Here is a 144179-nt window from a genome sequence, read left to right as displayed (position 1 = left end):
GAAGAATATGTGTTACTCCTTGCCTGTGAATCCAATCTGGTAGCCCCATTTGAGTTAAAAGCGCTTATCCATTGCCCAATAGCTAATATGCCACAGTGTGTTTCCAATCTATGTATGTTTAAAAACATAATAGTCAAAGTTAAAGGTTTTTCTTTGTATACAGTTATGAAGTTTAGGTTTAGGGAAATGGGATAAGAGGGGAGGGGGTGGAGAGGGAGTTAGGGAAGGGGGGAGAAAAATTGATGAAAATGATATAAACAGGGTGCTGAAAACTTTAATTGTTTTAAGAATACTAGGACATTGTAACCCAGCACACTGTTTTATTATGTTGTATTTGATGTGATCCATGACAATAAAAATTATTTCAACTAAAAACATAATAGTCGTTTGGATAAATTTGTAGGTCAAGGTGAGAATTTTGAATTTAATTCTGCTCTGAATGGGGAGCCAGTGAAAGGACTTGCAGAGAGATGCAGCAAACACAGAGCGTCGGTAGAGGTGGATTAGCCTAGAAGAGGCATTTAGGATGGATTGAAGGGGAAGCGAGGAAGGCCAGTTAGAAGTTATTACAGTTGTCAAGTCAGGAAATTACCAAGGAGTGGATTAGCTGTTTAGTAGTTTCAGCGCTAAGAAACGGCCAAATTTTGAAGATGAAGGGTAGAAACCCTATAGGGGCGCTAGAGTGTTGTAGAATGTCCGATAATATATTGAAAATGGTAAGAGTACAGTCACCAATAAGTCTCACAGTGCTTGGCACTTGAGCACAAAGAGAGATGTAATGTAGGATCCAGAGGAATAATCCACAAGGCACAAAGCAGCACTCGATCTTCACCATAAGAAGGTTGACAACTCTGAAAACAAGACCAGGAAAGAGGCACCGTATGTGTGAATCAATTAACAGCAAAAGGGGAGTACAAACAAATGCAGGGTACTCACATTCTGTAGCGGCACTCCGATGTGCCAATAGATGCAGGCTGGTTTTCACAGCAGACCAGCTAACTGTACAAGGCAAAATCAGGAAACCCTGGATGGAGCAGCGTCCACAGGTAGCGTAGAATAATGCACTGTAATTAAAAATAAGTTTAATAACAATTAAAACAGTATTAAAAAACAACAGCTCATGCTATCTTGTGCACAAACAAATCTTGCAACATGTTTCACGGTTCACACCGTTTCATCAGGCATATGAAACGCCTGGTGAAAACCAGCCTGCATCTATTGGCACATCCTGATCTTGTTTTCAAATTTTGAAGATATTGCATAGGTGGTTGCAGCAGGATGAAGAGAGAAATTGGATGTGGGGTATGGAGGACAGATTTGAGTCAAGTGTAACACTGAGGTAGGGGTGATGGGGAGATTATGGTCCCACCAACAGTGATAGAAAGTTAGAAACCGGAGTAGAATTAGAGGGGGTGCTTAGAAGGAGCTCAGTCTTGGATATGTTGATTTTTAGGTAGTGAGAGGCCATCCAGGAAGAAATACCAGATAAGCAGTCGCTGATGTGAGAAAGGACAGAAGGAGAGAGTGCAGGGGTGGATAGGTAGATGTGAGTATCATCAGCATAGAGGTGATAGTTGAAGCCATAGCTATTGATGAGTTTACCCAGTGAAGAAGTATAAATAGAGAAGAGTAGAGGACCCAGAACAGGGCCTTGAGGTACTTCAACAGACAGAAGCAATGGAGAGGAGGAGTCCCCAGCAACTGAGACAGAAAAGGACCTATTAGAGAGATAAGAGTAGATCCAGGAGAGGGCAGTGTCACAGAGCCCAAGAGAGCTGGGAGTCCGTAGGAGGAGGGGATGCTCAACGGTGTCAAAGGTAGCAGAGAGGTCAAGTAAGATAAGTATAGAGTAGTGGCTGTTGTTTTTAGCAGAAAGAAGATTGTTAGTAACCTTGGTGAGGGCAGTCTCAGTTGAGTGTTGAGGATGGAAGCCAGATTGCAGGGGGTCAAGCAATGAGTTGGAGCACAGGAAGTGGGTTAGGAGATCGAAAACTAGTTTTTCCAGGACTTTTGAAGGTAGCGGAAGCAGTGATATGGGACTGGGTGACCATTGCATGTTTGAAGGAAGAATGGAATGAACAAGTAGAAAGGGATAGGTTGAATATGTTTTTAAGAGCTGGAGTAAGGGTGGAAGGCAGAGAAGGTATTAGATGTGAAGGGATAGGGTCAAGTGGGCCGGTAGTGAGGTGTGAGGAGACAATAAGGAACTTGCTTTATTCTCAGTGGTTGGGGAGGTTGCAGAGAGTGGCAGAGGGGTGAACAGGGGCGGATATGGAAGATTGCAGGCTTGTGCTGGGATGTTGCTTCGGAAGATAAGCATTTTGTTGAAATTAGTGTACAGCTGTCTGGTTTTGCAAACATTAACCAGACAGGTGTACCTGACATGAGTTATATTAAGGTGCAATAATCCAAAGAGAGAAAGAGTGCTAGGAGGGCGTTGTAAAACAAACTAGTCTTTATTGGTTAAAATGGTAGAAACCAGCGTAGGCCGCACAGTATACAAAAAATGATTAAAAATGAAAAGAGAGCTGCACCCATCCCAACACAGGACGCGTTTCGGGTTTCCCCGTACTCACAGATAATTAGGGAAAGTTGCTTCACATACCTTTATAGGACAGAATTTAATTGTACACCTGGTACTGCAAATTACTATGCAAATGACTAAAAAGATATATACAACAGTTGTCATAGGTGCACAATACATATAACGATATCTATTAACAGCATTATGAATATATCAATCTATCAGTAAATATTTAGAATAATCGTTATAAGTGCTTATATCTAATTATAAGAAATCTTTAAGATGGTATACATTTATCTTAATACCAGCAGAATTTTCTAAGTGATAGAACCATATAATATAATAACAATAGTAATAGTAGAAGTAAGTAACCTAATGTCTTGAAGATCCTTAAAGAGATATACATACATCTTAATAACAATCGGCTAGATTACGAATTGGGCGTTATGGTAAAAAAGCAGCGTTAAAAGGTCCTAACGCTGCTTTTTTACGCCTGCTGGTATTACGAGTCTTGCAGGTTTAGGTGCACCGGACACTTCTTTAGCCTTACCGCAAAACGACTTACGTAAACTTCGTAAAGTATTTTTTCTATGGGACTTCCGTAGCGCCGGTATTACGAGTCTGTCCTGGGAGGCCAAAAAGTGAGCGGTACAGCCTACCCTGTCAAGAGTCCTAACGCATTTAAAAGTCAGTAGTTATGAGTTTTACACTACAACGCTGTAACATAAAACTCATAACTAAAGTGCTAAAAAGTACACTAACACCCATAAACTACCTATTAACCCCTAAACCGAGGCCCTCCCGCATCGCAAATACTAAAATAAAAATTGTATCCCCTAATCTGCCACTCCGGACACCGCCGCCACCTACATTATATTTATGAACCCCTAATCATCTGCCCCCAGCATCGCTGACACCTACATTATATTTATTAACCCCTAATATGCTGCCCCCAATGTCGCCGCAACCTACCTACACTTATTAACCCCTAATCTGCCGCTCCCAACGTCGCCGCCACTATATTAAAGTTATTAACCCCTAAACCTTAGTCTAACCCTAACACCCTAAATATAATTGCAATAAATCTAAATAAATATTACTATCATTAACTAAATTATTCCTATTTAAAGGGACAGTCAAGTATAAATTAAACTTTCATTATTCAGATAGGACTTTTAATTTTAATTGACTTTGCAATTTACTTTTATCATCAAATTTGCTTTTTTCTCTTGGTATTCTTAGTTTAAACTAAACATAGGTAGGCTCATATGCTAATTTCTAAGCCTTTGAGGGCTGCCTCTTATCACATGCTTTTTAAATCTCTTTTCAACACAAAGAGACAGAAAGTACACGTGGGCTATATAGATAACACTGTGTTCAGGCACAGAAAGTTATTTAAGATCTAGCACAATACAATGCTAAATTTAAGACAATAGATAATAAACAGTCACAGTCATGTGATCAGGGGGCTGGAAGAAGGTTCCTAGATACAAGGTAATCACAAAGGTAAAAAGTACATTAATATAACTGTGTTGGTCATGCAAAACTGGGGAATGAGTAATAAAGGGATTATCTATCTTTTAAAACAATAACAATTCTATGGTTGACTGTCCCTAAATACTTACCTATAAAATAAACCCTAAGTACTTGTAAAATAAAACCTAACCTAAGTTACAACACCTAAAACTACACTACAATTAAATAAATTAACTAAATTAAATACAATTACCTAAATTAAATTAAATTAGCTAAAGTACAAAAACAAACAAACACTAAATTACATAAAATAATAAACAAATTACAGATATTTAAACTAATTACACCTAATCTAATAGCCCTATTAAAATAAAAAAGCCCCCCCCAAATAAAAAAAAAACCCTAGCCTAAACTAAACTACCAATAGCCCTTAAAAGGGCCTTTTGCAGCATTGCCCCAAAGTAATCGCTCTTTTACCTGTAAAAAATTACAAACAACCCCCCCAACAGTAAAACCCACTACCCACACAACCAACCCCCCAAATAAAATACTATCTAAAAAAACCTAAGCTCCCCATTGCCCTGAAAAGGGCATTTGGATGGGCATTGCCCTTAAAAGGGCAGTTAGCTCTTTTTGACGCCCAAACCCTAACCTAAAAATAACCCCCCCCCAAAACACCCTTAAAAAAAAAACCTAACACTAACCCCCTGAAGATTGACTTACCGGGTGAAGTCTTCATCCAAGCCGGGCCAAAGTCCTCAACGAACCCGGGAGAAGTCTTCATCCAAGCCGGGCGAAGTGGTCCTCCAGACGGGCAGAAGTCTTCATCCAGATGGCATCTACTATCTTCATCCATCCGGCGTGGAGCGGGTCCATCTTCAAGACATCCGACGCGGAGCATCCTCTTCATCCGGAGTCTTCTTACTGAATGACGGTTCCTTTAAATGACGTCATCCACGATGCGTCCCTTAGATTCCGATTGGCTGATAGAATTCTATCAGCCAATCGGAATTAAGGTAGAAAAAATCCTATTGGCTGATGCAATCAAACAATAGGATTGAAGTTCAATCCTATTGGCTGATCCAATCAGCCAATAAAATTGAGCTCACATTCTATTGGCTGTTCCAATCAGTTTATTGATAGTTTAGTTTAGGCTAGGGGATTTTTTTTATTTTGGAGGGGGCTTTTTTATTTTGATAGGGCTCTTAGATTAGGTGTAATTATTTTAAATATCTTGTAATTTGTTTTTTATTTTCTGTAATTTAGTGTTTTTTTTTGTAATTTAGCTAATTGTATTTAATTTATTTAATTGTATTTAATTTATTTAATTGTATTTAATTTAGTTAATTTAATTATAGTGTAGTGTTAGGTGTTAGTGTAACTTAGGTTAGGTTTTATTTTACAGGTACTTTTGTATTTATTTTAGCTAGGTAGTTATTCAATAGTTAATAACTATTTAATAACTATTCTACCTAGTTAAAATAAATACAAATGTGCCTGTAAAATAAAAATAAACCCTAAGCTAGATATAATGTATCTATTAGTTATATTGTAGCTATCTTAGGGTTTATTTTATAAGTAAGTATTTCGTTTTAAATAGGAATAATTTTGTTAATGATAGTAATATTTATTTAGATTTATTGTAATTATATTTAAGTTAGGGGGTGTTAGGGTTAGACTTAGGTTTAGGGGTTAATAACTTTCATATAGTGGCGGCGACGTTGGGGGCGGCAGAACAGGGGTTAATATATGTGGGTAGGTTGCGGCAACATTGGGGCAGCAGATTAGGGTTTAATAAATAGTATGTATGTGTCGGCGATGTTGGCGGCAGCAGATTAGGGGTTAATACATATAATGTAGGTGGCGGCAGTGTTCGGAGCGGCAGATTAGGGGTTAATAAATATAATGCAGGTGTCAGCGATGTTGGGGGTGGCAGATTAGGGGTTAATAAGTATAAGATTAGGCGTGTTTAGACTTGGGGTTCATGTTAGGGTGTTAGGTGTAGACATAAATTGTATTTCCCCATCGGAATCAATGGGGCTGCGTTAAGGAGCTTTATGCTGCTTTTTGGCAGGTGTTAGACTTTTTCTCAGCCGGCTCTCCCCGTTGATTCCTATGGGGAAATCATGCATGAGCACGTATGACCAGCTCACCGCTGACTTAAGCAGCGCTGGTATTGGAGTGTGGTAATGAGCAAAATTTTGCTCAATGCTCACTTCTTGTCTTTTAACGACGGGTTTCTGAAAACTCGTAATACCAGCGCTGCAGGTAAGTGAGTGGTGAGGGAAAACTGCTCGTTAGCACCACACAGCCTCTAACGCAAAACTCGTAATCTGGGACAGTGTTATACAGGAATATTCATAATCAAATCCAAAGAGTCCTTAAAGTGATATACATACACCCTATAAACAGCATAAAAATTAGATATCCACTGATATAATCTAAACAGAGCTCAAACTACAGTAACCAAACAGCTCATTAGCTAAGTGATGCAATCACACAGTGACGTAAGTAACAGAGATAATCTAATTCTAGAAAAAACTCAATCCAGATACAAAAGGTAAGAACAAATACCTCTAAGTTTATGATCTTAGGATACTACTATTGTAAGATAAGTGTAAAGAGATAAACCCAAATTTATAGTATAGACAAAATCTTAATAGGTGACACAACACTAAACTATGTTATCAAGAAATATATATAGAAATACTACAATGCCCAATGATTCATTATGCCATAGGCTGAGTTAAAACCCTTGGCCCAACATATAAATATTATCAAAGGTGGCATATCATTTTTGTATTTTGGACTTTACCTAGCGGCCAGAGGCCAATGCTGCAGGGGAGGGGGGGGGGGGGGTTAGAATGCTAGATCACTATGCACCATGTATAAAATGTCACCATATACTTTAATACAATAGATAGTCCCTGTGAATATGTGGAACATTCAGGACTTTTCAGAAAGATCTCGATACACCTATCTGTCCATTAGATGGCAGCCTTAATACAACAGAGATCACTGCCGCATAATGTCTATAAATGTTGAGCTGATCTCACTCATAACATGATAACCTTATTACCCTGACCATTCTTTCTTCATTTCCTGCTTTTCACTCAGGATATCACCTCTCATCACTCAGGAAGGTTAATCAGTTTTACTCTTAAGGGACATCAAAATAATATTTGAAATGATATTAAATAATTATCTTTTTCTCTGTATGTACATTTAGCACACTGTATTCCCTATATTGCAATAAGATAGACTGAACTTAGTTGACCAGTATAGTTTGTTCTTTACTATGTTCTCTTTTGCATAGAGATCTAATAAACTAGCAAAACTGCAGCTATAATAACTATTAAACCAATAGGCCTTATTTTCTTTTCTCTTTGCTCAAAACCCTTTACATATTTTATTATCTCTTTGCAATCAATCTAACAAAAGTTCCACGGGTGACTTTGGCTCTATACTAGCTCTATATTCAGCATTTTTTATTTTATTAGCGGTCCAAGAGTGGCCTAGTTTGGTGTTCAAGGGGTTAAAAATGTAGACTGCTTCATTTCCTGTCAGATTTTGTTTATGCGGGTTTACTTTGTCATTTTTCTGTATCAACGCTGTACTTTATGCCTGTATACACCATTCTTTATGTAAGACCTTAATAGAAAAAAAAAGTTAAGAAATAAAATGAAAGCAGAATGTCCTAGACATTCAAAGATGAATGTTAGGAATGAATCTGTTTGTTTGTCATGCTGCCCCCCAATGGCCAAAACTCGGTTTTGCGATGCAAAAATTACAACCAAAAGAAAATTGGTTGCTAACAAAGATGCATTTTTCCCTAACAACCATATATCCCAGGTTGTCCAATCAGAAGGGACAAGGTTCCGAAGGGCCGCCCATATTTCTCACCTATGATTAAACAATATAAGCTGGAATGCAGGATGGGACTGGGCTGATTTTTGCTAAACTGACTGATAACTGGTTGTGTGGGAGACAGTCAAGACTCTAAGCAAATTTTGGCTATACCTTCCTTATCTATTGCAAAGACACTTATTTTTATATGAGGTGGGACAACTTTTGAAGCTGAATATCTTTTTGGTAAAGTATATATATATATATATATATATATATATATATATATATATATATATATATAAAGATTGCTAAAGATATAGGTAAACATTTAAGATAAGCATTTCTTGTTGCTGTAGTAAATAAATTTAAAGAGCATATTTATATTTTTGCCTACATTCATAGTCCTGTGTAGTTTTAAAGGGACAGTCTAGGCCAACATAAACTTTCATGATTCAGATAGAGCATGTAATTTTAAACAATTTTCCAATTTACTTTTATCACCAATTTTGCTTTGTTCTCTTGGTATTCTTAGTTGAAAGCTTAACCTAGGAGGTTCATATGCTAATTTCTTAGACCTTGAAGCCCACGTCTTTCAGATTGCATTTTAACAGTTTTTCACCACTAGAGGGTGTTAGTTTACGTATTTCATATAGATAACACTGTGCTTGTGCACGAGAAGTTATCTAGGAGCAGGCACTGATTGGCTAGACTGCAAGTCTGTCAAAAGAACTGAAAAAAGGGGCAGTTTGCAGAGGCTTAGATACAAGATAATCACAGAGGTTAAAAGTATATTATTATAAATGTTATGCAAAACTGGCAAATGGGTAATAAAGGGATTATCTATCTTTTAAAACAATACAAATTCTGGTGTAGACTGTCCCTTTAAGCTTGCCTTTTTATATGCAAAACATTTAAAACAAACATCCATTGTTACTGTATGTAGCAGACAAAGAAATAAATTGTATTTTAACCTTGTATTCATAGTCTGTGTAGTTTAAACTAACTGTTCACATATAGAATATATATATAATCTCTGGTTTTTCAATTAGAGTGTATATTGTCCTTTAGTTTTAACTTAGCACTGTTAAATTGTATTGCTGAATGTTAATAGCTGCTATCTTAAGTCTCATTGTGCTGTTTTAAATGCAACTCTGATTTGGAAGGCTATTGTGAATAAGGCTAGTTTTAAAGGTAAACTTTTATGAACTTTGCATAGCATATTTTAATAGTCTTAAACGTGTATAGTATTGACTCATACTCTGGTTCCTACAATTTTTTTCAATGTGTTTATAGATATCAACTAATAAAAAAGAATTCAGGAATTTATATTAATTTTATGGTTTCTAGTATATGCATATTTTATTGGGGTTAAGTTTAAAGGATAATTATTAAATATATGGTGTTATAACCCTGCCATATACTGACATATTATTTGGAGGCACCGCTGAGATCTTATTAATATTTATCATATTGATATAATATATTTGTAGTAAATAGAAATTATTATAAAAAAGAGAAAAATGTCATTGGACGCTAGCAATCCTTGTTATAAGCTTTATATTGTGTGTACACCCATAGTGCAGTTATTTTAGTTTATGTAATCTATATTTTACTCTTTTGTAATCTGCTTTCATCGAGCTAATCTTAAGAGTTTAAGTAATATTACTTAACTCAATATTGTACTATTTTATCACTATATTTATTATATTGTTATTAAACTCTGATACCTGTAATGATTGGTTGTCTCACACAGCTAATTATTTCTTAGTCTGTAGTATACACATATATTTTTTTATTCTTAAGTGATGACAGACTGAGTAATATCTCACCACTCCCATATTTTTGGTCTTTAACCCTAGCTTTAGCACCAGAAACTAGGGTATCACCTAGCCCCCTCAATTTGGAGTCTAAAAAGAAAACCTACACGGAGGTGGCCAGAGGAAACAGGCCATCTCCACAGAGGTTTAACTCTACCCCTCCCCCAACACGGGCTGAGGCGCAGAGAGACTATAACCAAAGTGGGGGACATACTCAGGTAAATAATTACTCCCAAAGAGAATACCCACAAAATAATTGGTATCCACGCAAGGGTAGATACAATAAGTGGCGAAGATATTCTCAGGGTAACCAAACACCCCAAGTAAATAATGCTCCCCAAAATACTAATGCTGAACAAGCTGAACCCCAGGGGCAACCACACCAGGATAGAAACAGCCGCCCTGATTCTAAGGGGAACCAATGGTCCAGGAATCATTATTATGGGGCATCAAGAGATAGGCCCAGGGGTAGAGGTAACTTGTACGATCAAGTAGATCAGCTTTATACCCAGTTAAATCGGTTGAGCGAACAATTCGCTAATATGAATCAACCTTTTACGGCTCAGCAACCGAACCATACTTTTTTAGGGGTACAGCCAGTGGTCAGCAGTGGGCCACAGGCACAGTCATAAATACTGCAGTATCACCTGAAAGGGAGGGGAGAGATATACAAAAGGTAATGATAAATGTCAATAATGGTACTAATCATATTCTCCCCCCACAGACCGGAAACGGACAATTTAGCTGTGATGACAAGCAACCTCAGCCGGGAAAAATTAACCAATCTCTTCCTTTGCAGCGTTCTCTAAACCTTATTTCCACAGATGCAGTACACAAGAATCTAGTCGACCCTATTATAGAGGGGACCGGTAGGAATGAAGTTTCTTTTGCATCAGGTAACGCAGCAGATTCAGGTAACACGTGGCGAAGCCCACAGATGTATGATAATGCCAATTTTATGTGTGAAATGGTAGATATTATGTATTAGCTGAGCTGCAGGATTCAGTCTCCAACCCTATCATGGGATTAATTGATACTGGATCTCAGGCAACTATTTTATCCCACAGGTACTACACACAGCTAAATGAGCTAACACCCCACAAACCTAAAATAAAAGAATTTGATGGTTCTCTAATAGGAGTTGGGGGTGACTCTCTAAAAGTTTACGGTACTGCATGGTTAAAATTTAAAATGGGGAACAGGGTCATAAGACACCCTGTCATTATAGTGGATCTGCCAATTGATCGTTTTATTATTGGTAGTGATCTCCTGAAGCGATTAAGCACCATAATTGATTGCATAAATAATGTAATTTGGTCACAAGTAAAACGGCCAATAAATTATGAGCAATCCGGTATATCTCGCACCCGACATAACTGTCACGTGGTGGAAGAGAAACCAGATGCTGTGGAGATTCATTTCAGGAATAACTCTGTACCTGAAATCACTATTTTAAAAATAGATGATCAGAATCCTTTAAGTGGCTCTGATGGTAATACTTTTAAAATTTCGCCTGGAAAGATAGCGAATATTTCCTTAGACGGCGATTATTAACCATATCTCTCCACAAGGGGGATCATAAAATCCCTAAAGGGGGGGGCACGCTCAATACCTCGCAGGAATTGAGAGAGTTAAAGAGGATCTATTTATCCCTATACAAGTGCATGACCTTGGTACAACAAAGTATGCCAAATTGAACTTAAAACAGGAAGCTAGCTATGTAAGTGAAGGCTTATTAGCGCAGATAGCTGAACCTAAAGTGATTAAATATCTTTCTCCACAAGACCACAGTGTCCACAGCCTAGATGACAGGTTTGAAAGCTATAACATCACAACTAAGTGCTTATTATCTGTCTCTATAAGTAATAAGTCAGTGAAGCACCTGTGTTTAGTTTTAAATATTCCCCATAATCAAAATATACATTGGCAATGATATCTTACATAGATATGCCATACAAATAGATTTGATTAACTCTTGCCTCTGGAGCAGGTTAAAGGGGGACCCTGAAATATTTCAGGATGAAAATACAGCCCTGAAATCAAACCAGCAATTGCCATATGCTGTGAATATGCAGGTGTCTAACGATGTTATAATTCCTGCTGGGGCTGATAAATTTCTTTTACCCTTACAGGTAAAAAGAGGTCAAAAATTAAAAACTTCTGAAACACTAATTTGCCTCTCCCATAGAATACAAAATCTGGGTATAACAATGGCCTATACTCCTATGGTAAATATTGGAACTATTCCAATACATGTTATTGTACATAACATGACCCCACAGGATATAACTTTATCAAAGGGAACTACCATAGGATATGCACTGGAATCAAGTTATTACACTTTTGGATTCCAGAATAATGTAATTGGGCTAATACCTGAAGGATACCTAACTGAAGAACAATTAATAGAACAATCCTTTGCATCTATGCCAGAGGGTCTATTCACTATTCAGTCTAGTTTATCCATTCAGCTCAGAGGAAGGCATCTGTAAACTTGAAGAAGCCTCTATAGTATTTGATCAGCCGATCAAACAGCAAGATTACCCCAATACCCAGAGTCATAGGGGCAATGTAAATTATAATCAAGGGGATCTCACTTCTAGATTGGAAGAATCCTATGAAATAGGACAGCCTGAAATCTTTCCAGGATTTCAGCAAATAGTCGAAGAGCAAATATCTTTAGCTAATGGCTGTTCCAGCGATGATGAGGAATGCCAACAGCTGCAAGAACTCCTGATGGAGTACAAAGATATTTTTGCTAGGGATTCTTATGACTGTGGGACTACAGACTTGCACATTGCAAGAATACAAACAGATCCCAATGCACCACCTGTCTTTGTTAAACAATACAGACTTCCTTTAGCTTCATATGATTCTCTTGCAGATATCATAAGGAACCTGGAAGAAAGGGGTATCATACGACAGGAGCATAGTTCTTATAACAATCCTATTCTAGGTGTTCTCAAGCCCAATGGACAATGGCGTTTGTGTGCTGACTTAAGACAGCTAAACAAGCGAGTGTACATGTCTGGCTGGCCTGTGCCATATATTGACCAATGCCTAGCACAAATGCAGGGATCCAAAATATTCACTGCCATTGATTGTGCACAGGGATATTGGACCATAAAGGTACATGAGGAGGACCAGTATACGCTGGCATTCTCATTCCAAAAGGTTCAGTATGCATTTCAGAGACTTCCTTTTGGGTACATACATTCTGGACATGAATTTGCTGTATTCATGCATAAGGCTATGCCTGATGCACTGGAAAGGGGGACCTTATCTTATGTTGATGATGTTTTAATCAAAAGCACAGACTTTGAAAAACATATCGCAGAACTTAAACACGTCCTCAGCCAACTTAAAAGGGCAGGTGTCAAATTATCCCTACAAAAAGCTCAATGGTGCCGCACTCGTGTAAACTTCTTGGGACATGAAGTTACTTCTGAAGGGCTAAATCCTCAGAAGAAAAAGGTGGAAGCTATAGTAAATTATAAAAACCCAACTAACTTAAAGGAATTGAGATCATTCCTGGGTATGACGAATTATTCTCACAAATTCATTGATAATTATGCAGAATTAGCTAAACCACTACTACTTCTTCTAAAGAAGGATGTGGAATGGCACTGGAGTGAGTCTCAAGAGACAGCCATCAGAGAGCTGAAGAGAAAACTCACTCAAGCACCTTGCTTAGCATACCCTGAAGGTAGTAAACCTTTCTTCTTAGAAACAGGTTACACAGATGTAAGCATGAGTGCTGTTTTATACCAAAAGCATGATAATTTAAGCAAAGTCATTGCTTATGCGAGCAAAACTTTATCCCCAGTAGAAATAAAATTTAGCGATTGCGAAAAAGCCCTCTTATCTACTGTATGGGCTCTACAAAATTTCCGCAGCTATATACAGGGCGAGAAAATTATTGTAGAAACGGCCCACCAGCCTTTGCTATATTTGCAAAGTGAGAGAAAAAGAGATGGGAATTTGTCTAATAGCCACATAACAGCGTGGACTTTTTCCTTACAAGGCTGGCCTTTAGAAATTCGCTACAAGTAGAATAAAAAGAATCCAGTCGCACAGGGGCTTACTAAGCTCCACGACTGTGCTGCTAAAGATCCTGGGGAAGAATTGTCAGAAGATGATTTTCTGGAGGAACAATTGCTTTCCCCATATAAAATGTACAATGAGGACCATTGTCAAACATTACATTGGGTATATGTTGATGGTTGTTCTTACCATGCCACTATTGATAATGAGCACAGACTAGTCACTGGCATTGGTATAACTTGGGCAAATGGATTCCCAAATATATCAATAGGTTTCAACATTGGACCAAGATCCAGTCAAGTTGCAGAACTCACTGCTGTTCTAAAAACTATTGAAATGGCTATTGAACACGGTATTCATGAATTTGTGATCATGACTGACTCAAATTATGTGCGTGACAGTTTTGCTGAATACCTGCCAACTTGGAAAAGAAATGGCATGCAGAAAAGCAATAACAAACCAGTCAAGCATGGCAAGTTGTTCTGCGAAATTGATAATCTGGTGGTATCCAATGATTTAACCATACACTGGAAAAAGACCAAGGGTCATTCCAGGGTTCTAGGTCCTGATAAGGAAGGCAATGATCTTGCAGATTCATTAGCCAAACAAGGAGCCATAACTGGAGAACTCCTTAATATTGACCATTTAATGGGTGCAATTCAGGTAGAAACCATTACCAGAAACCAGGCTAAACAACAGAGTGAGCCTAACTTGGTACAATGGAGTCAGGATTCTAATAGTGAGGACCTGATCACTAGTCAAAAAGAAGACCCCATTGTAGGCATCTTCTATAAACACATAGAAGATCCTGAAAGTAACCCCATCTCAAAAGATGATTATATTGGCAAAGAAGATCTTAGAATCTTAATGAAGTCCAGATCACAATTCAAGTTACAGGATGGTTTGTTAATTAGAACCTCCAAAACTGGCATCCAGCAATGGGTAGTACCCACCAAGTACAGAGGTCTAATGCTTCAACATGCCCATGATGCTCCCACATCTGGTCATCGTGGTGCCAAACTCACGTATGAAATATTGTGTGACTATGCTTTTTGGCCACACATGTTGAAAGATGTTCAAACCTACTGTCAAGGGTGTTTAATCTGTCCACAGTTCCAACCCACTGCACCAACGCATAGAGCGCCATTGCAGTAAAGGGGGATGGTAATGCCATGGTCAGATATACAAATTGATTTTATTGGTCCAGTAACTAGGTCATCAAGAGGTAACAAATACATGTTAACAGTGACATGCCTGTTCACTAAATGGGTAGAGTGCATCAGTGCGCCTAACAATAGTGCTGAAACAGGCGCAGCTTTGCTCATCAACCACGTGTTTTCCAGATTTGGTTTACCCCAAACAATCAAATCCGATCGGGGAACCCACTTCACTAGCGAAGTGTTGACCAAAATGTGGAAAATACTAGGGGTTAAAAGAAAGCTCCATATTGCTTAAAGAGCTTCCTCAAGTGGTGGTGTAGAGCGTTACAACCAGTCCATTGTGAAAATCCTCAAAAAGTTTGTAAGTGAAACGGGTAAAGACTGGGATGTAAAACTACCTTTAGTCTTAATGGCATTAAGAGCAACTCCAAGTAGTGCTACCAAGATGTCACCTTTTGAACTGATGACTGGTAGAAGAATGTTTCTACCTCAGCATCTACTGTACCGTACATCAGACCAAAACTTGATAAATGCTGCCAATACACATCAATATGTGGAGAACCTAAGAAAGCACCTGCAATATGCCCTTGCATTTGCTCAAAGGAACTTAGAGAAATCCGCAACTACCACTAAAACCTATTATGATCTCAAAACATCCAAAAAGGAATATGAAATAAATGATAACGTTTATCTTTATAACTTTGGAAGAGATCAGGTTAGAGAGAAGAAATTTCTCCCATCATGGAAAGGTCCTTTTGTCATTAATGACAAAATATCGCCAGTGGCCTATAAAATATGGATCCCCAAAAATTAAAGTTTCATAGATAAATGGGTCCATATCAATCAGCTGCGAGCATGCCATCCTAGGTCCCAACTACAAGTCATAGAGGGAGAATAAAGTGTCATATCCCCAAATACACTAAAGACATACTGTAGTTTAAAGATGCCTAGCTGATAAGCATAAAGGCTAAAAAAATGACGGACTCTCTACATAGAAGACTGTCTATGATGTGTACGGTCAACACACTCACCAAATACCGCTGACTTTAAGCCAATTCAGATACATGTGTCCTACATCTATTTGAACTGGAAAGGGGATTTATGTCAGGGTATAAGAATATCATCAAATAATATACATATGTATACCTATAAATAATAATATGTCTGTGTAAACCAAATAATTTATTTTTGTTTATGGGACCAAAAAGGGACACTGTATGTAAACCAGCCCCCTCTCTCACTCATCAAATAAATTACTTGCAGAACAAAGAAATGTTTTCAAAGTAATCTTAGAGGAGACATTTGGTCTATTTAAACAGTCATTTCAAAGAAAATGACAAAAGTTTAAACTGTTGAGATAGGATAGGACCATTGAGTCATTTCAAAGAAGGACAAATTGTCTCAAAAGATAATATTAGCTATATGCTCAGTATATGACATCAGATAGGAGACACTTTTCCCTGATTAACATAGCTTTTGAAGCTCACAGCCCTGCTGTGTATGGAGACAACATTCGGGGCCTAAAATCAGATAAACAAGTGAAATTATGACTACATAGTGATTAGCATAGACTTGTTAATTAGTTCCTGCCTGTGTATTGAGGCAGTATTGTGTATTGAGGCAGTAAATCCAGGCATCTAAGAAGTACATATCTAATTGATATTTTAAATGATATCCTGTGTATTTTATCCTCTCAAAGAGAGATATACAGATATGAAATATTAATCTGTATGGAATAATAACCTCTGTATCTCTTTATCTTGCAGACATATAATAACAAGATGACCTATGAATGTGGACCATAGACAAGATACATGCATTCAGGATTTATTGGAAATATGAAATATGTTATATTCATGTCGGGATACAGTGCAGTACTGAATATGAAATAGGCTGTATTTGTATATAAATGTGGGGAAATTACCTGGTAACATTTTTAATGGATTTTAAACTAATAAGTTAGCAGTATAAATTCCTTTTGATATAATATAATGTTAAAAACATAATGTGTTTGGTATCAGGGAAATCAGAAAAATGCTATGATACTACCCCATCTATAATTAATATTGTAATTGATTAATGCAATGTTATAGTATTGTTTAAATGATCATTATATGGGAGATATTAGATATAGCAAAGATGAATGTTAGGAATGAATCTGTTTGTTTGTCATGCTGCCCCCCGATGGCCAAAACCCAGTGTTGCGATGCAAGAATTACAACCAAAAGAAAATTGGTTGCTAACAAAGATGCATTTTTCCCTAACAACCATAAATCCCAGGTTGTCCAATCAGAAGGGACAAGGTTCCGAAGGGCCATGCATATTTCTCACCTATGATTAAACAATATAAGCTGAAATGCAGGATGGGACTGGGCTGATTATTCCTAAACTGACTGATAACTGGTTGCGTGGGAGACAGTCAATACTCTAAGCAAATTTTGGCTATACCTTCCTTATCTATTTCAGAGACACTTATTTTTATATGAGGTGGGACAAGTTTTGAAGCTGAATATCTTTTTGGTAAAGTATATATATATATAAAGATTGCTAAAGATATAGGTAAACATTTAAGATAAGCATTCCTTGTTGCTGTAGTAAATAAATTTAAAAAGCATATTTATATTTTTGCTTACATTCATAGTCCTGTGTAGTTTTAAGCTTGCCTTTTTATATGCAAATCATTTAAAACAAACATCCATTGTTACTGAATGTAGCAGACTTAAAGAAATAAATTGTATTTAACCTTGTATTCATAGTCTGTGTAGTTTAAACTAACTGTTCACATATAGAATATATATATAATCTCTGGTATTTCAATTAGAGTGTATATTGTCCTATAGTTTTAACTTAGTACTGTTAAAATTGTATTGCTGAATGTTAGTAGCTGATATCTTAAGTCTCATTGTGCTGTTTTAAATGCAACTCTGATTTGGAAGGCTGTTGTGAATAAGGCTAGTTTTAAAGGTAAACTTTATGAACTTTGCAATTGCATAGCATATTTTAATAGTCTTAAACGTGTATAGTATTGATTCATACTCTGGTTCCTACAAATATATTTCAATGTGTTTATAGATATCAACTAATAAAAATAATTCAGGAATTTATATTAATTTTATGGTTTCTAGTATATGCATATTTTATTGGGGTTCAGTTTAAAGGATAATTATTAAATATATGGTGTTGTAACCCTGCCATATACTGACAAGACATTCACAGGAACATTCCTCTTTCTCCACCTTCTTTCCTACATATGCCAAGCCATAGACATTTCCAATGCTCCTGAGTGATGGGGACTGTGAGATGAGCATCAGAAAGGTCTAACCGAACCAGACAATTGTTGGCTAAAAGACATTCTCTGAGGAGATAAATGCCTTCCATTTTAAAGTGGTTGTAGACAACATATGCATTTAGAGATCTTAAGCTGTTAATGGGTCTGAATTGACATTTTTTCTTTTTTACTATGAAAATATTGCGGAAAATGCTTGTTGAGGATTGACACTGGGAAGGATAGCTTGTTTTTGTTGAAAATTTTGAATCTCTTGTCGAACCAGAATCCTGTCTGCTTCCAAGAAGTGGATATTATTTGGTTTTAAAATTTGGATAGGAAGAGAGGTAATATATCTTTATCAGAACACATTTTACTGATTGGATAACCTATTGATCTGTTGTAATCAAGCTTCAATTGTGAGCAAAAAGTGTTAGCCTTCCTCCAACTCTGAGTGGGAAAGAAAGAAGAGGAGGAGGAAAAAGAGGAAGTACCTGAAGGGGTACGAGATCTGGATCTGGAACGTGCTCCTGTTTGTTGCTAACTTTCTCATTGGAGAATCAAGTATTTTATTTCACCGGCCTTCCTTTTGGCCTTTTCTCTGCCACTTGGATTTTCACCAAAATCCTGAAACCAGTGGTGTTTTGGTTAAGACTTTGAGGAATTTGTCTAATTATCTACTTTATTCTCTTAATGAACTAGAATTCTTTCTCTTTTCAACAACACTTGAAAATCACAATAGATTTATTAGAAAATCTAGGTTTCCTTATAAACAAAGTAAAGTCAGTTCTAACTCAAGTAAAACCCTTGACTTTTCTGGGTATTCTGATAAATAGCAAAAAATCCACCCTAAGTCTTCCTCAAGAGAAAATAAAAAAAAAACATCTCAAGAAGGAAATTTCAAGAACTTTGTCCAAACAATCTGTTCCTATAAGACAGATAGAATATTTCTTTCATGTAATTAGCAAGAGTCCATGAGCTAGTGACGTATGGGATATACATTCCTACCAGGAGGGGCAAAGTTTCCCAAACCTTAAAATGCCTATAAATACACCCCTCACCACACCCACAATTCAGTTTTACAAACTTTGCCTCCCATGGAGGTGGTGAAGTAAGTTTGTGCTAGATTCTACGTTGATATGCGCTTCGCAGCAGGCTGAAGCCCGGTTTTCCTCTCAGAGTGCAGTGAATGTCAGAGGGATGTGAAGAGAGTATTGCCTATTTGAATACAATGGTCTTCCTCTAGGGGATCTATTTCATAGGTTCTCTGTTATCGGTCGTAGAGATTTCTTCTCCTACCTCCCTTTTCAGATCGACGATATACTCTTATATACCATTACCTCTACTGATTCTCGTTTCAGTACTGGTTTGGCTATCTACTATATGTAGATGAGTGTCCTGGGGTAAGTAAGTCTTTTTTTTTGTGACACTCTAAGCTATGGTTGGACACTTTATATGTAAAGTTCTAAATATATGTCTTTAAACTTATATTTGCCATGATTCAGGATAATCAGTATTCCTTCATTCAGACTGTCAGTTTCATTATTTGGGATAATGCATATGAATAAATATTTTTTTCTTACCTTGAAAATTTTCAATTGACTATTTTTCCCAGCGGGCTGTTAGGCTCGCGGGGGCAGAAAATGCTTCATTTTATTGCGTCATTCTTGGCGCAAACTTTTTTGGCGCAAAATTTTGTCATTCCCGGCGTCGTAGTTGACGCCGGAAGTTGTTTGTAGTTACGTCATTTTTTTTACGCATGTGTATTCAGACGTTTTTTTGCGCCAAAAAATGTGAGCGTCGGTTTTCGACGTCAGAGGATATGGTGTTATACTTGGCGCCAAAAAATATGGGCGTTGTACTTAGCACCAATAATGTGGGCGTCATACTTGGCGCCAAAAATGTGGGCGTCATACTTGTTCCACTTTTTTCTCATATTATTTAAGTCTCACTTTATTGTTGCTTCTGGTTGCTAGAGGCTTGTTTATTTTGCATTTTTTCCCATTCCTGAAACTGTCATTTAAGGAATTTGATAATTTTGCTTTATATGTTGTTTTTTTCTATTACATATTGCAAGATATTCAAAACACTGTTCCTGTATCAAGAAATGCTGAGGGATTCCTGTTGACTGATATCAGTCCTACCAAAGCTAAGTTCATTTATTTTAATGTTATGAATGTTTATCTTTAGCTATGGTTTGTAATAAGTTATCATGATAAACTTTTACATGCAGAATCCATTAGTATTTATGCTTTATATATTGCTATTCTTTTTATATCTTATGTACAAGATATACTTAGAAATTTATAAGAATATTTTTCTGATTCTATTTTAAAGGCTTTGTCTGACGTCCCGCCTTCTAATAAAATTTTTAGGTCTTTTTCAAACTTCTTTTTTAGTTGATGAAGTTTCAAATGACCAACAACATAATGAATTATCCTTCTCTGATGGTGCTTTTTTTCTCATTCAGAATTTTTCTTCATCAGATATTGACACTAACAAATCTACTTTTTTTCTTTAATAGAGTACATTTGTTCTTTGTTCAAAATGTGTTGATTATTTTGGATATTGAAATATCTAGTTCTTTTGATTTTAAAGACTAGCTAACTTTTAAATTCTGCTTATTTATCTTCTGTGGTTTCTTCAGAGGTTTTTTTCCAGTTCCTGATACTAGGGAATGGAATAGGCTGAGAATCTTCTTTTAGTCCTTCTTTAAGGTTTTTAAATTGTATTCTTTGCCGGCAGTTTATTTTCAGTTTTGAGGAAAGATTCCCCAAGTTAATGGGGCTATTTCTACTCCTGCTAAATATACTATTATTCTTATAGCAAATAGTATTTATTTTTTTCCTTCAGATGGTCGTATCTTATTTAAGGAAATGATTTTCAGGTACTTTTTCTTAGACCTGTAATTTATTTGGCTGATGTTGCAATTGCTGCATCTTTCTGGTTGGATACTTTAAGATCAAGTATCGGATTATGATTTCTTTAGCATTGTTAAAAGGACAAAATCTTCTACTTATTTGAAGTTCAGACTAAGTGCTATGGCATTGTCTTGTTATTTTGCATTTGTTGATTGTGCAAGTCCAGTGTGTTGTCTGATCCTTTAACTTGATTAACATGCTAATATTTTCATTTGTGTTGTCTTTTTATTAAATATTTTCAGAAATGAGGTTTAATCTATGTCTTTAGCTATTTTAGCTAGAAGAACTTTGTGATTTCAATCTAGGAATGCTAATTTGATTTCTAAAATCCATATTTCTTTTTTTCAAAGATATTCAATTATTTGGTTTATAATTGGATTCAATTATTTAACTGTTACTCTGGGTTTCAAGATTGAGTTCTAAGACTAAAACTTTAAGCTTTTTTTAGTTTTCTGTTCTTACTAAGGAACGGAATCCTGAATTCTTCACCAAGTAACATGTTTATAATTGGAAGTTTTTTTCTTCATTCAATTAAGCCTTTTAAAAAGTTCAAAGTCAGCTCCCCAAATTTGCATGTAGGTGCGATTCTTATTCCAGCTTGGCTGGTAAAGGGCAAGTTAAGACTTTTTTGCAATTTGTTTGGTTCTATTCGATCCAAACTTCTTAAACTTTGGGTACAGAATAGGTTTCAGAGTAAAACCGTCTGTGAGAAGTCTTTTTTCTCTATCATATTCCAGCTATTTCAGTAAGACTAACACTTTCCTGAAGTGTGTCTCAGACCTGGAGTTTTCTGGGGTATTTTTTCCAGTTTCATTTTAGAAACTGGGTTTTGGGGTTTTATTCAAGACTATTCATTGTTCCAAAGATAGAAAATCTTTTTGAACTGTCATATAAGTGTACCATCTTTTAGAATGGTGTTTATATGGTCTATTTGGCCTTTTTTGGTCAGTGATGGCATTATTTGTCTACAATAGATACAATAGATGCATATCTTCATTTTCTGTTTTCATGCAGATTATTTTTATTTTCTGAGATTCTTTTTTTTTTGACAAGCATTACCAATTTGTTGTTTTTCCTTCTGGTCTAGCGACAGCTCTAAGAATCTTTTCAAGGTTCTCAGTGTTCCTTATTTGGACGGTATTGTGGTATTGGCTCAGTCTTTTCATTCTGCGGAATCTCATACGATTCAACTTTGTTGTTTCTTCAAGTCATGGTTAGAGGATCTTTTTATCAAAAGTTCCTTGTTTCCTCACACAAGGGTCACGTTTTTTAGGTTTCCAGATAGATTGTGTCAATGTTTTTGTCTCTAACAGACAAGTGACAAGTTTATTGGGTTCCGTTTGTCGGAACCTTCAGTCTCTATTATTTCCTTCAAGTTGCTATATATGCATGGAAGTTTTAGGTTTCATGGCTGCAGCATTGGATTCGATTCCATTTGCTCATTTCATAGGAAACCTTTCCATTTTTTTATGCTGAATAATGGTGCAGTGATTCTAGGATTTCACTTTTTATATCTTTGAATCCTAAAGTTTAACTATCTTTGATTCGGTGGTTAAGATCACCATCATTTAGTTCTACAGGTCTCTTCGGTTCTTTTAACCTGGACCATGATCTCTACAGATGCGAGTCTTTTAGGTTGGGAGACTGTCTGAGGATCTCTGTCAGCACAAGGGGTTTGTAAATCTCAGGAGGCGAGATTACCATTTGATATTTTGGAACTCCGTGCATTCTCAGAGTTCTTCAGCTTGGTTTCTTTTTGAAGAAGAGACGTTTTTTCAGACAGACAATGTCACAACTGTGGCGTATGTCAATCATCAGGGTGGGACTATCAGTCTTTAGGCTGTGACAGAAGTATCTTGGATATTTGCTTGGGCTAAATCCAGCTCCTATCTAATTTCTGTGGTCTTTTTCCCAGGTATAGTCCATTGGGAAGCGGATTATCTCTGTTAATCAAGCTTTACATCCGGGAGAATGGTCTCTTTACCCAGATATGTTTTTCAATTTTTTCAGATGTGAGGGCTTCCAGAAATAGATCTGATAGCATCTCATCTAAACAAGGAACTTCCCAGGGGCCTATTCAGGTCCTGCGATCCTCAGGCGGAAGTAGTGTATGCATTAACACTTCTTTGGAATTATCAATCTGCCTATATTTTTTCATCTCTGGTTCTTCTTTTTAGAGTGATTTTTCTAAATCATCAGAGAGCAATCTTTGGTGTGGCTGGTGGCTCCAGCATGGCCACACAGGTTTTGGTATATGGTTCTTGTTCGGATGTCCAGTTGCCAATCTTGGTTACTTCCATTAAGGCCAGACCTTATATCTTAACATTCGTTTTTTTCATCAGGAATTCAAATTATTAATTTGATGGTAGGAAAATGTAACGCTTAGTACTTAGTCATAGAAGTTTCTCTGACTCAGTGATTAATACTATGTTGCAGGCTCGTAAATCTGTGTCTAGTAGGATTTATTATCGAGTTTGGAAGATTTACATCTCATGATGCTCTTCTTATGATTTCTCTTGGCATTCTTTTAGAATTCCTAGGATTTTATAGTTCTTCATAAGGTTTTGTCTGCATGTTCCTTGAAAGGACAAATCTCTGCTTTTTCTGTGCTGTTTCACAGTAAGAATTGCTAAATCTTTCTGATATTCATTGTTTTGTTCAGGCTTTGGTTCGTATCAACCAAGTGGGGGGGAGGGGAGCGCTCAAAGATGAGCTGTGAGTTGGACTGGAGTTAGTGATGTGAACCAATCTTTGATTGGTATATGTGTGTATTAATAAATGTAAATGTGTATATTAATAAATGTAATAATAATCTCTAATATGGAAATAGTCTCTAAATTGTGAATTATAAATATGTCGCTCTTATTCTGTGAAAATCTTAAAAAGCGTGATTATAAATATATTGTACTGTGTGACAGGATGAAAATAAAATTTAATTAAAATTTAAACAAATAAACAGAATGCGGAGAATTGAAATGTTGTATACATAAAATAATTTACTAGAAAATGATGTTGTACAAACATATAATAAAAACACATTAAGAGTATCTAAAAAAAACACTTGCAATCAATTATTGTGCAGATATGAATGATTCAATGTAAACTTCAAATGATCACCAAAATGAATTACAAACTCCAAGTTGCTACATTTAGTACATATTCTCAAAAAAGGCAACACTGTTACAGATGACAGAACATTTTCAATGAATATCTGTGGGGTTAAATGGAGCGGTGTATCTAAGCAGAGACTTAAAATGTATTATCAATACAGAGACGATGATGAATATCACATAAAGGAGGATTGCCTATTTTTACATAAATAGGTGATGGTATAAAGTTTGTTGTACCAAAAAGTGGCAATAGATGCTTGTGTGATATTGATGTTCCCAATCTCTGATGGGTTATGTATGTACGTTGGTCGTCTGATGATAAGATAAAAGTTAAAAATATGAGTTGTGGCCACAACTATTATATCCAAGGGTGGTATGTCCCTGTTTAAAAATGCTGATATCAGCTGAGCGTTTTTTTTGTTATAAAGTAACTGTTTTTTTAAAAAAGGGGCTCAATGCTGAGCGGTAGATCAAAACGGAGTAAATCGGTGATCCCCCTATCCGTACTACTGATATCCCTTACCTCCTCTCCAATTGCACGGGTGTTTGGAAGGTTGCCTCAAAGGTTCCTGCGACTGGTTGTAAAATTGCTTTGTTTTTCGGCGTCTCGCCGTTAAGGCTTCCCGGCAATCCCTTCTGGGTAATGGATTCACGTCTGGTCCTCGGAGGTCCAATCAGGTAGTCGGGTCGTGGGGGGAGTGGTTCCTGGACGGATCTTTCGTTTTCCTCGCTAGAGCCTGGTCACATTAGATAGTCAAATCTACGCGTTTCAGCGCTATAGATGCGCCTTTATCAAGACTGGATATTTCTGTGTGATATTTGTGGCTCTCTTATAGTATGTTCGTTGCTCCTCCCTGGCTGATTGGATTTCTCCAGCTGTATATACTTAGAAACTATATGTCTCTGTATTGATATATATATGCTAAACGTTCATAATTATATTAGTACAAGATTCTTATGATGACAACATATGGTATATATAAAACATATATAAGTTTAGAAAAGAAAAAAAGAAAAAAAGAGAAATGGAAAAAAGGAAAAAGGAAAAAAAGAGGGTTTTAATACTAGTTATCTTGAAACCTGGTGACGTGATATGTAAATACATGGTAACGTGATATGTAAAAATAAATCCTACACAATGAACCTTATAAGTTCTATTTGTATACAATGTGTGTATATTGCTGATTACACTAATTGATATGTGTTTTTTAGGATCTTGATTGCAACGAACCTATGGTTCACAATATTATATATTATGTGTATATTGGTGATTACGCTGGTGATAAATGTTATCTGGTTCCTCTATTATTCCTATAGATCTAATCTCATTTTTTCTATGTGAGAGTGAATCGGTGATATATATTTAGGTGGGGGAATATAATGCTATTTGCTGTGGAATGGATCGAAAGTTTAACTTACAGTTATAGATAGTATAATGTCAGTATGAAGGTTAACTGGTGGATCAGATATGAGGCTTAAATCAAGGATGCCGAACCAATATAGCTATATATATAACTGATGATCTAAATAAAGGGATTTAAATTGAGTTCAGCATTAAGTCCGTTAGGTGTTAATGTATTAAATTTAAATATTAGTTCTGCTTCTTTTAATAATAAGGTTTTTTCCATATCCCCTCCTCTATTATTAAGTACTTTCTTTATTCCCCAGTATTGGAATCCTATTGGTTTTTTTTGGTGCACTTCTGTAAAATGTTTTGAGAGTAGATGTTTACAATAGCCATGCTTGATGTTTAAAAGATGTTCTCTTATTCTGTCATGTAGAGGTCTGCTAGTTTGTCCTAAATATTGAAGTTTGCATTGGCATTGGATTAAGTAGATTATATTAGCATCTGAGCATCTGATTGTCTCTCGTATGTGATGTTTAAAGTCATTGTTTGATGATGTAACTTCTTTGGCTTTTTTACCATATTTACATGCTTTACAGCTAGTACAGGGAAAAAAACCAAGGAGTTTATTACCTGTTAGGTCTTGTTCTCTTGTTTTTTTATTTTTATTAAATTCGCTTGGTGCCAGTATGCTTTTTAGATTTTTTGTTTTTCTGTATATCATATTAGGATGTTCGTCTATAATGTCTGATAGAAGTGGGTCTTTTCTTATTATGTGCCAATGTCTATCTAGAATCTTTTTTATGGTTCTATGGTCTTCATTATATTCAGTTATAAATGATAGTTTTCTATTTATGTTCTTATTGGCATCTTTCCTATTATATTTTAGTAATTCGGATCTATCTTTTTGTATGGCTTGTTTTTTTGCTTCTTTTATTTTACTCTCCTGATATCCTTTATCTTGAAATTTCTTCTCTAATAATTCAGCTTGTTGTAAGAACACTTTGGATTCTGAACAGTTTTTCTTCATTCTATAGAATTGGCCTTTGGGTATATTGTCAATCCATTTTTTAAGATGACAGCTTTCTGGATTTATGTAACTATTAGTGTCAGTAGGTTTAAAGTAAGTCCTAGTGTTAATGATATTGTTATTAACATTAATCAAGACGTCTAGAAAGTGTATATTCTCCTTGCTAGATTCATGGGTAAAATTAATTCCCCAGTTGTTTGAATTTAGATCTTCAAGGAATAAGTTTAGTAATTCCTGATCACCATTCCATATAAGAAATATATCGTCGATGAAACGCTTGTAGAGCACGAGGTTTGCACCCCATGGGGAGTGTAGAATGTGTTCTTCTTCGAACTTCCCCATGAATAGATTTGCATAGCTGGGTGCAAACCTCGTGCCCATAGCTGTTCCTTTCAATTGTAAATAAAATTTGCCATTAAAATTGAAATAATTGTTTTCTAATATAAGCTGTATGCATTCTAAAATTAATTTAATTTGCGGGGTTTTCATTTCATAGTCAGAATTTAAAAAATGTTCTGAGGCTTCTATACCAAGTTTGTGTTGGATATTTGTATACAATGAATTAACGTCGCAAGTGACTAATATGTAGTCACTTTGCCACTTTATCTGTGTTATTATATTTAAAAAATCAGTCGTGTCTTTTAGGTATGATGGTAAATTGTGTACGTATTTTTGGAGGAATGTATCTACATATTGGGACATATTGGATGTTAAACTATCGATTCCTGAAATTATGGGGCGTCCGGGTGGTTTTTCTAGGGTTTTATGTATTTTTGGAAGGTAGTAAAAAACTGGTGTTTTTGGATGTATTATGTTTAGGAATTGATATTCTTGATTATTTATTATTTCTACTGTTTTTGCTTTATTAATAATATTTTCAAATTGTTTAATTTGTTTTTGAATTGGGTTAAATGCTAATCTTTTATAGGTTTCTGTGTCTCCTAATATTCTGTTTGTTTCTATTACATTATCCTTTGTGTTTAGTATTACCACTCCTCCTCCTTTGTCTGCTTGTTTTATTGTTATACTGGGATCATCTTTGAGTTCTTTTAGGGTAGATTGGATACATCCAAAAACACCAGTTTTTTACTACCTTCCAAAAATACATAAAACCCTAGAAAAACCACCCGGATGCCCCATAATTTCAGGAATCGATAGTTTAACATCCAATATGTCCCAATATGTAGATACATTCCTCCAAAAATACGTACACAATTTACCATCATACCTAAAAGACACGACTGATTTTTTAAATATAATAACACAGATAAAGTGGCAAAGTGACTACATATTAGTCACTTGCGACGTTAATTCATTATATACAAATATCCAACACAAACTAGGTATAGAAGCCTCAGAACATTTTTTAAATCCTGACTATGAAATGAAAACCCCGCAAATTAAATTCATTTTAGAATGCATACAGCTTATATTAGAAAACAATTATTTCAATTTTAATGGCAATTTTTATTTACAATTGAAAGGAACAGCTATGGGCACGAGGTTTGCACCCAGCTATGCAAATCTATTCATGGGGAAGTTCGAAGAAGAACACATTCTACACTCCCCATGGGGTGCAAACCTCGTGCTCTACAAGCGTTTCATCGACGATATATTTCTTATATGGAAAGGTGATCAGGAATTACTAAACTTATTCCTTGAAGATCTAAATTCAAACAACTGGGGAATTAATTTTACCCATGAATCTAGCAAGGAGAATATACACTTTCTAGACGTCTTGATTAATGTTAATAACAATATCATTAACACTAGGACTTACTTTAAACCTACTGACACTAATAGTTACATAAATCCAGAAAGCTGTCATCTTAAAAAATGGATTGACAATATACCCAAAGGCCAATTCTATAGAATGAAGAAAAACTGTTCAGAATCCAAAGTGTTCTTACAACAAGCTGAATTATTAGAGAAGAAATTTCAAGATAAAGGATATCAGGAGAGTAAAATAAAAGAAGCAAAAAAACAAGCCATACAAAAAGATAGATCCGAATTACTAAAATATAATAGGAAAGATGCCAATAAGAACATAAATAGAAAACTATCATTTATAACTGAATATAATGAAGACCATAGAACCATAAAAAAGATTCTAGATAGACATTGGCACATAATAAGAAAAGACCCACTTCTATCAGACATTATAGACGAACATCCTAATATGATATACAGAAAAACAAAAAATCTAAAAAGCATACTGGCACCAAGCGAATTTAATAAAAATAAAAAAACAAGAGAACAAGACCTAACAGGTAATAAACTCCTTGGTTTTTTTCCCTGTACTAGCTGTAAAGCATGTAAATATGGTAAAAAAGCCAAAGAAGTTACATCATCAAACAATGACTTTAAACATCACATACGAGAGACAATCAGATGCTCAGATACTAATATAATCTACTTAATCCAATGCCAATGCAAACTTCAATATTTAGGACAAACTATCAGACCTCTACATGACAGAATAAGAGAACATCTTTTAAACATCAAGCATGGCTATTGTAAACATCTACTCTCAAAACATTTTACAGAAGTGCACCAAAAAAAACCAATAGGATTCCAATACTGGGGAATAAAGAAAGTACTTAATAATAGAGGAGGGGATATGGAAAAAACCTTATTATTAAAAGAAGCAGAACTAATATTTAAATTTAATACATTAACACCTAACGGACTTAATGCTGAACTCAATTTAAATCCCTTTATTTAGATCATCAGTTATATATATAGCTATATTGGTTCGGCATCCTTGATTTAAGCCTCATATCTGATCCACCAGTTAACCTTCATACTGACATTATACTATCTATAACTGTAAGTTAAACTTTCGATCCATTCCACAGCAAATAGCATTATATTCCCCCACCTAAATATATATCACTGATTCACTCTCACATAGAAAAAATGAGGTTAGATCTATAGGAATAATAGAGGAACCAGATAACATTTATCACCAGCGTAATCACCAATATACACATAATATATAATATTGTGAACCATAGGTTCGTTGCAATCAAGATCCTAAAAAACACATATCAATTAGTGTAATCAGCAATATACACACATTGTATACAAATAGAACTTATAAGGTTCATTGTGTAGGATTTATTTTTACATATCACGTTACCATGTATTTACATATCACGTCACCAGGTTTCAAGATAACTAGTATTAAAACCCTCTTTTTTCCTTTTTCCTTTTTTCCATTTCTCTTTTTTTCTTTTTTTCTTTTTTTCTTTTCTAAACTTATATATGTTTTATATATACCATATGTTGTCATCATAAGAATCTTGTACTAATATAATTATGAACGTTTAGCATATATATATCAATACAGAGACATATAGTTTCTAAGTATATACAGCTGGAGAAATCCAATCAGCCAGGGAGGAGCAACGAACATACTATAAGAGAGCCACAAATATCACACAGAAATATCCAGTCTTGATAAAGGCGCATCTATAGCGCTGAAACGCGTAGATTTGACTATCTAATGTGACCAGGCTCTAGCGAGGAAAACGAAAGATCCGTCCAGGAACCACTCCCCCCACGACCCGACTACCTGATTGGACCTCCGAGGACCAGACGTGAATCCATTACCCAGAAGGTATTGCCGGGAAGCCTTAACGGCGAGACGCCGAAAAACAAAGCAATTTTACAACCAGTCGCAGGAACCTTTGAGGCAACCTTCCAAACACCCGTGCAATTGGAGAGGAGGTAAGGGATATCAGTAGTACGGATAGGGGGATCACCGATTTACTCCGTTTTGATCTACCGCTCAGCATTGAGCCCCTTTTTTAAAAAAACAGTTACTTTATAACGAAAAACCGCTCAGCTGATATCAGCATTTTTAAACAGGGACATACCACCCTTGGATATAATAGTTGTGGCCACAACTCATATTTTTAACTTTTATCTTATCATCAGACGACCAACGTACATACATAACCCATCAGAGATTGGGAACATCAATATCACACAAGCATCTATTGCCACTTTTTGGTACAACAAACTTTATACCATCACCTATTTATGTAAAAATAGGCAATCCTCCTTTATGTGATATTCATCATCGTCTCTGTATTGATAATACATTTTAAGTCTCTGCTTAGATACACCGCTCCATTTAACCCCACAGATATTCATTGAAAATGTTCTGTCATCTGTAACAGTTACATGTGTTGCCTTTTTTGAGAATATGTACTAAATGTAGCAACTTGGAGTTTGTAATTCATTTTGGTGATCATTTGAAGTTTACATTGAATCATTCATATCTGCACAATAATTGATTGCAAGTGCTTTTTTAGATACTCTTAATGTGTTTTTACTATATGTTTGTACAACATCATTTTCTAGTAAATTATTTTATGTATACAACATTTCAATTCTCCGCATTCTGTTTATTTGTTTAAATTTTAATTAAATTTTATTTTCATCCTGTCACACAGTACAATATATTTATAATCACGCTTTTTAAGATTTTCACAGAATAAGAGCGACATATTTATAATTCACAATTTAGAGACTATTTCCATATTAGAGATTATTATTACATTTATTAATATACACATTTACATTTATTAATACACACATATACCAATCAAAGATTGGTTCACATCACTAACTCCAGTCCAACTCACAGCTCATCTTTGAGCGCTCCCCTCCCCCCCACTTGGTTCATCCTTTCACACATCTGATTTTGGGAGAGATCAGATTCAGGGGTAGCAAACTGAGTCTGACACAGTATCACCACACACCTTTTGCAGTAGTTTGGTTCGTATCAAGCCTGTCATTAAGCCAATTTCTCCTCCTTGGAGTCTTTATTTTGATTCTGAAGGCTTTACAGGCTCTTCTGTTTTGAGCATATGCTTTCTTTGGACATTAATTACTTTCATGGAAGGTATTGTTCTTTTTAGACATCTCTTCAGCTAGAACAGTTTTTGAATTATCTGTTCTTTCTTGTAAATCTCCTTTTTCTCATTTTTCATCAGGATAAGGTGGTTTTTGCTGTCCTCATTTAAATTTTTACCTGAAGTTGTGAATTCTAACAACATTAGTATAGGGATTATTGTCCCTTCCTTGTGTCCTAATCCTAAGAATTCTTTGGTAAGATTCTTACATTCTTTGGATGTGGTAAGAGTTTTGAAATATTATGTTGAAGCTACTCAGATTTCAGACAGACTTCTAGTCTATTTGTTATCTTTTCTGGTTTTAGGAAGGTCAGAAGGCTTCTGCCTTTTCTTTGGCATCTTGGTTAAAGCTTTTGATTCATCATGCTTATTTGGAGTCGGGTTAATCCCCGCCTCTGAGGATTACGGCTCATTCTACTAGGTCAGTTTCTATTTCCTGGACTTTTAAGAATGAAGCTTCTGTTGTTCAAATTTGCAAAGCAATGACTTGGTCTTCTTTGCATATTTTTACTAAATTCTATCATTTTGATGTTTTCTCTTCTTCAGAAGCAGTTTTTGATAGAATAGTACTTCAGGCAGCTGTTTCAGTTTGATTCTTCTGCTTATATTTCAGTTTTTTTCATTAAAAAAATTTGAAACTTTTGATTGGGTAGTGGATTAATTTTTTCAGCGGAATTGGCTGTCTTTATTTTATCCCTCCCTCTCTAGTGACTCTTGCGTGGAAGTTCCACATCTTGGGTATCTGCTATCCCATACGTCACTAGCTCATGGACTCTTGCTAATTACATGAAAGAAAACATAATTTATGTAAGAACTTACCTGATAAATTCATTTCTTTCATATTAGCAAGAGTCCATGAGGCCCACCCTTTTTGTGGTGGTTATGATTTTTTTTGTATAAAGCACAATTATTCCAATTCCTTATTTTTGATGCTTTCGCTCCTTTCTTATCACCCCACTTCTTGGCTATTCGTTAAACTGAATTGTGGGTGTGGTGAGGGGTGTATTTATAGGCATTTTAAGGTTTGGGAAACTTTGCCCCTCCTGGTAGGAATGTATATCCCATACGTCACTAGCTCATGGACTCTTGCTAATATGAAAGAAATGAATTTATCAGGTAAGTTCTTACATAAATTATGTTTTGGGTTACTCACATCTTCTATTCAGGCTATCTTTCCAGACACCTTACATTATTGTGAATTACATCATCTCAAAATTTCTTTTCTTCAGAAATGTGTCTTGTATTCTCACCGTATTCTGTTATTCTTAGAAACCAAGGAGGAGCTCTCATGGTGACTTAGGAAGAGCTCTTATGGTGGTTTACCCATATGGAAGCCTGGCATGGGAGAGCTATTTTTGGCAAAGCACCAGATTTAATAATAGAGTTAGACGACAGTCGTTCCATTTGGGGAGCTTGTTGCGGTCCTTCCATAACATTTTTTGGAAATTTTGACTGGTTTATTCTCGGTCAAAAGTTTCATGAAATTAACTTCTCCGGTTACGATTCTTCTAAGCATTAACATTTCGTCAGTTCGTTGCTTAAATCGTGGTACAAACTCAAGAAATCTTTCCAATATTACAAAAGATATCATTCATCTTTGCTTATATAGGAATATTTCCATCAAAGCGCAGTATATTCTGAGTCTTTTCAACTTAGTTGCAGACTGGAGCTCGTGTTTTCTGAAAGACTCCATTGATTGGATGCTTAATAGAGATGTTTTTCTTTCTCTCCATCATCTTTGAGTTCCCTTTTCATTGGACATTTTTGCCTCTTGTCTGAACTTTCAATTACGCCCATATTTCAGTTGGCGTCTAGACCAAGAAATGGCAGTGATAGACGTTTTCCTACAATCTTGGCTGCCCCTAGAAGCTTATTCATTTATCCTCTTTACTATGACCATAACTCCATTTTGGCCAGCCCATGCTTAGTATTCCTCTCTCCTGGAAATGTCCTACAACTACCCTCTTCTTCTTCCTCCCCTTCTCAACCTTCTAACATATGCAGACGGCAGCTCCCACAATTTAATTATCAATTAAACTCTCAAATTAATAGCTTGGACAAGTTCAAGAAAATCCAAAGTCTCAATAACCCTTTGGAAGGAGCTAAAATCCTTATGTGAGACTCTTGGGCTCCAGGTACCTGAAAATTATATTTTTTCCCCATTGACCAAATGGGCTAGCTGGAGCATACAAAGGGAATTGGATCCCTTTTCTGCTACTGTAACCCACGTTTTACATTTCCTTTCCCATCTTTATGATTTAGGATCCATCAACCATTCTCGTTCAGCCATTTTTGCTAGACATAATTCTGTCAACAATTTTTACGTTGATAAACATCGCTTGTAGTACTACTGAAAGAGCCCCCCAGTCCCAAAACAGAGCTCCTTTTGGGATGTAGATAGGATGGTTTTCTCTTTTAAAATCTTGGCTTTCTAATGATATGTTATAATTTCCTTTAGTAGAGTTTCTTTTGTTTGGGCCCTAGATTATAATTCTTTTTTTCCCCTGAGGGTGTCGCCTTTTTACTGTCTAGTAGAACTAAAATGTTATCAACTTCTATATAATATCCTTACTTACCTTCTGAACCCTCTTGATCTCTGAGTAGTTCAATAAGGAATATGAATCTAGAACTTTACATTTCAGACTTCCTTCTAATAATCAACTAATAATCAACTCTTACTGTCCTTTGTTCATTCTTATACACTTACAACTATAGTTAAATGGGTAATGTCTGAAACTGAAATAGATTTATCCTTCACAGCTCACTCTGTTAGAAGATCTGCAGCTTCCAAAGGTATTTTTTAAATCTTCTCTACTTCAGTAAATTTTAAAAGCAGCACATTGGTCCTGCTCTGACTATTTTTTTAAACAATTCTATTTTAAACCCATTCAGCATGCCTCTCAATTTATTTTGTTAGTTTCTTTAAGCAAGCAAAATATGAGTCAATTTTAGTAACTTTGTGACTGAAAAGCCTAGATTTTATTAAAGGGATATTAAGCACCTCAATATATTAATATAAATTGTTTAATTACATGTAGTAAAAAAACTTTGCAATACAGGTATACCTCACTTTACAGCGCTTCACTTTACAGCGCTTCGCTAATACAGCGCTCTGTGGAGCTGAAGTTCAGCCTCCAAGGATTTTGAAACAGTGCTGTAATCATTGTGAGATTGAAAGAAAAGTGACTGGCATCATTTTGTTATGCTTAGTTTACTCTGTTTACAGCATTACAGTGCAATCTGTGTCTCAGTGCTATAGTCTGGCAAATTTTACTACAGTAATTGTCACTATTTTACAGGTACAGTATTTATTGAATCCTAATTGAATACTGTGCTGTGCTATTGTTAAACTAAACGTAGCACCCCTGCACCCCTAATATATGTTAGTTCAAACATGTTTTAAAGTCTTTGAACACACTGTCAAGTGAAAAGAAAGCTAAAACTGCCTTGTTTCACTTTAAGGCGGTTTTCACTTTACAGCGGGGCTCCGGTCCCTAACCCGCTGTATGAGCGGGGTATACCTGTATACTTTATTTATTTTGCTCTCCTTTCCTGCTATTTAATTCTGAATATTGCGACTTTCCCATTCATGTTAAACATGGAAGTGCAGACACAACAATATACCATACAGTCATTGGTCCCAATTTATCAAAGTCTGGCGGACCTGATCTGACAGTGCGGATCAGGTTCGCCAGACCTCGCTGAATACGGCGAGCAATACGCTTGCCGTATTCAGCATTGCACCAGCAGCTCACAAGAGCTGCTGGTGCAACGCCGCCCCCTGCGGACTCGCGGCCAATGGGTTGTCAATCAACCCGATTGTACTCGATCGGGTTGATTTCCAGCAATGTCTATCCGCCTGCTCTGAGCAGGCGGACAGGTTATGGAGCAGCGGTCTTTGTGACCGCTGCTTCATAACTGCTGTTTCTGGCAAGCCTGCAGGCTCGCCAGAAACACGGGACATCAAGCTCCATTCGGAGCTTCATAGATAGGCCCCATAGTTTTCACACTCTAGTAAGCCATTTATGATCATTCCTAATTGGCCTCAGCAGAAAATGTAACCTAAATGGCCATGTACATTAACTTTACCCTTATTTTTTTCAATATTTTAACAACGAATATAAGGATAGATAGCTAACTGTTGCCTGTGAGCGAAAAGGAGTTTATTGTGACTCTTTGTGCACGTCGGATGTAGCACTCGTATTACAGGTTGAAAGTAAGCGCAATTGAATTTAACACGCGTCAGGATAGCGCAACTTAAGCGTTCTGGTTAACTGTTAAGCTCGACTAAACATTTGCACAAAACACATCAAAATTATATTTAAAAATACAGTTACATTCATAACACCATCAAATAAAAATTATGAACATATGAGGTCTCAGGTACTAGCAAAAAAAGGACTGCGAAGGGCTTTAACATAGAGATATATACATGTCTAAATATGTAAATATATCTATATTCATTAAATATTGTATCAGCACTAAAGAGTTAATAAGTCACATGTCATACAGCTCTCTGCTGATTCACAATATTAGTTATTTATTGATATCTAACATTTTTATTGTTATTGTCTTTTTCTTTGATGGCAGCATTGAGTAGTAAAAGAAAGATGAAGCAAAATATTTGTCTCTGTGTCTTTAATAAAATTTAGATTATTCTATCACAAAGTTAGGATAATCAGAATTTTCAACAACTTTCCAGTTCACTATTATTACATTTGCTTAATTTTCTTGGTATCCTTTGTTGAAGGAGCAGCAATGCACTACTGGGAGCTAGCAAAACACATTGGGTGAACCAATGACATATGTGCAGCCACCAATCAGCAGCTAGCTTCCTGTAACGCAATTCTGCTCATGAATCTACCTAGGTATGCTTATCAATAAAGGATACCAAGTGAATGAAGCAAATTAGATAATAGAATCATTTAAAAAGAGCCGAATGCCACGAGAAGCCGCCTTCTTCCGCATTCAGATCATAATGAATTAGCCGTCAGTAACCAACCAGCTGCCAGTTGTGCATTGAAGCTGCTGAACATATATGACCTTTTTAACCACTTTTTGTTGATTAAATTTATATTTAACATTCAACAAATAGTTTGGTTCCTGTTTTGCTACCTTAAACACACCTCCCATTGGAGTTCCAGGTTGCTTGAGAATAGTGAGCTAAAGCGCTACAAATCTTGTCTACGTCTATAAGCACAATTGAGTGCTGCTACCAAATGTGAGTACCCTGTATATATTTTAATCAATAGGAGTACCATTTGGAATTGCTGATACACACAGGAGGCGTCCTTTTGTTTGCTTTCTTTGGAGAAACATTTGATCATAAGCATATATGTAGTTAAGCTTTTCAACAAAGGATACTGAGAAGTATATTTGAGAATAGAAGTGAATGTAAAAGGGTCCTAAAATAACATGCTTGCAATAATAAAAGTTACATTTTTATGTTCCTTTAACCCCTTTATACGTTGGCCATCTGTAGCACTTACAGGTCTTTAACCCTTTGAGTGCTAAGCTGGATTTAATATTTTTCAGATTTTTACTATTTTCCACAAAAAAACATTTTTTGATTTTTTTTTTCTCCCCCCCAGATCCCCAAGACTTATACCATTGGAAAGGTTAGGCTTTCCCTATACTTTGTATTGACAATTTTAAATAAAGTTACACGGTGACATCATCACTTCATTGCGCGTGACGTCACCGCACGTAACGGGAAGCCCCGGCGATGCCTTTCCCTATGCAGGCCCGATCGCCGGGGTATGAGCGGGAGGGAGCCCCCAGATTACCAAAAAGATAGTTGAGTGCTAGCGACGGCTCTGAGCCATCGTTAGCACTCAAGGGGTTAAGAGTGTAGGTCTCATTGACAGAAGTCAGACCATGCTATTTCTGCATGCCTCTTACAACCCTGGAATACTATTGTGAATGGTGACTTACAGTGTATGTTTCTGTTGTTAAGGGGTTAACAGGGAATCTCTATATTAAACCAGAAAAAGGTGCAATGGATATTTTTATTAGAAATAAGCCCATAGGGTTTCAAAAATGAGGTTGATGTGAATTTGTTTACTGCAGTTGCATGAGTATTTTCAATATATATTTTGTAACATATTTTTTTACTACTTAAATTTGTCCACCATCTTAGTACAGTTAGGTATGGTCATGAGAGGGTTAATGGTTATAACACACACCTGTTGTGTGTTTTAGATTTTATATTTAAGAATGATGTACCCAAGACTCTGTGAAAAATTAGGGCAGCCGATATTTGGAATTTCTGAAATATCGGTATCGACCAAAAACTTACAGATATCACCAATATGGAGCAACTCAAAAGAAATTTAGCTCTGTGTACTTCAGGGAAACTATGTAGTTTCAAGTGACACAAATCATCTATAGCACATATAAGCTGGACATAGCATCTAATAATAAATAGCACTGATAAAGGAGTCCAAGCCCAGGTGTCCCTGGGAGCTCAGTTACCAACTAGCATTCCCCCAATGGCAGGCCAGGCCTGTAGATGGACTTGCATAAACAAAAAAATATGATTTGTGAAATGGAAAATGTGATCTTTAAGTGGCACTTAAAGCTACATAGTTTCCCTGAAGTACACAGAGCTAAATTACTTTTGAGCTGCTCATAGGGGTCAGCAATACATAAAATCAATCTGCTTGCTAATTGCTGTCACAAATAGAACATTATTTGTTGCATTCTGATAAATTTTACACATTTGCAAAACATTTCACTAAAGCTGCTATATCTGATGATTTTTTAATTTAAATATTTTATTTTCCCCTTTCATGGGCATAGAAAAAAAAAACATTTAAAAAAATGATAGTTCAGGCATAGCAATTAAATGTACACAACAACAAACCTTGAGTAGAAAGCTATGCAGTATAGGAGACTAGTATCAATATTATCTAGCAGTGGATAACAATGCTTTGACCATTAGGTGGCGCTGTTACGCATGTATAAAACTACCCATAAGTGACATAATAAATGGCTAGGTTACGAGTTTTGCGTTATGGTGAAAAAGCAGCGTTATGGCTCTTTTTCACTACCGCTGGTATTACGAGTTTTGCAGGTACAGGTGTACCGCACACTTTTTTGGCCGTAACGCAGCGTAACTACCGCAGCTTTCAAAAAGTCCTTTTTGCAATGGGACTTCCATAGCGCCGGTATTACGAGTTTGCCTGTCCGGCTAAAAAGTGAGCAGTACAGCCCATAACTACAAGATCTGTACCGCCACCTGAAAGTCAGTAGTTATGAGTTTTATGTTACAAAGCCGTAACATAAAACACATAACTAAAGTGCTAAAAAGTACATTAACACCCATAAACTACCTATTAACCCCTAAACCGAGGCCCTCCCGCATCGCAAACACTAAAATAAACTTATTAGCCCCTAATCTGCCGCTCCCGACATTGCCGCCACTATAATAAACATATTAACCCCTAAACTCCACTCCCACATCACAAACACTAGTTAAATATTATTAACCCCTAATCTGCTGTCCCTAACATCGTCGCAACCAACATTACTGTTATTAACCCCTAATCTGCTGCCCCCAAAATCGCCACCACTATACTAAAGTTATTAACCCCTAAACCTAACCCTAAGTCTAACCCTAACACCCACTAACTTTAACATAAGTAAAATAAATCTAAATAATAATTACAATTAATACCTCAATAATTCATATTTAAAACTAAATACTTACCTGTAAAATAAAACCTAAGCTAGCTACAAAATAACTAATAGTTACATTGTATCTATCTTAGGTTTTATTTTTATTTCACAGGCAAGTTTGCATTTATTTTAACTAGGTAGACTAGTTAGTAAATAGTTATTAACTATTTACTTACTACCTAGCTAAAATAAATACAAATTTACCTGTAAAATAAAACCTAACCTGTCTTACACTAACATCTAACCTTACACTACAATTAAATAAATTACATTAATTAAATACAATTAACTAAATTACAAAAAATAAACCCACTAAATTACACAAAATAAAAAAGAAATGATCAAATATTTAAACTAATTACACCTAATATAATAGCCCTATCAAAATAAAAAAGCCCCCCAAAATAAAAAACCCACTAGCCTAAACTAAACTGCCAATAGCCCTTAAAAGGGCCTTTTGTGGGGCATTGCCCCAAAGAAATCAGCTCTTTTACCTGTAAAAAAAAATACAAACAACCCCCCAACAGTAAAACCCACCACCCACACAACCAAACCCCCCAAATAAAATCCTATCTAAAAAAACTAAGCTCCCCATTGCCCTGAAAAGGGCATTTGGATGGGCATTGCCCTTAAAAGGGCATTTAGCTATTTTTCAGCCCAAACCCTAATCTAAAAATAAAACCCACCCAAGAAACCCTTAAAAAAACCTAACACTAACACCCGAAGATCCACTTACAGATTTTGAAGACCGGACATCCATCCTCAACGAAGCCGGGAGAAGTCTTCATCCAAGCGGAAAGAAGTGGTCCTCCAGGTGGGCAGAAGTCTTCATCCAGACGGCATCTTCTATCTTCATCCTTCTGACGCGGAGCGGCTCCATCTTCAAGACATACGGCGCAGAGCATCTTCTTCATACGGTCCCAGTCGTACACTGAAGGTTTTTTAAATGACATCATCCAAGATGGCGACCCTTGAATTCTATCAGCCAATCGGAATTAAAGGTGAAAAAATCCTATTGGCTGACCCCAATAGGAGTAATAAATTTATGTAGGTGGCGGCGATGTTGGGGGCGGCAGATTAGGGGTTAATAAGTGTAATGTAGGTGTCGGCAATGTCAGGGGCGGCGGATTAGGGGTGTTTAGACTCAGGGTTTATGTTAGGGTGTTAGGTGGTTTTCTTTCCCTATAGGAATCAATAGGGCTGCGTTACGGAGCTTTACGCTCCTTTATTGCAGGTGTTAGGCTTTTTTAGCCAGCTCTCCTCATTGATGTCTATGGGGAAATCGTGCACGAGCATGTAAAACCAGCTCAAAGCAGCACTAGTATTTGACTGCGGTAGGGAGTTCAATTTCTCTCAACGCTGCAATATTGACTGCTAACGCCGGGTTTTTGCAAATCTGTAATAGCAGCGCTATAGGGAGGTTAGCGGTGGCAATGACTTGCAAGTTATCTAGCTGAAAGAAACTTATAGTCCACTCCTCAGTACCAGGGAAGGTATTTGCAATCCAGTAAATATATGAGCATATTAAAAATTAAAGCAAATAAATATAGCACTGATATTCCAGAATGTCCTTTCTTTCTCTGTCAAGTGGCAGTATATATATATATATATATATATATTATTATTTTTTTTTTTACTTTACTTTTAACCTTTATCTGTAAAGTTTACCAAGTGAGTGTGTTTTTAGTGAAGCGGCAGCAATATATGAAAAAAAAAACAGAAGCCGATTAACAGGAGAACATGCTGAAATGTTATGCTTTATGCACTATAATGTTTTTCTACTTAACTGGGAATACTGAAGAAATTGTGTAGTATCTAGCTTTGCAGTAGTGACTTAAATTTATTATATCAGTGTGCAGTTTAAAAGGGATTTGTCGTTTTAATGTTTAAAATTTTAATAAACATGTTCAGTTTATACCAGATTTGTGTAGAAATTGTGTTGATTTTTCAAAACTTTAGATGTACAGCATATCGACCCCTGTTATCGGCCTGAAATAATCGGTATCGGCCCTGAAAAAACAATATTGGTCTATCCCTAGATTATTGTGTATCTTCTTCATGTGTTCTATTAGCATTGCTTGCTTTTAATAAATGGTGGTGGTGGGGGGGGGTTATTTGTAATCAGCACTGGTTGCCTATTGGTGTAACTATTGGAATGGGAGGACTGTAGATTCGGGAGATGTACTGCAGAGTGGATTTATTGATGTCTGAGGAAGAAATTTATTTTTCAGCACCCCCTTGTTGTGCAGCTAAGAGACACTGGGAGTTTAATTAGAAGCCCTGTGAGCACTATGGTACTTTGTGTTGTCAATTGTATTTTGTCCCTAGCACACTGAGTAAACATTTTACACAGACCTCGCTGCTTCTGCTGATCACAGCTTGTGGAAGGTTTATCATTGTATAAGGAATTGGGTATAGATAGTACTACTATTAGATACCACTCTACAGATGGGCAATAATAGGTTACAAAAAGATGTTGAGCTAGAGTTTAAAAACTGTTTAGGTGCCCTTAACCAGGCATCATAAGCTATAGCTATGACATATAACCACAGTGTTTCAAGACAAGGAAAAAAAACATAAACATAAAAACAGAATATAGATCAGGAGTATTGCAGGGACACAAACATTCTGGAGCAATCTAAAATTACATCAGATTTCAATTTAACAGTCAATGCCAATATCTAAATCTGAGATTTAAAAAAAAAAAAAAAAAAGGGTCTTTCTCCTTTAAATAAAGCTTTAGATCCTGATGGTATTCCAAATTTATTTTATATCATTTGATTTAAAAAAATAAAAAATAGGCCAAACAACAAGAAGGACAGTCCGGCGGGTTTGCTGAAATAAATATATAATAAATATCTGCGTGCTCCTGCTCCTCTCTCGCCCGCTCATCCAGAGACCCTCTGATTGCCGATGGTTGCCGGAGCTATGCTACCAAGGGACTCCTCCAGACCCAGTATACCAGCCCTGCTTTGGGCTCCGACAGATCGGTTCCTCATAAGTGCGGCGGTGCCCCTGTGACGGCGGCAGACCACCCACTCTGCACAGCCATCAACTCCAGAGCGGTATGTACATACCCCAGCGTGAACCAGCTAAGGGGTCACCTTAAAGCACACAACCATAAGGGTCGCCCACAGATCTAGCCACCTACAAAAAAAAAAAACTTAGCGGCCTTACCTACGTGGTGCTCCATCCTTGATACAGGCCCTAATCTTGGGACGGGATAAGTCGGCCCATATCTGCACAGGGGCCTTTATCCAGCTCATCTCCTGCACCCTTTAATCCGAACCCTAATATCTGTTCTGGACTGTGATCGTGCCACTGAAGTGGCAGGCTCTTACAGCAACCAGGCTCCCTCATCAGGCTTATTTGGGCCCTCCTCAGGCTGATAGGCCGCATCCATATTGATAGTTACCTAGCTCCCTACTTGGACAGGAGTGAAGAGGTGAACCAGACAGGTGGGGGAGAGGAGGAAACATTGGGAGAGAGGAGGGAAGTAGTGGAAAAAGGAAAAGAAGGGAACAAAAGGAGAAAAGATAAGCGGGAAATAAAAGACAAGGGAAGGGGGAGTTAAAATAAATAAAAAGAAGAGAGAAAAATTTGGATCCTATCCCAGGGCCTTGTCCTTCTTTTCAACCCCCTGTTAAACTAAAGTTATGCTCCCCCGGCTCAAGCAGCCCCTCTCAGAGCTCACTATGCCTGATAGATAACAGATGCCAATGGGCTAGTGCCCCTTTTTTGCCCTGAACAACTTGCAGCAGCTGCCAGGTAAAATTAGCACTGACCGCCACTGATTAACCCCTTAGAGCCTATTGTACAGGCCCATATTATCTGCCGCTCGCAATCTCTACCCCCCCCTTTCCCGCCAGCCCACATTGCCTGCGGGTCATATCCTAATTCCTTTCCCCACATCGTTCTTAGAGGACATCTTCCCTGGGATGAGATTTCGGAGACAATTCCTAGTCCTGATTCTCCTGCTGAATCCTAACATGCATTATTCTTCATGCTTTTCCCATCCGAGAAGTAAAGTAGGGTTCGCTGCAGAGTTTTCCGCGAATAGCCACCATGGCACAAGCTCAGAGGAGAAAATCTAAGAGCCTCTCTACCCCTAAGAGGACAGTCAAAGACCACTTTAAACACCCTCCGCCGCTTGCAGAGGATAGATCAGATTATGAACTTTCCGACTCGGCCTGTTCTTCTGAGGCCTGCACCAACCAGAGCCTTCAGGCTGCAGCCAATCCTATAAATTTACCTGATTTGTTGGGCACCAACAACAACATAGTGGACACAATAAAATCCCTCCTGGCGTCACACCATGACTATATATGCAAACATTTTGACAGGTCCTGTCTAGACTTGAAAAGGGATATTGCCTCTATTGGCGAGCGCACCGACACTTTGGAGCGCAAACAAGAAGATCTCATCGTGGACCACACTAACCTGATTTCATACTCAGAGTGCGAGTGCCTAGAGGGACAAATCACAGCCTTAGAGTCAAAATTAGTGGACCTGGAGGACCGCTCCAGGCGCAACAACATTCGCCTGAGAGGTATACTGGAGTCCATCTCCCCTAAAGTTCTGCAGCCATATCTTCAGGATCTGTTCATTTTTTACCTTGGCCCTCTGAAAGATCCAGAATCTCTTATAGATAGAGCTCACCGAGCTATAAGACCAAGAGCTATCTTAGATGACAAACCGAGGGATGTGGTGGTGAGATTGCACTTCTACACCTTCAGAGAAAAATTCTTAATGGCAGTTAATTCGGGCTTCCTAAAATCTGCAAAATATGAAAGCCTACAGATTTTTAATGATCTTTCCCCGTATACACTTCAACAAAGAAAGTCCTACCAAGAATTCACCAAAATTATGTGAAGTAATGACATCAGGTACAGATGGGTGTTTCCTGTCAGACTGTTTGTCACCAAAGAAGACACCCAACAAATTACTTCCCAAGATCAAGCGAGAGCTCTCCTGCCTAAATGGAACTTACTCCCAAGGCAGCTCTCCTCTTCTTCTGTATCCAAGGAAGCACCCTCTGCCCTGAGGGTGGATACCCAACCATGGAAACAGCTGCCTCCAAGGGAAAAGAACAAAGGCACACAACTGGTTACCCTTCAGAACACTCTGCCCTCCACTCAGGAAGTGGAGTGAAGTAGACATCAAGGTTCTTCAGCACCAATCACCAAATGTGTGGCCTTCAGCTCTTCTAGTCCACAGGGACTCAGTGGCGGTCCTCGGGACTGGATCAGAGGGTCCACCACAAAGTTTACAAACTTTTCAGTATCCTTTTTTGGACAGTGCACACTATAAAAATGTGGTTGTTTTGTATTAGTTTTCTTTCTCCCATATTAACAGATTTAATGTAATAATGGTACAATATTTCTCCTGACTGTCAGGTACAAAGATTAAAGTTCCATGATACCCAAATGTTGAAACACTTGAAAGTGATGCAGCATAGCTGTAAAAATCTGACTAGAAAATATCACCTGAACATCTCTATGTAAAAAAGAAAGACATTTTACCTCAAAAATTCCTCAGTAGCCACATCCCATTGTAAAGGACTTCTAAGCAGCAAATCAGAATGTCTGTCCCTGCACAGCGGAAGGAGAGAGCTTACGTGCACACTCATCTTATTACCCTATTAAGTTTAAGGAAGTTTACTATGAAATCTCATGAGAGTTAAGTGAAATCTCATGAGATCACAGTAAAAGACTTCATGACCTCAGCAATGCTGATGCTGATTGGATGCTGTTAATTTCTTCATTTTTTATTTTTTTATTTTTTTTTTACCTGCAGCTGGGCAGCAGCTGAGTATAACACTTTACACAGAACTTACTCTGCTGAGCTGAGGAGATTGTGAGGTAAAATATCTTCCTTTTTACATAGAGATGCTCAGGTGATATTTTCCTGTCAGCTTTTTACAGTTATACTGCATCCGTTTCAAGTGATTTAGCATATAAGTATTATGTCCCTTTAAGATTAGCTTGGAGTTCCCTAATTCCCAGCCCTTAACAACATAAAGGTAGATAAACATACCCTTAGATCTGTTTAGATGACCCTGCTACCTTGTGTAAATTAGCCCGCTGGCTATCAATATCTCTTCACCAGTATCCCCAACCCTATTAGCACTTCCTCCTCTCCTGTTCTCCATCCCTATTGGTACCCCCACCTGAAGACTCACTCCTCCCCCTCAACCTTCTGACCCTCATCCCTCAAGCCATACCTAACCAGACCACGCCCTTCAACCACTTGAACTCTTCTCTAGGGCTCTCGTCCCCCTAACCCCTCCCTTTCCCTTTCCTCACCTCCCTTTCTTCCCTTCCCCCCTACTCCATCCTCTAAGCTGAATGATAAGTCTTCTTCTTAGGTTTTTGTTAAAAACCAATGTAAAAATTGCCTTTTTCCAGGAGACCCATTGGCCTCAAAGATCCGTTCTCCTACAAAATTCCAAATTATTCCCTACTGTTCAAATGGCCTCTCACCCATCTAAAAATCTAAAGAACGAGGTGTGGCCATTATTATACATAAGTCAGTGGCGTGTGAAATCCAACATATTGAAAGAGACCCAGAGGGCACGTTCCTAATCATGGTTTGCATTCTTGATAATGTCCAATATACCCTGGTCTCCTTGTACGGCCCGAACACTAAGGAGTTGCCCTTCCTGAGAAAATCACTCCCTTTAGTAGACCGACTATATAGGGGAACTTTGATCATTGGAGGGAAACATTGCCTGGGACCCTGACATGGAAAGAAAATCCTCTAAGCACAAGCCGACTGATGGAGGGACTTCCTCTTCTTCCAATCACTTTAGGTCCCTAATGTATCAGCACAACTTATATGACGCATGGAGATGCCTATCACCCTCTGAGAGGGACTACACATTCTATTCCAATCCACATCACTGTTACTCTCGGATAGACTTATCTCCTGTATTACTCCACTCTGATTGACAGACTGTCAAACCCTAAAATAACAACCTGCCCATGGTCAGACCCAGTGGAGGCTCCTCTATAGGAGCACTTGAGCACGTGAACCCCCTGCCTGACCCCTGATGAGCAAAAAAAAAAAAGAGTGAGAAATAAAATAAATAAATACATTTGTAAATATTTTTGCTGATTAAATTAAAAAATACTCCTGAAATACTCCAGGCTCCACTGCAGTTACAATTAAAAACATTAAAATTGCCTTATTTAGGCTGAAAATGGAATGGGCATTTGCCTAATACTTCTATCTATCGCACATGATGTGCAGTGCGATAGATAGAAGTATAGGCAAAAGATCTTTCCACTTTAAAGCTGCATTGACAGCAGCGCCACCTACAGGCCAGCCCATAGGTCTCCTTACCGCACAGCTCTTAGTGTGCGAGAGCCAGCTGTCACGTGACACTAGCACACTAAGAGCTGTGTGTGTGGAGGCAGTAGCGTCACTAGGGGGTGTGGCCTGCACGCTCTGCTTGGCTGCCTGAGGCTGTCTCTGGGGACTGGAGGCTGGCTGGAAGCTGTGACGTGCTGCTGGCTATAAGGCTGACTTATGACCTTACACTGTACACTGTGTGAGTCAGGCGTGTGACTGTCTGACCTGACACTGACCGGGCTGCGCCTGCGCTGCTTCTCATTGCTCATACAAGAAGACTTGTCCAGGTAAGGTAAGGAGCCTCTCAATTTCTCAAAAGTAACATTGGGGACCTGTCTGGTGATGCAGCAGTTACTGTGGCACGTACTGACAGGCAGTGGGGACTGGGGGAGACCTGAGACCACTATTTTATTAAGGCTGGCTCAGTTCTATATACAAGAACACATGCTTTTTGATTGATTTATTTTTTAAATGAAGGAGAAATGCCCGGGCGGGAAATGAAATGTGTACATTGCAGTCAGTTCTATATACAAAAACACACACTTTTTGATTGATTTATTTTTTAAATGAAGGAGAAATGCCCGGGAAATGAAATGTGTACATTGCAGTCAGTTCTATATACAAGATTCACTGAATCTGCAATGTACACATTTCATTTCCCGGGCATTTCTCCTTCATTTAAAAAATAAATAAATCAAAAAACGTGTGTTCTTGTATATAGAACTGAGCCAGCCTTAATAAATTCAGTCATTGTTTTTGAACACCGGCATTTGAGATCTTGTCCAGCAGCGCCACCTGCTGGGTGTGTGGTTAATTTTTAAAGAGCTAATTGTGCACTACACCCAGCAGGTGGCGCTGCTGGAGAAAATCTCAAATGCCGGTGTTTAAAAACACTGACTGAATCTGCAATGTTCTGTTCACATTTTATTTCACATGTATTTTTCATTGCATCTATTTATTAAAAAAAAAAAAAAAAGCTTTGTCTATTGTCTTTACATTTTTTGTATGATGATCTATATGGTCAGAGAATTTAAAATTAATTTATTAATAATCTTGTTAAAATGGTATTTTTGTCACTAATGCCTTAAAAACAAAATTACACAATACTGAGCCTTCCAGTGGGAACTTAATCTGATTCTTTGGGGTTAAATTATTATTATTTTATTTATTAAAGGATTGTACTATTGTCTCCCTATTCTAATTACACAAAATATTCGTGTTTATTTGTCCAACAGCGCCTCCTGCTGGGAGTAGTTTACACAATAAAATAATAATAATTTATAACCCCAAATAATCAGATTGAGACTTGAGTTCCCACTGGAAGGCTTAGTATTGCGTAATTTTGTTTTTAAGTAATTAGTGAAAAAATACCACTTATACAAGATTACTAATTGGTATAGTTTTATATTTTAACTAAGAAATGAAGAGAACTGCAATTGGAATGTGTGTACTGTAAACAAAATTAGAAAAAAACCAACAACTTTTGATTGTAGAATATTTACTGAGAGAGAGAAGTGTGTGTGTGAAAGAGGGAAGTGTGTGTGTGTGTGAGAGAGAGAAGTGTGTGTGTGTGCGAGAGAGAGAAGTGTGTGTGTGTGAGAGAGAGAGAAGTGTGTGTGTGAGAGAGAGAGAAGTGTGTGTGTGAGAGTGTGTGAGATATATATATAAATATATATATCTATATATCTCTATCATACTTTTTATTTTTATATATATATATATATATATATATATATATATACTGGGTACAAGAGTCCTGTCACAGGGGCAGTATAAGGACTTTATAAATATAAATAAATATATATGTCCTTATACTGCCCCAGTAACAGGACTCTTGTACCCAGTATATATTACTATATATAGTAACTGCAGGGTGTATGTGGTGCTCTTGTCTTTCAATATACACAGGTTAGTTATGTACATACAACACACAGTAATACACATAACACACTGCCCTCACCTTGTACAAGGATATGTTAAGGTAACTGGCAGAGTGTGTGTGTGTATGTATGTATATATATATATATATATATATATATATACACACAATAAAATGGGCGGAGCCATCTGAGGGGCGGGACTAGTGCTCCCCCATCTTCAAAAGTCACCAGCCGCCACTGGTCAGACCGCGACATGGTCTCAGTAAATATCTCTAACACCCCCCCGCACCCTGCCCTGTCTAGTTGGAGGCTTGACTCCTCCTTACTTACAGGACCTCCCTCTATAGTCACAGCTGAGTTTATTTCTGAATTTCTTTCCATCAATGACAACTCACAAACAGATGATCTCACACTCTGGGCTGCCACAAAAGCTTTCTTGAGGGCCATTTTATCAAGCAGACTGCAACTAATCGCAAAATGCAGGGTAAACCCTTAGCTCAATTATATTCAGAACTCCGTACTCACAATAAGAATGACCCCACGAGAAAGACGGTGGAACAAATCTCTCTTATTAAATCATCAATTAACCTCATTGAGGAAAAGAGAGTTCAATCTAATCTAACAGCCCTTAAGCAGCTCTACTATTATAAGAGCAATAAGGCGGACGACTCTTAGCACATAAGCTCCGCATGCGCACCCAACAGAGATGAATTCAGACAATTAAGACCTGTACAGGTCAGGTATATTTCCCAAAAGACAGAGCTAGTGCGTTCGCCCAATACTATGATACTCTATACCAGGGGTCGCCAACCTTTCGGACCTCACGGACCACTAAACTCACAATTTTGAATCCCGTGGACCACTAACATGGTTTTTTTTTTTAAATCTACAAACCTGTATAATGTATATGTATGTATATATATATATATATATATATATATATATATATATATATATAATATATATATATATTATATACACACACTGTACATAACTAGTATAACCATAGCTAAGTTTACATTACGTATATATTTACACATTTTTTAGAATTATTTTTTGGAATTAACTAACTGAATGACAGAACAGAGAGAATACTTCTAAATGACAGATGAAGGGTGAGTGCCAACTTTTGAGCTGGAAACATATTTTTAATATTTTCTTTTTTAATATACTTTAATTCCACTATTTCAAGCCAAGACTATATACCAACCTCTGCTGGCTTTAGAATGGAATCATCTTCCTCTGAACAGCGCGCCGGGCGGGAGGAGATAAAAATACAATCTAGCTACGCAAGTTGCGTAGTACTACGCAATGTGCATAGGGAGATTGTTATTTAACTCCTCCCCGTTGATTTTCACTGATGTCCAGCCAGGCACTGTAGTTGCGGCACGACAGGGGTGACAGCATCAGAGGAGATTAATTCCTGCTTGATGGTGTCAAGGACCACCAACATCTTCTCGTGGACCACGAGTGGTCCATGGACCACTGGTTGGCGACCGCTGCTCTATACAACCTAGACAAGTCCTTGGAAAAATTTAAGGCCCCGCTCCCCCAAATTAGTCAATTTCTTTTTTCTCTTGACCTCCCAACGCTGTCTGCCGATGATGCTCAAGAACTCACCCACTCACCCACCGCTGAGGAACTTAAAAGTGCCATAAAAGCCTTACAACTAAATAAAGCCGCTGGCCCGGATGGGTTTACGGCACTATTTTATAAAACCTTCTCAAAACTTTTGATCCCAATCTTAATCAGATTTTATAAAGCGGCCTTTTCAGAGTTCCTGGAGGCATCGATCCTTACGTTGCCTAAGGAGGGGAAAGATCCCTCCCTATGTGAGAGCTATAGGCCAATTTCTTTAATTAACGTGGATATTAAGCTCTATGCTAAAATACTGGCCACTAGACTTAATAGATTCCTCCCAACCCTGGTTAATTTGGACCAAGTGGCCTTCATTCCAGGCAGACAGGATCCTGACAACACAAGACGCTTGCTTAACATCTCCACTGAGGTATCGGACATGGGGGTCCCTCTTCTCGCACTGTCGATAGATGCAGAGAAGGCCTTTGACAGGGTGAGATGGGAGTACATGTTCACCACCCTCCGGGTGTTCGAATTACCAGATGCATTCACAACAGTCATTCAGTCTCTATATTCTTCCCCTACCGCCAGTCCGAGGATTGGGCATTTGCTCAGATACAATTAGCATTAAAAACTTGACTAGACAGGGTTGCCCATTATCCCCTCTATTCTTTTCTCTCACCATTGAGCCTCTGGCAGGAGCAATAAGGGGCACAGCACAAATTCAGGGCCTAGTACTACATGTCACCCATCAAAAAGTAGCCCTCTATGCGGATGATCTTACCCTGATTATTACCAATCCAGAGACATCTCTTCCTGCCCTGTTCGACCTATTGAACAGGTTCGGGAATATTTCCTATTATAAGTTAAACCTAGGTAAGACAGAAGCCTTCCCCCTGAATTTGGCAGACTCCTCTTTAGCCTTTATAAAAAAAAAAATATAAATTTCAATGGTCCACTTCTGGATTGAGGCACCTGGGAGTGCTCCCACAACACAGACATTATTCTCCTTAAAATGTTCAATCCTTTACTGTCTAGTCTCCAACATGACTTAAATTCTTGGAGATATGATGAGATCTCGTGGTATGGTAGAATTGTGGCCATTAAAATGATGCAGTTACCAAAACTGACTTACCTGTTTAGCTGTCCCATTAAGGTTCCACTCTCCTTATTAAATAAATTCCAAGCAGTAATAAACAGATATAACTGGAATGGGAAGCGTTCGCAAATAGCTGCCTCTCTACTGCAGCGTCCCGTGCTTTGGGTCTCCCGAATGTTAGGCTCTATTATGAAGCCGCTCTAATCTCCCACATCTCAGAATGGATCCCATCTGGTGCTACCCCTCGATGGTTTGAACTAGAGCAAACGTCCCTATATATGTCCCTGACAGACTTCCTCTGGATTCTCCCTCATTGTGCTTCTGACACCCCCATACACAATAAAATAGTATCTCACTCCAGAGACTCCTAGCTCTGCATCCGCCACCACCCTCTAATATCCCCACACCCCTCACCATGCCATTCCATCAAAGGGCTCCTTTTTAAGTTACCACTTTCTAACCAGGTGGTGAGACATGCACTTTCTAATCTCAAACTAACTGACTTTATCGCTGAGCCAAATCCCCTTTCACAGGGGTCTCTGGCAGTTGCCTTAGCTATTCTGATTAAATTTCAGTTTGACTTTATGAGGCTCAGATCCATAATGAAATCCTGGGGATTCCACAATGGTCCCCCAGACCTTTAACTCCTAGGGAGTCCCGCTTGATGACTGGCTCACACCAAATGTTCCCTTTATCACACCATTACCAATTTCTCCTTAATGCGATATCATTGACCAAGACCAGACATATGACCAATTGGGAAAAAGACTGGGGGATGGTTTTCTTAGAAAGAGACTGGGCAACTGAAATCCTTCCTACCAAATCTTCCATACATTACACAACTCTATTTGAGATTTATTATAAGCTCCTTACCAGATGGCACTATGTCCCTCTTATACTACATAGGATGTTCCCTGACTCTTCCCCCCTTTGCTGGAGGGGGTGCTCGTAGACGGGTGACCCATTCCTCATCTGATGGGCCTGCCCAGTCATCAAACCATTTTGGAAAAAACTGAGTACTTTTTGCCTCACTTTGGGATTGGTGGGGGACCTGCCCCCCGAGGTTGTACTCCTCCACTTGAATCTTCAACACCTCCCAATGGTAGGCCTTGATACATTTAATTTCTTACTTTAAGTCCATGGAAAATTTTGTGTTTAACTCTCGCCAACAAACAGACTTATATGCCCTGGTATGGGAGCCTTGGGAGAAGGTAGGCGATTCTGAGATTCTCTCCCTGTAATGAGGCAGGTATGCTTCTTTCTCTTCCCCGGGTGTAAAGAGGTAGGCTCCCCTCTTCTCTGTGCACCCCACATTTTTTCTCTCTCCCCCTATGTGCCCCACACCTTATCAATCAACTTCGTTTATGCTTTTAAAATACTCGATTACAAATGTATTCAACTGTAACTTAGCCCGATTGGGGCCTCACAGAATCCTTTCCTAGATCATAGGCCCTATGGCGGCTGCTTATTTATATGGTACACTTGTTTACTGTCATTCTCTCAGACCAACATCGTACAGTTTTATGAGGAATTCAATTCCTAACTAGTTTGTATGGTACCCTATCAAGCCCAGGAATGGCTATATATTTCACTAGCCCACCTCCTTAGCTCTATACCGCTTCACTCGTGTCCAAGAGTGGCCCATTATTAACCTAGGAGGCTAATTTCATTTAAGAAAAAATATAAAACGGACTTCCGGTTGGCGGCATGTTAAGATGGCCACTGCTTTATAGAGCTCCAAGTAAAATCTCTAATTTTTAGCATAATCGTGGCTATATCTTTTGCCATCCATCTCTCCATTGGCAGTTTAGGTGCCCAGGAACTTCTGTGGATCAGGAAATTTCATCACCTGGCCGCCGAGGAGTCAGATTAGAATTTTAAAGCCGTTAGGCATTTACTCTGCAGCGCATCATAAAGACAAGATGGCACACATTACCACTGACATTACTGCGAGTCTCTTACCATTGTTTGATAACTTACTATTATCAATGGAAAATATACTACAGTACACTAAAACCAATAGGGGACCAGTATTTAACTTAGAAGTTGTGGAGCCAACACAGAGTCTACCTGGTCTGTACAAAGCCGATTATCCGACAGAGATCAGCGGTAAACATCAAGATCTCCTATGTAATGGCATCTCTGACATAGCTTCTGCTGATGGTATCCAAGCTGACAGCCCCACCGCAGCTAAATCAAAGAATACCCCCCAGGACTATATGCAGGATCCTGGGCTGAGAACCAAAACCGTACATTATTACTCCTCGCCAATGGACAAAACTTTTAAGGGTGTTCTTGCAGGTGATGGAGTGAAGATCCTGGATGACCACTTTGCGGGAGGGAGGGAAGGCCCGTCTCCTACCCTGATCAAACCGGACTTGAAAAATGTGGGGGCAAAACAGTGCTTAACTCCTCAAGAGTACGCTGGGGACTGCACTATCAGCATCAATTTGCTTACTACCCACAGAGCCGTACCTCTTAGTAGCGCTACTAAGACTATGGAAGTGAAACAAAATACGGCTTTGTTTATAGAACCCCTTCAGTTCACGGATCCTTGCTTTTCGTTGCTGAACTGTCAGTGGCGGAACTTGGGTGTAACATCAGTTATGGACTTTGTCCCATTGCTTCCGAGACTGCACCCGACTGATTACTGGCCCGCTAGCATGAACAGCTTTCTTGATCTACCTCGACTGGTCTGGAAGTACTGTTACTCCTGGTTAATACATGTAGGGGTTGGATAAACTCTCTATCATGATCCTGATCAGCACACTTTGATACTCAGACTTATGTTAGGTTTGATAATTTTCATTGCAAGAACAACAGAACTGTGCTTTACTACTGCTGTATCTTCTTTAGTACAATTGTTGGTGCTTTGTTTTAGATCTCAACTGTGGCCCTGTTGGTCATATATGTTTTTTTCTTTTGTTCCTCTCTCCCCTCCTTTTATCTCTCTTTTTTTCTTTTTTTTTTTTTTTTTGTTATAACACCCTGCATACAAAGGGAGGAATTTTGATCCACACCATAGCTTTAATAATCCTCTGCAAATAATATAAATCGATAGGTTACTGGAATCTCTAAACACCCCCAGGGCAGTATACATCACCTACCACAGAAACTGACATGAAAGAGTACTCTCTCTCACCCTTTAAGTCTCCCTAACTTGGTATTGGCCATGGCCATGTGGGGCGACTAGCAACAAATTGGGAGCTGAATTGTATAAACTACATATACCATATCATACTCAGCTTGTTATGTCAAAAGAGTATTAACATTTTTGTGCCTCTATAGCCCTGGTGTTCATCCACTTCTAGGTCTTTTTGGAGTATTTGAAAAACTTATCTTTATAGCTATAGTTTAAATTATATACCCACAACTATGCCCACTGTTGAGAATCTATAGTAGTACTCTAGTGACCCCTACTGATATCTATAAAATGAAGAGGTAAAAGCTAAGCTAGAATTATTCTGCTAACAGATGGTTATGATCTCTCTTTGTTTTTAAGTTTTTAACTGCTAGAAAGAACCTTACACTTAGAATCAATTGTAATTCTCTACCACACTTTTATTGCCACACTATGAGGCTAGTCAACAAGATGTGGGTTTGGTTGTTCTTCTCATATTCATGTTTTTGTTTTATATTGGTTTATTTGTTTGTGTGTTTGTTTAATGGAAAATTAAGGAGCTCAGGAGACTTCAACATGGGATGTCTTAATATTTTAATTTTCTTTTTATGCTACAATCATCATCCTCACTCATAGAGTGCTTATAGCTATACATTGATAAAAGTTTGTCCCATAATTATGCAAATATTGCCTTAAGTGGAACTATATATGACTATTAGGTTTTAATACACTGTACAAGTAAGGGATCTACTGTTCTATATGTTGCATTAAATCTTGTGTAATGTTATCTGCTTACCAAAATGTAAATTTGATTCAACTACTGTTTTAAACTCCGCATCAACTATTTGGTGGCAATATTGGCTTCTGTCTTGTACCTGAGTTCCTTGAATAAAAAGAATTTAAAAAAAAAAAAAGAAAAAATATAAAACAGAGGTTTCACTCATATTGGCCTAAACCTTGTTAGCTCCATATGTATCTAGGTCATTATGTCAATATATTGATATGAACCATGCTCTATTTCGTTTTAAAATATGTTCAAGTTAAGCGCTGCGGAATCTGTTGGCGCTCTACAAATAACCGATAATAATAAGTTAAGTGTTGTTTATACGAGCCTAGCAGTGACCAGTTGTAATATAGATTCCATTTGCTTTACATATTTACTCAGGAAATAGTTTATTGACAAGCAACTTCTAGTGTCAGGCCTTGCATTGTCATGTACCCACTGTGTTTACTTCACTAATCAGATTTGATGCTATTTTGTACACCTGATACGTATGTGTAAGGCCATGTTGTATTTACTGTTATTTCTGAAAGCCTCAATAAAAAGATAAAGTTAAAAAAATTTAACAAAATAAAGATCAAGCTTAAAGGGACACTAAACCCAATTTTATTATTTTATAATTCAGATAGAGCATGCAATTTTAAGCAACTTTCTAATTTACTCCTATTGTCAATTTTTCTTCGTTCTCTTGCTATCTTCATTTGAAAAAGAAGGCATCTAAGCTTAGGAGCCAGGCAATTTCTGGTTCAGGAAGATGGACAGCACTTGTTAATTGGTGGGTGCATTTAGCCACCAATCAGCAAGCACAACCCAGGTTGTGAACCAAAAATGGGCCAGCTTCTAAACATACATTCTTGCTTTTCAAATAAAGATAGCAAGAGAATGAAGAAAATTGATAATAGGAGTACATTAGAAAGTTGCTTAAAATTGCATGCTCTATCTGAATCATGAAAGAAAAAATTGGGTTCAGTATTCCTTTAAAAAAAAAAAAATCTCGCCATTTTGAAGATAAAGATTCACATATTTTGAAATATTTGTCAAATACATCATTAATATTAAAAGATGTTAAAGAATCTTGTTTCCCAGTGATTTCCCTATTGAACTGACTAAACATTTTTGATAAATATTGACAGAATGAAAATGATTCTGCCTACAATAATTCAAGAAAATCAGACTGGATTTATCCATCATACAATATGGGAACAAACATAACTCAATATCTTCTGAGGTGAAGCTGGGGAGAGGTTTTTAATTTGACTCAAGAAATAAATAATTGAAAACTACAATTGGCTCTATACGTTGATGACCGTTTTTGTTAAAGAATCTTTTAAAAAACATTTAAGGAATTTGAAGATTATAGTATTGGCTGTAAAATAAATGTGGTTAAAAGATTACTTGGTTAAATTAAACAGAAAAGGGGGTGTGTCCAAGCATCAGACATGGCTGGCAGCACATTTGAGAGCTCTCTGCCCTTATTAATCTAATCCACAATATATTTTAGGATGCACTCTACATCCATTCTCTTAGAACACATTTTCTGATTCAGAAGCCAAAGATGGATTAGTGGCAGTCATTTTTATACCAAACGGAGCCTTCACATTACTATTTTTGAAGAAACAATCTGCGAGCCACATTAAACCATTCCTTACTTCCCCCCGGCTTGTCCGGGTGATCTGCTGCAAATTTTTAGGACTGGTAAAATATAACTGAAACACAGCCATACCCTTAGAGCTTTATAACTTTTTATTTTTTCTGTTCAACATAAAGAAACTACGCATCTTCATTGAGAAGCAGACAAAATGGAGGCCGCAATTATTTACAAGCTACGGGACCTGGAGACTAAACTAGACACCCACTTCTACAATTTGCAACACACTCTCAGGGAATGGGGTTCATTACGGGAAACCTGCAACCTGCTACAAAATCAACCTACGCCTGCTGCAGACTGCTCTGCAACTTACTTCTCCCGCTGTGACAAGGACCCTACAGCATCGCTAAATTGTTACCTGATACCTACGGAGGACTCTCTGGTGAGCAGTGCAGAGGAATCAGCTCATTCAGATCAAATCAGGCAAAAAGATAAGTGATCCCACTACCGAGAGTGCAGCAGTAGAACAGAAGATCCCACCAAGAACGGCAGCCACCCTGGCTAACCCTGCTGCAGTTGCGTGGGGAATGGACTCAGATCACCTCCGGAACAGTCACCAATCTGAATCCCCAGTGAGAGCGTTATTCTGGTCCCGGTTTCTCAAACCTCCTACGATGCTCTACATACCGGGCGAACTGGCTCTGCAGCCAGAGGACAATCCTCCCTTTAGCCACCACGCACAAGTTGGAATAGGTTGATTCAGGTCACTCCGGTGCTAAGACAGAGATCTCTCAAGCTCACATCAGGCTTCTTTATAGCTCTGACTTTTGGACAGCTTCATAGGTCTTACATAGCTGGTTATATATAGGGGTTAACTTAGTATAAAATGTTATATAAACAAATTGCATGACGAGATAGGCCTGAGACTACTTATACGGTAAAGCTTATCTAGCGCTTGGTGGTGAGTTTTGAACGCATATTATTCATAACTTGTCGCAGACTGTTATGTTCTATGTATTTAACATCATCTTACTACTATTCTGTTTCATTTGCTTTTTATGTCTCATCTGAGGCTCCTTGTTTTTTTTCTTTTTCTTTTTTATTATTATTTTTATATTCTTATTTCCTCTCACAACTTAACATAACTCCCAGATATTAACTTAATCCCCCGGAAATAATATTAATGCAGAGACACCTCCACACTCCCTGGAACTCTAGATATCTCTTCATTACTATAGGAATCTACCCTATATAGAGGCTTCATTGTCATGTTTAAAGGGGATGACACTATACCCGTGCTTTCTATGTTATACATCTCCCATTCTTTGCACTTATTGCAATATCCTGAGAAAGCATATTTTATAGAGCCTTATGGATAGTTTTCTTATATGGAAATTACAATGCTATATGTGTATAGCAGGGTCTAAAACCCGTATTGATTAGCTGATTTTCATGGTTATCCTTTGTGATTGAAGTTAAGTCTCCTTAGGGATCCCCACTTTGAGGGGTCTCAATCCTGAACTGCCACTATCACTGGAAGCCCTACTAGTGACTACAATTCTCCACACAGACAGGCCTATACGCATGTTGTTTATTGCACCCGAGGGTCTCCATTATACCATTTTACATACCCACAACACAACTCATTTGTTGCTTAAAGGACTGGAATGGAGTAATAAACTTGCAAGTATTATAGTTATGCAGAACTTGCCACTCCTCACATTGGGATACATGAGTACTTATTCTTCTGTTTTCTTGGCGGTCTCTACTCTGCCTTTTTGTTTTCATGTTCTCTGATTCCCTGTTGAGTTACTAAGGTGATGTTTATTTACCTTTATACACCTCATCCTAACCCATCAACCATGCAGCTCTCCCAGATTTAACCCTAACACATAAAGATACAGTACTGCGGGTATTTATGATGTATGATAAAGGATATAAAGTGCATTATGGTGGTTTTTCCCCACATAATGCGCTCAGATGAAGACGGATGCCCATAGCTCAGGTATATATTTGTTTTTCTCTATAGTATAGCAGTCTCCTCTTGAGCTATTATGACTAGCTTTCAGGGTATTTGATTACAATGATCCCAGACAGCGCCTATCACCTTACAACAGAGCTTCACCTCCATCTTCACTAAGCTATTAAAAATAAAGACCAGCATCCTTTTACCTGAATGACTAATAATTCTTATGTTTACTTATAGCCAATCATTATATCAGTGGTTTATTATTTTCTGGACATGAGCTATGTGTGTTCCTGTTCTGATGTATATATATTTTTTTCTTTGATTATACACCATCCTTCAGCGTTTGAGTATAGTCTACTATTTACCATACGTTATTAATTAGCCTGGTTTGTAATGCATTCTTAGCTGAGCTTCTCATAGACCACCCCTTACGCTATGCCAATCATGTTTTGTCCCTAATTTTAGCAAGTACCCTTAGAACCCTCCTTTAGGAGATCACCCTATTGAAAACATTGTAAACCAGAGGGTTAAGAAGCCATCTAGCTACCATATATTATCCTGTCACATAACTTTAGAATATTATATATCCCTAGCTCGACACGCCCCCTCCCTCCCTCTTCTTTATATAGCGGCTCTTTGCCCGCTGACTATCCCCCCTCCCCTTATATACATTTTGTATTTTTATCTCCACAAAAGGCCCAGGAGTGGCCTTTCTAGAGACTACCATTTAGGTTCTATTCCCAAGACCATACGACCCTCATGAGGTCATCTCAGTAGTCACCTCAATATGCTATTATTATTAAAAAAAATAGAGGATTCAGAAGCTCATGTTACTTATTTTTGCCATCACTAATTTTGATATAATCTGTTCATGCACGTTTAATTTTACTGTGTCTAAATTTGTAGCACTTGTGACTATTACTATTTGTTGTATTACTTGTAAATCCTCAATAAAAAAATTATTTAAAAAAAAAAAAATTAAACAGAAAAACAGTGTATGTATCATCATACAATGCTCTTGCGCTGATCTTTATTGAAACATTTGCCAAAGAGAAGAATTGATTTGTCACTAATTTCCATATTTTTCTTGAAACTGGTATTTAAATATAAAATTGGTAAAAGAAATTGCTATTACAAGCAGCCTCTGATACTGCACATTAAATGTTTTATTTTGTGGGTTATATGCCAATCCCTGTCTGCTATTGTGCTAAGTAAACCATCTAGGTAACTGGTCCTTTTTATATATATATATATATATATATCAAAGTGAGTCATCATTCAGTAGATGACCCCTGGGAAGTCAAGTTAGTCAGCCCTTTGCTCTGGAGGAATGCATCTTGCTTCGGGTCACGGCCTAAGAAGTTTCTCAACATATCAATGGCATCAAGAGAGCTCCCGGGCTTCAGTATACAGTTCCTGTAATCCACACCAACCTGAAAAGAAGAAAAAAAATTAAAGATAAATTAAGCAGAAAATCAAGATCCCTTATGTAATTTTAACACATCAATTCTGTATGATCATTTAGTACATATTAGCAAATATTACTAAACTTGCATGAGATACTACATGACACTTTGTAGTAAACATTGTTAAAACCAATATATATGTGGACAAAAATTTAATTTTCTAATAATTCTGGATCTGAGTCTTGATCACTAGTGTTACTAATCCTCACCAATAAAATGTCAGCAACTTTCGAGATTGGAGGTCTTAGACTAGGAATTGAGATCAAAAGTAGTGCACTGATAAGCCTTTACCTAACAAGTTAACTTTCTCACCTTTGTGCTCATGATACCTTCTTGCTTGAACCGTGTGTGGAACATATCCATAGAATATACTTCACTCCACAGGTACCCATAGTACTGAGCATCATACTCTCCAGCAATGTGTCCAAATGTGGCCGGCATGTTTGTACCTAGTAAAGAGAACAAATGGTTCAATGACAACAGATCCAACTTACTGTGCCGGATCTTATTATTTACAATACAAAATGCAGTTCTCTTACCTTCTGTGGCTGGAATCCCCAGGATCTCCTTACACAACCTGCTATATTCCTCAACTGGATCAACACCAATCTGAGTGTGCAGTGCCTGGTCTAGCTTAGCAAGGACTATCTGGCGAAGATTTAAAAGACCTGGAGAAAATGAATTCAATCAAAATATATATGTATATTTTCAGCCCCCTCCCAAAGTATCATTGACAGAGTAAACAGCAGATACCGGTGTTAGCCAGACGTGACTTAAGAAGCTTTTCCAGGATATCCTCAGGGATTGGGTTGCCAGTCTTGTAGTGTTTGGACATACGTTTCAAAGATTCTCTCTCCCACACCCAGTTTTCAAGCATCTGAGAAGGTGTCTCAGCAAAGTCTTTCTCAACATGTGATCCACTGAACATAACAAAATCTGCCTTTGATACACAAAAAGTCTAGGTCACAACTGACATTCAAATAGGAACAGGTAATTAAAAGTAAATGCTGATCAGGGTAGGAACGGATAATGCATTGGTGTGTATGGTTCACAATACAAGTTTATATACAACAGGTGTTCTTGGTGAGGCAAATAAACAGACAACATGGTCACTGTCCACCAATAAAGCAGTAGGAGTTTTGCTTATCAGCCAGTGAGAAAACAGGTCTTCCAGTTAGATTCAAAATCCAAAAAGGATAAGATGTTAAAGTAGTGTTCTTTCATTAGCACGATAGAAATGTTTCTATCCATTTAATGAGGAAATTACTCAGAGCATGTAGTACAGACAAGGCTGTCTCTGTCATGAAAATGCAAGGCCACTTGGTACAAACTACAGGTAGAGTGTGATCTTGGAAGGGGTTTTAAAATTGCTACCACTGATTATAGAGCATACCCAGACAACTCAGTGCAGCTTACCTGTGAACACATCTGATGCATGACATGACCAAACTCATGGAAATAGGTTTCCACCTCATTGTGCTGCAGAAGAGAAGGAGCATCGGATGTAGATTTGGTGAAGTTGGCAACCAAGGCAGCCACAGCTATCTGTCTTGTGCCATCTGGCAGAACACAACCAGGCTGTAGACCAAAGCATGCTGCATGGCCGTATTTACCCTCCCTAAAGATAAAAAAAAAAGTTTAAAAACCCGGACAACTAGGAAAGCAGACATTATACAAAGAATAAGTATTGAAAGATTTACCTTGGATACAAATCCAGATAGAACATTCCCAAGATTTGCCCTGTAGCTTTATCCCTCACATTGTACAAAGTTACATCTGTATGCCAGACTGGAGCTCCCTTCTGCTGTTCAAAAATCAACCCAAGCAGCTCTTGATAAATATCAAGCAGACCCGAAGTCACCACCTCCATGGGGAAGAATTCCTTGAGGAAGTTTTGGTCTACGCTATAAGTAGTCTCCTCCACTTGGTTCATATAATAGAGCATGTCCCAGGCATTGAGTTTGTTATCAAACTCTAGACCTCGCTTCTCACACTCTTTCCGTTTCAAATCAAACATGACTGATCTCTCCTGTTCTCCAAGGGGCTTCAGCTTTTGGTACAACTCATCTAAAAAAAAAAAAAAATGTAATATTGTTAAGAATATAACCATTCCACTCCATAAGTATACCATGCAGCTTAAAGTGATAGTAAATTAAACCTTTTCAACATTAGCCTTTTTAAATCTGTGTGGCATCCCCACCTATATTACAATATTGTTTTTTTTTTTATCTATTTATTAATACATTTTAATAAAAAAAAAAAATTCTTATGTTTTATGTCTACAGTGGTTTCATTTGCCTCCACTCCCCTTTCTACTACTGTAACGTAATGTCATATAGAGCAGTCTCACCCACGAACTGTGCATGCAGAGTTTGTCTACACTGTATCTACATTGTAAGCAGTGAATGGGAACATGAGTGACAATTCACTGTTTACAGTTACGTCACTGGGAGTTCCCTTTCTGTGCTGTTGCATATGTGTTCGAAGTCTCATTCATTTCAATGAGCTGTGCACAATAATATTAATTGGATAAGGAGCCTAAATGTCATCCTTAGGAAAAAATCAAACAAAAACAACAACAATCTCAAGGGGAGCAACACGGGGGACTCAAAAATATGTGTTTCTTAAAATAATTAAAATTGCAGGCAGTTTAAAAAAAACATTTATGTACAAATTTAATAACAATATAATGATATATTTAAAGCAATAGACAATACATTACCCTCACTTTAACATACAATACAGAGACAGTAAAGTAAAAATTAAACTTTCCTGATTCAGATAAAGTATACAATTTTAAACAACTTTTTCCAATTTACTATCTAAATTGCTTTACTCTCTTTGTATCCTTTCTTAAAAAAGTATACCTAAGCAGTGCTGCTCCTTCAACAAAGGATACTGACAGAATTTTTTTTAAAAAAATGGAAAGTTGTTGGGGTTTCATGTCCCTTTAAAGTACTATATACTTCAGATTTACCTCATGATATAACCCTTTGTATATATCTCTTCAGAATAAAGAAAAAGATGAGACATATGTAGGTCTTCCACAGAAAAGAAAAAGATAGCATTACAAATATTACACATAGAGAATAAACAAAGCAAGTGCTGATGGTTTTCTTCATAAACACAAAAATACAACAACATTGAAGCAAAGGAATACTGTGAAAATAGGAAAACTCAAAATACTGGTTTGGGGTTTTCAGACAGATAACAGCAAATATGTTATATATAGTGCATCATCAAATACATAACAAAAGATAATTCAATAGCACACAATCTGAATTTCAAATTAGCAGTAGATATTCCCTGCCCCCTGAATCATGTGACAGTCATCGGCCAATCACAGACTAATATATATTCATATACTTTAGCACATGCTCAGTAGGAGCCGGGGCCTGAGAAAGTGTGCATATAAAAATACTGTGCACAGTTTGATAATGGAAGTACAATTTAAAAGTTGTTTAAAACTAACTGAGATCATACTTATGTTGGCGTTATTGTCCTTTTAATAATAAGCAAGACTACATAGGTGAAGCAGCTATAACCCACTCTTGTGTTAAAGGAATATGAAACCCAACATTTTTCTTTTGTGATTCAGACAGCGCATACCATTTTGAAAAAGCTTATTTATTTCTATTATCAAATTTGCTTCATTCCTATGGTATTCTGTGTGGAAGAGATACCTAGGTAAGGATCTGGAGCACTACATAGCTGGAAACAGTGCTGCCACCTAGTGCTCTTTCAAATGGAGAATTTTCGTACAAAATTGCTGCCATATAGTTCTCCAGATATAGGCGGGATCCTAAGCTTACATCCCTGCTTCTCAACAAACAATACCAAGAAAATGAGATAATAAAAGTAAATTAGAAAGTTGTTTGTAATCACATGTTCCATCTGAATCATAAAAGAAACATTTTGGGTTTCATATCCCTTTAAGTTAGGGAACAACGCCTACCTAAGAAAGATGCCACTATTTTACAGTTCTTCGCCATGTTCATCTCCAAAATGAAATCTGCATGAGTTTCAAACCCAAGCAAACTGCTCTTCTGCTCCCTTAGGTTCACCAGCTCCTTCAAGATCTTAGAGTTTTCCTACAATCAGATATTAGAGGAACAGTTGATTATTATCAGCAAATCACACACTGATGTACAACGTGTTACACTTGTTAAAATAGAAAAGCAGCATAAGGGTAATTAACTGCAGAAGCAGGGCTTGTGGTGTGATTGGCCTGAAGAACACCTTTAAAAAGGACATGCTCTAATTCCTTAGAAATCCCTGTAGTTTTGCTCTACTCAGTGTGTGAGCAGATAAAGTGTCATTGTCTAGATGGACAAGGTTCATAGTAAACGTTTCTGCCAGAATCGTAAATTGCAGGAAACATTCACTGCCTCTGTTTATGATTGCAAACAAATCTGCTTGTGCAACATGGTCAATTTACTCTCTACCAACAAACGGTGTGAGAGCAGGGTTTGTAATTTACGCTAGTCGCATCAGTCTGGCATGACTAATTCATCACTTATGAGATGTCATAAAGGATTTAGCTATCAGCTGTTTAGACCACTACTTCATAAATATCGGTTGTAGGCTCACATGGGCAAGTCTACAACTGATAGGGGCCCTTTGATAATTCTGTATTTAACCCCTGTAAAGGGATTTAAATAATACTTAAAGTCCCAATTGGGAGATGCAGAGTACTGCTGATAACAAGAAGAAAACAGGCAGGGAGCCAATTGGCAGTCGCAAGAACTTGTTAATCACATGTGTTCCACTCTGAAGTTGCTATGTTAATGGCTCCTGAGAGAGGACATTACCTATGTGATAGGGTTCCACAGCAACTAGTGCAGAAATGACATGTTCTGATGAATTGCATCATGTCTTTTTTAATTTTCCATTACAATGTCTCCTTAAAGGGACTGTTAACATAGGAATTAATGTTACATATAGAGATAGGGGGCGCCCTTGGTGAACCAGAATATGTTGAATACAGCTAAAATAACAGTGGGTCAGATACACTCAGAGGATGTATTAATGTATCCTAAGAGATATATTAATCTCAAATGAATAAATTATATATATCACAATTAGTAAATGAAATATATCACAATTGAATGGATAATAACCTATAATAATGTCTCATCAGAGGAATATTAATCACAATAAAATAGGACATATATGAAACAGTTTCTAATAAGTGGAAGGTATCCTATAATAATAAGTAAGTGATATATAAACCAGTGATACAATAATTGAATAAGTCTAATAGAACTTGACATAAAGAACAGATTGTAATCAGTATACCAGCAAATATAAAGTAAATGTTTACAATAATAAAATAATATAGTAATTTGATAAAAAGTCCCAAATGTAACAGGATACGGTAATATCACAAAGGTACAGTCAAGGCAGTTGTCTGTGTGAGGATCAAGGCCCAGATCCTGGATCAAATATCTGTAGACAACATAAGAGGACAGAAGCGCCACATGGCCCAATATTGTATGCAGGGCCGCCATCAGGGGGTGACAGGGGTGACTCCTGTCAGGGGCCCAATGAGCCAGGGGGGCCCCATGAGGCAAGAACTAAAAAAAAAAAATTTTTTTTTTTTTTTTTTTTTAAATTTGGGCAGCCACCAGTGGGTACTACAGCAGAGTGATAATTGACCATGGGAAATGTTATTGTAAGGAGTAAAGTATAAGCATTTGAGAGGATTTCTTAGTGTGCACTAAACCACTATGCGCAGTGTGAGACAGACTTGGCACTTTGTACAGTGTGTGCTTGAGTCAGACAGCAGATCACTTTCATTTGCAGAGGAGGAAGGACTTACTTAGCAAATTTTTTTTTCTTTGTGCAATTTTGGATTGTAACTTCAGTTTGGTAGTAGTTGTTTGGTGGGGCTAGGGGTCCATAAAAACACATTTTTTTTAGCAGCAGTGTATTTATGATTATTTTGACAATGCTGTAAAAATTCTATATTTAAAACCATGCAGAAATGTTTCCTCCTCAATACACAAATGGTAGATGCCCTCTTGGCAGATATGCATTTTATATATATATATATATATATATATATATATATATATATATATATATATATATATATATATATATTACATTCCAGTTTACTGCCCCTTTATGCAAGGACTTTCCAGATAAAAGGAGGCATTTTATCTAAGATTTTTACATCTGCATAAAATGTTATACTCTCAGACTAAGATTGCTCAGTGTTTGAAAAACTGTTCAGTTTACACTACAGCTGACTTAATTTTGAAATACATACCAACAAGCCTAAATCCTGCATTTAACCAGATCTAATGGTATGAGTACCACAGCTTATGGTCCCACCAACACCATATAGAGTACAGCATTTTCAAAATCCATAAGTACAGCTGACAGCTGGGAAAATTTGTACACTATATTTGAAGTGGTGCTCTTGATTGGGGAAAATGGGGAAAAAACAAACAAACATATGTCAACCTTTTAAAGGTACTTTTCTTCATCTAGCCATCTACCCAGCTCATTAATGTACAATTTTGAATTCACAGAATTATTTTTGTTTGCACATTTACAAATATGATTCTTTGAAAAGTGATCTCTTAATTTCTAAAAATTTTTTTTATCATGCATGTCACACACTGTTGATTTAGGGGATGCAAGGTGCATAAATGTTTCCTCCTGTGAGTGTTTCTGTGGGTGTCTGTGTTTATGTCTTTGTGCTTTGGTTTGTGGCTCTATGAGTGTGTATGTATTTTTTTTATCTGTGGGTCTCTCTGTGAGGGTGGGTGTGTATGTTTGTCTTTGTGTATTTTCTCTGGATGCCTCTGTGAGGGTGGGTGTCTATGTCTGTGTTTTCTGTGGATGTCTCTGTGGGTGTGTGTGTGTATGTATGTATGTATGTCTGTGTTTTCTGTGGATGTCTCTGTTAGGGTGTGTGTTTTATGTGGGTGTCTCTGTGAGGGTGTGTGTATGTCTTTGTGTGTTTTCTGTGGATGTCTCAGTGAGAGTGTGTGTATGTATGTCTTTCTGTGTTTTTTATGTGGTTGTCTCTCTGTGTGTGTATGTCTTTGTGTGTTTTCTGTGGGTGTCTCTGTGTGTTTTCTGAGGCTGTCTCTGTTGGTGTTTCCTTGGGTGTATGTGCAAGTTTGAGTTTGTGTGTGTGTGTGTCCATTGTCTGTTGCTTTTTAGGACATTTTGACCTTACTACTAATTATTCACATCTTTCTACAGACTTTGAGACTAACAAGACCTTTCCAGAAGTAACCAATCCACCATTTAACCTTTAAATCATTGTTTAGGCAGTTCAGGGCCCTTCCTTTCAACCACTGCATGCTGTTGTCATAATTTAGTTGTCATCTTCATTTACAAAAAGATAATGAGAACTCCATATTTTGTTTTCTAAATCTCCTTTTTTTTTTTTTACAAAACTGTAGTTTACCTCATTACTTGTCAGGTCAATGTAAACAAGTGCTAAGTGTCTGTCTGGGTGTCTGTGTCTGATTGTGTTTCTTTGCGTGTCTGCTAGAGTGTCTATATGTGAATCATGTGAGTGTGTTTCAGAGTATGAATGTGTCTGTGTGTGTGTGTGTATGTTACTACCTTTACAACATTTTCAAGTTTAAATAGACAATTAAAAATAAAGTGCATATACGTTTTAGTCACTTGGTCAAAAATTGCACATGTCAAAGGAAGGGGGGGGGGCCCTGATCAATGGTTGAGTCAGGGGCCCCAAAATTTCTAGTGGCGGCCCTGATTGTATGGAATTTATATATACACACAAGTATCAGTGTAATGACACACTCACATTTGGAGAGACACCCCTAGTGGTGTAAAAGAAGCGGCCTGGGATCACAAGCAGTCACCCAGCAAACTGACCTCCAGTAGCTGATCCACACCCTGTAGATGGTATAAACCAATACAGCGCCAATATGCCCTAGTATTGTATGGACAAATGATAACAGTATGTGGTAATCGGTATACTCACATTTGGAAAAGCACCTCCCTTGGTGGACTAGAAGCAGACTGGGGTCAAACAGTCACCCAGTAGACTGATCACCGGTAAAACAGGAACTACCAACAATCCAAGGGTGAACCAATGCAAAGTAAAAAGGTCTGTCAGCAAGTGGTAAGTATAATCAAGACTTACTTTATTAAAATATATTAAAAATAATAGCGACGCGTTTCTCATCCAACCAGTGGAAGTTTTATCAGGCTTAATCAGGCGATTAAGTCTGATGAAACATCCACTTGTATATATATAAATTTCATACAATATTGGGCCATGTGGTGCTTCTGTCCTCTTATGTTGTCTACAGATAATGTTACATAAGTTTGTACAACGTAAAAAAATAAAAGCAAATTTAGAAATGTAACCAAAAGTTGACATACCTTACCTGCATTGCGGTCCTCTTCTCCTCTGCTGTTTTTAGTTTTTAGGTTTTTTTTAAAACCGTGTCACGGGCTTGCTGTCTAATCACAGTGCGCCTGATTGCGTCAATCAACTAAATATAGCAGGCTCCTGTGCTGGGTAAAGCCAACAGCACAATCGGACGCACAGTGATTAGACAGCAAGTCCGTGACGTAGCTTTTTAAAGAATCAGAGAAAGCGAGGACGGTAATGCAGGTAAAGTAAGTAAATTTTTGGGGGCTAAATCTTTCATTTCCTTTTATGGTATGTAACATTAATACTTTATGTTTACTATTCCTTTCATTTTTGTCTATGTAAAAATAAACGTAGGACAGTGCATAGTACCCTTCAGCATCCCCATAGAACCATCTCTGCTTGCTCTTAAAGGGACATGAAACCCAAATTTTTTATTTCATGATTTAGAAAGAGCATGTGATTTTAAACAACTTTCTAATGTACTTCTATTATCTAATTAGCTTCATTCTCTTGATATTCTTTGCTGAAAAGCATATCTAGATATGCTCAGTAGCTTCTGATTGGTAGGTGCACATAGATTCCTTGTGTGATTGGCTTACACATGTGCATTGCTATTTCTTCAACAAAGGATATCTAAAGAATGAAGCAAATGCCAATAAAAGTCAATTGGAATGTTATTTAAAATTGTATTCTATCTCTACATGATACATGAAAGAAAATGTCTTGGTTTAGTGTCCCTTTAACATCTTTTTTTTACATATACAATGGGAAACAAATCTTACATTACTATTGATTGCAATCACTTTATGTGCATGTCTGATGCATATTGTTATTTAATGTATTTATACAATGCAAAAATTATGAAATAAACAAGGAGAGTGTGTTGTTGACATGAAAGATTTGCTGTCAAACCAACCTCCATGGAGCGAGAGTTGAATGCGACCTCCACCTTCCGTCTTGTCTCAGGAACAAAGCACTTTTTCATTAAAGGGAAATAATGAGGATATTGTAGGGTAATCTTTAGTTTCCCATCCTCTGCTTTCTCCAGCGAGTTCAAAAAATCATCAGGGAGCCCTCCTGAAAAAAAAAAAAAAAAACAGATTACACAGACTGAAGAAAAACTACAGGATCTAGAACAAGAGAGTAAACAGCATAAATCCTCAATGGAGGGAAATTACTAAAATGACCTTAAAATGGAAAGTGAGAGATTGCTATATAAAATGTTTAGTTATGCAAAATTCTCAGAACTTGAGATGTACCCTGCTGACTCAGTAAGGCTAACTCTGCTACATATGTCTCTAATTGGTTTTATTGGATAACTGGAAAAAATTCCAATATGCCAATATTCCAACTTTATAACAGTGACTAGCCTTGTTGACTGGACTAAAGCCAGATTGGCTCTTCCAAATATGGTAAATGGTAGCGGACTATTAAAAAAATAAATGCAGTAAATAGGATGTCAATGCTTTAAAAATGAAAAGACTTGGCTGAAATGTTATTCTATAGTAACACAACATGGTGATTAAAGTCCCTTTAAAGGGACAGTGTACTGTAACATTTTCTCCCCTCTAATGTGTGTCTAGTGATTCATTTTATCTGCTGGTGTGTATTTAGTGGTTTACAAATAGATAATTTACCTTTATTTTGTCATTTGAAATAGCTGCACTAGCCGTTTGTATCCCTGTCTATTCTGAAAATTAGACATGTGCATTAGGCATTCGTTTATATGGTAATGTGTAGCGGGATTTTGCTCTTTTTCAGAGCTGGATTTATTAGTGTAAAATCCACATCTTTGTGTGTTGCACTATTTATTAAACTAATAAATCCGTCTCAGGATGCCGAATGCATGTCTACTAAAAATGTCAGTACTTAAGTATTGGTTATAGAAAATCTATGGAAACATGAAGCTGTCAGAGAAAGAACACTCCCACAGTGGGGGCTAATCACCCAATAAAGGAAGCGCAAATTAATGCAGGTTTGGATAAATCTTCTACAACCAACAATCTTAAATCACCTTAATGGATAACTATCCAATCAAGTGAGCGCTAGATAGGAAGTAATAAATATGAATGAATTTAATAACATAAGTGATATATACAAATACAGTATTAAAATAAGACACCTGTGTTTATATGTAAAAAGAATACTAAAATTATCAATGTATAGTTCACACTATTTACGCCTAGATTTAGAGTTTGGCGTTAGCCGTCAAAACCAGCGTTAGAGGCTCCTAACGCTGGTTTTGGGCTACCGCTGGTATTTAGAGTCAGTCAGGAAAGGGTCTAACGCTCACTTTGCAGCCGCGACTTTTCCATACCGCAGATCCCTCTACGCCATTTGCGTATCCTATCTTTTCAATGGGATCTTTCTAACCCCGGTATTTAGAGTCGTGGCTGAAGTGAGCGTTAGAAATCTAACGACAAAACTCCAGCCGCAGAAAAAAGCCAGGAGTTAAGAGCTTTCTGGGCTAACGCCGGTTCATACAGCTCTTAACTACTGTTCTCTAAAGTACACTAACACCCATAAACTACCTATGTACCCCTAAACCGAGGTCCCCCCACATCGCCGCCACTCTATTAAAAATTTTTAAACCCTAATCTGCCGACCGCACACCGCCGCCACCTACGTTATCCCTATGTACTCCTAATCTGCTGCTCCTAACACCGCCGACCCCTATATTATATTTATTAACCCCTAATCTGCCGCCCCCAACGTCGCCTCCACCTACCTACAATTATTAACCCCTAATCTGCCGACCGGACCTCACCGCTACTATAATAAATGTATTAACCCCTAAAGCTAAGTCTAACTCTAACCCTAACACCCCCCTAAGTTAAATATAATTTAAATCTAAGGAAATAAATTAACTCTTATTAAATAAATTATTCCTATTTAAAGCTAAATACTTACCTGTAAAATAAATCCTAATATAGCTACAATATAAATTATAATTATATTGTAGCTATTTTAGGATTAATATTTATTTTACAGGCAACTTTGTATTTATTTTAACCAGGTACAATAGCTATTAAATAGTTAATAACTATTTAATAGTTACCTAGTTAAAATAATTACAAAATTACCTGTAAAATAAATCCTAACCTAAGTTACAATTAAACCTAACACTACACTATCAATAAATTAATTAAATAAAATACCTACAATTATCTACAATTGAACATAACACTACACTATCAATAAATTAATTAAATACAATACCTACAAATAAATACAATTAAATAAACTAACTAAAGTACAAAAAATAAAAAAGAACTAAGTTACAAAAAAAATAAATATTTACAAACATTAGAAAAATATTACAACAATTTTAAGCTAATTACACCTACTCTAAGTCCCCTAATAAAATAACAAAGCCCCCCAAAATAAAAAAATGCCCTACCCTATTCTAAAATAAAAATAGAAAAGCTCTTTTACCTTACCAGCCCTTAAAAGGGCCTTTTGCGGGGCATGCCCCAAAGAATTCAGCTCTTTTGCCTGGAAAAAAAAACATATAATACCCCCCCAACATTACAACCCACCACCCAGATACCCCTAATCTAACCCAAACCCCCCTTAAAAAAAACCTAACACTAAGCCCCTGAAGATCTTCCTACCTTATCTTCACCACGCCGGGTATCACCGATCGGTCCAGGCTCCGATGTCTTGATCCAAGCCCAAGCGGGGGCTGAAGACGTCCATCCTCCGGCTGAAGTCTTGATCCAAGCCCAAGCGGGGGCTGAAGACATCCATCCTCCGGCTGAAGTCTTGATCCAAGCGGCAGCTGAAGAAGTCCATCATCGGGCAGAAGTCTTCATCCTATCCGGGCAGAAGAGGAGATCTGGACCGGTAGACATCTTCATCCAAGCGGCATCTTCTATCTTCTTCCATCAGACGACGAGCGGCTCCATCTTCAAGACCTCTGGCGCGGATCCATCCTCTTCTTACGACGACTAGACGACGAATGAAGGTTCCTTTAAGGGACGTCATCCAAGATGGTGTCCCTCGAATTCCGATTGGCTGATAGGATTCTATCAGCCAATCAGAATTAAGGTAGGAAAATTCTGATTGGCTGATGGAATCAGCCAATCACATTCAAGTTCAATCCGATTGGCTGATCCAATCAGCCAATCAGATTGAGCTTGCATTCTATTGGCTGTTCCGATCAGCCAATAGAATGCAAGCTCAATCTGATTGGCTGATCCAATCAGCCAATCGGATTGAACTTGAATCTGATTGGCTGATTCAATCAGCCAATCAGATTTTTTCTACCTTAATTACGATTGGCTGATAGAATCCTATCAGCCAATCGGAATTCGAGGGACGCCATCTTGGATGACGTCCCTTAAAGGAACCTTCATTCGTCGTCTAGTCGTCGGAAGAAGAGGATGGATCAGTGCCGGAGGTCTTGAAGATGGAGCCGCTCGTCGTTGGATGGAAGAAGATAGAAGATGCCGCTTGGATGAAGATGTCTACCGGTCCGGATCTCCTCTTCTGCCCGGATAGGATGAAGACTTTTGCCCGATGATGGACTTCTTCAGCCGCCGCTTGGATCAAGACTTCAGCCGGAGGATGGACGTCTTCAGCCCCCGCTTCGGCTTAGATCAAGACATCGGAGCCTGGACCGATCGGTGATACCCGGCGTGGTGAAGATAAGGTAGGAAGATCTTCAGGGGCTTAGTGTTAGATTAGGGGTATGTGGGTGGTGGGTTGTAATGTTGGGGGGGTATTGTATGTTTTTTTTTCCCAGGCAAAAGAGCTGAATTCTTTGGGGCATGCCCCGCAAAAGGCCCTTTTAAGGGCTGGTAAGGTAAAAGAGCTTTTCTATTTTTATTTTAGAATAGGGTAGGGCATTTTTTTTTATTTTGGGGGGCTTTGTTATTTTATTAGGGGGCTTAGAGTAGGTGTAATTAGCTTAAAATTGTTGTAATATTGTTCTAATGTTTGTAAATATTTTTTTTATTTTTTGTAACTTAGTTCTTTTTTATTTTTGTACTTTAGTTAGTTTATTTAATTGTATTTATTTGTAGGTATTGTATTAATTTAATTATTAATTTATTGATAGTGTAGTGTTAGGTTTAATTGTAACTTAGGTTAGGATTTATTTTACAGGTAATTTTGTAATTATTTTAACTAGGTAACTATTAAATAGTTATTAACTATTTAATAGCTATTGTACCTGGTTAAAATAAATACAAAGTTGCCTGTAAAATAAATATTAATCCTAAAATAGCTACAATATAATTATAATTTATATTGTAGTTATATTAGGATTTATTTTACAGGTAAGTATTTAGCTTTAAATAGGAATAATTTATTTAATAAGAGTTAATTTATTTAGTTAGATTTAAATTATATTTAACTTAGGGGGTGTTAGGGTTAGGGTTAGACTTAGCTTTAGGGGTTAATACATTTATTATAGTAGCGGTGAGGTCCGGTCGGCAGATTAGGGGTTAATAATTGTAGGTAGGTGGAGGCGACGTTGGGGGCGGCAGATTAGGGGTTAATAAATATAATATAGGGGTCGGCGGTGTTAGGGGCAGCAGATTAGGGGTTCATAGGGATAACGTAGGTTGCAGCGGTGTACGGAGCGGCAGATTAGGGATTAAAAAAATATGCAGGGGTTAGCGATAGCGGGGGCGGCAGATTAGGGGTTAATAAGTGTAAGTTTAGGGGTGTTTAGACTCGGGGTTCATGTTAGGGTGTTAGGTGCGGACTTAGGAAGTGTTTCCCCATAGGAAACAATGGGGCTGCGTTAGGAGCTGAACGCTGCTTTTTTGCAGGTGTTAGGGTTTTTTTCAGCTCAAACTGCCCCATTGTTTCCTATGGGGGAATCGTGCACGAGCATGTTTTTTAAGGTGGCCGCGTCCATAAGCACCGCTGGTATTGAGAGTTGCAGTGGCGGTAAACTATGCTCTACGCTTTTTGGAGCCTAACGCAGCCCTTCTGTGAACTCTAAATACCAGCGGTATTTAAAAGGTGCGGGGAAAAAAAGCCAGCGTTAGCTACGCGGGTCGTTACCGACAAAACTCTAAATCTAGTCGTTAGTTTGTTAGAACGGCCTCCATGGTTGGATTGCGGTCAAAATAATTCCTCCGTGAATAGTATATTGGCCAAAAAGTCTGAGCAGTAACAGTCTATATTGTGTTAGTGGTTCACCACTTAATAGCAACCATGTAGGTAAGATGATTTCAATTAAATATAGTGCTTTATCGATACCTGTTAGTCCTCTGCGGCCGGCGTTACTCTGATTTCGGCGTCTGTTCAAACTGTGGTCCGTGTCACTGATCACATGACCCTTGTCACATTCAATCTGTTAAGACTCCTGGGACATTTGATTTTTCCCTGATAACAAATGTCTCTTTGTTGCACTTTAATAGCATTGGTAATGTATAAACAGCACTGAAGAATCATATGACTTTTCGCCACAAAGGAGGGTATTTCTCTTGCTATTCTCCTCTCGTGGTTCACACACAGTAACAGCAGGATGTATCAAATCATCATCTATGCGTTTCGGCTAAGCAGCCATTGACATTCGCACCATCTCTTCACCACCAGATGTCAAAACGCGTAAATGATGATGATCTGAAGAGTGCAACAAAGAGGCATTTGTTATCAGGGAATAACCACCTCAAAGGAAAAATCAAATGCCCCAGGAGCCTTAACGAATTGGATGTGACAAGGGTCATGTAATCGGTGACGCAGACTACAGTTTGAACAGATGCTGAGATCAGACTAATGCCGGCCGGCAAAACACTATATTTAATTGAAATCATCTTACCTACACGGTTACTATTAAGTGGTGAACCACTAACACACTATAGACCCGTTACCGCTCAGACTTTTTGGAATTATTTTGACCGCAATCCAACCACGGAGGCCACTCTAACATTGATAATTTTAGTATTCTTTTTACATATAGACACAAGTGTCCTATTTTAATACTGTATTTGTATATATATCACTTGTGTTATTAAATTCATAGTTATTACTTTCTATCTAGCGCTCATTTGATTGGATAGTTATCCATTAAGATGATTTGGGTTTGGGATTGTTGGTTGTAGAAGATTTATCCAAACCTGCAATCATTTGTGCTTCCTTTATTGGGTGATTTGATTAGGTTACCTTCTCTGCTGTGGCCAATTAGGGACTGTTAGAAATAGGTCACTAGAGTATACAGCCAATGGCTGTGTGGAATATAACAGTGTTCTGCACTTCCATTGCTAACAGGAACTGAAAAGCTCACTATTTCAGAATGAAATTATAGGAAAAGGGGGCAAAATAAAGAATGAAAGTGTGAGTTTTTATATATACATACACAATTTATTATTTTATATTACCATCTCAAAGTGTTTAATCTCCATTTAAGCACTTGCTTCTCTGATACAGACCATCTTTCTACAGTTCAAAATATATACATCATAGGCTAGATTTATCAGTTTGCAACCAGATAAGGTTCACACGCTGTGAACCTGTCAGCATGTCATCGCTAATTATGTCATCGCATTTGTTCCCCATATTTAGCATTGCAATGCTGCCCCTAGCTCTCACGCAACCAATTGTGCAAGAGCAGGGCTTGTCAATCTGATCAAATAAGTCCTGGGTGATTTTCATCCGTAAACTTAGTTAGTGGAGAAGGTTTAGGAAGCACGGATTAAACTGCTGCTTCATAAATTTCAGTTGCAGGCTTGCATTCGACTCATTATAACTAAATGACAATATCTAAAAACAATTTATAACATACCCAGTTCATCCCTAGAGAAAGTCAGAAATGTGATGTCTTCATTTAGGTTGTTGCTGAAATCAATGGAAAGAGCGCTCAGTTTTTGTTTGATTGCTTTTATTTTCTGAAAAAAAATAAACAACACAGTAAAACTGAATATGTTTAAAGCTGCAACAGAAACATTTACTTGATGTAATAATTGTCAATAAATAATTTATGTCACATTGAAAAATGAAATTAACAGGAGTATAAATACTGAGACCTACCTCCTGCATTTCCGGTGCAAGATGCAAGCCATTCCTTTTACTCAGCTTTATAAATTTTTCTAGAAATCGCTTTGCTTCCGGTTTCAGTAAATCAGGGGAAAGAAGCGTCTGCAACCAATCAATTTAAAAATGTAATTATGTCCTATGAAAAAGTTCAATTTGTAATATTTAAGAAGGTCAAGAAAATCTGTATATAAAAAGGGAAAAATAATCACTTTAAACCAAAACAATTAACAGCATTCTCAGTCTGAAAACTTAAATCTGTAAGTGAACATTAGCACAGTGGATTTCCTTTATTTCTTACACCTTTGGCATACTTTAGAAATTAATTTGACACCTCCAATACACTCAAAATGTTATTCCCTGTAAAATATTTACTTCTGGATGGTAAAAAAAAACAACTTTATAATGTACTTTGGTTTATTATTTTGCTCACATTTCCTAAAATTCAACTGTGAAACTTAATGGGCCATAATACTTGAAAACATAACCCACAAAGGGGTTAAGCACACAGTAGAAGTCCTACTCAGGACCCACAGAGAACTGCTGGTACCAAGCGGAACCTGCCACAGATCCAGTTAGCTGCGCTAGATGCACATCTCAGCCTTGCAACTAGCACCGCTGACTGAATCAAGAGCAGATTCCACTCTGAACCACACAGAAGTGCAGGTCGATAGTCTTACAATGACATGCTTTAATTAATTAAAGAATGCAATGTTTTTGATTATTATGGCCCTTTGATAGGCTGGAGAGGATACTGTAGGATTCTAGCCCTACAAAACTAGCATTCTGCACAGTGATTACTAGATTAATGTAGGAGCTCATTTATGTCTGCTACAATATAATATACATAATTTTTGAACTATATAAAATGATACAGAAAATATTTTAGACACACATTTTCACAGAAACAAAATATTCAAGATTAAAGAGACTTTACATACAATAATAAACCATTTATGATGTTTCCACCCACAATCCTAATTCCCAGAGACACTCTCAGGTGACAACCATGAAGTGAGATAGTAATATAAAAAAAAAAAAATTAACCCCTTAAAAAAGGGACATTAAGACACTAAATAAATGCAAGATATAATGATGCATTGAAGACAAATATTAGCCTGACAATAATATGCCAATATATTTTTACATTATATTAGTTGTTTAAATATTAAAAAAATAAGTGTAAAGTTTCAGTGTTCATAAAGCAGAGCGCAGCCATGTTGTAACCTAGCTTTCCTTCTCTGCTGTGGCCAATTAGGTACTGTTATAAATAACTCACTAGAGTGTGCAACCAATGACTGTGTGGAATCTTAACACTTCAAAGGAGGAATTGGAAAGTCTACAATTTCCAGAATTAAATTACAAGAAAAGGGGTTCAAAATAATGAATGAAAAGTACATAAAAGTTTTATTTATTACATATAATTTAACAAATGTAAAATCACAAAGTGTTTAATGTCCCTTTAAAGATTTACATTTTGGTGCACCTGTGTAATATGTAAACATGTGAGCAGGTTAACAGTGGGTTTGCTATTAAGTGCATTATCATTATTGTGTTTTTATATATACATACATACATAATAACACATATGCAGAGTGGGACAACAAGATTTAATTTAATTAGAATGGAAGGGATAGATTAAATATAATTACTTCTATGTCCTTGATAATAAACTAAAACCTTCCAATACAGCATGTGTGCGTCTATAAATTGTTGAATAATCACTAGTTTCAAACTCGCACACAGTATGGATAGATAGAAGCAATATCTTCGAAGTGAGTCTCACCTGTAAGTGCTCAATTCTTTTATACAGATCCTCCCTCATAGTCGTCTCAACATCAAACTCTGATATCCTCTTGTCAGCCTCAGTGCTTGCTGCACGGACATCTTTACAGGAAGAAACATGTTGAAGGAAAATCAGCATGCTCCCCTGAACTGCAAGAAAAATAAAACAAAATATATAGAAATTGCACAGATATACAAATGATGTATTAAAGGGACACTGAACCCAAATTTTTTCTTTTGTAATTCAGAAAGAGCATGCAATTTTAAGCAACTTTCTAATTTACTCCTATTATCAATTTTTCTTCGTTCTCTTGCTATCATTATTTGAAAAAGAAGGCATCTAAGCTTTTTTTTGGTTTCAGTACTCTGGACAGCACTTTTTTATTGGTGGATTAATTTATCCACCAATCAGCAAGGACAATCCAGGTTGTTCACCAAAAATGGGGCGGCATCTAAACTTACATTCTTGCATTTCAAATAAAGATACCAAGAGAATGAAGAAAATTTGATAATAGGAGTAAATTAGAAAGTTGCTTAAAATTTCATGCTCAATCTGAATCACGAAAGAAAAATTTTGGGTACAGTGTCCCTTTAATTAAAATAAGGGAATAGCTATTGGTTGGTGCCCATATGGAATGGAGATTAATCCCTAGTGCACCAACACAATGCTGGAGGGGAACACTGCTTTCAATAACAATAATAGTCGGCTGTCTGTACAAATGCTGAGCTCACAATTCTATCCCAATACTCACTAATTATTAAAGCTTTTGAAATTGGAAGGAAACTGCAGGAATGTTCTCCCTATGAAAACACATTTGTCAAACTTCTATTTGTTATGTGTAGGAGCTCTATAATGAGTATTGGGATATTTAATTGCGCATACACTCATGAGATTATATATATTTTTTTTGTGTGAGAATGAGCAATATCAGATTATTTATATATATATATATATATATATATATATATATATATATATATATATATATATATATATATATATATATACACACATACATACACATATATACATATATATATATATATATATATATATATATATATATATACACACACACACACATATATACACCTCTCTATGTTACGGTACCAAACTGCTGAATACAAATGGATACTGGTGTCAACCTAAATACAATTTATAATATACATAATTATATATGCACAGAACTTCACTAGGAACACATGCAATCCTGGTGCAAAAAAAAAAAAAAAAAAAAAAAAAGGAAGCAAATTTTATCTTACATTCAGAATTTTTATTCCAATAAACTGCTGGGTACAAGTACAGTAGCAGGGTGTTACTCACCATGCCATTGTTTCCCTCTTGTACCTGCAGCTCTCTTTAAAACCGTTCTCTTATTTTAACTCATTACAGAATCCAGCTGGTAAAGCTCTGCATTTTATACTGGGCGCCTCCATCTTGTAGCTCGCGTATAGTTGCGTCATGTTACAGAAGCAGCGCACTTTCACTGATCTGGGATGTTACCGGCTTTTGACAGCTACACCTTTCTCTTCTGTTTAACTCAGAGAGCAGAAGTGTAACATTTTTGCAGTTTAAAAATTACATAATAAAGATAAGCTCTAAAATGGTGGTGCCCAGTGTGAACATGCAGAGCTTTAATAACTGATACTTGCAAAGGGTTAAAATCTGAGAATGACTTCCTCCTGTGACATGGCATCAGCTGTTTCACAAAGTTTGACCGTAATGCGCATGCGTGCCAGCATCATGACATTCCTGGCCGCACATGTCACTGCTACAATTTCTAGACCCATGTAACGCACATGCTCTGGATTTTGAAGTCTGTCAATCCCGCTCCACACTTTACCGATCACATACGCATTCCCATTACAGTTATACAGGAATGTGTTTTATAGGACACACACTTATACAAATTCCCATTACAGTTACAAAAAACAACTAGATGAAACTATGCAAAATTTAGACACAGTACACTCCAGTAAAAAGGTTAGCAAATACCAAAGGGACACCAAAGACTATGAACTTTACTTAGTATACTATACTCCTGGCAAACCTACCAGACATTGAGAAAGTTAATAAGCAGGACAGGGGGGGGGGGGGAAGGAAGAATAAATCCATTAATATACGTAATGCTAAAAGAGTTACATTCTCTAGCATTGAGACAGACAACACAGCGAATATTTCAACACATGAGGACACTCAAGTACACACATCTAGATCTAGCGATGAACTAGACAGTCACGGCACATCACAAGGAAAAACCAGACTAACTACATGAGTCAACACAACAATCTACAGCAGCACTCCAAAAAAGGACTTGCCGCCTCGCCACCTAAGCAGGATAAAAATGACAATGAAGCAGTAATTCATTTTTCTGACACCGCTCACACATCCCGAATTAACACATTTAAATAAAGGTTTATCATTTGCACCCTCCACAAGTTTTGATTTGTTTTCAACTATATTAGATATTAACGCACTGGTTAGAAAAATAACTTTGAAAAAACACTTTGTTACACATGTAAATAATGATGCAGAATTAAACCTCATTTTATTACCAGTTCCTTTATCACATAGCTCTAATATGAATCACACCATTATAGGAGCACAAGGGAGCTCTCACTAACTACATTCACCCACCTACACATATTCAGTCACACATTTTAGTCACACAATGCCACCCAAACAGCCATAGGTATCATATTCACAGATATATGCGATTTAATTGATTTCTATTTAACTGCAAGTACCAACTTTGAGAAAATCCTATACCCTTGATTCACATGACCTTAAAGAGGAAGGGCTCGATGGTTAAAAGCTCTCTGGGCTGGCGAGATTACTAAAGAATGCTCGCCAGTCCTTCTATTTCCCTGGTGGAATGATCTAAAGCCACTTTTTACCCTGAAAACAGGGTGTCTCGCTAAGGGGCGTATACTTCATTTCCATATGAAAAATGCACAATAAAATTTGTATTTTAAACATCATACAAAACAAATATTTGACCCTATCACACAAAAATAAGCAGGGAAAAATTGTATTGTTAAGGTGCATCAAAAATCGTAACAAGGGGCGGAGCTGGCCGCAGCTAAGATGGCTGCGTAACACCAGAGCTCCGTATACCAGCTCCAAAACATCGCCTAGTACAGCCACAATATTACGGCCAAACAGCTGAAAACATGACAGAGGGCTTCCCATCATCCTAAAGAACCTCCGGATTAAGTCGGAGACGGCAAGTTCCATAGGACAGCGGTTGCTTTTACAACTCGTGCCGCGCCCTGTAACTTTCTCGGGCCGCGGTGTAACAGGCAGCAAAGGACTAGGGTCGAAGGAAGAGAGGACACTGCTATCTCGCTCATCATATTAACCCCAGGTAATAAAAAGTGACAAGCGAAGAACACTTTACCCCAAACACAGGAGTGACACTTAGCCCACATGCTACCGGAGCTATAAAACTTATAAGTACCGGCCGCCATATTGTCATTTTCTCTGGCGCCATTAATGAAAACGCACAGAGGGCTGAGCGATTGCCGCTGGGACTATTAAGTACAATCCTGTCACACAGCCTAAGACCTGTAACTCAGACCCACTGGGGGGAATAGTGAAGGGGATCACAGGCCACCCCAGCGCCATTAGACTTGTTAACTTAAAGCAGTGAAACATCATCTCATTAGCACCTGGCAGCAAACAATCACTCACTGAGCATCCTGCTTTTCTTTCCACGGGTGGCACTGGAAGCCTGCATATCACAGGGAGCACACTGCAGCGCTCCACATCATTTTGTTACCCACACAGGAAAGTCATAAGCTACAGCCTTCCTTTCTCCCTGGTGCCACAGAGATTTTTAAATTTCCCTTTGGGCAGCATCAGACCTCCTGAGCCCTTTCTTGGGCTACTCTGCATCATCTAGGTGCAAAAGACTGACCCCTTGCTGTCACACCATATCCCAGTTTTTCCCTCATAACTGGAGCAGAGAGGCTTTAAGAGATCACTTACTAAGCCTACCATAAAGCCTAAATATGAACCCCAAACGTTCTACAAAGCCCAATAAACCGCCAAAAATGGCCAGCCAAAGAGATAGCTTAGTGGAACAGTTTTTCTCCCCTACAAGCCCAAAAGCCTCAATGCAAGAAGAAGCCAGCAGGCCACCTATGAAAAAGGTCTCAGCACTACACAAAAATACAGGGGACCCCGAAGAGAGCACCTCAGTGCCTAATGCCCTCCTCTCCACACTTGCCTCAAAGCAGGACATCGCGGACATCATCCGCTCCTGCATACGCGAGGAGATAGCTGAAATAAAACAAGACCTACACTCTTTGGGTAATAGGGTGGAGGCCCTTGAGGAGTTTACTGACCATCTACAGGAGGAAAGCAACAAGACTCAGGATACTACCACTCATCATGCAACTATGTTATCTGATTTGTACGACAAAATAGAGGACCTTGAAAACCGCAGTCGTAGAAAAAATCTAAGATTCCGTGGAATTCCTGAGTCGGTGCTCCCAAAAGATTTCCCAACCTATTTCCCATCCCTCTTTGCTCACCTCAAGAGCACATCGCCAACTACAGACATCCCTTGGGTAAGAGCCCACAGAGCCCTCAGGCCAAAACCCCCTGATACGGCGCCCCCTAGGGACATCATCATGAAATTTAAGGACTTTAGGGAAAAAGAGGAACTAATAAATCTCTCACGTAAGAACCAGCCGGTGAAGTTTAGAGGAGTTGTTCTACAGGTCTTTCAGGACCTCTCGCAACGAACATTGCAAAGAAGAAGGGACCTAGCACCTTTAACTACATGTCAGGTTGTCATCCTCTCTATGTATACAACATAACAAACTTGTCTCACTTTAGGACCCAGCAGCTTACTCTCAACAGCTTTATAAGGCTCACCTGCCTTATTCTCATTGCTTAGTATTGGAGACAGATAGTATCCTTACAGCCATCCTCTACCTGAAGAGCTATTTTACAAGCTCCCTCTTGATCCAGCTTATTTTGTGAACACTGTTCACAAAGCCCCTACTCCTTCATCCTCACAACCTCCACGCCTCACTCTGAGCTGCAGCATTCTCCTTCTTGCAACGGCCGCAACTTACACTTAAGTTTATACCGGTAAGAACATCTGCTACATGTATACATTTCTTGTGGAAAGTGTTAAGCTGCCATATATGAACTTATAAGCGCTTGGATAAAAATATATGCATATATTACAAGGACTGTTATCAGAATCTCTGCAAACAATCTCTCTAAATTTAAAATCCATTTTGTGCACACTACAAAAAGCACTCTTGGCGCTTCATTATAGTTAAGCTGACAGCTTGTAATATTTCTTAGATATAAAGGGCTGTTATAACTTCTCTATTTCAGACTGCAGTTTTCAGTAATACTGATATTTGGTTTTGTATTTCACATTTGAACTGTTTGCTAGTTTTCCTGCCACACCTATTCAGTGTATCAATATACACATGTGGTGGCTATAGGAACTACTAACAAACGCCTTCAATATATTATATCCTGCTGTATGGTTTTATGGACTCAACTATGCTGCCAGATTTCTCTATGCTGCATCCATTAACCACTTCAGCAACATACACAACTTTATCTAGCTAAATCCCAGCAGTTGTGGTTCACTTGTCTAACATGGCTCAAACATTCTAAATTCTTTTAGAGATATTAAGGTTGAGCCTGACAGAATACTATGCCAATTACAACATGGACCCAGCTGGGATCAACGCCCATATGCAGACATTAAACCAAAGGGTTGATATACTAACAGAAGGTTTAAATACACTCAAGGCTGAGAATGATACATTAAAAGCATATATTAGGGATGTTGTTGATAAAAGACTTCCCATAATAGAGCCTCAGGTCAGTCCCCCTGAGAAATTTCATGGTGATAGGTCTCTCTATAGAGATTTTAAAAATGCCTGTTTACTAATGTTTTCTCTCAGACCCCACACTTACCCTAACGATAGAGCTAGGGTTCTCACGGTTATATCTTACCTAAGGGGAGAGCCCCGCACATGGGCTAATGCTTATTTTGAGAGCAATGATGATATATTGAATTCCTTAGAATTTTTTTTTACTGCGATGGGTCAACTCTATGAGGACCCATACAAACAAATCACTGCAGAAAATGCTATGAGAAGTCTTACACAAAAGAAAAGAGTAGTTCAAGACTACATTACTGACTTTAAAAAATGCGCAAAAGATACTTTATGGAACGATATTTCATTGAGAAATCAATTCAGACTAGGTCTCTCTGATGGAATAAAAGATGAACTTTCTAGATTAGAGTTACCACCTACACTTGAGGAATTAATGACCCTTACTATAACAATAGACACATACCCAAAGAAACAGACAACACCTCACATAGTCAAACCTACATCTGAACCTATGGACATAGGTATGATAAAAGGTCCTCTGTCGCCTGAGGAAAAGATCAGGAGAAGAAGAAACAACCTCTGTTTGTATTGTGCATCTGATAACCACACTGTCAAAGAATGCCCAACTCTCCAGAGGCAAAACAAGGGTAAGACTATTATGCAACCATTCTGCTGCAGTACTCTGATACAACCATCATCCTACCTAAATTTATCCCTTCTATTACAGTGGGACCATCACCGAGTCAACGCTTCTGCGATAATTGACTCAGGAGCAACAGCCTCATATATAGATAAACAATTCACACATGTAAATAAAATACCTTTGGTGCACAAACGGACTCCTGTTTCTTTGAGAGGCATTGATGGAAATCCCATCACTTCTGGCCCAGTAGAATTTCAAACAATCCCCCTACTAGTAGTGACCGCAGAACATCACAGGGAGTATATTACATTCGATGTTATCTCCTCGCCTATTTCACCCATAGTTTTAGGCATTAGTTGGCTCACTGCACATAATCCTCACATTAACTGGGCTAATCAATCCCTTACGTTTAATTCCAGTTTCTGCTTGTCTACCTGTTTTCCAGTCACTGTTTTACAAACCACTGAAGACTTCCAGGATGTCAACATTCCTGAAGTTTACCAGGATTATGCCGATGTGTTTAGTAAAACAGATTCTGAAAACCTGCCTCCCCACAGGAAATATGATTGCCCGATTGAAATCATACCAGGCTCTGAAATTCCTTCCGGGCATATATTCCCTCTATCAGAGCCAGAGCTCAAACACTTGAAATCATACCTTGATGAAAATTTAAAAAAAGGATTTATACGTCCTTCCACATCTCCGGCCAGTGCCGGTATATTTTTCGTAAAAAATAAAGATGGGTCTCTTAGACCAATTGTCGATTACAGGCAGTTAAACAAAATAACAGTCAAAAACCGTTATCCCCTGCCCCTCATTCCAGAACTCATAGAAAGATTGGAGGGGGCTAAATTCTTCACAAAATTAGACTTAAGGGGTGCATACAATCTCATACGGATTAGGTCAGGCGATGAATGGTTGACGGCATTTAGGACCCGCTACGGCCTATTTGAGTATGTCGTTATGCCGTTTGGCCTTTGTAACGCCCCTGCAACCTTTCAGCACCTGATCAATGACCTATTCAGAGATATCTTAGATGTCTATATAGTTATTTACTTAGATGACATCTTAATATACTCTAAAACTTATCAAGAACATGTCCTCCACGTAAGACAAGTCCTCTCTAGGCTCAGAGGTAACCATCTATATGCAAAAGCTGAAAAATGTTTGTTTAACTCACAGTCTATATCATTTTTGGGTTATGAAATAACTTCTTCTGGTATTCGTATGGAAAACAAAAAGATAGAAGCTATTCTAAACTGGCCTATTCCCAAAACTAAACGCCAGGTACAATGCTTCATGGGTTTCGCGAACTTCTACCGCAAGTTCATAAAAAACTTTTCAAAACTTGCAATACCTTTAACAGCCCTAACAAGAGCGAATACACCTTTTAAATGGACCCAGGAAGCTCAAACTGCTTTTGACTTATTCAAACAAAGATTTACTACAGCACCTATTCTGCGTTTCCCCAATATGAAACTTCAGTTCATACTGGAGGTTGACGCCTCCAACCTCGCCATTGGGGCCATCTTGTCACAGAGAGAAGATTTAACAAAACCTCTGCATCCTGTAGCTTTTTATTCCCGTACTTTAAATACAGCTGAACAAAACTATGCAATTGGTGACAAGGAACTTCTTGCAATAAAACTTTCATTAGAACATTGGCGTCACTTGTTGGAAGGGGTCACCATTCCTACATTAATTTACACAGACCACAGGAATTTGCAATACCTGAATAGTACTCGTACCTTGTCAGCTAGACAAGTCAGATGGAATCTTTTCTTCTCTCGCTTCAACTTTCTTATCACTTACCGACCTTCTGGAAAAAAACAGAAAGCTGATGCTCTTTCCAGAATTGCATCTGAGACTTCAGTATCCACAACGGAACAATCTATTATCCCAAAGGATAAATTCCTTCTATTTACTTTTGAATCTTTACCGACAGTCCTGAAAGAACAAAACAAAGATCACAATAAACCATTACATATGATACAACTCCATCCAGACGGTTGTTATTACCATGGTTCAAAACTATACATTCCACCATCACTCAGACCCTCGCTACTTCGCTCTGTCCATGAATCATCTCTAGCGGGTCATCCTGGGGTTACCAAAACCCATGAGTTAGTCACAAGACACTACTGGTGGCCTCATTTGTATAAAGATATCAAAGAACACGTTTTTTCTTGTCCTGTCTGCACTATCTCTAAAAGAGATAAACATCCACCTTATGGCTTGCTCATGCCTTTACCTACCCCTACAAGACCATGGTCTGAAATCGCATTGGATTTCATCGTCGATTTACCTGTGTCATCCAGAAACACTACTATCCTCGTCGTAGTGGATTTATTTACCAAAATGTGCCATTTTTTACCCTTTACCAAACTACCAACTGCAATGGAGACCATACATTTATTGCTTAATCATGTATTCAAGCATCATGGTCTTCCCACTACCATTCTCAGTGACCGTGGTACACAATTTTCCAGCAGATTATGGCAAGAATTTTGCAAAACATTCTCTTTACAAAGAAAACTCACTACAGCCTACCATCCTCAGGGAAACGGTCAAACCGAAAGGTGCAACCAGTGGTTGGAACAATTCCTCAGGTCCTTCTGTTCTTCCCAGCAACATCACTGGTCTGACTTTATATCCTATGCTGAATTCTGTTACAATAATACGCATCATTCTGCAATTAATCAAACACCCTTCTTTGCTAACTATGGATTTCATCCTCGGTTCCACCTACTGCCAACATCCGATACCTTATCGCCCAGTAATTCCCAATTATCTGAAGATATCTCTTCGAACTTCAAGAATATTGAATTAGCTATAGTTAAAGCCAAGGATCAGTACAAGAGGTATTATGATCGCCGAAGATTGCCTGCTCCTCACTACTCACCAGGTGATTTGGTCTGGCTTTCCACCAGGAATATGAAATTGAATACACCCTCGAAAAAACTCTCTCCTCTGTTTGTTGGTCCATACCCTGTTGAGAGAGTTATTAACCTCAATGCTGTTCGTTTGACCTTACCGAATTCCCTTAAAATCCATCCGACATTTCATGTTTCCCTGCTGAAACCCTATAAGGAGCTCCGAGCCTCGACTACTGTAACTCCTCATCCTACTGTTGCTATAGACCCTAACCTAGAATATGAGGTTTCCTCTATCTTGGACTCTCGTCGAAGGAATGGTCGGTTGGAATATCTTATACACTGGAAAGGTTACTCTTCTGATGAAGACTCCTGGGAACCGGCCTCTAACATTTCTGCTCCTCGACTTGTATCCCGGTTTCACCAACGCAATCCGGATAACCCTCGACCCTGAGCACCGGGAGTTGCTCCTTGAGAGGGGGGTCCTGTCAGGTTGTCATCCTCTCTATGTATACAACATAACAAACTTGTCTCACTTTAGGACCCAGCAGCTTACTCTCAACAGCTTTATAAGGCTCACCTGCCTTATTCTCATTGCTTAGTATTGGAGACAGATAGTATCCTTACAGCCATCCTCTACCTGAAGAGCTATTTTACAAGCTCCCTCTTGATCCAGCTTATTTTGTGAACGCTGTTCACAAAGCCCCTACTCCTTCATCCTCACAACCTCCACGCCTCACTCTGAGCTGCAGCATTCTCCTTCTTGCAACGGCCGCAACTTACACTTAAGTTTATACCGGTAAGAACATCTGCTACATGTATACATTTCTTGTGGAAAGTGTTAAGCTGCCATATATGAACTTATAAGCGCTTGGATAAAAATATATGCATATATTACAAGGACTGTTATCAGAATCTCTGCAAACAATCTCTCTAAATTTAAAATCCATTTTGTGCACACTACAAAAAGCACTCTTGGCGCTTCATTATAGTTAAGCTGACAGCTTGTAATATTTCTTAGATATAAAGGGCTGTTATAACTTCTCTATTTCAGACTGCAGTTTTCAGTATACTGATATTTGGTTTTGTATTTCACATTTGAACTGTTTGCTAGTTTTCCTGCCACACCTATTCAGTGGCTATAGGAACTACTAACAAACGCCTTCAATATATTATATCCTGCTGTATGGTTTTATGGACTCAACTATGCTGCCAGATTTCTCTATGCTGCATCCATTAACCACTTCAGCAACATACACAAATTTATCTAGCTAAATCCCAGCAGTTGTGGTTCACTTGTCTAACATGGCTCAAACATTCTAAATTCTTTTAGAGATATTAAGGTTGAGCCTGACACTACACTCCTTCGCCAAAAGAGAATTCTCTATAGATGGGGATTCCCCTTTCACCTTTATGTCCTGCATGGCAACAGGAAACTAATATGCAAATCTCAGGAGGACATTGGTGGCTTATGCTCCGCCTTAAAAATTGAGCCACCTGCAGGACAGCCCTCAGAGGAACCTCATGAGCCCCCAAAGAAGAAACCAGCAAGGGCAGATACTAGAAGATGGCAACAAGTAGCCTCCAAACCAAGAACCCAAGCTCAGACTAGGTCCCCTAGTTCTTCACCTGGAAATACACCGGACTGAACTACCTCTCCTTCCGGGACTTTTTAGTTTTCAGCTTTGTAGGACTGAAGTAACTGTAGGGGTCGTGTGCTGCAGAACTGTAACCTGGTAAAGTATGTTTACATTAATGTGTTCTAAGCATCACCTAGCCCTTCTATTTTGTTAATTCTTTTCTTATATGTCATTTGAAAGAACCCTCTGTTATGCTACTGATAATACAGACACGTCCCTTAGCAACCTTATTCAGCCGGAGCTAAAAATGTACTGTCTAAAAATCAGGGTCTGTAAAGTTATTATTTATTGAAGTTTATACCCGAACCACTACTAGGCATAAGTTAGATTTCAATGTAAAGAGGTTGAGATGGAGCTGGTTATCACCTCCCCTCATATAACTTTTGTTGTATGTTACAGAATGTAATAAGACATTTTCTGTTATGTTTTCAATTATACTGTTTGTTTCATTGTTATGACTTGTTCAAGTATTTAATGTTACGTGCTTGGGATACAGGTTCAGAGTGTCATATAAGCCTTAGTAAACAAATACAAACCGAACACATAGGGACAGGACGTAAGCCTCCTTACAGGATATTAGACATTACCACACTGACAAAATATGGCCGCTACTAATAAGGTTATTACACTAATTAGTCAGAACGCCAGAGGCCTGAACTCTGCTCAGAAGCGCTCCATAGCTATGCTTGACCTTAAGAGGAAGGGGGGTGACATCCTCTTCTTACAGGAGACACATTTCCTAAAATCAAAAGAGCCCAAATATTTTGGTAAATACTACGCACAGCAATTTCATAGTTCATTTGACCACAAACGAAACGGAGTGAGCATTCTTATAAGCAGACAAATTTCCTTTTCTCATATAAGTACTCATACTGACACAGACGGACGGTTCTTGTGTGTGACTGGTTTGCTGTATGGCACTCCTGTCACACTGGTTAACCTCTATGCCCCGAACTCGAAACAACTTCCCTTCTTTAAAAGACATTTTGCACAAATTCTAGACTATGCTATAGGGGCAATCTACATAGGGGGTGATTTCAATATTCCTATCCAACCAAACTTAGACACTACAAACCCCAACCCTTCAATATCTAAACATGCCCTTAAACAAATGTGGAAACTTATGTATGAGCATACACTGTTCGATATTTGGAGATTTAAACACCCGTTAAAAAGAGATTACACCTTCTTTTCCTCCCCCCATCGCTCTTATAGCAGAATTGATTATCAACTTACAAACCAGAAAGGCCTTACCTATGTCCTGGCCTCTAATTTGTCCCACACAGTGTGGTCAGACCACTCTGCTGTCCTCACACAACTTGACTGGCCATCAGCACCTAAGAGCACCTTCCAATGGAAATTGGAGGAAAATTTACTTGACTTCCCCGACTTCAAAAATAAGATTGAAAAACTTCTCCCGGAGTATTTTCAATTCAATTCCTTACCCGAGACTGACCCTTTTGTTGTGTGGGAGGCCCACAAGTGCTATATCAGAGGGGAATTAATTAAATACCAGGCTCATGTTAAACAGAAAGCACGCTCGCTCTACAAATCCTCAATTGATCTACTAGCTAAATTAGAATACGAACATAAACGACACCCAGCGGACCCTCAAATTCAGTTAGAGCTGGAAACTGCTAGGAAAGTGGTACAGGAGCAATTAATAAAAGAAGCGAACACACTGGCTTTAAAAACTAAGCAAAAGTTCTATTTTGAAAGCAATAGAGCGGGAAAGCTCTTGGCCCGCGCTCTAAAACTTAAAAAACTTAAAACCTTCGTACATGAAATTAAAACCTCAGCTAACACAAAGGTTAACACCACCCCAGAGATCCTCGCGCAGTTCTCAACATATTATTCTAAGCTATACAATCTACCGAATAACAACACCTCAGATAGCAAAGAAAATGCCATAAAAGCATACTTGGCAGACACGCCTTTACCTCAACTGACAGAAGCCCAGGCAGCAGAATTAGAAACACCCTTCACAGTGCCAGAGGTCTTAGCAGCTCTTAAACAACTACCCACGGGAAAGAGCCCGGGGCCCGACGGGTTCACGACTCTTTATTATAAGAAATTCGCGCCTATCTTACTCCCTCACTTATGCACACTCTTTAATGAGGCAGGCCAAGATCACCCTTTTCTGCCCGCTATGTTAGAGGCCCATATCACAGTAATCCCTAAGCCTGGAAAATCCACAGATACCCCCGCTAATTTTCGCCCCATCTCATTATTAAACGTTGACATTAAATTGTATGCAAAACTCATTGCTTCCAGAATTAACAAAATCTTGCCACAACTAATCCACGTAAACCAGGTGGGTTTCGTGCCTCATAGAGAGGCGCGAGACAACACCATCAAGATCTTAAATTTACTTGAACACTCCCAAACCCACAATATCCCTGCCATCTTCCTGGCCATTGACGCCGAAAAGGCCTTTGATAGATTAGATTGGCTTTTTTTAAAATCTATACTAGCACGCTTCGGCATAGGTGAAAAACTCATAGGAAAAATTTTTGCCCTATATCACACCCCAAGAGCCCGCATTAAACTAAACGATTCCATGTCAGATCCCTTTCCCATTCTTAACGGCACAAGGCAGGGCTGCCCTCTTTCCCCTCTATTGTTTGTCTTGGCAATGGAGGCCTTGGCCTCTAATGTTAGGAACAATACGGAGATACATGGAATACAGGTAGGGGATACACAATATAAAACAACGATGTATGCCGATGATATTCTTTTTACATTAACCTCCCCTATGCAATCGCTCAGTAAGTTAATGCCGGTAATAGAGGCCTATAGCAACCTCTCTAACTTTAAAATCAACATGTTAAAATCAGAATTCCTGGGAGTGGGGATTACGGCTCATATGGCCACTCAAATTACTGAACAATATCAATTTACGCAACAACACTCCTCGATTAAGTACTTGGGAATCCAAATTGCTAACGTATGGGATTCCCTATATCAGCTGAATTATCAGAATTTATTGGATTCTGTTAGAGTAGAATTAAAGAGCTGGCAGAACAAAAGCCTTTCTTGGCTCGGGAGGATACAGGCGTTTAAAATGAGTATTTTGCCCCGCTTTCTATATTTGTTCCAAACGGTGCCGACACACCTCCCCACACAATTCTTTAACACAGCACAAGCATTAGTAAACTCTTTTATCTGGGCACATAAACACCCTAGAATAGCAAAGGCTACACTCTATAGACCCCGCAATAGAGGAGGACTGGGTGTACCCAGTCTCCTACTCTATCAGCAAGCAGCATGCTTAACTAGGGTGATAGACTGGTGCAAAAATACCCAAGACAAGGAATGGGTACACCTGGAGCATGATCTAGTTGGATCAAAAAGCCTAGGGACACAGTGCTGGTTACATAAGCATCAAAGATACACACTATCACCCCTCCCCGCACTTGTCAGAGATACAATGCTTACATGGGACCTCCTCACTAGATCTAGTAAGGGGATTTCTACTATTCCCTCTCCGTTAACTCCCCTCTTCCACAACAAAGACTTTCCTCCCTATCACCATTTATGGGCAGAGGGTTCCTACAGCACCGCAGCAGGGTTACCTTGTTATTCTGTGATGGAGGGAGGCAATATTCTGCCAAAATCCACTCTAGTAGATAAAAACATCCCATATTTCAATAGATGGTTTGAATATTTTCAACTGTCCCACTTTATTAAATTTCACAAAGACAAAGCTAACATTACTAGGAGCCTCAACTCCTTTGAGATGCTTTGTTGGTCTACACAGCCAACGAGAGGCACGCTTTCATTGATTTATAAACTTTTATTAACCATACACTCCAAAAAACCCCCACCATATACCAGAGTCTGGGAAGCAGAGTTGGGCTTCATTGTCCCCCCAGAGACCTGGGACACCATTTTCCAACAAATGGGTAAAGCACCATCCTCAATGAGTATCACTGAGACAAATATGAAACTCTTGGGCAGATGGTATCTCCACCCAAGTAGGCTAGCTAAGATCTACGGGTCCATTGACCCCTTATGCTGGAGGGACTGCAAACAGACAGGCACACTATATCACATCTGGTGGGAATGCCCTACACTTCAACCCTTTTGGCGAAATATACATAGAGAGATCCAGAAAGCCCTCTCCCACGAGATTCCCTATGACCCTTTGGTACTGTTATTTAACAAGGCCTCTAAAGTCAAATGCAAATATAAGTCTACGTTATTATATATTATGATTAGTAGCGCAAAACAACTGGTCCCAAGACTATGGAAGCAGAAGACGATACCCACCACAAGGGACTGGACACAGAATGTCACGCTCCTTCTATCCCTAGAAAAATATCATTATCTTAAGACTAACAGGCTTGACTTTTACTGCGCAATGTCTCTTTATTGGGAAACATATATCCATTCTACTGACGTGACCTCTCCCCATGCAATAGTCCCTAATGAAACTCTATCTTGACAGGACTGGCAATCAAAAGCTTTACAGACGTCCCAGCCAAGTTCTTATCCCGGTTTAAATGTTTTATTAGATTTTATGGCGTTATAATAATTGATGTACTTTGACACTCCAAGACTACTACATTGCGAACCTTATTTCACTTACTGATATCTCACTACCCAAGTCACGTAACACATTTTTCCCTTTCCTCCTTTGTTTTCTTTTTCTCTTCTCTTTCTTTCCTCTTTTCTTCTGTGATTATAATAACTGTTGTTTGATTTTGAAAAAAAAAAAAAAAAAAATTTGCAAGCTTTGTTTTCCGGAAAGCCTTTACCCAATAGGACACTACGGACTACCTTATATTTCCAATGTAGGCAGCAATGCCCTAAGCTTCCAGATTGTCTGTAAGATTTCTTTTTTTGTGATTTTCACTTTTGTCATACTGGCTTACATGTCTGTAAACATTTTTCATTTTATGTCAATAAAGCTTGTTTTAAAAATTAAAAAAAAAAAAAAAATCGTAACAAAATTCTTCACCAAAAATCGTATTTTAACAAAAACGTATAATTTGTGTGTAATTTAAACAGGAATAAATCTAATTAAATATGCACAGCGAAAATCGTAATTTTAGTGTACTGGATGTGCAAAAATCACACAGAAATTTGTACTTATAAATACAAAATGCAAAGCGTAATTGTTGTTTTTTGCAAAATGGGCTGAACATGGGCGTTCCATGGGCGTATATGAAAATGTCTCTTTAATCCCAGCGTAATTCTATAAAGATTTTCACACTGCAGATCTCAGTTTTTTCTCACCAACTAAAAGGTGGCGAGCTTTTCTCAAAACGCTCAATATACTTATAATTCTAATAGAAAAACACATATATACGAAAATATAGCTGAATGTAAGATGCTCTATGCAGAATGCAGCATAATTTGAGTTATATTGGCTGCAGGATTTTAATCTTAAAGTGCTCCCCCTGCTCCCTGCTAACGTCGCACTAAGGAGCGAAGTTTCCCTATCCAGCAAGCTCCATTACTTTCAATAGGAGCCATCTCGCCACTCACAGGGCCTGCCCCTTTCTTTACGATCATTCCACCAGGACAGCCCTGCGAGAGTCGGCGAGAGAAAGTAGCTTTGAGCAGGCGATGTTTACATCATCAAGCCCGAAGTCGCACTTCTATCCAGTACACAGCAGAAGTGAACCAATTGAGCTGTTCCAGAGTTTGGTAGAACAAGAGGTGATAAAATTACATACAGATATAAAGGAAACATCACTTACCAATAGACACAATCTGACACCAGGAGAGAGAAGAGCATTAGACTCACTAAAAGACAACCAAAACAGTCATCACCCCAGCTGATAAGGGCGGGGCTATAGTAGTCTTAAACAAGGCTGATTACAGAGCAGAAGCCATCTCCCAGCCTCCCAGCTCTCAGATACCAATACATACCAAAGACTCACTTACAATCCCACAGAAAAATTTAAAAGAGTTACATACACTACTTGATTCAGCACAAGATTGTTTAATCAAACAAGAATTAGTACAACACTGTCTTATTGATCATCCAACAATCCCCACCTTCCGCATAGTCTCTAAAATACATAAGACCCTAACTAAACCACCAGGTAGACTGATAGAGGCAAGTAGGGGGTCATTGTGTGAGAGGGTGGGAGATTGATTAGACAATGTCTTACAACCCATAGTTAGGTCTCTGCTGGGATACATACATGACAGCACACATTTAATACACCAACTAAGCAATATCAAATGGGACAAAAACTATGAGTGGCTAACAAAAGATGTATCATCTCTCTATTCAAGTATCTCCCATACTGAAGGTCTCATGGCTCTTAACTATATTCTGCAATGCTTTACCAACTTTCTGGACAGATTCATTAAATGTTTGATGCAACTAACAGAATATTTACTAACTCATAATTATTTTGTGTTTAAGGGCATATACTATCTTAAAAAGTGTGGAACAGCATTGGGGGCAAAGTTTGCCCCCTCATATGCTAATCTTTACATGGGATATTTTGAAACATTGCACATTTTTGAAGATGACTTCACCCAAAAACACAGCATTATAACATACAGCTGGTTTATTGATGACCTACTCTTAATTTGCAAAGACAGTGACACATCATCTATCCAAGACCTTATAGGCCATTTCAACAAAAAATATCTTAATCGGTCATTAACAAACAAGTCAAGTGACACTTTTATAGAATATCTAGACGTGTAACTTAAACGTTATGAACATGACAACATCATCACCACAAACTACAGAAAACCTTTGTCAAGAAATACTATATTGAGAGCAGACTCATGCCATGCTCCCCATATGAGAAAGTGCATTCCTAAAGGACAGTTCCATCGCATTCGAAGAAACTGCACCTCACTAAAATGTACAAAGAGGAAGCTAAAGCACTCTCGAAAAGATTGATAGTGAGAGGATACATAAGCACATACTCAACAATATCAATCAACAGGCTTACACCAACTAAAGGATACTATAGATGTGGCCACATACCATGTAAGAGTTGCTCTTTTGCCAATAGCAGCCTAACTTTCACTTCTACCCAGACTAATAAAGTGTATTATATTAAAAGAAGAATAGATTGTACATCAACATTTGTCATATATATCATCACATGTAGATTTTGTTACATCTCATCTCAACAGCTGAAAAGATCCCAAGTACACCAGTAGCAAAAAAAATTGCATACACATGGCCAAGGCACTAAGAACTTTTCTTTCCTAGGTATAGAATACAGAGAGAGATCTGCTAGGAGGAGAGAATCAAGCCGTTATTGAAAAGGGAAGAATATTGGATTTTCACTAGAAACTAGGGTTCCACAAGGCATGAACCACAGATATAATGTAAATCTGTTTGTTGAGTGAAAATCTCTTTACTAACACTATAAATTCTGAAAACTGCAGCATAGATCATACCCACTAACTCGTTGATTAATATACTCAGCTTAAACAGCATAACAAGGGAAATAGAAGAACATGCATATAGACTAAAATATATCATGTCATAACATTAGACAGAGTTTTATAATAAAAGATGGAATCTGACTAAATTAGGAAATAAAGAGATAATAAACAGGTATCCAGCATATGCAGATATGATAATACCAGTCATTTTTCACTTATATTTCTCTCTTACATTCTTCTCATTTATTAAATTTCATATTTTAGTTTTTACTTATCATAATTTTTCATTTATTATTACTTATTTTTTACAATTCTTTCCATTCATTAGTATTATCATCATCATTGCTTAGTTTTTATCCTTTACAACAACCACACATATTCTACTCTTTTTTGTAAGTTTCTAGAGATTTTTATAGCCCCTGGAAATTTGCAAACAGTTCCAAATATAGTACAGATTTCAAAAATTCTATATATTCATTAGTATCTAGAACTATCGTTAACCAAATTAATTAATATATCCAATAACAAAGAGAATCAATCACAACACAAGGTCTTATTCTCAGTTTCAAAGTATTTAAGTATTATCAAAGTTTATTATGTTTTATAACACCATCCTTTTAAAACAGATATTTTATACAGTATCTTTCAAATTAGTCTAGCAATATTTTTATTATGTTTCTATTATAATTACTTAGCTACTGTATCATTTTATATATATAAACAGAATATCATGTCCTCTTATTGCAGTACAATTGACAAATTTGTTATATAACAATTCAAGACCTTACTAATTGATTAGTCTGTTTCCATCCTATTGGTCAATGTATACTGTATTTAAGGGCACCAGGTAGAACAGGTAACTATCTCTGATGAAGCGCTTTTACGCATGAGCAAAACGCGTCAGATAGCAGGGAGTTTACCTTCACATTGTATGTCTCTTATCTGAATAAAACCTTTGACTATACTAGCAACTTTGAGGACTCAGTTTTCTTTTTTTCTTTCTCTAGCAGTTAAAGGGACAGCTTACCCAAGAAGTGTTACATTTTTAAACATAATAGCAGGAATAGTTGAGTATAGTGGTGCTGAACATTCTGTTTTAATCATGCTGTGTATTTAGAAATATTTTTTTGAAATGTCTGTTTACAATGCACTTTGCCTAACCCCCTTAGAAAATATTTGGGCCGTATGTCTCTGTTACTCCCCTCAGTGCACTGCGCATGTGCGGTCCTCTCCTAAATCTATTGTAAGCAAGCTGCCTGATGAGCTGTGCCTGGTGACCTAAGCACACGCTATATTTCAATACATTGTATAGCTGTTGTACTTGCTCTTGCTCAGATGCTGTGGCTGCCCTGCATTGCTTGCTAAAAATTCCTGTGTGTAATAAAAGTCAGAGCTTTGACTGCAGACATCGGCTCTGTAAGATTGATGAGACTGGGACAGGCTGGAGAGCGGCAAAACAAGCAGAGAGATCACTTCAGCTAAACTTTTCACAGCGTGTAGTGAGCATATCAGGACTCAGGAGGACTACGTACTTGTATTAAAACAGATACTCACTGCAGAAATACATACCCTGTCTGCACAAATACAAATGTAATAACATTTTAGGTCCAATGATTTCTGTTTTGTAGCAAGTACATACTTCTCCTGATATGCTCACTACACGCTGTGAGAAGTTTAGCTGAAATGATGTCTCTGCTTGTCTTGCCCTTCTACAGCCTGTCCCAGTCACATCAATCTTACAGAGCTGATGTGTGCAGTCAAAGCTCTGACTTCTATTACACAAAGGAATTTTTGAAGCTGATGTATTTTTACTGTTTAGCAAGTATTAGAGAGAATCTGTGTAGGCAAATTTATAATGCTCATTTGACATATGAATTTACATATAGCCTATGATTGGAGGGTGGGCGTGGCACTTTAAGGAGTTGCTGATAAATTACGTTCTACCTTTTGGGCACAAAGGGCTAGATTACAAGTGGAGAGCAATATTTGTGCTCCACTCAGCAATCCCAGTGAGCGTAAATGTGCACTGGTATTACAAGTACAGCGCAATGCCAATGCAACCTTGCGTTTGCATTGCCTGGAAGCCAAGTGCTTGTGAGAGTGCGCTTTCATTGGCTTTAATGGGAGCTTTGGTTTCATGCCAACAGACACAGTGAACCACCTAGGGGAAGGGGAAAATCGCTCAATGTTGGGCACAATTAATAAATAATTTATTAAAGCAATTAATATATATATATGAATGTATATGAATATACACATATTAACACATAAATATATATATGTATACAAGCATATACAGGTTTTTTTTCTAACATCCCACATACCCTCACTTTAGCCCCTTATAACTGCTATAAAAAGCTCATCTTTATTTTAAATGCTTATGTACTGTCCTCTTTATTTTGGGGACAATTGGAATTTTTTTCTTTTTGACCTCTCGTTAATTGCGCTAAGAGCAAAGTGAAACCACAAGCTTGTGGGATAATTAACCAACCACTTGTAATGGCTGGTTATTTAACCCTTTGAGTGCTAATGATGTATGTATTGGGTACTTGTAAAGCACGGCTAATCACCCGTAAGGGTCTCAAGGCGCTGCTCATTTTATCGACCTCGGAAGGATGAAAGGCTGAGTGGACCTCGTCGGGGATCGAACCTGCAACCCTTGGGTTGCTACAGAACTCAGCCACAGTGCCTTAGCATGCTGAGCTATCTGTCCGTCTCAGTGATGGCTCTGAGCCGTTAACTTGAGGGAGATCTGGGGGCTCCTAACCGCTCCTACCCCGGCGATCGTGCCTGTAGAGTGACAGGCATCGCCGGGGCTTCACGTGATGCGTGGTAACGTCACGCAAAAATGACATGATTACATCACTGCGCAACTTTATTTATACTTAACAATGTTAAGTATAGGAGGAGGGGGCATGCTACTTAGAAGCCTGTATCTCAGGCATCTAAGCAGCTACAGACCCTCAAGACCCACTGTTGGAAAGGTAATCGCCTAACCTTTCCAACAGTGTCTGTGGGGGTCTGTAAAAAAAAAAGTTAAAAATTAAAAAAAACTTAGAAAATATTAGCACCCAGGTGGGAAGTGCTTAGCACTTAAAGGGTTAAAGGACCATGATACCCACATGTTGAAACACTTGAAAGTGATGCAGCATAGCTGTAAAAAGCTGACTAGAAAATATCACCTTAACATCTCTATGTAAAAAAGAAAGATATTTTACCTCAAAATGTCCTAAGTATTCAAACCCCATTGCAAAGGGCTTTAAGCAGTAAATCAGTATGTCTGTCCCGGGACAGGCAAGGGAGTGAGCTGCGTGCACACTCATGTTATTTCCCTATTCAGTTTAAGGAAGTTTACTATGAAATGAAATCTCATGAGATCACAGTAAAAGAGTTCATGACCTCAGCACTGTTGCTGCTGATTGGTTACAGTTCATTTCTTCATTTATTTATTTTATTTTTTTATCTGCAGAAGTATAACTTTTTACACAGAACTTACTCTGGGGAGCTGAGGAAATTGTGAGGTAAAATATCTTTCTTTTTTACATAGAGATGCTCAGGTCATATTTTCCTGTCAGCTTTTTACTGTTATACTGCATCAGTTTCAAGTGATTTAGCATATGAGTATTATGTCCCTTTAACGTGTGCCTGTTAACTGGCAAATGTGCCCCTTTACGGGCACATGTTAAAGGGACACTGAACCCATTTTTTTTTCTTTCGGGATTCAGATAAAGCATGCAATTTTAAGCAACTTTCTAATTTACACCTATTATGACATTTTCTTCATTCTCTTGGTATCTTTATTTGAAAAGCAATAATGTAAGTTTAGATGCCGGCCCATTTTTGGTGAACAACCTGGGTTGTTCTTGCTGACTGGTAGATAAATTCATCCACCAATAAACAAGTGTTGTCCAGTGTCTGGACCAAAAATTATCTGGCTCCTTAGCTGAGATGCTTTCTTTTTCAAATAAAGATAGCAAGAGAACGAAGAAAAAATGATAATAGGAGTAAATTAGAAAGTTGCTTAAAATTGCATGCTCTATCCGAATCACGAAAGAAAAAATTTAGGTTCAGTGTCCCTTTAAGATAGTGCTTTACTCCTAATCTGTCCCAAAGTGTCAAAGACATGCAAACAGTTGTTTTTTGTTTAAATTACTCCAAGTAGCAGTTAGGAAGACTTACAATGGAATAAATATACACGTATTATAGAACTTTTTATTTGTGTTTACTTACCAGAATAGTCCACCTCTACATCTGCCAGGGCCTTTAATGTATTCTCGTAGGTTACATGGTTTAAATCTAAGGAGCCCACAGTATCATAAACACGTTTGGTTTGCTCAATGAGTTCAGTAGTCAGAAGATGGATCTGATCAGGAGTCAGATCCCATCTCAGGCGATTCTCATCCTTTGTTGTTGGCTGGGTTTCCATCATATGTCCTGTAGAAAGCAACACAGATTTACTACAATAGTATAGGGATATTATCTAAGTTATTATTAAGGATAATGTGGATAAAGCAAAACATATAGCAGCAAAACTCATGACTACAGGGAATGTACGGTAGACAGGGCAAATATTACATCCGTGTGTGGCAGCAGGTTTACAACCAGATGTTTGTGTGCCAGGTCTCTGTCAGCACCATGTCACTGAGAGGCAAAGCAGCACTTTCCGTTCTCTATATAGGAGGAGTGACAGAATCTCTCGCCTGTTTTGTTTATACCCCCAATAAGCGCGAGTTCAGACACGACACAGAACATGCTACAGTGTCAGCAGCGAGATGCTATTGCATCACTTTATCTGCATGTGTACAGACACTAACCTTAAAGGGACACTGAACCCAATTTTTTTCTTTTGTGATTCAGATAGAGTATGACATTTTAAGCAACGTTCTAATTTACTCCTATTATCAAATTTTCTTCATTCTCTTGGTATCTTTATTTGAAATGCAAGAATGTAAGTTTAGATGCCGACCCATTTTTGGTGAACAACCTGAGTTGTCCTTGCTGATTGGTGGATAAATTCATCCACCAATAAAAAAGTGCTATCCAGAGTTCTGAACCAAAAAAAAGCTTAGATGCCTTCTTTTTCAAATAAAGAAAGCAAGAGAACGAAGAAAAATTGATAATAGGAGTAAATTAGAAAGTTGCTTAAAAATGAATGCTCTATGTGAATTATGAAAGAACAAAAATTGAGTTCAGTGTCCCTTTAAACCTTACAAAAGATTAAATATTACATGACAGATTAAAGGTCAGTCTATGGCACATGATATTTTTATCATTTATACCCAACAGCAACATAAAGTTTGTGAAGTTAAATGCTGCGCTGTACAGGAGCTTCAGTGTCACCGGCACCTTTGGGTGCCACGTTATGACTTGCAGTACACTGTGACTGCAGGTGTTGTTATATCAGTTAGGGATGTGTAGGCATTTGTGGAGTGGCTTGTAAGTTATATTAATTAATCACAATGCACATCTCCCAGACTGCATGGAAATGATTGACTACAAGTGAGAGTTTTTCAAATTGTAGTCAATCCCCATCATACTGGATAGATTTGTGTGCCTGGGGAGTTCTCTCATTTGTCATGACTGAAGACAGTGAGACCTGTAGGTTAGCATTGCTTGAACAGAACATATTATATTCACAAAGGAAGACGTGTACATTTAAAAAATGTGTTTATTATTAAAGTCCAGAGTTCCAAAACATTAACGCAAATGTGAAAATCTCAAGAATATTTTTGTGTTAGTATACCAATTATTTTCTCTTAAATACAGCTCTGTTCTATAGCCTCGTTGTGTGCCCAGTTTTGGCTAATGCATCTATCTTTTATAAAAGTTATTATCAGCATAGCATCATTTTATTTAGTGATGCATTTGTTTGTGTTTACGTGTCTTTATATAACCACTGAATGTGGCAAATTATCAACATAAGGGTCCAAGAGCGATCTATTTTAAACTGAGGGGAGAAAAAAACGAGGAAAGAATTTCTCTAGGTGCACTTATGCAAGTCAAATATGCCTGAATATTTAAAGCCATGCTTGTCAAATATGCTGTAAATATTTGAGACCATGGGGCCTAATTATCATTGTGCAAGCAGACATGATCCGATATTACGGATCATGTCTGCTGCACATCGATAAATGCAGACAGCATACGCTGTTACTGCTGGTGCAATACCGCCCACTGCAGATTTGCGGGCAATCGGCCGCTAGCAGGGAGTGTCAATCAACCCGATCGTATTTGATTTCTGTTGATTTCTGTCCGCCGCCTCAGAGCAGGCGTACAGTTTATGGAGCAGCCTGAAGACTTGCCAGAAACACGGGGCATCAAGCTCCGTTCGGTGCTTGATAATTCAGCCCCCTTGCCTGTACCTTATAATTTGCATTCTGTATGTATATCTTCTTATCCTCAATACAAATTTGATTAAAAAAAATATTCAGTAAAAAATGTATTGCGTTGCATTAAAAACCATGACAAACTTGTTCTGCAAAAATCATATTTTATTGAAAAAATTAAAAATTACACAGGAGAAAAACTATTTAAAGTGATATGAAACCCTTTTCTTTTGTGATTCGGATAGAGCAAGCAATTGACTTCTATTATCAATGTGTCTTTGTTCTCTTGGTATCTTTTGTTGAAATGCAATTACGTATGCATGGGAGCCACCCCCTTTCTGGGACACTAAATGGCAGCAGTTTTACAAGAATGTTTTCCATTTGAAAGAGCACTAGGGGGCAGTACTATTTCCTGCCATGTAGTGCTCTAGATACCAGAGGTATCTCTTCAACACAGAATCATGGGAATTAAGCACATTTTATAATAGAAGTAAATTGGAATTTTTTTTAAATTGTATGCTCTGTCAAAATCACAAAAGAACATTATTGTGTTTCATATCCCTTTAAGTGCATTGTTTTTATTATTGTAAAATGAGTTTCCCTGCCTCTGCTAGTGGGCTGAAAAGGGGTGATCCACAAACATACCCCAAATTTCTATGAGAGGTGTTGCACATTCTCTAAACATTTCCCTTCTGTAGAACTAACAGTTTTATGTCGCAAAATGAAAGGTGGTGCGATTGTGTCAATACGCAAGACAATCATTTGAAATAGTGTACTGTTCAGTTAAATACTTGATACCTTGCGACCCTACCTGCCTTAGCCACACACATATCTAATTTTGCATCACAAACCTCAGTTACTTTTTCAGTATGTCAGTGTAGTGTAGAGTTGCCACCTCACCCATGTGTTCCTGGACACTTATGAGTTACACAGGCTGCAGGGTGTGCAGGGAGGAACATGTATTGTCTTTTTTGGATATTACTATTCATATTCCTCCCTGCACAACCTGCAGCCTGTGTAACTCATAAGTGTCCAGGAAAATAGGGCTGAGGTGGCTCAGGTGTAGGGTTGCCACCTCAGCCATGTTTTCCTGGACACTTATGAGTTACACATGCTGCAGGGTGTGCAGGGAAGAACATGTATTGTGTTTCTGGACAGCACTATTCATATTCCTCCCTGCACACCCTGCAGCATGTGTAACTTATAAGTGTTCTGTATTTTAAGGGACAGGTGGCAACCCTACTCAGGTGGCAGTGTAGTGGTATCATGTATATTTAGTCTATTAGTTTAAACTTCTATTTACTCAGAGTGTAACAAAGTGTATACAATTCATTGTAAGTTAACTGATTCCCTTTTGCTGTTAGAGTCATTTTTGTTTAAAGTGAATGTAAACTTTGATGAAATAGTGCCCATTTTTTAAAAATACTATTAAAAACAGGGGCACTTTCATTTATCAAAGTTTATATTGCAGCAAATTTTACAAATACTTACCTTCTCCTGAAACGCCGGATCGCCGATCCCACGTCTGCAGGTCCTCTGTACTTCATCAGCAATAACAAAACCTGCTTCCTCCAATCACGGCTTCCCCCCAGGAGCGTCCATCTGGTGATTGATTGGAGGAAGTCGGTTTCGTCTTTGCTGTGTAAGTACAGCAGGAAGAAGCAGGCAGGGGATCAGCAATCCGGCGTTTCAGGAGAAGAAAGTATTTGTAAAATCCTCTGCAATGTAAACTTTGATGACTGAAAGTGCCCCTATGTTTAATAGTATTTTTAAAAACCGGGCACCATTTCATCAAACTTTACATTCACTTTAATCATGCTCAGAGCAGAGGCCCCGTATTACAGTTACCCTTGCTGTGACCTTTCTGCCCCCTCATCACTCTCAGACATTTCCTAAATTCTACTTACAGTTAAAAATATAAAACTCAGACAGGGTTCATCATAAGAGCAACTTCTGGCACAGGAGCCCCAAGGATTACATATGAGCTATTCTGGCCATAAGAGAATCTACTGTCTGCAGAGGCAGCTCAGGAAAATCTTGTAAACTTCACTACTAGGACATTTAATGCAGTTAATAGCTATACACACGTGCAGACTAATACAACCCAGTAGCTGTGTCTGTACTCATGCATATAAATACAACTATAGAAATACACACATAGGGGTATATTTATCATGTTCCGTATGGAGCTTGATGCCCCGCCCACACCCTGTCACAACCCCATCACGGCACTCCCACCTACCACGCCCTTGTCAACATCCCCCGCAATGGCCGCTTTCACCTGCTCTGCAGTCTAATGTTGATCTTAAAGACCAGGTACGGTAGGTCTCTACTGCGCATGACTGCTTCTGTCAGACATACCTGGCCTTTTATTATATAGGATATATATATATAATATATATGAATCATTAAAGAAAATGTTTGAGTTAATGTCGCTTTAAAAGTGTCTCAGTGCATGATACCTTGCACATCAAACATGAACTGCTTAGCAACACAGAAAAATAATAATTACAACTATAGTACTTATGAAACATGATTATTAAATTGGTTGTATTAATGTAGCCACCAATCAGCAAGCGCTACCCAAGGTCTGAACCAAAAATGGGCCGGCTCCAAAGCTTACATTCATGCCTTTTCAAATAAAGATATGAAGAGAATGAAGAAAATATGATAATAGGAGTAAATTAAAAAGTTGCTTAAAATTGCATGCTCTATCTGAATCATTAAATAAAAAAAATTGTGTTTCATATCCCTTTAAACTCATGGTTTGGATAGAGCATGCACTTTTAAACAACTTTACCATTTACTTCTATTATCAAATTTGCTTTGTTCCCTTGGTAGGCTTTAATTTCTACAAACACTCGGCTAGATTACGAGTTGTGCGTTACGGTTTTAACGCTGAAAAAATGGCCATTGCAGCATAAAAACAGTAGCGCAGCCAGTCTTGTCGGTATAGCTATATCTCAAGCATTTTAGCCTGTAACGCAACTTCAATCCCGCCCTCAAAAACATGACGTTTTTGTGTGGGATTTCCATAGCGCCGGTATTACAAGTTGTGCGGTGAGGCTAAAATGCTTGTGTTACAGCCTATACCGACACGATCCATACCGCCATCTGAAACCAGTAGTTATGAGTTTTGCGCCACAAAATTTTTCACAAAACTCATAACTAAACTGTTAAAAAGTACACTAACACCCATAAACTACCTATTAACCCCTTAACCGACACCCTCCCGCATCGCAAACACTATATAAAACGTATTAATCCCTAATCTAATGCCCGCCTACCCACATCCCCGCCACTATAATAAAGTTATTAACCCCTATACCGCCGCTCCCCGACACCTCCGCCACTAACTAAACCTATTAACCCCTAAACCGCCAGCCCCCCACATCGCCACTACTAAATAAACTGTTTAACCCCTAAACCACCAGCCTCCCACATCGCCACTAATAAATTAAACTATTAACCCCTAAACCTAACAACCCCCTAACTTTATATTAAATTTACAGTTAAACTATAAATGAACCTAACATAACTATTATACTTAACTATTATACTAAAATTAAAATAATTACCAATTAAAAAAACTGAATTACACATTAAAAAAAAACTAAGACTACTAAAAAAAATTAAGTCTAAAATTGCAAAAAATAAAAATAAAAAATACTAAATTACAAAAAATAACAAACACTAAACTACGAAAAAAAGGCCTTTTGTAGGGCATTGCCCTAAAGAATTCATCTCTTTTCCCTGTAAAAAATACAAAGACCCCCCAACAGTAAAACCCACCACCCAACGAACCCCCCAAAATAAAAAACCTAACTCTAACAAAAAACCTAAGCTACCCATTGCCCTGAAAAGGGCATTTGTATGGGCATTGCCCTTCAAAGGGTATTCAGCTATTTTAAAAAAGCCCAAACCCAAAAAAAGTTTAAAAAAACCTAACACTAACCCCCGAAGATCCACTCACAGTTTCTGAAGTCCGGACATCCATCCTCATCCAGGCGGCGAGAATTCTTCATCCAGACGGCATCTTCTATCTTCATCCCGGCGGCGTCTACTATCTTCATCCTGGCGGCGCTGATCCATTCTTAAAGACATGTGGCGCAGAGCGTCCTCTTCATATTGTTACTGCCGTCCACACTGGATCTTCAATGCAAGGGAGCCTTTACAAAATGGTGTCTCTTGCATTCCTATTGGCTGATTTAATTCTTGAAATTCAAATCAGCCAATAGCATGCGAACTACTGAAATTCTATTGGCTATTCAATAACTTTTATTAGTGGTGGCGATGTCGTGAGCTGCAGATTAAGGATTAATAACTTTATTTTAGGTGTTCGTTTCGCACCCTCTATAGCGTAAAACTCGTAATCTAGGTGACTGTTGCCAGCAGTGCTGCTATAGAGTGCTAATGACATGCACGCTCCTGACCTCCAGAGAACCTACTTCAGTTTACTATTCAACAAAGGATACAATGCAAATGAGGACAGATGTTTAATGCTACACAATCTATCTAAACTAGGAAAGCTTAAATTTGCCTTTACTGTCCATTTAACTGTTGCTCAAAATGTTATAAAAGTTTTTCCGATATATTGTATATTAAAGGGAAATGAAACCTAATTTTTTTCTTTCAATATTCAGATTTAGAATACAATTTTAAAAAAAGTTTCCAATTTAATTTTATTTTCAAATCTGCTTTGTTCTCTTATTTTTTTGATGAAGAGATACCTAGGTAGGTAGTGTGCACGTCTGGAGCACTACATGACAGGAAATAGTGCTGCCATCTAGTGCTCTTGCTAATGTATAACATTGTTGCAAAACTGCTGCCATATAGTACTGCAGATATGTGCACACTCCTAAGCTTACCTTCCCGCTTTTCAACAAAGGTTAACAAAAAATCAAACAAAATTTGACAATAGAAGTAAATTGAAAAGTTTAAAAATGTATGTTCTATTTGAATTGTAAAAGGAAAAAAATGTGGGTTTCATGTCTCTTTAATTTAATCGTTTTTGGATCTAGGTGATGGCTAACCTTTGCACCTAAGATGTTTTGTAACTACATTTCCCATGATGCGTAACTGGACTGCAGACTACCATGGGAAATGTAGTTCTGAAACATCTAGGTTTGCCAAGGTTAGCCATCACTCTCTGTAGATTGTATTTGGTTTGTACTGGTATACAATTTGCTTTTGAAATATATATATTTATATATACGGTATATAAATATATATATATATATATATATATATATATATATATATATATATATATATATATAATGTATTTTTTTCCACTGAATATTATATATTATGATAAAATTAGTTTACTGGCCCTTTTACAGAAAGAAAAGTGATGTTTGCATAAGAATCCATAAAAGTTTAGCTAATTAACATTACCTTAGCTGCCGTGAGAACGACACATGCCTTATCTTATTAGCTGTGAAACATATTTATCAGGACTTCAATACAAACATGAGAATCTTGATTTAAGGGAAAATCAATCTTTGAATAAAACAGCTGACTAGGATGAATTAAAAACAAATTGAAAAAAACAGCTTGTTTGAGGTTATCATGTGTTATCATGTGTACATGGCAAAAACAGAGGCATTATGACACCATCTGATTTATGTTTCTTTGTCATCAACTAAATGCATGACCGCTGCTTTGCTGGAGTTGGCTAAGCGAGAGCAGCATATGTATGTGTCTGGCAATCAGCAGCCACACCCGTTACAGGAACATCACAGCTCCGGCAGCAGGAGTGTAACCACTATGGGGGAATTAAACTAATAGTTAGACACAAGCATTTGCGCAATAATAAAATGATGATTAATGTTTAAAAAATGTTTTTTGCCATATTTCTTTATATATAACTTTAGAGAGGGTCTGTTTATTAAACAGATAGTTTTTCTTATTGCACAAGAAATATAAAGTGACATTATGAACCATAGTGTAATCATATTCCTAGTGAAATGTTTTTTGTTTGTTTTTTATAATTATTGTTTAGGGCCCAATCACAGAAAGAGATGTATTATTTTATCCAAGAAGGTTTTTTTCCAGTGCCTATATACAACTGTATCCATAAATGCCAGGAAACTTATCATAGCATTACTTGCAAGCTGTCCGCTTGACCAGCCATGTTTGGAGGACATTTTTGGACATGACTTCTTCACTCAAGTGCAGATCTTGTTGTATTTATTGCACGTTTGTTCTCTGGAATCCCCCTTTTCTCTCATTTTATTATGTGTAATTGTACTGATTTTCACAGCAGAGGCAAATTAAGACTACAGCAGACCCATAGCTGTTTGATTATTATTATTATCAGTTATTTGTAGAGCGCCAACAGATTCCGCAGCGCTAAGTTTGATGTTTATTTATAAAGAAGTATATATTTCTGTTTGACTTAAAACATTTTTAATACTAAAATGGAGGCAAACTTTACATTTTTTCCTACATTACAATGTATGTACAGTATACAATAAGCATTACATTATGCCTCCAATTTCTTTTAGAACTTGCCTAGAGCAGGGTTCTATAAACCTTTTTTTCTCAAGACCCAGTGCCTTGATACCACATACTTCTGCAACACAACAAGATATCTGCAGTTTTTGGTAAAGTGACTAAAATGTGTCCATACTTTATACCGGATTGTAGTCAGATCTGAAAGTGTTGGAATAGGTAATAACACACAGACACTCTTATACAACACACACACACACCATGCACTCTCATACAACACAAACACACACACTCTCCTACAACACACACACTCTCCTACAACACACACACACCATGCACTCTCATACAACACAAACACATACACACACTCCTACAACACATACACACACACACACTCCTACAACACACACACAACATGCACTCTCTTACAACACAAACACACACACACGCTCTCCTACAAAACACACACACCATGCATTCTCATACAATACACACACACACACCATGCACTCTCATTCAAAACAAACACACACACCACACACACACTCTCCTACACACACACCATGCACTCTCATACAACACACACACCATGCACTCTCATACAACACAAACACACACACACTACACACACACACTCCTACAACACATACACACACACACACTCCTACAACACACACACAACATGCACTCTCTTACAACACAAACACACACATCACACACACACTCTCCTACAAAACACACACACCATGCACTCTCATACAACACACACACACCATGCACTCTCATTCAAAACAAACACACACACCACACACACACTCTCCTACAACACACACCATGCACTCTCATACAACACACACACACACACACTTTCCTACAACATACACACAAGTCACGACCCAGTAGACATGGTGTTGCAACCCACTAATGGGCCCCAACCTGTAGTTTGAAGGACCTTGGCCTAGAGTATTAGTATTATTCTTTATTTATAAAGCGCTGACAGATTCCGCAGCGCTGTCCATGGGTACAAGGATAACAGTACAGTGGAGAAACAATACGATAAGACACAACATTTTACAGACAAATACAGGGGGAATTGAGGGCCCTATTCCCGTGGGAACTTACAATCTAGACGGGTAGGAGGATTGGAAACAGGAGGTGGGGACTGCAGAGGTGAGAATGATATTAGTGAGGAGATAGAGGGCAACTGTTAGTTAAGTGAAGTTATTTTGTTGATAAGTTGGGTGATAAGCTTCCCTGAACAGAAAGGTCTTTAGGGAACTTTTAAAGGAGGGGAGGTTAGGGGCAAGTCTGAAATCTCTTGGAAGTGCGTTCCAGAGGGTTGGTGCCGCACGAGAGAAGTCCTGTAGTCTAGAATGAGAGGAGGTGATGGTAGAGGACGCAAGAAGCAGGTCGTTGTTGGATCTTAGGGGACGGGCAGGAGTATATTTGTTGATGAGTGAGGACAGGAAGGGTGGAGCAGCATTGGTGAGGGCTTTGTAGGTCAAGGTGAGAATTTTGAATTTAACTCTGTTGTGAATGGGGAGCCAGTGAAGGGACTCACAGAGAGGTGCAGCAGAAACAGAGCATAGAGAGAGGGGGATTAGCCTGGCAGAGGCATTTAGGATGGATTGGAGGGGAGAGAGGCGGGAGAGAGGGAGGCCAGTTAGTAAGTTGTTACAGTAGTCAAGTTGGGAAATTACCAGGGAGTGGATGAGCTGTTTGGTAGTTTCAGCACTCAGAAACAGACAAATTTTGGAGATATTGCGTAGGTGGTTGCGGCATGATGAAGAAAGCAGTTGGATGTGGGGAATGAAGGACAGATTTGAGTCAAGCGTGACTCCGAGGCAGCGGACTTGGGGTGATGGGGAGATAGTGGTGCCGCCAACAGTGATAGAAAAATTAGAGACTGGAGTGGAGCTAGAGGGGGGAATTAGAAGTAGTTCGGTCTTGGACATATTTATTTTTAGGTGGTGAGAGGCCATCCAGGAGGAAATGCCAGATAAGCAGTCGCTGATGTGAGAGTTGACAGAAGGAGAGAGTGCAGGGGTGGAAAGGTAGATCTGGGTATCATCAGCATAGAGGTGATAGCTGAAGCCATAGCTGTTGATAAGTTTACCCAGTGAAGAAGTGTAAATAGAGAAGAGTAGAGGACCCAGGACAGAGCCTTGAGGTACTCCAACAGACAGGGGCAATAGAGAAGAGGAGTCACCAGCAAAAGAGACAGAGAAGGATCTGTTAGAGAGATAAGAGTGAATCCAGGAGAGGGCAGTGTCACAGAGACCAAGAGAACTGAGAGACCGTAGGAGAAAGGGATGGTCAACAGTGTCAAAGGCAGCAGATAGGTCAAGTAAGATGAGTATAGAGTAGTAGCCTTTGTTTTTAGCAGAAAGGAGATCTTTAATAACCTTGGTGAGGGCAGTCTCAGTTGAGTGTTGGGGACGGAAGCCAGATTGCAGGGGGTCGAGCAATGAGTTGGAGGACAGGAAGTGGGTTATGCGATTGAAAATTAGTTTTTCAAGGAGTTTTGAAGCTAGTGGGAGCAGTGATATAGGGCGGTAGTTTGCAGGAGAGTTAGGGTCGAGGGAGGGTTTTTTGAGGATGGGGGTGACCTTCGCATGTTTGAAGGAGGCAGGGAATGAGCCGGTAGAAAGGGATAGGTTAAATATGTGAGTAAGAGCCGGAGTGAGGGTGGTAGACAGAGGAGGAATTAGATGTGAAGGAATAGAGTCAAGTGGTCAGGTAGTGATGTGTGAGGAAGACAAAAGGGAAGCCACTTCACTCTCAGTAGTTTGGAGGAGGGTGCAGAGAGTGGCAGAGGTGGTGACTGGGAGCAGATTTGGGAGATTGCAGGTTTGTGTTGGGATGTTTCCTCGGATTGCAAGTGTTTTATTGAGAAAATAGTCAGCAAGGTCTTGAGCACTGAATGCAGATGAGGGGGTGGTGCAGGTGGGTGGAGGAGAGAGTTGAAAATGGAAAAGAGTCTTTTAGGGTTTGAGGAGTGAGTGGATATAAGAGAAGAGAAGTAGGTTTGCTTAGCTAAGCGAAGGGCAGAGGTGTAAGAGTAGAGAATGAACTTATAGTGCATGAAATCAGGTTCAGAGCGGGATTTCCTCCAGACATGTTCAGCAGTGCGGGAGCATTTTTGTAGGTGACGCGTTTGTTGGGAGTGCCAGGGTTGGAGCTGACGACGTGGGGCTTTGCAAGGTTGGGGTGGAGCGAGAATGTCAAGTGCAGCAGAGAGAGTATTGTTATAGTGGGTTATAGCAAGGTCAGGGCAGGATATCGTGGAAGTGTGGGGGAGGCGTAGTTGAATAAGATTGGACAGTTGGGGAGCGTCCACAGTGTGCAGATTTCTACTGGTGCGGGGGCGAGAGGGGGAAGTAGGTTTAGTATCTATATTAGGATTAAAGGTGAGCAGATGGTGGTCTGAGATGGGAAATGGGTGACATGCAACATTAGAGAGAGAGCAGAGATAGGAGAATACCAGATCAACCGAGTGTCCATCACGGTGGGTAGGGAATAGGGTGGATTGTGAAAGGCCGAAGGAGTTAGTGAGTGGGAGAAGTTTAGAGGCAGCAGGGGCAGATGGGTTGCCAATGGGGAGTACCTTTGCTTACTCACCTAGGTGCATATTCATCATGTAAATTCAGCTTTACAAACCCTTTATATCTTATTGGTACAGATTTACTACACATTGACATTACACACAATTTTTAAAGCAACCTTATGGAATTGTTTCTCCATATATTGTAGAGTTGAAAATCTGCACAGCTAAAGCATGATACCAAATAAATACCCAGCATAGAAGGTGTAGAAAACGCTCTTCCTTTAATAAAAATTAAATATATATATATTTTTACATTTATAAAATAAATTTGCATTTAACTAAAATTAAACTTTGACTTATGTATGGTATGTTGTGATATTACATATTGACATTGTTAAAGGGACATGCATGATTCAGATAGAGTCTGTAATTTTAAACAACTTTCTAATGTACTTCTATTATCCAATTTTCTTTGTAATCTTAGTATCTTTAATTGAAAAGCAGAGACTTAGATATTGATAGCATATAAGAGCCATAGGCCCATCAAGTCTGCCCTATATTACATAAAAGTATAAATCTATTTAGTTTGTAGGATAGCCTTATGCTTGTCCCAGGCATTTTTAAAGCCCCCACAGTGTTTGTCATTATTACCTCTTGATGAAGTTTATTCCATAAATCAATCACTCTTTCTGTAAATAAGTGCTTCCTCAAATTACTCCTGAATCTACTACCCTTCAGCTTGAGATCATGACCCCTTGTTCTTGAATTTTCCTTTTTATGTAAAATACCAACAGCCTCAGTTTTACTAAACCCTTTAACATACTTGAAAGTTACTATCATATCACCTCTTTCCCTTCTCTCCTCTAAGCTATACATATTTAGGTCATTGAGCCTATCCTGCTAAGTTTTATTTTTTAGACCATGTACCATTTTGGTAGCCCCCCTTTGCACATATTTAAGTTTGTTAATATCCTTCCAAAGATATGGCCTCCAGAACTGCACACAATACTCAAGATGAGGCCTAACTAATGATCTATAAAGTGGCATAAGAACCTTACTATTTCTGCTGCAAATACTTCTACCAATACACCCAAACATTCTGCTGGCCTTACTCGCTGCATAACTACATTGCTTACCAAATTTTAAATCCCCTGAAATAATAATTCCCCGTAAGTCCTGTTCCTCATTTGTAACAGTCAGCAAACCCATAAATATGTTAAACAAAACAGGCCCCAGAACTGACCCCTGAGGAACACCACTAGTAACAGCCCCCTCTGTTGAATGTACTCCATTTACTAAGACACTTTGATTTCTGTCTTTAAGCCAGAACTCCACCCAGTTCACAATTTCTGAGTCTAGACCAAGGAGATACAGTTTGTGAATTAGTTTGTTGTGTGGGACGGTGTCAAATGCTTTGCTGGAATCTAGATATGCTACATCAACTGCTCCACCCTTGTCTAATACTTTTGTTACATAATCAAAGAAGTTGATTAGATTAGGCTGACATGATCTCCCTGATCTAAAATCATGCTGATTTTGGTCCTCTAAATTGTTTGTCTTTATGTAAGTCATAATGATTTCTTTTAAGAGGCTTTCCATTAATTTCCCTACTAATGAAGTTAAACTAACTGGCCTATAGTTACCAGATTCTTCCCTACTGCCCTTTTTATGAAGAGGTATTACATTTGCTATTCTCCAATCATCTGGAACAGCTCCTGTTAATAGTGACTGATTAAACAGATCAGTTAATGGGACAGTTAGCACTGATCGAAGTTCTTTTGAAACCCTTGATTGAATATTATCAGGACCCACTGACTTTTTATCTTTTATTTTTGATAATGCTAACAAAAACAGATTAGTGTTAAGCTTGTTTCTATTTTTCGTAGCATCCCTTAAAGGGACAGATTACCCAAAAAAGGGCTATTTTAATAAAGCTTGTTATGTAGATAAAGTTTTCAATCAATATGTATTAGCTATTTTGCTGCTAAATGTTGTAAAAATTAGAAAAAACCTTGTTGTATTTTTAGACGTATTTTTAGACGTACGTCACACTGACTTGTTACAGGGCTAAAGCTTTCCCCACGCTCCATAACTAGTGGGCTTAAAGCAGGAAGACACCTGCTTTCTCATGATGGAGATGTAACTAGCCTGACTACCCCCCTCCCCTCATCACTGTTTAGGGCACCAGACATGAAGAAGCACACACAGCTCTGTAAAATGATGTGAGGATCATATTTCAAATTGACAGCTGTGAGTATGAGATTCATGTCCGTTTTTCAGTAGTGGCCAAGTAAACGGAGAGGAACAGAATTTTTTAACCTGCTTTGGGGAGAATTTGCTAGTAGCATAGTCAGGCTAGTTACATCTCCAGCACGAGAAATCTGGTGACTTCCTGCTTTAAGCCCACTAGTTAGGGAGCATGGGGAAAGCTTTAGCCCTGTAAGAAGTCAGTGTGACGTACGTCTAAAAATACAGCAAGTTTTTTTCTAATTTTTACCACATTTAGCAGTAAAATAGCTATACATATTAATTGCAAACTTTATCTACATAACAAGCGTTATTAAAATAGCCCTTATTTTTTGGGGAGTAAACTGTCCCTTTAATGTAGACATACTATTTTCACAATCTTTTTTTCACTCATATATCTTAAGAATGTTTTATCCCCATGTTTAACTGACTGTGCTATCTTCTCTGAGCTTTAACCTTCCTGATTAACTGCTTAGTCTTTTTTGTTGAAGTCTCCATATTTTCATATAATCATCTGATTGTGTGTGTCTGTAATTTATAAAAGCTATCTTTTTTATCTTTACAGCATGTGCTACTTCTTTGGAAAACCAAATTGCTTTCCGCTTTCTTTTACTTTTACAGACATGCCTAATACAATGGCACCCTTCACAAATTACCACTGTTCTTAAACCCCTGTAATAAGAGTTTTTCCTTTTAAATAGTATTTTAGGTATTCTCCCATTAATGAAAAATCTGCCTTCCTAAAGTCTAAAACTTTTGTTTTAGTCTGGGTGGACAGTTTCTGCACATGAATACTAATCCAGATTGATGATCACTGGTTCCTAAATTCTTACCTACAGACACATCTGAAACTGTATCACTGTTTGCAAGTATTAAATATAATATAGCTTCCTTGCAATTTGGTTTCTTAACTAATTGCTCAAGTGATTCCCCTAGCAGAGATTCAAAAATATACCTGCTTCTAGCTGATCTAGCAGAAGGAATCTTCCAGTCTATTGACCCATTGAGTTGTCCATTCATCGGCTCTCAACAAACAACATCACTTACAATAATATTTACATAAATAAAAACAGAGACTTAATATTGGGATAAAGATCTGGCCACAGCCTGTTTATTAAATAACACATAACTTTAAATAACACTTATTCTGTTTTCATCTACTGTTTGCAAGATGACTGCCTTCTGATGGAAAGTTTTAACATGCAATCTACTTACAGTTAGCAGAATCCAGCAGTAGCTTAACTCAGACAAATTCCACAGCAGAGATTTATGAATCCTTCAAGCTTTATTGTTGCAAAGAAAGAATTTTGAAGTTCCGGAAGTGGTAATTGCCAGGTAAAAAGAATTTGCCTCTACAAAGCTATTAGCAGAAAGTTCTAGCAAACTTTACACATTGAAAGTGAAACTAATTTACACACACAAGTGAAACAAAAATGGAGGCAGGAAGTGACCTCAAAAAGGTAAGAGGTAGAACATAGAATATACATTAAATTGAATACAATAATAAAACATAACACTAGAGGGAGCACAAGAACTAAAATAGCACTTAAAGATGTACATATGAATATATGGACAGAACACTCCCCATCTGGTATCTGTAGATACCACTATATAAATCGACCAATAAACAATAAACTTAAAAATGTTGATTGAAACTTCTTTGTCCATGAGACCTGCAAGACAAAGAATGAGAGAAAAATATACAAAATGCAATTGCGAACATAAGTCCATGTTGTTTTCACATGATAAATCTTGATTAGTAGCAGGGCTGGCACTGTCCCCTGTAGTCATCTCTCTATTGTAATCCTTACAAACTGTCAACCAGTTTCTATGAGTACAATCACAGTCCATGTGAAATAGAAGAAGGACAGCTTCTGTAATCCAAGACCAGGTACACTGGTAAGAAGTGTAGTAGCTTGAAGATGGTTCTCTTTATCAGGTCCCACAAACTCAAATGTAGTACTGGTTGATGTTGTATCTGTAGAGTTTAACAAGAATGTTGGTCCTGTCAGCCATGTCAATTTCATGCATTGTGCTGAAGTTAATGACCTGGTTGCAAGATCTGCAGTATTTTGGTTAGTAGGTACGTAATACCATTGCTCTGGTTTTGTAGATCTCCTGATGCGTTCTACTCGGTTGCTGATAAATCCTTCATGTGGTTTTCCTTCAGTGTCGGTCACTTTTAGGTAGGCCACAGTTGCATTAGCTTCTGAAGATGCATCTGAGAAGATGTAGATCTCTGTTACTGTAGCTGTTGATAGAGATATAAAAGCATAACACCGTGGAAAACAGAGCTTTTCAAGAGCCTTCAAAGAATCCTTCCACTTTTCCCACATCTGACGTTTCTCTATAGGTAGTAAAGTATCCCAGGATTTTGACTCAGATGAAAGCTGTCTAAGCAGAGACTTTCCTTGTATAGTCACTGGAGCTACAAACCCCAGTGGGTCATAAAGACTGTTAATAATTGATAAAACACCACGTCTAGTGTATGGCTTTTCATCAGTAGAAACTTTGAAAACAAATTCATCAGTTGATATGTTCCAATGTAGACCAAGACTTCATTGTACAGGTGGTGTATCTGTACCTAGATCTAAGTCTTTGAGGTCTGTTGCATGGTCTGCTGGAGGAAAGGCTTTCAACACCTTGCTGCTGTTTGAGACTATTTTATGAAGCCTTAGGTTTGCTACAGATAGCATCCTTTGTGTTCTTTTAAGCAGATCAATGGCTTCTTCATCTGTCGGTACAGACTTGATTCCATCATCCACATAGAAGTCTCTTTCTACATATTGTCTGGCATCTGTTCCATATTCCATTTCACCTTCTTGAGCTGTTCTTCTCAGTCCATATATTGCCACTACAGGTGATGGACTGTTGCTGAAGACATGCACTCTCATGCGATAATCTATTATCTCAGCACTAGTATCATTGTTGCAATGCCACAAAAACCTGAGGTAATTCCTATTGTCTTCTCGAACAATGAAACAATAGAACATCTGTTGTATGTCAGCCATGAATGCTACAGGTTATTTCCTGAACCTGATCAATACTCCTAAGAGACTGTTAGTAAGAAGAACATTATTGAGTGACATGCCTTCATACTGTGCACTTGAATCAAACACAACACTTATTTGACCTGGTTTGCGTGGATGATAGACGCCAAATGAAGGAAGATACCAACATTCTTCACCTTCTTTTAGTGGAAGAGCTGGCTCTGCATGCTTATTTTCAAATATCTTCTGCATGAATGATACAAAGTGTTCCTTTATCTTTGGATCTTTCTCTAGAGTAGATTGTAAGGAAGAAAGTCTAGAGAGTGCTTGAACTCTGTTGTTAGGTAACCTTTGTCTTGGATTGCGAAATGGCAGAGGGGCTACCCAACTGTTTGAGTCATCCTTGTAAAACTCTTTGTCCATTAACTTGAGAAATTCTTTATCTTCAATAGAAGGAGCTAGTTTATTGTCATGCTGTGTTGTGTGGAACACTGTACTTCCAATGTTGTCATCATCTGGTAAGGGAGTAACTATATCATCTTGACTGGCATAGTATGAATGTTCATAGATTCCAGGTTTCTCCTTTACATGGTAGTGATTTGGGCATGGCTCAAAGTAAGATGGACGTCCATTAATTAACACATAGTTTTCAAGGAGTTAGTAATATCTGTTCTGTAGATCTTTCCTATACAGGCATCTCCAACTATTACCCAGCCAAGGTCAAGTCTCTGAGCGTATGAAGAATTATGAGGTCCATTACATTGCTGGCGTACCTTGTGTATTCGTAGAATGTCTCTACCAAGTAAAAGCAACATCTGGGCATTCTTCTCTAGAGCTGGTATGCAACTAGCTATGTGTTTCATATGAGGATGGTAATGGGCTATTTCTGGCGTAGGAATCTCATCCCTGTCATCTGGTATTTGATTGCATTCAATAAGTGTAGGTAAAGGCAACTGTATACCATCTGTAATAGAAGCTATTATGAAATCACTAGCTCTTCTTCCTTTTGTTTCAAACTGACCTGCACATGTACCAAGGGTGTAAGATGAAGGATTACCATTTACGTTGAATATGTTGAAGAATTCAGTTCTAGCCAGTGATCGATTACTTTGATCATCCAGAATTGCATACATTCTTACTGATTTATCAGGCTCTCCCTTAGGATACACTTTGACAAGACATATTTTAGAGCAGGACCTTCCACTAAGTCCTTCACCGCATATTTCAGTACATTTTGAAGCAACAGATGTTTTGTTTGTTGTCTCTTCTGCTTTCTCCCCGCCATGCTTTTCAGCAGGGGCAATACTTTCAACTGGAAGGGAACTTGAAGACTGGGTGGATAGCAAACACATGTCTGTCACTATTGCATTCTGAACATCTAATATTGGCTTTACAGCTTCTAGAAAGATGATCTGTTGAAGCACAGCACCTGAAGCATAGTCCATAATTTTTAAGAAGCTCTATGCGTTCTTGCAAAGGTTTTTCTCTAAAGCTACGACATTTCTTAAGTGGGTGAGGCTTCTTGTGCAATGGGCATTCTTGAATTAAATTCTTTAACTTCTCACTTTGCATTCCCTGACTGGAAGGTGCAACATCTGTCTTTTGGACAAACACTGATTTCTTTGAGTTCTTGAATCTTGAAGTTTCTTTCTCGTGTTCTGGAGAAGTCACCGCCCACTGATTTAATTCAGTTAAAGAGAAACTTGGATCATTTCTTGTCTTTGCTATGTCTTGGATGAACTTACTGAAAAAGGAAAAGGGAGGGAATGATACATTATTCTCTTACTTGAATCTTGATCCTTTTGTTGCCCATTTATATTGAAGAGCATGAGGTAACTTAGCCACAATTGGATTCACACCTTGTGCAGTATCAAGATAACTCAGTCCTGATAGACATGGATCTGCTTTAGCTGCTTCTAGTTCCAGCAGAAGATCACTTAACTGTTGTAGCTTGCGATTGTCCCTAACTGTGACTTTTGGAAATTTTTGGATTTTCTTTAAAAGGGCATTTTCAATTACTTCTGGACTACCATAGGTCTGATCCAAACATTCCCAAACCATTTTTAAACCTGCAACTGGGTTGTCTACATGGACAGCTCTGAGCCTCTTGACACGTTCTGCAGATTCAGCACCTAACCACTTTACCAGCAGATCAAAATCTTCTCTAGCAGATATACCTAAATCTTCAACAACAGTCTTGAATGTAGACTTCCAAGACCTGTAGTTCTCTGGCAGATCATCAAATTTTGTAAGACTTGTATTAGTAAGCTCACGTCGAATCATATACCTTGCAAACTCAGACATCTCTAACCTTTCAGTCTTTGTTACTGGAGGTGCCTGAAGATCACTTGGGTAATAGGAATTGAATGCTGAGGGATAGTATGGGTTCGCGGATACATTTAATCCAGCTGAAGCCTTTTCTTTCACTGATCTTAATGGAGGTGACTGTGATGGGCACCATACTTGTTTGTTTACAAGAGGTTGTGTGATTTGTGCATTGACACCTGAGCTGCTTATCTGCTGAATTGCATCTGTTCTGGCTGGAACAATTGGATCGCTATTGAGATGTATATAATTTGTGGTAGCGTGCACATCATTCCAACCTCTGTCTTTATGAGCATTGCCTCCTTCTTCCTCCTCAGAAGTTGTAGTGTTTTCCACTCTGGTTAAGAACATAATCACATGTTCTCTTCTCTGGGTAGTCTGATCCCACCAGACTGACAGAATATTCTAGGAGCTCTTCTGTATTGGCTGCCTCAAGTACCTTTATCTTGCCATGGCGACAGCTACTTCTTTTTCATTTTGCAGTATTTCTAAATCTGTTTCTTTTTTCGCTGCTTCTAATTCTTTTTCCTTCTCCCATTTTGCTGCTTCTAATTATTTTTCCTTCTCCTGTTTTGCTGCCTCCATTTTCAGTGTTGCTTCTTTTTTGCTAAAAGAGGCGCGCACCATCGCAGCTTCTGCTTCTGCACGTGCTTTGATAATGGCGGAGCTTATAGATGAAGAGGAAGTACTTCTAGATTTAGCAGAGCGAATTTTTGAAGCAGCACGCAGTGATCTGGATTCTAGCAAGTCTGCAATCCTGCTTTCAACTGTTGCTAATGTGCTTTGCACTAGTTTCTTGTGCTTTAGATTAGATTAATTAAACTGGGTTTGAATTTGCACAGTTTCCTCAACATTAGTTTTTGATAGCAGATTAAAATATTTGCGTGACAACCTTTCATAATTTTCATAACAAGCATTAAGTCTGTCAGCAATCTTGTTTAACTGTTCTTTGACATTAATAGTTTCATTTGCTAAAGAGAGACATTTTCTAACCTTCTCCCACATTTCATCCAATGCATCCACTAATTCATCTTTCTCAGCTTGATAACTTTGTATGACTTTCTCAGTGGGTTTTATTGTACGCTGTGGTCTAATGTTCTGCTCTGACAGTGTAGCTTGTATTGCAAGTTCCTTTTCAGACATTTTAAGTAACTAGATTAGAGCTATTTAACTGCAGTCATAAATTTCTCTGAGGAAACTGACAGTTTATACAAAAGTTCAGTGTACACTTCTCAGCTGCAGATTATCTTGTTTGAGACAGTGCAGATGCTTAATGGAATCTTCCTTGTTAAATGCAGAAACATTTACTGAGCCGTGTGCAGCAAGCAATGCAGCTTCTTATTTATATTATATAAAGTCATTAGTTACACACTGAGCTGTGTACAGTTTAACAAACATGAGTCTTTCTATTGAAGATTAATAACTCTGAAGGTATTCTTTTTACTATTCTGTTTTCATCTACTGTTTGCAAGATGACTGCCTTCTGATGGAAAGTTTTAACATGCAATCTACTTACAGTTAGCAGAATCCAGCAGTAGCTTAACTCAGACAAATTCCACAGCAGAGATTTATGAATCCTTCAAGCTTTATTGTTGCAAAGAAAGAATTCTGAAGTTCCAGAAGTGGTAATTGCCAGGTAAAAAGAATTTGCCTCTACAAAGCTATTAGCAGAAAGTTCTAGCAAACTTTACACATTGAAAGTGAAACTAATTTACACACACAAGTGAAACAAAAATGGAGGCAGGAAGTGACCTCAAAAAGGTAAGAGGTAGAACAGAGAATATACATTAAATTGAATAGAATAATAAAACATAACACTAGAGGGAGCACAAGAACTAAAATAGCATTTAAAGATGTACATATGAATATATGGACAGAACAACACTTATAAATTTACCACAGTTATCAAAACACAATAACATGATGAAAATAAACACCCATTTCTTTGGTTTTGCCAGCACCAATTTAATATAATCTTCCACTTTCCAATTCACAATTTTGATTGACCAGGCCATCTATAATTTTTCCTGAATGTTCGTTCAAATGAACACCATCACGCCTGTAAAACTCACCGGCACCCACATCCTCCAAATCATTGTGGTAAACCACAGCCTCCCCCCCCAATTTTCTTTACAAATGAAGCCACTAGCTTGTTTACCTTCTGCCTGCTGTTTGTTATCCAAGCGGCAGTGATCCCAGGCTGCCCGCCAGATCAAACGCGGCACTATATTGGACCACACAATCAGCAATTTGGGAAATAAAGCCTGCAGCCTTGCACAATCATTCTTGATCCGCCACACAAGATCCTTCTGAGGCAAAAAAACCCAAGTCATTTCCACCAGCGTGGACGACTAACACCTGTGGAGGAGGAAAGGTCCTTGCACAGTCCAAAACCGTAAACAAAAGGCTGTCCCAGTGAAGGCCCCTTATTCCTAACCAACGAAACATAGCCTTTTCTTTTTCAAAACCCAGCTTGAACCGGATCTGCAAGGCCGTTTTTAGGGGGAGGGCGAAGGGGACAGCTGGCCAGGGCGCCAGACACTGCAGGGCGCCTCCCGAGCTCTAAGCTTTTAATCCTGATAGAAACTGTGTACAGTCTGTATACAATTAAATTATAGCTTACCTGTTACCTCCCGCTATATATACTTTTTTTTTTAAAGCACTTCCTTTATTTATTTCTACCCCTTGTCTTCCAGAGGGTGCTGCGGTGAGACATGGTGCAAACCTTGTTGGAAGACACGGGGTTAACTTTGCTCTGCTTGCTATCAGATTTAGGCACCGCCACCCTGTATAACTAACGGAGCAGGAGGTCACATGGGCTGCTCCATACGGCTGTCTTCTGTTTATGTGAGCTGCCGGGGAGTAATTTATGGCTCTCCAAATTCCAAAAGGAAATCGTAGATCAGGAAGAATGTGGGGTCTTCAAGTTTACTTTGATTTGTATACTGGTGCTGTGGTAAGGATGAGCTTTTCAAAGATGTAAGCTTATTTTTAAACTTCTCTCATAGCTAATAAGTAATTATTGTCATGGTATTGTTGTAAATTTGTGTGCAATGCATCCTGCTGAACTGTGTGTGTACTTGTATATATGTGTGTGTGTGTGTGTGTGTATATATATATATATATATATATATATATACACACAAAAGGTAAATGAGTTGAGTCCAGCACCATAGGTTTTGTAAAATTTCTCTCCAAACTGTGTGCTCGTTACCAAGGAGTATCAGCCAAACTCCAGCATATACAGTCCATGTAAGAAACAGGGTAACAGCACCACAGTACAACAAAAATCTTCTTTTATAGGTGAAAAATCTTTATTTGAGGTATAGCAACCATTAAAAAGCGATGTTTCGGACCTACATGGTCCTTAATCATGCATAAGTTAAAAGCAAATAAACAGACTTTAAAAAGGGTATCTGAACCAATCAGGCTTCAACTCTCGATGTTAATTGATTTAACCCCTACCTATCCAGGTTTATAAATTTCATCAACACAGTGACCTCTAGTGGTACCAGAATATATTCCATCATTTAAAACCATTATAAAAACAAATGCAAATCATAGTCTCTATTCAGACCATATGGATGTAGTGTATTTAGGCGTTTAATCCACCATACTTCTTTCTGTTTTAATTTTAATTCCCTATTACCCCCTCTTTTGTGGTGGGGGATATGGTCAATTACTTGAAAGCGAAGTTGACTTACTGTATGTCCCATATTGGTAAAATGTGCAGATACTGGAAGTGACATGTCCTTTGATTTAATAGATGCTTTGTGTTGACTAAACCTATCCCTGGTGGCTTGGGTGGTCTCGCCAATATAGCAAAGGCCACATGGGCATTTAAGTAAGTAAATTGCATAGTTGGTTTGGCATGTATATAGCCCATTAATTGTGTATTGCTGTCTTTTGTCATTTTGTGCTAAAAATTTCCCTTTTATGACTGAATTACATTGAACACAATGTAGACAGGGGTAACAGCCTTTATTTGGAGTAGTCAAATAATTTATGTCAGAAGTTTTGGTTGTACCTACATCAGCTTTTACTATGTGGTCCCTGAGATTTTTTACCCTTCTATACAATGGCATGGGGGGTAATTTAAAGGATTCAATCTCTGGGTTATACTTTGACAAAAGGTGCCAATACTTCCTAACTATTTTAAAGATGTCATTACTCTTGTCACTGTATTCCATCGAAAGCACCAATCTATCTGTTCCTTTCTCTGTTTGTTTTTTATCATGTATTCTATCCAGTTCCTGAATATTTTTATTGATATTTTCTTTTGGGTAGCCTCTTTGGATAAAGTTATTGCCCATAGATTTTAATCTTTCTGGCAATATTTTCTGATCTCTGACTATTCTTTTGGTACGCAAAAGTTGGCTCCTTGGTATAGATTTAAAAACAGTGTCAGGGTGAAAACTTTCATATCGCAATAAGGTATTTCTATCCGTTGGCTTTACATTTAAATCTGTACTTAGTGTGTTTCCATATCTATATACAGTTGTGTCCAAAAAGTTAATCTGTTGGGTAGAATAGGTAAGGGTAAATCTTAGGCCTGTCATAGAGGCGTTAATATCCTCAACAAACTGTATCAGGGACTCCAATGAGCCCCCCCATATGCCAAAAATATAATCTATATATCTTAACCACAGCTTACAATAGCTGATGAATGGCTGATTACTGTAGACAAATTTGTTCTCAAAGCCACTCATGAACAAATTGGCATATGAGGGCTACATTGGAGCCCATAGCTGTTCCACCGCTTTTGTATATAATAAGCGTCTTGGAAAAGGAACTAATTGCAATACAGGACAAGTCTCAGCATATCGTCAAAAAAAATCAATCTGAGATAAATTATATAAACCACTGTCACTCAATAAACTTTTAACGGTCAATAGACCTGCCTCATGGGGAATAGAGGTATATAGATTTACCACATCCAATGAGAAAATTAATAAAGTCTCCTCTACTTCAATCTTCATTTGTATCCTTAATAAAGGATTTTTGGTGTTTAACAAATGGAAAAAGGACTTTGTCCAAAAAAATGGAAACATTGGAAAATATAGAATCTGTACAGGCCACAATAGGGCGTCCTGGTGGGTGTAATAAACGTTTATGGACTTTGGGCAGTGTGTAAAAAATTGGTGTTATAGGGTATTTGTTATACAGAAATTCATAAACCTGTTTAGAAATAATATTGTGGGTCAAAGCTCTATCCAATATACCCTTAAGCTCTTTTTGTATTTCTTTTAGGGGATTATGATCCAATATTTCATATACCCCTCCATCTGATAGCTGAATAGAGACTATGATTTGTATTTGTTTTTATAATGGTTTTAAATGATGGAATATATTCTGGTACCACTAGAGGTCACTGTGTTGATGAAATTTATAAACCTGGATAGGTATGGGTTAAATCAATTAACATTGAGAGTTGAAGCCTGATTGGTTCAGATACCCTTTTTAAAGTCTGTTTATTTGCTTTTAACTTATGCATGATTAAGGACCATGTAGGTCCGAAACGTTGCTTTTTAATGGTTGCTATACCTCAAATAAAGATTTTTCACCTATAAAAGAAGATTTTTTTGTACTGTGGTGCTGTTACCTTGTTTCTTACATGGACTATATATACACACATACATACATACACTCCCTCCTTGACCCATTGCAATCTGGATTTCATCCCCATCACTCCACAGCAATTGTTAAGGTTAGCAACGACCTACTTACAGCAAAATCAAAAGGCCACCTCTCTCTGCTTATCCTCCTTGATCTGTCCGTAGCCTTTTACACTGTTGACCACCCTCTTTTGCTCCAAACCCTCCAATCCTTTGGCATCTGTGACACAGCCCTCTCGTGGCTCTCTTCCTACCTGTCAAACAGTACCTTTAGTGTAGCCTTCTTTGGGCCACCTCTGCACCGTCACCACTTTCTGTCACCACTTTTTGTCAGAGTACCACAAGGCTCTGTCCTCGGTCCCCTTCTCTTCTCAATCTACACGTCATCACTAGGTTCCCTAATAAAGTCCCACAGTTTACAATATCATTTGTATGCCGACGACACTCAAATCTACTTCTCTGCACCAGACCTATCTCCTTTCTTGCTAACCCGTGTCACTAACTGTCTTTCTCACATCTCTAACTGGATGTCCTCTCACTACCTCAAGCTAAATCTCTCAAAAACTGAGCTCCTTATTTCCCCCCTTGTTCTAAACTCTCCACCCCCAATCTCTCTATAACTGTCGACAACTCCATCATTACCCCTACCCCGCATGCCCAATGTCTCGGGGTCACATTTGACTCAGATCTTTCTTTCACTCCTCACATTGGCTAAAGCCTGCCGCTTCCACCTTAAAAACATCTCTAAAATTAGACACTTCCTTACACAAGACACAACTAAGATTTTAATCCACTCTCTCATTCTTTCCCGCCTTGATTACTGCAACTCTGTCCTCTCTGGTTTCCCCACCTGCCGCCTAGCTCCTTTACAATCCATAATGAATGCCTCTGCCAGACTCATCTTTCTTACACGTCGCTCTTCATCTGCTGCACCTCTATGCCAATCCCTTCACTGGCTTCCTCTTGCCTCTAGGATCAAACACAAAATTCTCATTCTAACATACAAAGCCCTCAACTACACTGCTCCCCCCTATATCTCAGACCTCGTCTCCAGATACTCTCCCTCCCGTCCCCTTCACTCTGCTCACAACCTCCTACTCTCCTCCTCTCTTGTCACCTCATCACACTCCCGTTTACAGGACTTCTCCAGACTGGCTCCCATCTTGTGGCACTCTCTGCCTCGCTGACTCGCTCCACAAGACTCTCTTCTAATTTTAAAAGCTTCAAGTGCTTTCTAAAGACTCTACTGTTCAGGGATGCATACAACCTATGCTAACCTTTCTTTATACCAGTTCCTCTCCTCCATTGCTATCCCCTGAACCCCCTTAGCATGTAAGCCTAAGAGTCCAGCTGTTTGTAGATAACCTATCTGGGGATTATAACCCTGAGACCTGGGGTGTGAAAATATTTTGCTGGATTAGTATATATAGATATATATATATATATAGTTCATGAAAGTAAAAAGGCACTCACCGGGTCTTAAATGTTGAAAATTCCTTTTCAATTTATTAAAGTGATGTTTTGGGTTTTATCCCGTCCTCAAACCAACAACAAACAGACATACAATACTTGCCAGACTTAAATACAAGCCTAATACCCACCCACAGAGCTATCCGCGGCGAACCGGAAATCACAGCAACCACGTGTTACATCTCCACGTCATATGTTGTTATGGAGACCGGACGCTACTCGGTAGCCCTTGTGAAAATAAAACCAAGATAATGTTAAATTAAAAACGAAGGAGACAGTCTACGTTATAGTATAGCAGCTTGTGGAGGATATTAATGCAAATACACTACTAAAGCTAACAGCGTACATGCTGAGCTTGAATTTCATTGGCCAAGGCTAAATCAATCACAGTGTAGTGTATAGCCAATGCCCAAAAACAAAAAAACGGCTGTGAGTTACTGAAAGATGTCGCTGATTGGTTACAATTGTTGCCATGGCCGGATATTAATGCAAACTTGCATTCGAGTATATTCATGCTAGTAGCAACCTGTAATCATAAGTACCCAAAAATTTACCCAAAAATATATCTATACAGTAGTATCAATAAAACATAAACATATAGAGACAAAATATAGTAAAAAAATAGCAAAAAAAAAATACAACAAAAGAACAAGAGGTCATGTAGAAAGGTACATTCCAAATACCTTATTTAAATCCAACGAATAAATAGATTGTTGTTAACATTACAGATACAACTTCTAATGTGAATATGTCTTCATATAAATAAAGACTAAAAGGATATTGCCAATTATTAGCTAGATATCCAAAACCATTGTCATACACAAATAGAAGCATGTTTCTACATATTGCTAGTTAGCGCAAAATAGTGTTCCCTTTCAAAAATAAAAAAAATAATTAAATAACAATCCCATCAAAACAACTCAAAAAATGAAAAAATTTGAATACATTTTTTCTGAAAAAGATTTTTTATCAAAAAAAAAAAATGGTTCCCAGTTCGAATATCCATCTTGCTTCTCGTTGTAACAACATTTTGGCACGGTCACCACCTCTAGATGGCACTGGTATATGGTCGATAATTATATACTTGAGGTCGGATACTTTATGATTGGCCTGTGTGAAGTGCCTAGCCACAGGCTGGTCTGATGTGCCCTTCTTGATGGCCGTTCTAATGGCCGATCGATGGTTCGCCATCCTCGTGCGTAGATCGTCTACAGTCTTTCCAACTTAAAATAATCCACACAGTGCAGAAGAATTATGAATTATGAATTGTGTGGTGCAGGTCACCTTGTGTTTTATTTCATATTTCTTGTTGGAATATGGATGTCTAAAGATTTTTCCAGTGGACAGACCCCCACAGGTGGTACAACCTAGACAGCCATAACACCCCGGCTTAGCTTTAAGCCAGGTGTCTTTGGTGTAGAATTTTCTTGGATCCTTTGAATCAGTTGGTCTCTTAGAGATCTAGCCCTGCGGTATCCGATCCTGGGTGGAGGTGTCCCACACAATGGAAGGTCTTTGTCAGTAGTTATCAGTGACCAATTCTTCCTTAAACTGTTGGCTACAATGTGTTTGTCTATATCAAATGTTGTAGTGAACGTCAATCTACCCTCATGAATTTCATCATTCTTGGGTTGGAGTAAGGCTTGTTGGGTGGTATTAAGCATGTCCAGCTTGATCTCATTTAGATGCTTATGTTTATACCCCTCTGGAGAAATGTCTTCTCCATTTCATCCAGTTTCTCAGCCATGATTAATTTATCTTGCCAATTCCGCTTAAATTGCGAAATTGGCAAGGCTCTTTTTAGAGCTGGAGGATGACAACTCCATTCGTGGAGTAGAGAATTTCTATCTGTTTCTTTAGTAAAAAGGGTGGCATGTAAACATCCATTCTTCTTATAGACCCTTAGGTCCAGGAAGTCGACAGTGGTTTTGCTGTGTGTCATTTTAAATTTAAGTGACGCATGGGCTACATTCAAGGCCTTAAACCAACGAATCAGATCTTTCTCTGTTCCCTTCCACAACAGGAACAGATTGTCAATGTATCTTTTGAATAGGGTAATACGCTCATCCGCAAATAGAGTGGTGCCAACCGTCTCAAATTCGGCCATAAATAGATTGGCATAGGTGGGTGCCACATTCGAACCCATGGCCGTTCCAGCTGTCTGTAGAAAGTATTCCCTTTCAAAACGAAAATAGTTCCTCTCAAGGCATACCGTAAGTAGCTCTATGATGGCATCAATCAGTGGGCCAACATACGGGTAACGAGACAGTTGTCTGGTAACTTCCCTTATTCCTTCTACATGCGGTATAACAGTGTAGAGGCTGGTTACATGCAATGTAACCAGCAAAGTTTCTTCTCCAATCTCAGACAACTGTTTAAGTGTATTGATCATTGTTCCTGAGTCCAACAGAAATGTGTCCATGTTTCTCACCAGTGGTTGTAATAGATGGTCAAGATAGGTGGCAATCGGTTGTAGGAGGGACCCTATAGCGGACACTATTGGTATACCTGGTGGCGACTCCATACTCTTGTATATTTTTGGCAACGTATATATGACAGGTATCCTTGGATACTCCGCAGTCATATACAGTTTGGCATCTATATCTAGACAAGCCATATCATGTATAATTTCAAGCATGATATCACTTGTCAATTCTCTTTTTAAAGATCAGAGTAGGATCACCTCTTAGTTTCCTATATGTATCTATGTCCTCCAACTGTCGTATTATTTCTCTGCGGTATTCAGTGTAATCTTGAATAACGATTGCTCCACCCTTGTCGGCCTCCCTCACTATGATCAATGAATCCTCCCGAAGATTCTTGAAAGCATTTCTTTCACTATGTGTGAGATTATGCCTATATTGGCTTCTTTGTTCATGGATCCTGGTGGAGTCCTGTAAGAGGAGTCTGGAGAATGTTTTGATCATGGGGTTGTAGCTATTAGGGTCAAATGTGCTCTTCTTCTTAAGTGTCCTTTCTGGTTGGCTGTTACAATGTTGAAAGTGTTCCTTTAATTTGAGGGTCCTAGTAAACTTTTGTACATCAACAAAGAGATCAAACTCATTACATTTTGTAGTTGGTATAAACGTTAGTCCCTTGTTGAGGACCCTTCATTCATCTTGGGAGAGCACACGTTGACTAAGATTCACTACTAGGTTCTCATTAGACGACCCCTTCTCGGCGCTCTGGGGTGGTCTGTTTGAACCCTCCCGTCTGGTATGGTTCCTCTTCCGTCCCCGTTTTTTGACTGTGTGACCATCCCACTTCTGTTATCGACTTCAGATGACGTGATGTTTATATTCGGGGCATCAGAGTCTGTGCTATTCCCTGAGCTATCCAGTGTCTCCATGGGTCTGCACCTATTATGTTGCTGCCTCCATGGTCTATTGTTGCGGTATTGTGCTCTCTCTGCTGGGCTTAACTGCCAAAGATATACACTCTTGTTCCTATAGTCGTTAGTTACATCATCTAGTTTTCGATTTTTGAAGGCAATCAATTCGCCCTCATACTTGTCAATATCCTCCTTTATCTTGCCAATCCAGTTTTTATCGGATTCCAATTCCAATTTTTGTAAATTGGTTTCCTCATACTTAATAATCTCCACCTTATTGATTTCCAATAATCTGGAGACTTCTTCTACAACTAGCAATACCAAGTCCAAACTACATTTGTTTAACCCTTTGGCTGCTAAGCCATTTCCCACCTGGGTGCTAATATTTTATTTTATTTTTTTTATTTTTGAAAACATTTTTTTTAACTTTTTTTTTTTTTCTTACAGACCCCCAAGACTTACATTGTTGGAAAGGTTAGGCGATTACCTTTCCAACAATGGGTCTTGGGGGTCTGTAGCTGCTTTGATGCCTGAGAATACAGGCTTCTAAGCAGCATACCCACTTTTCCTATACTTAACTTTGTTAAGTTTAAATAAAGCTGCGCGGTGACGTCATCACGTAATTGCGCGTAACATCACCGGGCATCACGTGAAGCCCTGGCGATGCCTGTCACTCTACAGGCACGATCGCCGGGGTAGGAGCAGTAAGGAGCCCCCAGATCTCCCTCAAGGTGGGAGAGTGCTAATGATGGCTCTGAGCCGTCATTAGCACCAGAGTGAGAAACTCTGTGATGGCTCAGAGCCGTCATTAGCACTCAAAGGGTTAATATATTACACTATTTAAGGAAAATCTCTGGATTGTTTCTGCCTATCGTGGGAACATTTCTGATCCTAAATCCCCTTGGGATGTACTTTTTTTCGATAGTCCTCCGATAAATAGGACCCATGCAGAATAAGATCAACATTCTTTCTTTTTAATTTAGCCAATTTTTCAAAAATCTGAGTGGTTTGTTCAGTAATAATCCTTGGTGGAATTGCAGCAAATCTAATATGTGATGCATCCTCTTCTGTAAAGAAGAATTCTTCAGCGCCTTTTATTATATCCTCCAATTCAGATGAATCATCTCCTTCAGCCATAATTGCAGTGTGTATATCACTGCAAAATAATACAAGTAAAAAACGATAATAGTTGGATGAGGGAATCACAGGTCCTGTTTCTTTAACAATATGTGCTGGGTGCTAGTACAAAGGTAATCTAACAGTCATTGGTGGTACAGCACTCCCAGTAACAATTCAAATAACTTCTGCCCAGGGTGCACTTTAAGTAAGTGTACACAGTTCATTAAAGTAAATCCAAGAAAATGCTACACCAAAGACACCTGGCTTAAAGCTAAGCCGGGGTGTTATCGTTGTCTAGGTTGTACCACCTGCGGGGGTCTGTCCACTGGAAAAATCTTTAGACATCCATATTCCAACAAGAAATATGAAATAAAACACAAGGTGACCTGCACCACACAATTCATATTTTTTTTTCTGCACTGTGTGGATTATTTTATGTTGGAAAGACTGTAGACGATCTAAGCACGAGGATGGCGAACCATCGATTGGCCATTAGAACGGCCATCGAGAAGGGCACATCAGACCAGCCTGTGGCTAGGCACTTCGCACAGGCCAATCATAAAGTTTCCGACCTCAAGTATATAATTATCAACCATATACCAGTGCCATCTAGAGGTGGTGACCGTGCCAAAATGTTGTTGCAACGAGAAGCAAGATGGATATTTGAACTGGGAACCATGGCACCACAAGGACTTAATGTCCACCTTGATTGGCATTGTTACTTATGAGAGACCCTGATCCATTGTATAGAGTAATTGCTACTTTTTTTATATATATGTATATTTTTTATATATGTACATTTTTGCAAAATAAATTTTTCCATAAAACATTTTTTCCATAAATTATTTCATAAAATCTTTACATAAAGAACTTTTTCAAACAAATTTTTTTTTTTTGATAAAAAAATCTTTATTTAAATCGTTATTTAATTATTTTTTTTATTTTTGAAAGGGAACACTATTTTGCGCTAACTAGCAATATGTAGAAACATGCTTCTATTTGTGTATGACAATGTTTTGGATATCTAGCTAATAATTGGCAATATCCTTTTAGTCTTTATTTATATGAAGACATATTCACATTAGAAGTTGTATCTGTAATGTTAACAACAATCTATTTATTTGTTGGATTTAAATAAGGTATTTGGAATGTACCTTTCTACATGACCTCTTGTTCTTTTGTTGTATTTTTTTTTTTGCTATTTTTTTTACTATATTTTGTCTCTATATGTTTATGTTTTATTGATACTACTGTATAGATATATTTTTGGGTAAATTTTTGGGTACTTATGATTACAGGTTGCTACTAGCATGAATATACTCGAATGCAAGTTTGCATTAATATCCGGCCATGGCAACAATTGTAACCAATCAGCGACATCTTTCAGTAACTCACAGCCGTTTTTTTGTTTTTGGGCATTGGCTATACACTACACTGTGATTGATTTAGCCTTGGCCAATGAAATTCAAGCTCAGCATGTACGCTGTTAGCTTTAGTAGTGTATTTGCATTAATATCCTCCACAAGCTGCTATACTATAACGTAGACTGTCTGTATTTATTCGTTGGATTTAAATAAGGTATTTGGAATGTACCTTTCTACATGCCCTCTTGTTCTTTTGTTGTATTTTTTTGTTGTTGCTATTTTTGTACTATATTTTGTCTCTATATGTTTATGTTTTATTGATACTACTGTATAGATACATTTGTGGGTAAATTTTTGGGTACTTATGATTACAGGTTGCTACTAGCATGAATATACTCGAATGCAAGTTTGCATCAATATCCGACCATGGCAACAATTGTAACCAATCAGCGACATCTTTCAGTAACTCACAGCCGTTTTTTTGTTTTTGGGCATTGGCTATACACTACACTGTGATTGATTTAGCCTTGGCCAATGAAATTCAAGCTCAGTATGTACGCTGTTAGCTTTAGTAGTGTATTTGCGGTAATATCCTCCACAAGCTGCTATACTATAACGTTTTGTATGGGTAATTGTTAACTGGGACTGTCTCCTTCGTTTTTAATTTAACATGATCTTGTTTTTATTCACAAGGGCTACCGAGTAGCATCCGGTCTCCATAGCAACATATGACATGGAGATGTACCACGTGGTTGCTGTGATTTCCGGTTCGCCACGGATATCTCTGTGGGTGGGTATTAGGCTTGTATTTAAGTCTGGCAAGTATTGTATGTCTGTTTGTTGTTGGTTTGAGGACGGGATAAAACCCGAAACATCACTTTAATAAATAGAAAAAGAATTTTCAACATTTAAGACCCGGTGAGTGCCTTTTTACTTTCATGAACTGTGTACACTTACTTAAAGTGCACCCTGGGCAGAAGTTATTTGAATTGTTACTGGGAGTGCTGTACCACCAATGACTGTTATATATATATATATATATATATATATATGTATTGTGTGTATATTTATATATATATATATATATATATATAATATACTGTGTGTGTATACATATATATATATATATATATATATATGATGTATATATGTATGTTGTATGTTTTCTTCTGAGGACCCTATGTAAGAAAAATAAAGGTTCTTTTTACATTTTCTGGAGGCTGGAATACCTATTGTTGTTTATATGTATACACACATAGTATATTATACATATACTATATATATATATATATATATATATATATATATATATATATATATATATTCACACAGTATATATATATACACATATTAATCCAGCAAAATATTTTCACACCCCAGGTCTCAGGGTTATAATCCCCATATAATATTTACTGTCACCCAGGTTTATTTCATTATGCTAAGTGGATTGGTTTACCAACTTTCAATTAGATTTTGTGTGTATGTGTGTTCAAAAACATAAAACAAATGTATTGTATGTATGTGTATATATATAATGTGTATATATATATGTGTGTGTGTGTGTATATATACCTATTTTTATATATATATATATATATATATATATATATATATATATATATATATATATATATATATACACACACACACACACACACACACAAACAGGTACTGTAAAACATGTGCGAGTTCCTTTTAGGTGAATAGCCTAGAATGTGATATTCAGCTTCTACTCTAAATATGACAGGTGTTTATAGGAAGACATGAGGCCTTACTCTTTTTTTTGACCGTTTATATTTTAAAGCAGGAATATTTTATGTTAGGATATTTTTATAAATGTGCTAAAAGTAAAACCAGTCTAAAAAGAAAATTATTTTTTTTAAATCTAGAAATATTTAATAATATAATAATTTAATAAAATTGTACTATATCTATCAGCCCTGATAATATATAATATATGATAATCTATACATGTCTAGCAGTGTGTGTGTGTGTATATATATATATATATATATATATATATACATTCTTCTCCACATATGCACTCTTTCCATGGAAAAAACATAATTTATGTAAGAACTTACCTGATAAATTCATTTCTTTCATATTGGCAAGAGTCCATGAGCAAGTGACGTATGAGATATATAATCCTACCAGGAGGGGCAAAGTTTCCCACCCACAATTCAGTTTAATGAATAGCCAAGTAGTGGGGTGATAAAGAAAGGAGTAATTGCATCAATAAAGGAATTTGGAAATAATTGTGCTTTATACAAAAAAATCATAACCACCATAAAAAGGGTGGGCCTCATGGACTCTTGCCAATATGAAAGAAATGAATTTATCAGGTAAGTTCTTACATAAATTATGTTTTCTTTCATGTAATTGGCAAGAGTCCATGAGCTAGTGTAGTGACGTATGGGATAGCAATACCCAAGATGTGGAACTCCACGCAAGAGTCACTGCTTTCTAAGAAGCATATACATTAAAACGGTAGAATTTAGTAAATGTATGCAAAGAAGACCAAGTTGCTGCTTTGCAAATCTGATCAACTGAAGCTTCATTCTTAAAAGCCCACGAAGTGGAGACTGATCTAGTAGAATGAGCTGTAATTCTCTGAGGCGGGGCTTAACCCGACTCCAAATAAGCTTGAAGAATCAAAAGTTTTAACCACGAAGCCAAGGAAACAGCAGAAGCCTTCTGACCTTTCCTAGAACCAGAAAAGATAACAAATAGACTAGAAGTCTTCCTGAAATCTTTAGTACCTTCAACATAATATTTCAAAGCTCTTACCACATCCAAAGAATGTAAGGATCTCTCCAAAGAATTCTTAGGATTAGGACACAAGGAAGGGACAACATTTTCTCTATTAATGTTGTTAGAGTTCACAACCTTAGGTAAGAATTTAAATGAAGTCCGCAAAAACTCCTTATCCTGAGGAAAAACCAGAAAAGGAGATTTACAAGAAAGAGCAGATAATTCAGAAACTCTTCTAGCAGAAGAGATGGCCAAAAGGAACAACACTTTCCAAGATAGTAGTTTAATGTCCAAAGAATGCATAGGCTCAAAAGGAGGAGCCTGTAAGGCCTTCAAAACCAAATTAAGACTCCAAGGAGGAGAGATTGATTTAATGACAGGCTTGATACGAACCAAAGCCTGTACAAAACAGTGAATATCAGGAAGCTTAGCAATCTTTCTGTGAAAAAACAGAAAGAGCAGAGATTTATCCTTTCAAGGAACTTGCAGACAAACCCTTATCCAAACCATCCTGAAGAAACTGTAAAATTCTAGGAATTCTGAAAGAATGCCAAGAGAATTTATGAGAACACCATGAAATATAAGTCTTTCAAACTTGATAATAAATATTTCTAGAAACAGATTTACAAGCCTGTAACATAGTATTAATCACTGAGTCAGAGAAACCTTTATGACTAAGCACTAGGCGTTCAATTTCCATACCTTCAAATTTAATGATTTGAGATCCTGATGGAAAAATGGACCTTGAGACAGAAGGTACGGCCTTAATGGAAGTGGCCTAGGTTGGCAACTGGACATCCGAACAAGATCCACATACCAAAACCTGTGAGGCTATGATGGAGCCACCAGCAAAACAAATGATTGCTCCATGATGATTTTGGAGATCACTCTTGGAAGAAGAACTAGAGGCGGGAAAATATAAGCAGGTTGATAACACCACAGAAGTGTCAACTCATCCACTGCTTCCGCCTGAGGATCCCTGGACCTGGACAGGTACCTGGGAAGTTTCTTGTTTAGATGAGAAGCCATCAGATCTATTTCTGGAAGACCCCACATCTGAACAACCTGAGAAAACACATCTGGATGGAGGGACCACTCCCCCGGATGTAAAGTCTGATGGCTGAGATAATCCGCCCCCCAATTGTCTATACCTGGGATATGAACCGCAGAAATTAGACAGGAGCTGGATTCCGCCCAAGCAAGTATCCGAGATACTTCTTTCATAGCTTGGGGACTGTGAGTCCCACCCTGATGATTGACAAATGCCACAGTTGTGATATTGTCTGTCTGAAAACAAATGAACGGTTCTCTCTTCAACAGAGGCTAAATGTGAAGAGCCCTGAAAATCGCACAGAGTTCCAAAATATTGATTGGTAATCTCGCCTCTTGAGATTTCCAAACCACTTGTGCTGTCAGAAATCCCCAAACAGATCCCCAACCTGAAAGACACGCATCTGTTGTGATCACAGTCCAGGTTGGATGAACAAAAGAGGCCCCTTGAACTATACGATGGTGATCTAATCACCAAGTCAGAGATAGTCGAACATTGGGATTTAAGGATATTAATTGTGATATCCTTGTATAATCCCTGCACCATTGGTTCAGAATACAAAGCTGAAGAGGTCTCATATGTAACTGAACAAAGGGGATTGCGTCCGATGCTGCTGTCATGAGACCTAAAACTTCCATGCACATAGCTATTGAAGGGAATGACTGAGACTGAAGGTTCCGACAGGCTGCAACCAATTTTAAATGTCTCTTGTCTGATAGAGACAGAGTCATGGACACTGAATCTATCTGGAAACCTAAAAAGGTGACCCTTTTCTGAGGAATCAAAGAACTTTCTGGTAAATTGATCCTCCAACCATATTTTCAAAGAAACAACACTAGTTGATTCATGTGAGATTCTGCAGAACGTAAAGACTGAGCTAGTACCAAGATATCGTCCAAATAAGGAAACACCGCAATACCCCGCTCTCTGATTACAAAGAATAGGGCACCGAGAACCTTTGAAAAGATTCTTGGAGCTGTCGCTAGGCCAAAAGGAAGAGCGACAAATTGGTAATGCTTGTCTAGAAAAGAGAATCTCAGAAACTGATAATGATCTGGATGAATCGGAATATTAAGATATGCATCCTGTAAGTCTATTGTGGACATATAATGTCCTTGCTGAACAAAAGGCAGAAAAATCCTTATAGTCACCATTTTGAAAATTTGTACCCTTACATAATGATTCAAAATTTTCAGATCCAGAATTGGCCTGAATGAATTTTCTTTCTTTGGGACAATGAATAGATTTGAATAAAACCCCAGACCCTGTTCCTGAAACGGAACTGGCATGATTACCCCTGAAAACTCCAGGTCTGAAACACATTTCAGGAAAGCCTGAGCCTTTACTGGATTTGCTAGGATGCGTGAGAGAAAATATCTTCTCACAGGAGGTCTTACTCTGAATCCTATTCGACACCCCTCAGAATCCATTGATTTTAGACAGAATTTGTCCAAACATCCTTGAAAAATCTTAATTTTCCCCCTACCAGCTGAGCTGGAATGAGGGCCGCACCTTCATGCGGACTTGGGGGCTGCTTTGGTTTCTTAAATGGCTTGGATTTGAAGAAGGTTTCCAATTGGAAACAGATTCCTTGGCTGAAGGATTAGGTTTCTGTTCCTTATTTTGTCGAAAGGAACGAAAACGGTTAGAAGCTCTAGATTTAGGTCTTTTATCCTGAGGCAAAAAAACTCCCTTCCCTCCAGTGACAGTTGAAATAATCTAATCCAACTGAGAATCAAATAACGTATTACCTTGGAAAGAAAGACATAGCAATCTGGACTTAGAAGTCATGTCAGCATTCCAAGATTTAAGCCACAAAGCTCTTCTAGCTAAAATAGCTAAAGACATAGATTTAACATCAGTTTTGATGATATCAAAAATGGCATCACAAATAAAATGATTAGCATGTTGAAACAAGTGAATAATGCTAGACAAATCAGAATCCAATTCTTATTGCGCTAAATTTTCCAACCAAAAAGTTGATGCAGCCGCAACATCAGCCAAAGAAATTGCAGGCCTGAGTAGATGACCCAAATACAAATAGGCTTTCCTTAGTTAAGATTCAAGTTTCCTATCTAAAGGATCTTTAAAAGAAGTACTATATTCCATAGGAATAGTAGTACGTTTAGCAAGAGTAGAGCTAGCCCCATCAACTTTGGGGATCTCTTCCCAAAACTCCAATGTAACTGCTGGCAAAGGATACAATTTTTTAAACCTTGAAGAAGGAATAAAAGAAGTACCAGGCCTATTCCATTCCTTAGAAATCATATCAGAAATAGCACCAGGAACTGGAAAAACCTCTGGAGTAACCACAGGAGGATTATAAACAGAATTTAAATGTTTACTAGTTTTAATATCAAGAGGACTAGTTTCCTCAATATCCAATGTAATCAACACTTGTTTTAACAAAGAACAAATATACTCCATTTTAAATAAATAAGTAGATTTGTCAGTGGCAATATCTGAGTAAGGATCTTCTGAATCAGATAGATCCTCATCAGAGGAGGATAATTCAGTGTTTGTCGGTCATTTGAAATTTCATCAACTTTATAAGAAGTTTTAAAAGACCTTTTACGTTTATTAGAAGGCAGGATGACACACACTAAGCCTTCTGAATAGAATCAGCAATAAATTCTTTTAAATTCACAGGTATCTCTTGTACATTAGATGTTGAAGGAACAGCAACAGGCTTTTACTGATGGACACATTGGCCTCTAGTTATAAAGCCGTCAACCTCAAATACGCTGGAATTCCGCAGCGTATTTGTGGCTAGGCTGATTCGCCTAAGTTATCAAGCCCTACACACCGGCAAAAGTATAATTTTGTGACGTAAGCTACAATCCGCCGGACTCAGTCCGACACAGATCGATTCTTACGTCACCCAGATGTGCCGAACGCAAGTTCGGCACACTCTGACTACTTTGGAAGTTATCAAATTCCTAGCAGATACGCTCTGCACTTTTCCGGCCCAGCGTACCTGGTTTTCAATCCGCCGCCCTGGAGGCGGAGGATCCCATAGGAATCAATGGGAGTCTGACCATAGCGAAAGCTCATGTTTGCTGCTGCCCGACATCCCATTGATTCCTATGGGAGATGTCTGCACCTAACACCCTAACATGTACCCTGAGTCTAAACACCCCTAATCTGCCCCCCTACACCGCCGCCACCTATATTAAACATGTTAACCCCTAAACCGCCGCTCCCAGAGCCCACCGCCACTCTAATAAACTTATTAACCCCTAAACCGCCGCTCCCGGACCCCGCCGCCACCTACATAATACCTATTAACCCCTATCCTGCCCCCCCATACCGCCGGGACCTATAATAAATGTATTAATCCCTATCCTGCCGATCCCGTACCCCGCCACAACTAAATAAATTGTTTAGCCCCTAAACCGCCGCTCCCGGACCCTGCCGCCACCTATATTAAATTTATTAACCCCTAATCTGCCCCCCTACACCGTCGCCACCTATAATAAATTTATTTAAACCCTATCCTGCCCCCCTATACCGCCGCAACCTATAATAAAATTATTAACCCCTAAACCTAAGTCTAACACTAACCCTAACAGCCCCCCAACTTAAATATTAATTAAATAAATCTAAATAAAAATTACTCTTATTAACTAAATTATTCATATTTAAAACTAAATACTTACCTATAAAATAAACCCTAATATAGCTACAATATTACTAATAATTATATTGTAGCTAGTTTAGGATTTATTTTTATTTTACAGGCAAATTTAAATTTATTTTAACTAGGTACAATAGCTATTAAATAGTTATTAACTATTTAATAGATACCTAGATAAAATGAAGACAAATTTACCTGTAAAATAAAAACTAACCTAAGTTACAATTACACCTAACACTACACTATCATTAAATAAATTATTCCTATTTAAAACTAAATACTTACCTGTAAAATAAAACCTAAGATAGCTACAATGTAATTAATAATTACATTGTAGCTATCTTAGGATTTATATTTATTTTACAGGCAACTTTGTATTTATTTTAACTAGGTACAATAGTTATTAAATAGTTATTAACTATTTAATAACTACCTAGCTAAAATAAATACAAAATTACCTGTAAAATAAATCCTAACCTAAGTTACAATTAAACCTAACACTAGACTATCATTAAATAAATTAAATTCATTAACTACAAGTAGCTACAATTAAATACAATTGAATCAGCCAATCAGATTGAACTTCAATCTGATTGAATCAGCCAATCAGATTTTTCCTACCTTAATTCCGATTGGCTGATAGAATCCTATCAGCCAATCAGAATTCGAGGGACACCATCTTGGATGACGTCACTTAAAGGAATATTCATTCGTCGGTTAGTCGTCGGTTGAAGAGGATGATGGTTCTGCGTCAGCTCGTTTGAAGATGGCTCCGCTCCGGATGGATGAAGATTGAAGACGCCGCCTGGATGAAGACTTCTATCGGATTGAAGACATCTTCAGCGCCCCTTGGATGAAGACTTCTATCGGATGGAAGACATCTTCAGCGCCCCTTGGATGATGATTTCGGCCCAGCTGGGTGTAGACGACTCAAGGTAGGGAGATCTTCAGGGGGGTAGTGTTAGGTTTATTTAAGGGGGTTTGGGTGGGTTAGAGTAGGGGTATGTGGGTGGTGGGTTTTAATGTTGGGGGGGGTTTATTTTTTTACAGGCAAAAGAGCAGATTACTTTGGGGCATGCCCCGCCAAAAGCCCTTTTAAGGGCTGGTAAAAGAGCTGGTTACTTTGTAATGTAGTATAGGGTATTATTTTTTTATTATTTTTATTTTATTTTATTAGGGGGCTTAGATTAGGTGTAATTAGTTTAAAATTCTTGAAATCTTTTTTTATTTTCTGTAATTTAGTGTTTGTTTTTTTGTACTTTAATTAGTTTATTTAATTGTAGATACTTGTAGTTAATTCATTTAATTTATTTAATGATAGTGTAGTGTTAGGTTTAATTGTAACTTAGGTTAGGATTTATTTTACAGGTAATTTTGTATGTATTTAATAACTATTGTACCTAGTTAAAATAAATACAAAGTTGCCTGTAAAATAAATATAAATCCTAAAATAGCTACAATGTAATTATTAATCACATTGTAGCTATCTTAGGGTTTATTTTACAGGTAAGAATTTAGTTTTAAATAGGAATAATTTATTTAATGATAGTGTAGTGTTAGGTGTAATTGTAACTTAGGTTAGTTTTTATTTTACAGGTAAATATGTCTTTATTTTATCTAGGTAGCTATTAAATAGTTAATAACTATTTAATAGCTATTGTACCTAGTTAAAATAAATTAAAATTTCCCTGTAAAATAAAAATAAATCCTAAAATAGCTACAATATAATTATTAGTAATATTGTAGCTATATTAGGGTTTATTTTATAGGTAAGTATTTAGTTTTAAATAGGAATAATTAATTTAATAAGAGTAATATTTATTTAGATTTATTTAATTAATATTTAAGTTAGGGGGGTGTTAGGGTTAGTGTTAGACTTAGGTTTAGGGGTTAATAACTTTATTATAGGTTGCGGCGGTGTAGGGGGGGCAGGATAGGGGTTAGTTTAATATAGATGGTGGCGGTATAGGGGGGGCAGGATAGGGGTTAATAAATTTATTATAGGTGGCAACGGTGTAGGGGGGGGCAGATTAGGGGTTAATAAGTTTAATATAGGTGGCGGCAGGGTCCGGGAGCGGCAGTTTAGGGGTTAAACAATTTATTTAGTTGTGGCAGGGTCTGGGATCCGCAGGATAGGGGTTAATAACTTTATTATAGGTGGGGGCGGTATAGGGGGGGCAGGATAGGGGTTAATAGGTATTATATAGTTGGCTGCGGGGTCCGGGTGCGGCGGTTTAGGTGTTAATACATTTATTATAGTTGCGGCGGGGTCTAGGAGTGGCGGTTTAGGGGTTAAGAACTTTATTTAGTGGAAGGGGGCTCCGGGGGCGGGGGTATAGGGGGTAGAACAGTATAGTATAGTGTTGGTGCTTAGTGACAGCTTATCAATAAAGCTGTAGAAAAGCCGCAGAGCAGCGAGATCGGATGAGTGATAACTATCACAGTCCGCTGCTCATCGCCCCGTACTTGGTGCGCGGCTTCATGACAGCTTTATTGATAACTTTTGCAAACGTATTCAGGTCAGCGGCGGCGATGTGAGGCGAGCTTAGGCGAGTGTATTGGTGCCGGCAAAGGCAGGTACGTACGGAGCTTCATAATTAGAGGCCATTATCTGCATGTAAAAGTTTATAATGACAACTATTACAAACCACAGCTGGAAAACACAATTTATGCTTACCTGATAAATTTATTTCTCTTGTGGTGTATCCAGTCCACGGATCATCCATTACTTGTGGGATATTCTCCTTCCTGTTGGGAAGGAGAATATCCCACAAGTAATGGATGATCCATGGACTGGATACACCTTACAAGAGAAATAAAATCTCCACAAGTTTACAACAAATGCACTTAGCTTTGGTAGAACTGTCATCAGGCAGCAGGGTTCCAACAGTGATTTCTGAGACAGGATCAGATTGAGACATCTTGCAAATGTAAGAGAAATAACATATAAAGCAAAATTATCAATTTCCTTATATGGCAGTTTCAGGAATGGGAAAAAAATGCAAACAGCATAGCCCTCTGATAGAGAAAAAAAGGCAAGAGGCATATAGGAATGGGGTTTTAAATAATGAAAATATTTGGCGGCAAGTAAGGCACACAACACAAACAGAAAAAAAAAAAAATTACGCTAACAACATCCGGAAATGACACACTTGCGTCATTGGAGATGCAACCTTGTGAAAGGACTCAGCGTCAACAAAGACGCCGGAAGTGACGAATTTGCGTCATCAAACGTAACTTCGCCAAAAAATCTCGAGCCAAAAATGATGCAATATACTTTGGCATTTTGCGCCCTCGTGAGCCTAATTCTGCCCGCAAATTTGAAAATGACAGTCAATTGAAAAAAAGACTAAACCCCAGGTAAGAAATAAATTTTCCTAAAAAATGCATTTCCCAGATATGAAACTG

The 144179-nt window shown here is 38.0% G+C and overlaps 1 protein-coding gene across 2 annotated transcripts; it reads right to left on the bottom strand.

The window, feature by feature from the left end:
- Window positions 1–59515: 59515 nt before the first annotated feature.
- LOC128649476 (thimet oligopeptidase-like) lies at window positions 59516–101210 on the bottom strand. 2 transcript variants are annotated; one of them, XM_053702770.1, is made up of 13 exons: window positions 101115–101210; window positions 100770–100973; window positions 78131–78279; window positions 76342–76449; window positions 76097–76199; window positions 69272–69432; window positions 63937–64072; window positions 61682–62048; window positions 61398–61599; window positions 60735–60921; window positions 60521–60649; window positions 60294–60430; window positions 59516–59948 (listed from the first exon to the last, which is right to left on the bottom strand). In XM_053702770.1, the coding sequence occupies exons 2-13, from the start codon at window positions 100966–100968 to the stop codon at window positions 59790–59792; spliced, it is 2037 nt and encodes a 678-aa protein (XP_053558745.1). In that variant the 5' UTR covers window positions 100969–100973; window positions 101115–101210; the 3' UTR covers window positions 59516–59789. The 2 variants fall into 2 exon arrangements, with proteins under 2 accessions (XP_053558745.1, XP_053558744.1); XM_053702769.1 differs by having other exon boundaries at window positions 100770–101209.
- Between the last annotated feature and the right edge of the window lie 42969 nt (window positions 101211–144179).

The sequence above is a fragment of the Bombina bombina genome, chromosome 2, assembly GCF_027579735.1.
Source record: "Bombina bombina isolate aBomBom1 chromosome 2, aBomBom1.pri, whole genome shotgun sequence".
Lineage (NCBI taxonomy): Eukaryota > Metazoa > Chordata > Amphibia > Anura > Bombinatoridae > Bombina > Bombina bombina.
The sequence above is the reverse complement of the archived record's forward strand: the minus strand, read 5'-3'. Positions and strand labels throughout refer to the sequence as shown.

Coding starts and splice junctions, on each gene's coding strand:
- LOC128649476 (XM_053702770.1), bottom strand. CDS start 100,968: ATGATGGAAACCCAGCCAACAACAAAGGATGAGAATCGCCTGAGATGG. Junction 78,280..100,769: donor TGTAGAGGTGGACTATTCTG/GTAAGTAAACAC, acceptor TTTTTCTTGCAG/TTCAGGGGAGCATGCTGATT. Junction 60,650..60,734: donor GTCACGTCTGGCTAACACCG/GTATCTGCTGTT, acceptor CATTTTCTCCAG/GTCTTTTAAATCTTCGCCAG.